Genomic DNA, 144,179 nt, shown 5'->3' with positions numbered 1-144,179 from the left:
TGTTCAATGTTTTGTATCATCGATGTTTGTTGGAAATTTAATTAATTATGAAAAAAATAGAACTACAATATTGTTTAAGTTTGCAGAGGGGCATGTATTTGGGTTCGTACAGTGCCGCATTTGCATACTCATGATTGACTTTTGGAGGGAGGCAGTGTGCGTGGTCTACTCATAAGAAAATCCATCATTTTCTTTTGAAAATAAGAATTGTAGCTGTATTTTTTTTCTTTCCATATAATTAGATTGGAAAACAAAAAGACCAATCATATAATTGTACCCCCAAAAAATAAACTAAAGCTAAAGCTAACTTGTAGGACAGGGTATCTCAAGAGCAACAAAAACTTGAGACGCCACAACCAAATACAAAAACAAAATGCAAATCCACAAATTAACGCTAGACATGAGAAAAAGATTCACATTAAATTTTCCTAATGTTAGTCTCCTTGTGATTATCTGTAAGATTGTTAGAAATATCTTGCCCTCTTCCTTTGAAGAGGGAACCATTCTCATTGCAGAGAGAGATTATATCAGGCCTGCAGCAGAAACCTTATTAGAATATTTTATAGTTTTTGACGTACTAAGTGCCATTATACTTTCAGTTGCTATTAAAAGAAAATACAAAATTTATATTGATCATTAAAAGAAAATACATGATTTTTGGATGTCACACATGAGTCAAGAAATCTTCTTTTGAGGGTTTACAAAAGGGTTTGTTAATCCTGTACAGATAAAAATAATACAACATCATTAGGAGTAAAAATCACCAGAAAATAAAATTTGCAGAGAAAAAAAAAAACAGACGACTAAAGGATTTTCAACCCCACAAATTAGGAAAGATGCTTCGTCAACTTTATCAGGAAAAATGAAATTTAGGCAAGTTTCATTTTTAGAGTAAGATAGAATCCGTTAAGTATAGATTTTTCGACGTCTGGAAGATACTCAAAATTGGTAAAAAATAGTCCAACCAATAGATATAACTATCCAAAAATAACTATCTAGCTTGTGGCTAGGTTACCAACCAAAAACTCTGTATGAATTCCTTCCTTTATTCCAATAAATAATTTTTTAATGGATGAAAAAAAAGTTATGGAAATAAAATATTACATAAATTAGTTAAACACTGATTTTTATAGCCCGAACTTGCCAAATGTAATCCAAGGTACACAATATGGGAAAAAGAACAACTAGCCAAAAATAAAAAAATCTCAAATATATTTAGATATTCTTTTCAAAACAAAATCTTTTTATTTATGGGAAGTGTCTTTATATAAATTATTAGAGCCTAAGCCAAGCAGTATCTTCAAATCCGCTTCTCACTTCCCGTAAATAAAACTAATTTATATAAAGAATCTGGTAATTTGCAGGTATCCTTGAAATCTTGGCGCTGTAAATGTCATTCTAATGGGATTCCTAATATATTTCCGTGCATGGTACTCTTTTTGTTTTGTATCGGTTCTCGCTTTATTTATTTTTTTATATATTTTTTTTAAGGTTTTGTCATCTGATTTTTAGTTTTCAAGCAATTTTTTTTGTCATCTGATGTTGGTTACTATTTTTTTAGCAGGTATCACTAAAAAATGTAATCGATTTCTTCTTCTTTTTTTTCTCTCCAGCTAGTGTTGCTTCTTTTTTGCCCGCTGCTTCTATCGGGTATGTAATCTATTAGAAATATTTTGATTTCTGTTGATTTTTAAGATTTTTGGTTTTTCTCATTCCAATGTAAGTTTATTTTTCTGAAATCTACTGCAAATCAATTCAAGAATTTGGGGTTGTTTTGTAGAATGCAAATAGAAGAAAACTTTGCTTCGCTGGTGGCATGGACAGAAGCGAGCAAGTAGCGTGTAGCTGGTGATAACAGTATGTGAAGGAGAGATGGTGATAAAAATGATATTAGGTGGTAGCAGACCAACATGCTACAAATGATGTAGGATGTCTAACAACTGGTGGTGCGTAAGAACAGGTGATTTTATCAACGATCCGTAAATATTCTGACTTTTTCTGGGCGGTTTATTCGTGAATATTATGCGAGACTTGCATCGGTAAAAAGTGCACTCGACAAGTTGAAAGAGTATTAGTTGTGCGGATGATCCATTGTTATATGTTATTGAGGTATGTAAAACAAAAAGGAAAAAAGTCTTTGTGAATTTTATAATGATCGCTGAATATGAGTTTTGATTAGTTTCTTCACTGGACAAGATTAGAATTATCAATCAACTACTAAACAATAGTCCATAAGAGGCTTTAGGGTAGAGTTGTGTAGCAGAATACAGTGGCTTGCAGTGTGTGTAATTGTATAATCTGAATTTACTTTACTTCAGAAATGTGGCGGTTCTCAAATCAAGCAAGGAAACAAGGTATAAATTGGATCTATTCAGAGAAAATCTGCGAGATATTCAGAGAAAATCTGCGATGAAAATAACTATCCGACATACATTGACTTTTCAAATACATCTATGGAACCATCAACATCAAAAATCACCACCATCAGAAAGAATGATTTACAAGATGGATATACCAAAACTATTGTCCATCAACACATTCGTGAAAATACCGGGTCTATAGACCGTATTATTCTTCAAGCAGTGACCTATAGGAATGAGAATCATGAATAGAAGGTTAAAGTGATTTAGGTACTTAATTAGAGATTTTCTTTTGTTTTTTCTTAGGAATGAGTTTTGCTTTTATTTTTATTTGGAATAGATTTTCTTAAATGGCATTTTTAGAAATCACAAACAATTCCAACTTTGTTATGGTTTCCCTTTTTGTAAATGTTATAGTTCTTATAGTTTTTCTCTTATGCTACCATTTTCAGAACAGAGAATAAATTATTTTACTTGAAACGTTATTGTGAAGTAGTTTTTCGTGTAATAGAAGATATTCTCTGTTATTTATGGACTGAATTGACCCTTAGTTTATTATTTTTTGTCCAAAATATTTACAAAATGATCGTAGGGTAATCAATCTCATCCTTTACATGGTGTGAGATAATTACCATATGAATTTAGATCTTTGCTGCCATAAATTTCAAGTAGTAAATTAATTTCAATAGCTATATTCTAGATTAGGGTAAAATAAACCACGTGTAAAACGAAATCTTTCTTACCCTAATAAACAACGTCTGTTTAGAAACTCTAAATAAACACGAAAGATATCTTTTTCGTGTAACGAAGATATCTTTAGAATTTAACCAAAATTTAGATAAAATATGGAGAGAAAAAAAACATTAAACCCGAATTATCCTCTGTATATAAAACCCAAGTGTAAGCGATCTTTAGCCTCAAAAAGAAAACGATAAAGCTAGAAGAGCTTCGTAATATATATACAAGTACGGGTATCACTACATATACGCGGTAATCAAAGAGAACAACAAAAAATGGCAGAAAACAACAAATTCACAACAAGAAGAACAGAGAAGACTTGCAGAACAATATGAAAAGGCAAAGTAAACTTATCTCTACCTTGAAGAGCTTCACATCGACAAAAAAAGAAGAAGAGACATACAAAGACAACAAAGAAATCATAGGCAAAAGAGGTGTGAATCTTCGATTTGATACGAATGGTATGCTTTTATTCAATTAACCAAAAAAAGTTTAATCCCGACTAAATAGTTTAAATTTACCTTGCTTGCTATTTTCAATCAATTCTTTGTTATTTGCAGAGCTAAAAATAAAATAATTTTTTTTTCACAATCAAGAATTTTGAATTGTACTCTAAAGTTTGTTTTTATTTAACAATAGATTATAATAAAGATAAATATGATCCGAACTTATGTAATTTTGTTTATTTTATTTTCTTACATAATTTGGTTGTGTAATATATTCTCTATATAAAAAGAGCATTAAATATTCCATAAACAATAAACAGTCGCACGGGTGAGAAACTAGTTAGTATAATAATGACAAAGGAAGACGGTTTAGAAATGGCGTGGCCTTTCTCTTTGAACCACTTTAAGTCTTTGCCCAGCGCTTCTGACCGTTCGAGTCCCGTATTCATGAAATCACCATATATAAGGATGACGATGAATTCGCAGTTTTTTTTTGACCAATAATAGTACTCCCTCCGTTCTTTTTTAATAGGCCAGTTTTGATTTTAGCGAAATTTAAGGAAATTAAGAGAACTAATCATTGAAAGTGGTCCTCATGACACTTGTCAATAAAAGAAGTGAGGTGAAATTGTCCCCATGACACTTGTTAGCAAAAGAAGTAAAGTGAAGTGGTCCACATGACACTTGTCATCAAAAGAAGTTAAGAGAAAAGTGGTCCCAAAAAATTAAAATAACATTTGACTTTCCCAATTAGGAAACTGGCCTATTTTTTTGAAACTTTTATTTATAGAAACTGGCCTATTAAAAAAGAACGGAGGGAGTATTCTCGAGCGTGTCGTAAATCATTTTGTTATCCACTAAGAATTGAAGATACCCTTCAATAGAGGGTTCCCATTTCCTCCAAGGCTGTCCTTGTGGTTCTTTCTCCCCTTCTTTTGCTTGATCTTTTGTATGTAATTTCATCGCAACAGCTCTCGTTTCCTCCACAAATTCTTTCTCTTGTATCCGATACATTTTTTTATTTTTCTCATCGTCTGTTTTTGCTGGAATTGCAAATGTAGTTGAAGCCATGTGTTAGAATACGAACATCCAATTCATAACCAATTGGCAATTAGTGGAGAGGCTCTAAGAGATTATAAACCGCAGGATCTTAGATTGCCCAGACAAGTTGGGACTAATAATCTCAACTCGCCCCCTCACGTGTAGCCTCGTTGGGTCTAACACGTGGACAATAAATCGGGTGACGCAGAGTAAAGGCGCGATCAAATGACTCGTCGCAAATAGCCTGCTCTGGTACCATGTTAGAATACGAGAATCCAACTCAAAACCAATTGGAAATAAATGGAGAGGCCTTAAGAAATTATAAACCGCAGGATCTTAAATTGACCGGATAAGGTGGGACTAATAATCTCAACACCATGTTCCCTAGAGAATGTAGTTTAAATTTGTCTGTTGAGCTTGAAACTTTGTGTTTTTGCCTTGCCTTGGTGAAGTAGGCTGTCTTAGACAATTAAGAGCTTGATTTATAACCTATTTATTACAGTACATTTCTTGTGAGTTTGGTTAAGCTTGTTAATAATTGGTATTAATACATCATAACGTAGTTGACTTGGTTTCTAATTTACAAAATGCAGATCATCACAACAGATGGTGTAAGCAGACCATTGGATTGGAGAACTAGAGCATCTCCAATGGAACTGGAAAAACCTTTTAATAATTAGGTCATATAAAATTTATTAAGTTTTTTCAAAATCACTTCTCCAAGGAGTATGGGATAAGATGTAAGATGATTCGGCATTGTACCTATCAACACATCTTATACCTCATTCATCATCTAATTTAAGACTAAAAGGATGTGAACAATCCTAATAGCACTTCATACGATAATGAACAAAAAATTTCTTTTGTTGAGCCACGGTAAATAAGAGTAAAATGAACATATTTAGTTTTCTAGGATCCCACTATCATTATTTTTGAATATAAAATATCTCTTTTAGTATAAAGTTAAAATATAAAATAATATATTTGGTGAGAGAAAATATGATAAAGTGAGATAAAATAAGATAAATGGAGTTTAAAAATAGTAAAATATTTTTTGGGAATCAGGAATTGCAGTGGGCGTTGGAGAAAGAGTCGCGGGCTGGGAAGCACCGACACACGACACGGACACGGACACGGACACGACACGACACGGACACGAGGACCGGCAATTTCTCAAAATAATAGGACACGGACACGTATATATATAAATATTTTCATTAAATTATATATGTTTGTCCCCATTCCTAACATAAAAGATTAAGCATTTACCTGTCTAAATGTTCCAGCCTTCCAGGAGAACATAGATATCCATTATCAACAAAAGGTTATATAGACATTTACTAGTCTATATATACATATCAACAAAAATTAAAGAGATGATAGCCATCAAAATACAAGCAGAAAATTAAAAGATAAATTATAAGTATTATATATAAAGCTCAAATTCAATGAACGACCAAAAATGCCCCCAAAGGCCCCAAAAAAAACCCTAAAACCTACACAGTAGACAATACACATGATCCCCACCACTAAAATCAAAACAAAACCCAAATTCACCAAATACAGCAACAACCCAAATTCACAATAGATTGAAAATAGAACAAAAAATCAATAACTCAACAAAATCATGCAAATCAGAAGGAAGAAGGGAGAGTAAAAGAAAGAGAACATACCTTCAAATTCAATGTAAACAACTACGAGATAAAGCCATAACAACTAGAAAATGATTGTAAAAAACTAAATAAGTTGATTTTCGGATGATCAACTTAGATCTGAGAAGAGAAGAGTAAAGGTGAGGGAGACTGTGGGAAGGAGTATTCTTCTGAGTTCTGAGAGTAGAAGATAGACGAGAGAGAGAGATGAGTTTTGATAAATTTTTTTTTTTTTTTGGAATTTAAGATAGAGGGTAACATATGCGTCCGACGTGCGTCCGAGTGTGTCCGATGTGTGTCCAATGTGCGTCCAACGTGCGTCAAGTGAGGACACGGATTTTGATGCGTCCGACACGCGTCGTGTGGGCGTCGTGGCCGCGTCATGTGTCCATAGTGCGTCCGACACGGACACGGAAACGAATCTGATGTGTCCGTGCTTCACAGGTCGCGGGCGTTTGAGGAAGAGCCGCCAACGTTTTCTCTTCAAACGCGCGTTGCTGCCACGCTCACCCGTCCTTCCCTCAAGCGCGCTGGACTGTCCATCTCGATATTCAAAGTAACAGATTTGTTGATTTGAACATCCATTTTTCATGTTTGTTCATTCCATAGTGGGAGCAAAATGAACAAATTCCAAATTTGTTTATTCCATAGGAACTGCTCTAATCATATTATTAGTCACTCTTATAACTGCATAATAATAACTTACTAACAAAGATTTTACAACTATATGACCAATATAATGAAATAGTTTTAAATAAAGTGGCCAATTTTGAAACTATAATTAAGAAAATGATTTTTTTCTGAATAATTATACTCCCTCCGTCCTAGTTTACTTGCCAAAATAGGATTTTGCGAAAACTTGAAACAAATTCAAATTACTTCGAGATACACCATCAATCTTTCAAATCACTTATATAATATACAAGTTTTTGTATCCTGGTTTTTATTTCTTTCTTGATAATTAGATAATTTTAGTGGGAAATTTATGGAAATTTTTTGGTACATTTTTGTTAAAAAGACATAATTTTGATAATTAAATTAGGACGGAGGGAGTATGAAATAGCTAAAATTGACGCTTTCCGTCTTGTTTTTTCAGAAAATGTGTCAGTTATATTGGCTAGTAAATGACGTTTAAACTCTTCAAATTAACAAACAAGGACCGAGTTATGAAGTACTGGATCAGTTCAGAGTTAACTAAGTGACCCAACACTGCTCAAAAACGCGTCAACAGATTAGATCTGCTACAAATCAAAACCAAAATATTCAAAATCCCCAAATCAATAAAATTCACTAGTTAAATAATTTCTTCAATTCTTGCCCTGCAATTTTTCACCTTCATCAAATTATCTTGTATTCATCTTCGGCCATTGTTATGAAAACTTTAGTGAACACGAATTAAACTCACTGAAGATTCTCTAATAAAAAAAAATCCCCAAATTTCACATATAATAAAACTCCAAAATTTCTCAGGAACCCTAATTATGGTGATCCCTAAAATAACATTGGAACACCGCTGCTACATTGGGGAAGGCCGGCCGAAGAAAAACGAAACACCGTCGATTGCATAATGCTTTATACATCATTATTTTCTTGAATGTTGTTTTTGAGGCATATACGTCGTTTAAGTGGTTGCATGACCAAATTAGTGGACGCATGAACCAAAATACGATTGTATAAACTGTTATGCATCCTTTGTGCTCACTCCATAATTCTTCATGCATCTTTTCTTTGTGGGAATGATATCTTGAGGCATATACTACTCCCGTTTCAGGAAAAGAGTTCCACAATTTCATTTTTCACTAAAAATAGGCAAAATTAAAAAAAGAAGAAGAAGTGAAAGTATCACTTTTTCCGAAACGGGGTGAAACTATCCCTTTTCCTGAAACAGTGATGAAAGTATCACTTTTCCTGAACGGGGGTGAAAGTATCATTTTTCCTGACACGGGGTGAAAGTATCACTTTCCCTGACACGGGTTGAAAGCATCACTTTTCCCGAAACGGGGGTGAAAGCATCACTTTCCCTGACACGGGATGAAAGTGTTAGAGCATTCCTCAGTCAAACTCACAAGTGTTTCTATCTCAAGCTTGTTGTCAAATTTAGTTGTCAAAACTATGTCTTGATTTCTAGTCTGCAATTAGTTAAGTCTCGGACTAGGATAGAAATGTAGTTAAGAAACAAAGGATCACCACAGTCATCATTGCGTTCTACTGTTTGAAAAGATCAACTGAAGCTTTTGGAGAACTTCATCAACAAAAGGTAAGTGAAGAATGAACCACCTATTTCTCAAGTTATATTCACTTCTCTATCATTGAGACGATGTCGCATAACTAATTAGACTATTATGCATAAATAAGAATTTCGAGTCAAGTTTATCTTGATAACTAGTTCTCGAAATAATGACTAAGTGATGAGTGCTAAAAAGTGCATATTTTTATATATTTTTCTTGGCATTTAACTCATCTTTTGTGCATTAATTCTACATTTTATCCCATATTCTGTATTTTCATTGTTTTCAAGAATAAATATTTTTCCTACTTAATCTTGCATTTTTAGGTAATAAATGAATTTCGGATGAGTCGCGGAGCGAAAAGAGCAGAAAAGTAGTGAAAAGCCGGGAAGAATTACACAAGGAAGCCGCAAAGAATGGAGCACACGTCCAAAAAGCTAGGAATGGGCTCAAGAAGGAAGAATTGTTCTTAAAGAAGATATGGGCTTGGCATACCCAAGGCCCAAAACCCTTACCCAAACCCATTTTCTATATCCATAACCGCCTCCATTCTCAGCCGTTAGATGGGACTACATCGAAATCCTACGGTCGCTCCTTCGTAGATCATCAAAATCTGAAGTCTCTGCAAAACACCACAGCGCTTAAATTCCAAGCCTTCAGATTAGATTGTAGTTGAATCCAACGATCGCTTTTATGCCTGTGCATCAAAATTAGATACTCCCGATCTACACTACAGTACCTAACTCCACCAAGTGCCGTCCGTTTCGTTGTATCCCTTCATCCGACGGTCGCTCATCGCTTGCCTCCGAATCGCCGTCAGATCTACCTACCATCTTCTCATCCTACGACGCAGATCGCATAACATCTTCCCTCGCTGGAACCGCTCAACACCATAACATCCGAGCCATATACCCCTATCCAAACGCCCCCTAACCCTAACTCTATCGACTTCTTCTTTCTTCTCCATCTCTTCTTCCTTCCCCCGTCTGCAGAACCCGTACCACCACCTTATCCCTCATCACCACTACCCACTCCACTGCCACCGCCACCAACTCCTCTACCACCACCACACCTCCACCATCATCACCCCTACACTCCTACAGCTATTACCCATCTTTATAGCCCCCTAATTCGTCAATTTCTCCCCTGCCGAAACCCTAGGTGAGTGGTTGACGAATTAGTGAAGCTAGAAAAGCAATTGAAGGCATGGGAATGGAGCTGGTGAACGAGGAGAGGAATGGGTTGAAGAGAGAAGCGTCAAATCGCAGGTTTGGTAAGAAAAATCCCTAACCCTAATTTTTCTGTCCATTTAGGGTTTGTTTGAGAAAACCCTAATTACTGCTAGGGAGAGCATGAGGAAGAACAGTGGCAACATGGGTATGATTAAATTAGTCGAATTAGGTGAGAAACCCTAATTTTGTCACTGTTCAATTTGGGGATTTGGGGGAATTTTTCTGTAAACCCTAATTTGGGTGTCTGGATATAAAAAGGGGACTGTGGTGTGATGTAAAGGCTAATGCCTGGATTAGCCAGTGTGTCACCCAAGAGCACTGGAATAGCCAGTGTCTCAAGGGTTAGTGTTTAATTTGCAACTATCTTTATGTTTATTCCATTACTCTTATTTAGTTTCAATTCAGTTCATGTTTTTGTTTTATGTCTTCTGTGTTTGTTTATGATCAGTTCAATGCTCTGTTTAGTAATTGTTTTGTTTTTGTTGCTGTTATGTGAGCTCACATGTGTATGTGTATAGCTAGGCTGAGATGATGCCTTAAGTCACTGTTAGTGGTGGAATTCTAGGTTATAATTCTTGTAAATTGAGCTGATTGAGTAATGGAGGAATTTAGTGCTCAACTGTGCTTGTGATTGATTGTACTGTCAAAAGACAGTCAATGCTAGGAGTAAACAGTTGAGCAAGCTTCTTCTCCTTCCATTCCATTTTTGTATACCCTGGAACATAGGCAGTCTTGAACCTTCCCCTAGCTCCATTAGGGACAGGGATTTAACATAGAATTACACTATCTGGCTAGGTCACAAGGTGGATTCATAACCTAGTTGTGTTGTTTCTCTGTTTTGTATATGTAGTTTTGCTCCCCTGCCATTGCCCTTGGCTTAGGCCTTGGTTCTTTCTCTTTGTTTCATTGCTGCTCTCTTGCCTTAGGCTAACTGCCTTTGTGCCTCATTGCCACTGATTTTTGCTTCTTTCCCATGATCATTGTTAGTTTGTTTCACTGCCATTGTTAATCTCTTAGTTATTGTTCCCTATTCTTCCCTGTTCCTCATCTCTGTTTGTGTTCTCTTTTATTCTCTTTCTTTTGCTATCTTTTGCTCTTTTAGTTTCTCTGTTTCTCCCCATTAGTCCATTGAAGCTCATTGTGGCCTAAGTGCATTGATCATTAAGAGCCCAGTCCAGTTCACTGTGGACTCATTCAAAAACCAAGCTGATAGCTCTATCAAGCCCAGCTCACAGTTCACTTTCCAAGCTAAGGCCTGTCACTGTCAAGCCCAGATCCTCATACAAGCCAACTGAGCCCAAAGCTCACTTCAACACTGAGCCCAAGTTCAGTTCATTGAAACCAAAGGCTAAAAGCCCAGGTTCATAGCTAAAAATCCTAGCTCCAGCTAAGGCCCAAATCATACCAAAAGCCCAGGTTTAATCCCAAGCTCAGTTCACTACACTGAGCCCAAGCCTAAGTTTAAGGCCAAAGCCTAGTTCACAGTTCATTCCAAAATCATTCAAAGGCCCAAGGCCTAAAGCACTTCATCATTACAACAAACCCATTAAGCCCAATTTACTCAAAGGGTATTCAAAGCCCAACAGTTCCAAAGGGTATTCATAACCCATTGGTACCACAACCCTTTGATACCTAAAGCCCAATAGCCAACTAGAACCCAAAATAGCTAAACATTACAAAACACCCCCAGTCTCTGTGGATCGACCCGTACTTGCACGAGCTACAACTGACGACCGTGCACTTGCGGTTATAATTTGTAGGACCTTTTAGAAGCCTACCAAGTTTTTGGCGCCGCTGCCGGGGATGAGTAGGGGTTTCACACCAACTAGAACCCAAAAACTTGGTAGGCTTCTAAAAGGTCCTACAAATTATAACCGCAAGTGCACGGTCGTCAGTTGTAGCTCGTGCAAGTACGGGTCGATCCACAGAGACTGGGGGTGTTTTGTAGTGTTTAGCTATTTTGGGTTCTAGTTGGCTATTGGGCTTTAGGTATCAAAGGGTTGTGGTACCAATGGGTTATGAATACCCTTTGGAACTGTTGGGCTTTGAATACCCTTTGAGTAAATTGGGCTTAATGGGTTTGTTGTAATGATGAAGTGCTTTAGGCCTTGGGCCTTTGAATGATTTTGGAATGAACTGTGAACTAGGCTTTGGCCTTAAACTTAGGCTTGGGCTCAGTGTAGTGAACTGAGCTTGGGATTAAACCTGGGCTTTTGGTATGATTTGGGCCTTAGCTGGAGCTAGGCTTTTTAGCTATGAACCTGGGCTTTTAGCCTTTGGTTTCAATGAACTGAACTTGGGCTCAGTGTTGAAGTGAGCTTTGGGCTCGGTCGGCTTGTATGAGGATCTGGGCTTGACAGTGACAGGCCTTAGCTTGGAAAGTGAACTGTGAGCTGGGCTTGATAGAGCTATCAGTTTGGTTTTTGAATGAGTCCACAGTGAACTGGACTGAGCTCTTGATGATCAATGCACTTAGGCCACAATGAGCTTCAATGGACTAATGGGGAGCAAAACAGAGAAACTAAAAGAGCAAAAGATAGAAAAAGAAAGAGAATAAAATAGAACACAAACAGAGATGAGGAACATGGAAGAATAGGGAACAATAACTAAGAGATTAACAATGTCAGTGAAACAAACTAACAATGATCATGGGAAAGAAGCAAAAATCAGTGGCAATGAGGCACAAAGGCAGTTAGCCTAAGGCAAGAGAGCAACAATGAAACAAAGAGAAAGAACCAAGGCCTAAGCCAAGGGAAATGGCAGGGGAGCAAAACTACATATACAAAACAGAGAAACAACACAACTAGGTTATGAATCCACCTTGTGACCTAGCCAGATAGTGTAATTCTATGTTAAATCCCTGTCCCTAATGGAGCTAGGGGAAGGTTCAAGCCTGCCTATGTTCCAGGGTATACAAAAATGGAATGGAAGGAGAAGAAGCTTGCTCAACTGTTTACTCCTAGCATTGACTGTCTTTTGACAGCACAATCAATCACAAGCACAGTTGAGCACTAAATTCCTCCATTACTCAATCAGCTCAATTTAAAAGAATTATAACCTAGAATTCCACCACTAACAGTGACTTAAGGCATCATCTCAGCCTAGCTATACACATACACATGTGAGCTCACATAACAGCAACAAAAACAAAACAATTACTAAAAAGAGCATTGAACTGATCATAAACAAACACAGAAGACATAAAACAAAAACATGAACTGAATTGAAACTAAATAAGAGTAATGGAATAAAAATAAAGATAGTTGCAAATTAAACACTAACCCTTGAGACACTGGCTATTCCAGTGCTCTTGGGTGACACACTGGCTAATCCAGGCATTAGCCTTTACATCACACCACAGTCCCCTTTTTATACCCAGACACCCAAATTAGGGTTTACAGAAAAATTCCCCCAAATCCCCAAATTGAACAGTGACAAAATTAGGGTTTCTCACCTAATTCGACTAATTTAATCATACCCATGTTGCTACTGTTCTTCCTCATGCTCTCCCTAGCAGTAATTAGGGTTTTCTCAAACAAACCCTAAATGGACAGAAAAATTAGGGTTAGGGATTTTTCTTACCAAACCTGCGATTTGACGCTTCTCTCTTCAACCCATTCCTCTCCTCGTTCACCAGCTCCATTCCCATGCCTTCAATTTCTTTTCTAGCTTCACTAATTCGTCAACCACTCACCTAGGGTTTCGGCAGGGGAGAAATTGACGAATTAGGGGGCTATAAAGATGGGTAATAGCTGTAGGAAGGTAGGGGTGATGATGTGGAGGTGTGGTGGTGGTAGAGGAGTTGGTGGCGGTGGCAGTGGAGTGGGTAGTGGTGATGAGGGATAAGGTGGTGGTACGGGTTCTGCAGACGGGGGAAGGAAGAAGAGATGGAGAAGAAAGAAGAAGTCGATAGAGTTAGGGTTAGGGGGCGTTTGGCTAGGGGTATATGGCTCGGATGTTATGGTGTTGAGCGGTTCCAGCGAGGGAAGATGTTATGCGATCCGCGTCGTAGGATGAGAAGATGGTAGGTAGATCTGACGGCGATTCGGAGGCAAGCGATGAGCGACCGTCGGATGAAGGGATACAACGAAACGGACGGCACTTGGTGGAGTTAGGTACTGTAGTGTAGATCGGGAGTATCTAATTTTGATGCACAGGCATAGAAGCGATCGTTGGATTCAACTACAATCTAATCTGAAGGCTTGGAATTTAAGCGCTGTGGTGTTTTGCAGAGACTTCAGATTTTGATGCTCTATGAAGGAGCGACCGTAGGATTTCGATGTAGTCCCATCTAACGGCTGAGAATGGAGGCGGTTATGGATATAGAAAATGGGTTTGGGTAAGGGTTTTGGGCCTTGGGTATGCCAAGCCCATATCTTCTCTAAGAACAATTCTTCCTTCTTGAGCCCATTCCTAGCTTTTTGGACGTGTGCTCCATTCTTTGCGGCTTCCTTGCGTAATTCTTCCCGGCTTTTCACTACTTTTCTGCTCTTTTCGCTCCGCGACTCATCCGAACTTCATTTATTACCTAAAAATGCAAGATTAAGTAAGAAAAATATTTATTCTTGAAAACAATGAAAATACAGAATATGGGATAAAATGTAGAATTAATACAAAAAAGATGAGTTAAATGCCAAGAAAAATATATAAAAATATGCACTTTTTAGCACTCATCAAATACCCCCAAACCTGAATTTTACTTGTCCTCAAGTAAAACAAAACTAAGGAAATCCTAACTATACCACTGTCGCTGGTCTCTCGAATGCATTTAGCGTATGCTCTAAGCCTTTTAAACCACTAAGTGTCCCTAGTGGACGAGTGAAGTCTCGTGAAGGTTTGCTTAGAACGTACCTACAAAGTTCTAGGTCAAAATATAAGCTCATATTCCATCAAATGTGACATGTGCAAGTCAGTTTAAGCTCACAGCAAAATGGAGATGTCAATCTAGCTATCAAAGGCACAATCCTAGCACTGATAACAAATAAAGACATGTGATAAGAGTGTAAAGTGTATCTACACATGTGTAAAGAAAGATCGGATGTTATGACTACTAATCACCAAGAGATAGTTTCTCAGGCTAAGAACCATGGTCGAAATCTAGCTAGCTGTCCGGACTTTACGAGAATTGTGAATGAGTTGGAGGTATTTCACAATTACTCGCGTTGTACATCAATGGCATACACCCTCCTTGCTTATTACAATGAAACAACAAAATGACTATTTACATGACTCTTATTTACATTGACTACTCTCTTTTTATTTTTGGAACAAGAGAGGATGGAATTGATAAATACTTGGTTTTTTTTTTTTTTTTTTTTTTAAAAGGAAACACTTTTGAAACAAATACAAAAGGAAACAAAAGATTACATGACACTTTGCAAGAGGTAGCCCTTTTTGATGCACCCAGTTAAATTCGATGGTTGTCTTTCTTAATGTAACCTCCACCTTCTATCCCAACCAACCAAAGAACAAGCTAGTCAAGTTTCGTTCAGTATTCTAAAGTGATTGGCAATCGTGACTTCCTATCAAAAACCTTGAAGATCGAGGCTATACATGTATTGGTAGATCGTGCGCGTGCAAATTTCTTATCACTATGTGAATTGTGCTAGAATCAGGGTGCCTAAATATCTAGACTAAGACTCCTAATAATTACATATTTGCACAAGAGTCAACATTTCAAGGTAAATGAGCTCCATTTTTATGATTTTTCATTTTTTTAATTTTTTTGGAATTTTTTTTTTAAAATTTTTTTCAAAAAAAGGGAGTTCTTGTTTTCAATTATGGCATATTATCAAAGTATCTACTTTTCACCCCCAAACCTAAACTAAACATTGTCCTCAATGTTTCAAAATATGAACAAAATTATAATACAACATATGAAGAGGATCATGTTGAGTAGAGAAAAAGGAAAGAGAATACCCGATTTCGGCGAAAGCAAGATTAGACTCCGTTATTCAAGGAAAAAAAATCCAACATATTTCAGCCGAGATCATATTGGATTAGCAAAATAAATACAAAAGGAACAAAAGGGTTTTAAGAAATTTTATCTACTGGATTATATACAAAAAATTCACCATACACTAACAATCTAAAAAGTTGAGGATCAACCCAAAAGACAAAGTGTAGAGGTTTCAACAGCTTCACACAATAATAATATGATAGGCATGCAAGTGAAGCTGTGAAACAAAATGAGCTACCCCCAAACCTGGATTTTTCAACAGATAAAATTTTGGATACTAAATCTCGCAGTTTTGGGGGTTCATCATGTACAAGGTCTAGCTCAAAGTGAACTGTGCTAGGGACGGGCAAACATGCTATTTCCAACTGTGGTTCCTCAGATGTATTATACTTAGAAGCAAAATAGTCCAAGAGGACTTGGGAAGCACACAGTTCCAAACCTAGGTTAGGCATTATCAGAAAAATTGGTTTTACAATATCGGTACAAACCAAATCTAGATTGGGTGGAGGGCCATCAGATTGTGACTTATGTAGAAGAATAGGCACATCATTATCAATCAAATCAAAATCTCCTAAATCATCTACACATGTCACATCATGCTTACAATCATCAATCACATTAGCAAGATCACAATCAGAGTCATCAACATCATCAACAGATTTATCCTCGTGTATCGGCTCATCAGGGGAAACATCACATGGAATACTAGAAGACATATCATGCATTACGGTCGGGGCAGAGACGCCTAATGTATTTGAACCCAAAGGTTCCATAACATTTTCAGTATAGACATGTTCTTCTAACATAACATCATAGTCATCATCATCATCATGATAGGGATTTTGCAATCTAGGATAATTTTCAATCCTAAGGTCGGAGCTATTACAAGAATAAAACTCTAATTCATGGGGGTGACTCATATCATGTGGTGTTGTTCCTATTTCCCTAACGGATTCCCATTGATGGGTTTTCTCTGCAATCTCGGCTAAAAAATTCCATGCATCATCCACAGATTTATCAATAAACTCACCATTACACATTGAATCAACCATGGTTTGAGATTTAAAGTCTAGTCCCTCATAGAGGATGACGACAAGTCTCCACTTCTCAAATCCATGGTGCGGACATTCACTCAACAATTCATTAAAACGTTCAAAATAGTGAAAAACAGTTTCCTCATCCAACTGGACAAAACAATTGATACTTTGACGAATAGCGATGGTCCTATGATGTGGAAAGAATTTTCTGAAAAATAGATCTGTGAGTTGGTCCCAAGTGTTGATTGATTGTGGTCTCAAACCGTAAAACCATGTTTTGGCCCTTTCCTTTAGAGAAAATGTAAACAAACGCAATTTCAAAGAGTCTTCGGACATATGATCAGGTTGCATAGTCCGACAAATTTGTTCAAACTCTCTTACATGAGTATAGGGGTTCTCAGAATCGAACCCTCGAAATATAGGAAGTATTTGTATCATGCTTGCATTTATTTTAAAAGGGTTATTGGTTTGAGGTAATACAATACATGATAATGGAATTTTTATTGTCGGATACATGTATTCATGGAGAGCACGAGGTTGGCCCATATTGAAAAGACACAAAGCCCACTATTTGGTTTTAATGGGTTTTCAAAATTTTGGTTTTTTATGGGAAAATTTTGGTTTTGATGGGAATGAAAAACATTTGGTTTTTGATGGGAAACATTTGGTTTTTATGGGTTTTGAAAACTTTGGTTTTTATGGGATTAAAAATTTGGTTTTCGAAATTAGGAGCAATTTTTTTTTTTTTTGTGTGTGTTGGGTTTTGAAGCCCAAATTTTAGTTTAAAAGAAACTACAGGCCTAACAAACAACTAAATTACAATCCCAAATAAAGAAAGAAATAAAAATAAAACTAATTATTACAAACCCACAAAAAAAGAAAATAAAAATAAAACTAAAATTATTACAATCCCAAATAAAGAAAGAAATAAAATTAAAATTAAAAAAAATTATTACAAGCCCACAGATTAAAAATGGAAGCTCACAGGTTGGGTTCTCTTAATGGGTTTAGGCTTACCTTTGAAGCACAGCCCAGCTGCTCAGTTTGGTTGCAAAAGCGCAGTTGGGCTTTGGATCATCCTAAGCTTTGGCTTCAACACTCAAGGCCCAGTTGGTCTTGGCTCAACTTGTTAAGCTTGGCAGCAACTTCAGCAGGCCCAGTTGGGCTTGATGGCTCAATTTAGCACCAGGCAGCAGGGGTTGCAGCAGACTTGGCCTGGCACCAGCAGGAGCACCAGCAGGAGCACAAGTTCTAGCAACAATAGTGCAGCACCAGCTCCACAGCAGCAGTTCAGGCTAGCAGCACAGCTCAACAACAGCAACATGCAGTTTGCAGGCTTGTTTATCAGCAACACCACAAGCTCAGGCACCTGGCAGCTCAGATAAGAAGTTCAGATCTCTAAAACAAATGGGTAAAGCAACAACCCAAGCCAGGAATGGACAGGACAATGATGTAGGTGCAGCTACAAACGGAAAACTAACATGTAGTTATAGAAGTTACAGATGAAGATGGAATGCAGGGACAGTGAAAATGAAAATGCAGTGATGCTAGGTTAACAACTACAAAATGGCAGGTAATCTACAGCAAGCTACACAGCTGATTATGAGAAGCAAGCAAAGAATGCAACTGGTATGAGAATGCAGCTGAGAATGCAAGATGAGCTACAGCTGCCTATGCAGTGAACAAACTAAGATGCAGTAAAGAACTACAATTTACAGCTGAAACAAATAGGTACAGGAATGAAGTAAAAATCAGCAAAGTGACAGGAATGATGCTGAACTACAATGGTGCAGAACTACAGGTGGTACTAAGTTACAGCTACAGATGCAATATGCAAGATGAGTACACTAAGATGCTTATCAGAACTACACAGCAGGTATGAGTATGCAAAGAACATCAAGAAAAACTTCAAAAACACGGCAGCCAAGTCCCCGGCAACGGCGCCAAAAACTTGGTGGGCCCAGGAAAGCGTATAAAATTGAAGCGAAATAAAAACGCGGGCCTACAGTAATACCGCAAGTGCACGGTCGTCAGTTGTAGCTCGTGCAAGTACGGGTCGATCCACAGAGACTGGGGGTGTTTGGAGTTTCTAACTATTTTGGGTTTCTAAATTGCTAATGGGCTTTGAGTACCAAAGGGTCTTGAATATCAATGGGCTTTGAATAACTTTGAAGCAGTTTGGGCTTTTGGTCTTTTGAATTGCACTGGGCCTTGGGCTAACAATGACTCTGTTTTGCTCCCCATTAGTCCATTGAAGCTCACTGTGGCCTAAGTGCATTGATCATCAAGAGCTCAGTCCAGTTCACTGTGGACTCATTCAAAAACCAAACTGATAGCTCTATCAAGCCCAGCTCACAGTTCACTTTCCAAGCTAAGGCCTGTCACTGTCAAGCCCAGATCCTCATACAAGCCAACTGAGCCCAAAGCTCACTTCAACACTGAGCCCAAGTTCAGTTCATTGAAACCAAAGGCTAAAGCCTAGTTCATAGCTCAGAAGCCTAGCTAATCTAAAGGCCCAGCCAACTGAGCCCAAGGCTCAGTTCAGTCCAAAAATCAAAGGTCCAGTCCACTGTGGACTTAATCAAAGCCCAGGTGAAAAGCTAAGGCCCAGTTCACATCAAAAGACATTGAGCCCAATTCACAGTCACTGTTAGACCAAGGCCCAGTGCAATTCAAAAGACCAAAAGCCCAAACTGCTTCAAAGTTATTCAAAGCCCATTGATATTAAAGACCCTTTGGTACTCAAAGCCCATTAGCAATTTAGAAACCCAAAATAGTTAGAAACTCCAAACACCCCCAGTCTCTGTGGATCGACCCGTACTTGCACGAGCTACAACTGACGACCGTGCACTTGCGGTATTACTGTAGGCCCGCGTTTTTATTTCGCTTCAATTTTATACGCTTTCCCGGGCCCACCACTAAGCTTGATGAACATTTGTTCACACTTAATGAATTTCGGTTAAGGACAATTTATTATTCGGAATCAAAATCATGATTCAAGTTTTATCGTTCGAAAATATCCTGGAGCAATGATTTGTATCATTGATGTTATCCATGAATGTTTCAAATCGATTCAGAGAGAAATATAAAACTATTATAGATTCTGATACAAGATAGTGGTGTTAGTCTTACAGACTGCGAAAACTGTTATAAGTCTGAACCCGTATTACATGTACTCGTACACGTGGCGGAGTAGTTGTATATCGACTTGCAGATTTGTGATACACATATTCTTATGTATATCATATGAAAAATATGTTCAACTCGTGAACCGAATCGGTATGCATACTCGTATGCAAACGGTTTAGGAACTGTGGTTACAGAACCGGGTTAGTTTACAAACCAATACGCAAACCAAAATAGTTTTGTGTTCATGAACTTGGTTTAAGTATCCAAACCGGTACACAAACCAAAATATTTATGTGGACTCTGGAACCGGTCGTAGTCTTTAGGTTTACAAACCGGTACGCATACCTAAATAGATTTGTTGACTCCGGAACTTCGTTTGGTTAAATGTTTACAAAACGATACACGTACTCTGACTGACATGAGTCACGAACGACTACTTTGTACATTTACTAACCATGTCAATTATCTTTAAGTGCGATTAAATTATTTCTACGAGATAATTAGCATTTGATTAATTCTCTAAAAACACTAGACTTATTTGATCACATGTTTGTGACTCAAGTTTAATGTCTTAAGTGTTCATGAAAATGAGTATTAAGCTTTTAAGTTCAAATCGGCTAGTTTCGGCTAACCACCTTGAACATAGTCTTTGTACACGATTCGGTTACGGTTTCACCTAACCAGATTGTGTATCTTGCTTATGTAAATCAGGTTCAAAGATTAATCTGACGGTGGATTGCTTGGTTCCAAAGCTATCTTAGCTTAAACCTAAAGCAACATATGCTTTGAATGTCTATAAAAGGGAAATTCAAGCAACTGGTATCTTTGGATCCCGACACTACTTTTTGGTGTATCCTAGTTGTATCTAGAGTCGTCCTCTTCCTAACCCTTTTAGGGTTTTGCGACTACAAATACTTCATAGGGATTCGTGAAGCCAGGTCCCGACACTACTTTTTGGTGTATCCTAGTTGTATCTATAGCCATCCTCTTGCTAAACCTTTTATCGTTTAGCGACTACAAAGACTTCATAGGGATTCGTGAAGCCATGTACATCTATCTTTCCTTGATAAGTCGTGTATCCTGGTCTTGATCGATACTTGAGCTTGCTCCATAAATCAAGATAGATATAAATCATTCAAGTTCTATTCGTCTCAAATTTTGTTGATTCCACAAGTTTTATACTTGTGAGGTGAATAATAATCTAGGCTGCACTTCGGGTTGCATAAGTCCGGATTTTGAGGTTAGTTAGACTTTGTCTATTGTTATCGATTTCCATATCACCTTGATCAAAATCTTTTTGATCGTAAAGGGAATTACATAAATAAGATTAATCTGTGGGAGGCAGATTGGTTCAAAGTCTTCAATTGAGTTGAAGCAACTCTTAGTTGGTGTGACGTCATCTAAGGGAATCAATTACTCCGAGTCTTGCCGGGATTCAAGAGGCGTAAGGAGCGCGACTGTACCTTAATCGATGGGATACCTTTTAGGGCTCAACTACATTCCAATCCGACGTTAATTGGTAGTAGGCCAGTATCTGTAGCGGCTTAATACAGTTTGGTATTCAATCTGGACTAAGTCCCGGTTTCTGCATTTGCGGTTTCCTCGTTAACAAAACTTCTAGTGTCTGTGTTATTTCTTTTTCCGCATTATATTGCTTATCTTTATAATTGAAATATCAAATGTTTTGCGTCGATCAATCAAAGTAGTTACATCCAACCTAGTTTGTTGGATACGACTTGATTGATTCTTGGATATTTGTCTTTGGTACCGTCCAAGTAATCTCTTTGTGATTAGGTTCACGGATTTGATTATGTAAACGTTCTAATCGCAAGAGAGGGAGATAGATATAACACTGGATATTATTCCTTGATTGAGTTTAACTCTCGGAGTTGTATTTAGTTTGTCCATACAAATTGTCTAAGAAAAAAATGATGGTGTATTTTAGTACCCCCGCGTTTTCAATTGGTATTAGAGCAGGAAAATACGTTAAAACCTAACAAGTCGATGTTTGAAGCAGGCTGACTATATGGACAAGAGTGAAATCTCAATAAACGTATCACCAGCATGTGATGACAAAAATTACTTATGGTTGAAAATTTCTATGTGTTCCTTTTTACAAGCCCGTGACTTTGAGACATGGAAACTTGTTGTCATTGGATACGATTCCCCAACAATTATTAGAGACGAAAATACGGTTGCAAAGCCATTAGGACAACATACCGGAACTGAGATGAGTGTTGGAAAGCATAATTCTTATGGGCTAAACGCTATTATCCACACTATAAGCCCAGATCTTCAGCACCATGTGACATCGTGCACTAAGTATAAAGATGTTTGGAATATCTTAGAAACTGTATTTGAAGGAGATACCTCAGAAAAAGAAGCTAGGCTTCAAAACCTAAATTCTGACTGGGAAAATCTTTGTATGGATAATGAAGATCCGTTTGATGAATTTAATCAAAAAGTTTCTGGGATTGTTAATGCATGTTTGCGTTATGGAAGACTATTCCTCAAAAGTACATTGTGATGAAAAATTGACGATATTTACCAGCAAGATACGAGTCTAAAAAACATGTCATCATGGAAGGGAATAACCTTGAAACACTTTCAAGGAATACTCTTGTTGGAAAGTTGAAGATTGTTGATCATGAACTGCAATCCAGTATCATTAATCACAAGACAGTTCATAGAACTTCTTAAGATGAGAAATAAGAGGTTCTCTAGAGAAAAACCACCAACGTCAGCTAAGCCACATTATCATATTTCTGTCACAAACAGACACTGTAGTGATATTGACAATGAGGATATGCTACAACGCTTTAAGTGTAAAGGATTTGGTCACTTCTCTAATGAGTGTACAAATCGTAAGAAATACATTGGCAACAAGAGTCCTGCTGCATCACTTGATGAAACATCTGATCATTATGATTCTGAAGAGGATGACGGTTCAAGTGTAGCACTATTGGGAAAAATTCTTATTTTTGATAAATTTAGCAATACTCATATCAATCTTGATAATTTTATTGATTACTCTTTATCAAAATCATTGGAGGATGTAATGGATTATACTAAAAAAATTATGTTAATGTTTCAGGTACCATGTGTCTAGCTGCTAATGCAGTTCCGAAATCAATCTCTAAACTGACATGTCCATATTATTCCAGTGAGGGTCACGTACTCACACAATGTTCCAAGTACAAACATAAACTAAGGTATGTCAACAAACTACAACAGAGGGATAGTCGTTTGGAAAATATGCTTAAACTTGTTCAAGGTTCGGTCTGTAGTTGTGTGCCAATTACAAGATCCCTAAAGAGAATTTTAATTCACCAACATTGCTCATCTCAAATTCCTTTCCAAGAGAGACTTGAAACTCTTTTTCAATTTTCTCAGAGGTCGATCCATAGATGATGTCATCTACATATACTTGAGAAATAACAACATCCTTCCCACTGCATTTGGTAAATAATGTTTTATCAACACCGCCTCTTGAAAAACCTTTCATAAGAAGAGAAGTGGTTAGTTTTTCGAACCAGGCACGAGGTGCTTGTTTTAATCCATACAATGCCTTTTTGAGCCTAAAGACATGATTTGGAAATTCTGAACTTTCAAATCATTTAGGTTTAGACCTCTTTCTTTAAACATCCACTTAAGAATGCGGATTTTACGTCCATTTAATCTTGAGAAAACAAGCATGAGATAATAGCAATCTAATGGACTCAAGGCGTGCTACAGGAGTAAAGGTCTCGTCAAAATCGATACCTTCAATCCGTGAGTATCCCTGAGCGACAAATCTAGCTTTGTTTCTGACAATTGTTCCAAATTCATCTGACTTGTTCTTGAATATTCATTTAGTACCAACAATATTTACATTCGAGGGACAAGGTACGAGTTCCCATACATCTTGTATTTGGAATTGATTTAACTCTTCACGCATTGCATTCACCTAGAAAGGATCGCTAAGAGCTTCATCAATGTTTTTTGGTTCTACTTGCGACAAATAACATCCAAAATTGCAAATATTTTGAAGTTGACCTCTCGTCTGAGCTGTAGAATATTTACCTCCAATAATACTATTAGTATCATGATTCCTTTGAACCCAGAGGTGCCGAGGTAGAGCACATTATTGTTCCACAGGAATACCCTGACTAGGGGTTCTCTCCTCGTCACTAGAAATGTCAGGATCAACTAATGTTGGAACAAATTCTACTGATTCTGAGATTTCTTTGACTTTCTCAATTGTCTCTATGGGAGGAAATTCAACATGAGGGTCATCATGACGGAAATATCTCAGATCGTCAATGATAACATTTGTTGATTCCATCATAACACGGGTTCTGAGATTGTATACCTGAAAACCACGACTGTCAGATGCATAGCCAAGAAAAATACCTTCATCGCTTTTGGAATCAAATTTTCCTTTCTGTTCACGATCTTTTAGAATGTAGCACTTACTTCCAAATGCTCTGAGACAGTGTAAGTTGGGATTCTTAGCGTAACACAACCCATAAGGAGTATTTAGGGTCTTTGACCGTAAATAGACATTGTTGATCAAATAGCATGCTGTAAAAACAGCTTCTCCCAAAACTTTAACGGTGAGTTTTTGTTATGGAGCGTTACCCTTGCCATTTCCTGAATGTTCATATTCTTTCTTTCTGCAACTCCATTGGCTTGTGGAGTAATGAGTGACGAGTATTGTTGAATAATATCCAATTTATCACAAAATTCAAAAACCTTAGTATCCTCGAATTCAGTTCCATGGTCGTTTCTAATTTTCTTTAGCTTGCGACCCTGTTCGCTCTGGATTATATTAACAATAATCTTGAATTCACTAAGGGTTTCATTCTTATGAGCCAAAAATGCCACCCAAGTGAATCTGGTGTAATCATCTACCATAACCAAAGCATACTTCTTCCCAGCAACAATAGGTTATTGAATAGGACCAAAGAGATCCATATCAATTAAATCAAGTGGAGCTTTAGTGAGAATATCTCGAGATGATTTATTTGTAACTTTTATTTGTTTACCCTTCTGACAGGCACCACAAACACCATCAATCTTAGCATTGATTTTGGGAACACCTCTAACAAGTTCTTTGTTAATGCTCTTAGTTATAAGGCGGTAATTGATGTGACCAAAACGCTCATGCCAAAGATGTGTAGGTTCCACCTTAGTCAAATTCCAACAATTATTAAACTGAGTAGATAACAATTATTTTTACCACGAATTCCCTGAAAAATTACTTTTCCAGTCTTGTATACAATGTCACATCCATTCACATTGAAGACAACTTTATGGCGTTTGTCATAAATCTGACTAACAGAAAGAAGATTAGCAGTCATACCTTTAACGTATACGACATCATGGATTTCAAGAACGCCTGGTAGTTTAATCATCTCCTTCTTACTTATGTAGCAACAACTCCCATCTCCGAATGTTACTGGACCTCCTTCAAAATCGCTCGAGTTCACAAACCAAGAAAGATCACCGGTCATATGCCAGATACATCCACTATCAGGAACCATTGAAAGATCACCGGTCACACCAGGTTTCACAAATCCTAAACCTCGCTTATCTCCTGACTTACGACAATCCTTTAGGTAAGAATTAAAGGAGTTTCTCAAATCCATTGAAGTTTCTTTGATAGACTTCAAATGCTTACTTTTTGCAATTTCTGCAACAAGATCAGTATTGATCCAGATTTGTTCATCTAACTTCTTCTGGAGATCAACTACCTCTTCAGATCATTTTCGAAGATCATAGTTTATGATATAAATTATGCAATGAAGACCATCAATTTTCCTTATCAATCGTTGTTTCTCTCGACAAAGATTTTTGATGATTTTTTTTAGATCAAAACACTCAACCACATCGATGGTTTCTAAAACACACTCGAAGATGAGTAGATCTAATCATAGTGAAGCGTCAACAGAGATTTTATTTTCCATACACATTGTATTGCTTCAAACACAGACTTGTGAAGTCTTAGCGTGTTTTCCTGCTCTGATACCAATTGAAAAAGCGGGGGTGTAACAACCACGCCCAATAATTCGTTCGGAAATACGTATGGACTAAACTCCAATATAATTCTGAGAGCACCAACTTAAAAGCGAGCTCAATCAAGAGATATCAAAGAGTTTTATCTCTCTTTCTCAATACAATCTTCAATCGAAAAGATAGGAATCTGTGAGCCTGATTGATATGAGAAATAACTTGGATAGTACCAAAGACCAATGCTCAAGTGTCAATCAAGTTCTATCCAACAAACAAGGTTGGATTTATCAACTGATTGAACAACACACAACCTGTGATATTTCAATTATATAAAAAAATATAGTGCGGAAAAGAAATAACACAGACACCAGAAATTTTGTTAACGAGGAAACTGCAAATGCAGAAAAACCCCGGGACCTAGTCCAGATTTGAACACCACACTGTATTAAGCCGCTACAAACTCTATCCTACTACAAGTTAACTTTGGACTGGAATATAGTTGATCCCTAACCAAGTCTTACACCGATTAAGGTATAGTCGTGTTCCTTACGCCTTTAGAACCACGCCGGATTCTGCGCACTTGATTCCCTTAGATGATCTCACCCACAACTAAGAGTTGCTATGACCCAAAGTCGAAAACTTATAAACAAATATGCCTCCCACAAATATGTCTATTCTTTATTCAGTTTTTGTTCCGTCTTTTGATAAATCAAGGTGAACAAGAACCAATTGATGATCCGGTCTTATACTCCCGAAGAGAAGCCTAGAAATATCAATCACCTCATAATCACCCAACTAATTAACATAATTAGTTATTGCGGGATCACAAGAGTCTGAGACGAATAACTGTTGTGATTACATTTTATATCTTACCTATCGGAGATAAATCTCGAGAAAATCTTATACAAGATAGTACTCAACACGATAGAAAAGTAAGACCATAATACACAACTATATAGAAAATAGTTGGATCTGGCTTTACAAATTCCAATGAAGTCTTCAAGTCGTTAACTTATAATGGTTTTAGGAAAAACCTAGGTTAAAGGAGAATTGACTCTAGTACGCAACTAGGAACACACATAAGTGTAGGGATTAGGTTTTCCCATTTCTAGAGTTCTCCCTTATATAGTATTTCAAATCAGGCTTTACTTTTAGTCAAAGTTAAGATACCTTAGTAACAAAGCATTCATTATTCACCGTTAGATGAAAACCTGATTTAATATTCAAGCTAGTATGTTTAAAAATAAAGCAATCAATCTCCACCGTCAGATGGTCTTATCTTGTTACACACAAATGAAATATACCTTCATTTAGATATGGGTAACCTACCTAAACGTGTATATTTAGTTGGCTCAATAACAGTTAACCGAAGTTAGCCATATGAACACTTTTATCTTAACCACATTCATCTAACACTTCTAAATCAAATATGATGATCAATCAATCATGAAAGATAATCAAATGAATCTAATTGTGTTTCAAATAGAGGTTTTCAATTGTTCACTATATCATAGAAATATATATGAATAAATTGAAACAAAATTGGATTGATTCGTAATCATACAAAGTACTTATACAAGAATCAAATCATGAACATTAAGCCACGATTTGCAAAGATTGCATTCCTTAATTCATAAATGTTTTAATTCATGAGTATTAGAATCATACTTAGACGATTTTAGAACTTAACCACTATGTTCGTAAACCAGGTATGCAAACAACAACTTCGGACCTTGGCTTTATCCATCGGTTCGCAAACCAAGCATGCAAACAACCATTCCGGACCCAACTCAGGTAAAACCATTCGCATACTAGGTACGCAAAAAAAGGTTCCTCACATGTAAAACCGTTCACATACTAGGTACGCAAACAAGGTTACCGGACCTGAATTATAACAATACAGTTCGCATACTATGTATGCGTAACCTGTTGTATCCAGACATGGTTAATTGTTCTAAACTCCCATTTCAATCATTAAAACATCCTTGGAAGACGATAATGGTTGTATCACACATACCATTAGCTTCAAGTAATTTTCAAGTGATCTAATGATCAATATGAAACTTTCCAAGTCGACACCAAACGATTGTCTCACACAAATCATATAAGATGTTTCAAGGAAATTTTCACATGATCATATCTTGACTTAATATTGAGTTTCCAACAAATGTATTGTCTCCAACTAAACTCGTCAAGAATAATGATGAACATAGTTAAAGCTAAAAGCTTCCAATACATATTTCGAGAAATGAATACGCGATATAAACTCATCTCGAAATATCAAATGTGTATAATATAAAAATTTATATAGCTATACGACTTAATCTCATTAGAAGATAGAATAAAATAGACTTCCGAGTGATAGATAAGTTTTAGTCTCCACATACCTTTTGTTGATGAAGTTCCTTCAATCTCTCCTCGGTAGATCTTCGTCTTCAATCGATGAACGTCGTGAAGTCTAAAGCTCAACTGCACATTTTATCCTAACCCGAGACATAGCTATAAGTAGACTAGAATTCAAGTATATAGTTTTGATCAACTAAACTTGAAAAACAAGCTTGAGATAACAACGCTTGCGAGTTCAACCGAGCAGTACTCTAATAATAATGTTAGTGGAAAACTAAATGTTATTGTTATTTCAGTTTTAAATTATTGATTTGATTGACTAACGGTGAAGTTGAACTTTGATAAATATAGTTTGTTAATTCTGTGATCATTCTCGTCCGATATAGGTCACTAAAACTAGTTCAATGATCAACGATTTTATATATGATTTAATGATTCGATATCTGAAGATAGGACTAGTGGTCATCCATTGTTAAAAGACTTCATTATGCGTGTGATCGGTCATTAGCAGAAATCAAGTTGTTTGTGCCGGTATTTTGAAGATTGAACACCAGAGTATTTTCTTTTTGGTATTTTGATTTTTGTAATACTTCTTGAATACTTGATTGACTGGGATTTGACAAGCAGTTTATCTTAATAGAAGTCATGCATAAATTGGCAATATACAAGTGAATTCTATTTTGAGATCTAATCCAATAGCTAGTAAACTAAGATTGATTATTTCGATTGTCTTTATCTTAATTGATTTGCGACCGATGTCAAAGGAGTTTATATTGATTAAACGGAAGAACCATTGTACTCAACATATCCCTAATTTATTTTTTGATGTTGATAGAGAGGTTACTGAAACATGTTAGTCATTTATTGTTTCAGATTACGATACAAAGGAGTTGAGTTGTTGAAGTCTCCACATAAGGTAAAACGACTTGAGATAATGGACTATATCTAGGGATTCACATGCGTAGACCATATTGGTTCTAGGCGCATGGATATTGAAGGAACTGAGTAACTAGGAATACTTTAGTGATAGTTCAATTGCTTAGATCTCGGGTTAAAAAATAACATCGGAAGAGAGAGAGTGTCTGCGACTCGGTGAATCGGCGATCGACTCAGGTCAAAATTTTCTCTTCCTTTTCATTTTCTGTGTGAATCTAATCATAAATTCAGGTGAATTTCTTTAAATTTCAAATGCTTGTTGTTAAAAATATGATAGTAAATGATTGATAGGCTGTTAGAAACACAAATAATCGATCAGAAACATTTTTTCTGAATCGAAAATTTTTAGTTCTGAATTTAGTTTTCATTCTGGGGAAAAAATGAGTAATACCATTGAGGATAACTCTAAATGTTCTATTTCTGATGATGATATTGAGGAGAGTTTGAATGAATGGAAATACAGTTTGATCGGAATATTGGATTTCGTTAAATTGAAAATTTAAACAACGGATTCTTTTTTAAGGAAGTAATGGAAACGAGAGGTTCAATTCAGTTAATACCTTTAGGTAAAGGTTTTTTTGTTATTAAACTTGATAATGAAGAGGATAAACAACATATTTGGAGTGGTGATTGGAAGGTTGCAGCTCAAAGTTTGAAATTAAGAGCCTGGGAACCTAATTTTAAGTCAGAGGAACAAAAATAAACTTTTGCTTTTGTTTGGGTTCAATTTCCAGGTCTCAGTATGGAATACTGGAAAGAAAAGATCATTCCAAACATTGGAAATTCTTTAGGTCGTTAGATTAAAATGGATGAAATAACACCTAAGAGAGAAATATGTTATTATACAAGTGTTCTGGTTGAAATGGATATGTCAAAATTTATTCCTAACAAGATACGGGTTGAATCAAAGTATGGTAGTTTTGAACAAAGAGTACATATTACAAAGGTACCTAAGTTTTGTATACACTGCCAGGTAGTAGGTCACTCTGTAACAGAATGTAGATCAAAAAAAAAGTTACAGATCAGGTAGAGACAGAGCCTGTGGTTAAAACTAAGAAGACCTGTAGGAAGGTGAAGAATAAAAACAAGGTTGGATTTGATATTTGTTTCGGTGAAGAAGAAACAACTTAGAATTCTCAACGTACTCATATACTAGATAATGAAGATGAGATTATTGATGCCATAGTCCCTCCAATTTCACAAGGTGATGGTGGTGAAACTTTAGCTGGTAGTTTTCAAAATGCAAATGAATGAGAGGTTAATTCTGGAAAATTCCAAATTCTCCAGAATATTCCTGAGGAAATTTTAAACTCTCCAAATGCATTTCCAGTTTTATCTGCAACAAAGATTTTGGAAGTGACTTCAAGTGCACCTTCTATCAATGAAGTTATTACAGTGATACCTCCTCTGGGGAAAATAGCTCAAATGTAGAAAATAATCAAGTAAAGCAGAAGGCAAGTACTAATGTGACATCCAGAAAACAAGCTGCAAGTTTAGTATCAACTTTGAGTAAAAATGGGAACCTGAGAAGAGGTAGTTCTTCTCAATCTCAACCTTCTAAATGAGGATCATATTTTGGAATGTCAGTGGCCTGAGAAGAGTAAAGGCCAAAGACAAACTTAAAAGTTTGGTTCATTCTTTTAGTCCTACAATTTTAATTCTTGCAGAGCCAAAAATAAGGTGTTCTTCAGATTTCATCAAAAAATTGAAGTTATCTGGAATGCACTATGAAGTAATACATAATTCTACTGATGAGAATAAAGGTAATATATGGATTCTTTGGAGTGCTTCAATAAAACCTCCAACAATGATTTCATGCACAAGACAAGAAATAACAATTGCAGTTGGTGATACTTTAATAACTGGAGTTCATGCTGCTTCTTTAACTGTAGATAGAAGAGAACCGTTGAATGATATGGAAGAAATAAATTCTTTAAATAAGCCATGGATGGTAATTGGGGACTTTAATATTGTAACTTTCCAGGATGAAAAGGTAGGTGGTCTAAAACCTTTAAGAATCTCAATTTTGGAGTTTAATAATTGTTTAAATAGATGTGGTCTGATTCAATCACCAAAAACTGGATTAGAGTTCTCTTGGTGTAATAACAGAGCTGGAAGAAAAAGAATTGTTTGCAATCTTGACAGGGCTGTATTTAATGACAAGCGGCTGGAATTATATCCAAGTTGGGGTTACAAAGTTGGTGCAAGGGGCATTTATGATCATGGTATTTTGTATGGTGCTAGTGCTGACATTCCAAAGCCACAGAATGTTGCTTTCAGAGCTTTAAAGGTATGGAAAATTCATCCTTCTTTTAAACAAGTAATCATAGATTTTTAGAGTTCAGAAATTTTTGGAAATCCTGGTTTTATATTCATGAGTAAACTAAAAAGACTCAAAAAAGATATTCAAATATGGAACTGGAATTCTTTTGGAGATGTTACAAAAAAACTAAAACAAGCAGAGGGAGATGTTTGAAAGCAACTCTATTATCTGACAGAAATCCTTTGGACTTACAACTTCTCAATAATCTTGTTACATCAAGAGGGAATCAAGAGTTATTATTAGAACAACAAAAAGAAATCATTCAGCAAACAACAAGGTTGAAATGGTTAAAAGAAGGAGTTGCAAATACAAGATTTTTTCATGTTAATCTCAAGATAAGGCAAGCTCAAAATGCAATAGTGGAACTAGAAAAATAGGAAGGTGGTATTACTTCTAGCCAAGAAGAGATAGCTGGCATTTTAGTCAAGCATTTTGAAGATAAATTTACATATCAGGAAGTAACTTTTGCTCCAAACATTTTTAATGATATTCCTATAGTGGTGAATGAAGATGAAAATTCTCTCCTTGAAGCTACTCCAAAAGCAGATGAAATAAGAGAAGCAGTTTTTGAATTAAATCCAGATAGTACTCCTGGTCCAGATGGATTTGCTGGATGGTTCTATAGAGAAGTATGGGAGATAATTGAGAAATATTTTATAAGTGTAATCCAGTTTTGGTGGAGTAGAGGATTCATTCCTAATGGTCTAAATGCAAATTTCTTATTATTCCTCCCAAAAGTTAAAAATGCTAAAAGAGCAAACCAATTTAGGCCAATTGGATTGATGAATTTCAGTTTTAAAGTTATCACAAAAATCATTACAAAAAGGCTAACTGAAATTATCAAGAAAGTGGTATCTCCTCAACAGGGTGCTTTCATCAAGGGGAGAAATATTCAAGAGAAGATTGCATTGGCCTCAGAATTAGTAAACGACGTGGAATATAAGAGAAGAGGTGGTAACATGGGTTTGAAACTAGACATCACTCAAGATTATGATTCTCTGAGTTGGGAATTCTTGTTTCAAATAATAAAAAAGTTTGGTTTCTCAAGAAATGTTACTAACTGGTTACATACTCTTCTAAAATCAGCTAAGATATCTGTTTTATTAAATGGAGGTCCTGTGGGTTATTTCCAAGTTAGTAGAGGGTTGAAACAAGGTGATCCATTGTCTACACTCCTTTTTGTTATAGCTGAAGATCTCTTAAGCAGAAGATTAACAAGAATGGTGCAGGAAAGTCAATTGCAACCAATGATCACAAGAAAGAATGTCCATCCTTCTCATATATTTTTTGCAGATGATATCTTTATATTCTGCAATGCTGATAAGAGAAATGTGAGAAAGCTGCTGAAGGTTTTACATGAATATCAAGCTGCTTCTGGTCAAGTAATTAGCTTAGAAAAAATCAAATGCTTTATTGGTGGTACAAGTGAAGCAAGAAAACTTCAAATTGCAGAAGTTTGTAATATGCCACTCTCAAAGTTCCCTGACAAGTATTTGGGAGTCATGCTAGAACTAGGAAGAATAAAATCCATTCATTTATGGAGTATAGTTGAGATGATGCAAGAAAATTTGGCTGGATGGAAAGGAAGATTACTTTCATTCCAAGAAAGATTGATTTTAGTAAAATTTGTATTATGCAGTCTTCCCATATATATAATGGCAGTGTATAAGTGGCCTAAAACAATTATCAAGGAATGTGAAAGGATCATCAGAAACTTTCTCTGGACTGGTGATCCTTCTACAAGAAGTGATTACATTAAAATGGGATGCAGTTTGTACTCCAATGGATGAAGGTGGACTAGGTCTGAGAAGATTAGAAATACTTAATAAAGCCATCTTAATGATGTTATTTTGGAAAATTCTAAATGGACAAGATGAAATGTCAAGATATTTTCAATCTAAGTATCAAGACAAAAATGGTGATTGGATTCAGTATTATAAAAAATCCTTCGTATGGCCAGGTATGCAATGGGTAGCAAATGATGTTCTCCAGCATTCTAGATGGATTGTGGGGAATGGAGAGAAAATATCAATTTGTAAAGAAAAATGGATAAAAGATAAAACTCTGCTAGAGTTGTTCCCTGAAAATCCTTTTTTGAACCAATTTCCATATATGAAAGTCTCTGACATTTTATTAGAGGGTGAATGGGTAATTCCAACAGAAATGCTGTAGATGTTTGATATAAGTGAACTTCCATTTGCTGATAATCAAGAAGATAGAAGAATTTGGAGCACTACCATAACTGGAGAATTCACAGTAGCTTCTGCAGTGGAGTCTATCAGGAGAAAAAATCCAAACCTTCGGTGGACAAAACAGGTATGAAATCATTTAATCCATCCATCTATCTCTAGTAATGTTTGGAAACTGAAAAGAAATATATGCTCCACTGATGAAAACATGAAAAAGAGAAAATTTAGTCGATGTCCATTCTGTAGAAATTCTGAAGAAAATTTAGAACATATACTGTGGAACTGTAATCACATTGAGATTGTGTGGAAATGGCTAGGTGATATGTTCTGTTTTTAAAATCCAAGATCATCTGAGAAGATCTTAAATTTTGCCAAGCAAAAGCTCCCTGCAGTTAAAGAAATATGGATGACTTCTGCTTTCATTGCATTGAGAGAACTTTGGTTTTTGAGAAATAAATGTGTATATAAAAATGAAAGCTTCAATGGACAAAAACTCAAGACTAGAATTCTTAAGCTTACTACTGAGAGTGAAGTAAGAATGAAATGAAAAATGTGGAATTCAGCATATGACTTGCAGATTCTGAAACATTTTAGCATGATCTGTAAAAGAACTGTTTCAACAAGAATCCAAGAAATCTATTTTCTTCTTCCAGTGTATACTCAGATTTTACTATGCTGTGATGGTGCTTCAAAAAGGAACCTAGGTAATTCGGGGTATGGCTTTATTGGAAGAAACTCAGAAGGTGAATGTATAGTTGCTATGGAAGGAGGACTGGGAGTGGTAACAAATTACTATGCAGAAGTTATGGCCTTACTGTTTCCTGGGGAATATGCTATCAAGAATGGTAAATTGGAGGTCATTTTCAGAATAGATTCACAAGCAATAATTACAGCTTTCACATCAGGGAATATACCATGGTTTGAAATCACAAGATGGAGTAAAATAAAAGAAAAGTTGCAGTTCTTGAGTTTTGTTCACAACTACAGAGAAGTGAATTTCTCTGCAAATTCTATGGCTAAAAAAGGAGCAAATATGGCAAGAGGAGAAACTATTATTTTCACAAGAAGACCACCATTTTTACACAATATGGAAGTTGAAAATCAACCTTACTATAGGTTTTGCTAAATGAGCCTTATGTATACCTCCAACTATGGAGTATTTTTGTTTTAGTTTCTTTATTGTTCTTTCTTTTTGAAATAATTTTGTAATTTTTGTAATCTCTTTTTAAAATTAATAAAATTTATATTGTTGAGCAAAAAAAAACTTGGTCTAAACTATACAAAGTTGCAGTATTCAATTTTTATATCAGTTTAATTCTCATATTATTCAGAACTAGAATACGCCTCGGGATTTTTCTCCTTGCAGCTTTCCTTGTCAAAAAAATCTTGTTTTTCTCGAGATTACTTTACTTCCATATTATATTTTTTTTAGTTAAAGTAAATACATTTGTATATTAATCAAACACTTGGTACGATCCAATAAATTGGTTCAGTCCCGAACTTATGTTATACCAAGTGTACATCTTGTTGAATTAATCTCTTAACACATTTTTTCTATATAAGATTCCAAAATTTTTGTCTATAGTAGGTTGATAGATCGAAACTATTGTGGAACTTGGAGACCCTCGCCATTTCGTTGACCATCGTAGGTTATTATTCACTTTTATAATATCTCTCATATACATTTCTAAGATAACTTTTTCACAAAATCTCTCTGGGATTGTGGATTATTGTTTAATATAGAGAGGTTCTCGGTACACCATTATTTCTTGTAGGTTCACGAGATTAATTAGCATCTATAAATTATCTTTGTGCATGGTTTCCGTACTGTCTAGACCATAGTGCATATTGTGTTGTGTAATTTCAAGGCAATATTTTTGTATGCTTACTTGAATTTCTAGCTAGGAATTTCATCTAAACTGGGGAATTCTTTGCTTGGAGTCCAAGCTACTGGTGTAGCCTTGAAATCTATAAATAGAGAGACTCTTGCAGCTGAATTTCTTAATCCCTGATACTCTAGTGTCCAAGATGCAAATATAGAGTCTTGCAACTTGATTACTTAGTATCATATCCTTTTCATAAAGACTACATTTTAAATAAATTGTGTGCAAATATGTATGTAGACGAAAAAATATAACATCTACCAAACAACTGACAATTGTAACGTCCTAAAGCTCGGTGCTAAGTTAAATATAACAAGTCTTCAGCTCGAATGTGACCTAAAAATAACACTATAACCAAGAACGAGACATGATGACTAATATCATGACACGTTCAACACATTAGTTCTAGAGTATGAAGCAAATACAAGACCAAGAGATGTCAGAAGTCAATATCCGTGATCGAAAACTAATAAAGAGTCTGGGTCGAGAATGTAACTTAGCAACAAAGTATAGTCTAAATGGATCATGACGTTATCTCCACGTGGACATGAATGGTCCCTCATTATACATACACTTAGCATGATTCACTCACCGTAGCATATATAAAACCGAGAGACGAATCTTGTAAACTAAGGTATTGCATTCAGTCTAATTTGATTAATAAGAATTATATATTTTTCTGTTCTCTCTCCTAATTCCTTAGGTACATATTCCTTTATAATTCTTATATCAAAAGATACATATCTTCAAGAAGCAAATCCTATTTTTATATTTCTGTTTCATCATCATCACCACCTAAATTCTGGATAAGCGCTTTTTTACTTCGACTACCTAATGATCTTATGTTGTCTTATTTAGTATAACTTTGAATTTTTTGGTATATCCAAATCCAGGTTTGTAACAAACTTCATAAAAAAATTTATTTCATACACATCAAATCTACTTGTTCATGCTTTCTGGAATTGACGCTTCCATTTCTTACTCTTTTCCATGCGTCCTTAATACGATACTCTAATAATTTATCAATTTCAAGTGGGCGTTTTCTTTTTATGTCGAAACACATATGAAAAACTGGGACTTAATAATCCAAGATATTTCGGTTTTAGCTAGGGAGCCAGTGTAACACATAAATGAAGCAGTACAGAGCATGCTGAATGTCTAGTGCTAAGAGAGGCAGCTGAGTTGGATAAGGCAACTGAACAAAGTTAGGAACGGACTACCAAACAAAGCTCTTCAGTTAGTGGCAACGTTTATCACTTCCATCGGAGTAGATTAAAGTGTTATTGAAAGACATTAAGGGTCCGCTTAGCACACTAATATTAGCAGTGCAGTGTATTGCCTATTACATGTAGTTGTCATGTGGTGCATTAAATCTACGTATAATTTAGAGCAGTGCTATTTCGGGCAGATGCGCGGGACAGCTTAGTAAGCAAACTGCTTCTCAGTCGTTGGATGGATTCACACACTCGTTATATTGATATTAATTTAATTTTCAACCTAAAATACAACGGGTAAACTTGTGTAATTAAAAGTAGGTCCTTTATCTTATTAAATAAAATTAAAACCATCCTCTACAAATACTGATTCTCTTAATAAGCACCATAAAATATTTAATAATAATTATTGAGAATTGCAAACCTTTTTTAAGAGAAAAACTCTACCTTCTTCTTTGATTGAAAACTCACCTTAGTTCTGATATCTTATGTTTATGGATCTGATAAAATGAGTCCTCAACGAAATTTGATAAACGAGTTTGAGCTTAGTTTATTGAATGACTTTGATTTTGGTGAATGGAATGCTCACAGTAATCTAGTAGAATCATGTTCACAGAAAGGTATAGTTCAAAGAAACTCCTTAGTCTTGTGGTTTTATCTGATAATTATGATTTTTTTTTATCAGACTATCAATTGGGTTATTAGAGCAACTGCAATGGTGCTATCAAAACCAAAGATCAAAGATCAAAAAAAAGACCAAAATTTGGGTTTAGTCCGTGTTGTGACGCAACGGTACATGATTAAAATTTCGTCAGGCGGACTTTAAAAGTCCGCCCCATTTTTTTTTTGTAAAATTTCATCAGGCGGACTTTCATTTTTTGTAAATTTCATCAGGCGGACTTTAAAAGTCCGCCCCATTAAAATTTCATCAGGCGGACTTAAAAGTCCGCCCCATTCTTTGTAATTTTTAACAGGCGGACTTTAAAAGTCCGCCTCATTCTTTTTTTTTTATTTAATTAAAATTTCATCGGGCGTAATTTAAATCTCCGCCCGTTAACAAGCGTACTTTAAATTTACGCCCAGCAACAAGCGTACTTTAAATCTACGCCCGACTATATTAGAATTTGGGATTTGGTCGCGACCATATTTGGTCTGGAATTTGATCTTTGGTTGGGATTTGATCTTTACTCCGTCCCACTGTGTTACGATCTCATCCCAAATTTTTGGTTATACTCGCCCACTATGGATGCTCTTAGGGTTTTAATTTTACTATGAAACAAAAAGGGTTATAAACCAGTAATTCTTAATCACAATATTTTTGAAGAACCAACTAATTATTTTTGTAATATATATATATATTAATTAGGGTTTCATTTAAATAGTAATTAATTAGTAATTTACTTAATAAATATATATTTACTAATTTGATTTGTACTTGTTACATTCAGTAATATTTTTTAGTAACTTCATCATCAAATACATATTCTATATTAACTTCATGATCAAATATATATTTTCAAGCGACTAATGAAGTGCCATATGAAGAAGAGGAAGATACTTATGACGAAGACACAAACAACTGCATGGAAAACTGTTAGAGCACTGCTCGGTTGAACTCGCAAGCGTTGATATCTCAAACTTGTTTGTCAAGTTTAGTTGTCAAAACTATAAGTCCTGATTTCTAGTCTACTAATACCTAAGTCTCGGATTAGGATAGAAAGTGTAGTTAAGAATTAGACTTCACAGCGTTCATCGACTGAAGACGAAGAACTACTAAGGGGATCTTGTGGAACTTCATCAACAAAAGGTATGTGGAGACTTGAACTCATCTATCACTCAAAATTCTATCTACTCTATCTCCTATTTGAGACAAAAGTCGTATAGCTATATAGACTTCGATTATACACATTTGACATTTCGAGCTGAGTTTAACTCGCTTACATATTTATCGAAATATGTGTTGGTAAGCTTTCGTTTTAACCAAGTTCATCTTATATTCTTGACGAAAGTAAAAAGATGATCATATGCAAATCGCCTTGTAACATATTACATGATTTGTGTGAGACAGTCATTTTAATATAGACTCGGAATGTTTCGTTTGATCACTTGAAAATTGCTTTGAAGCTAATAGTTTGTGTGAGACATCTATTCCCGTCTTTCGATAATGTTTCAATGATTGAAATTGGAGTTTAGAATGATTAACCATGATTGGATATAAACACAGTATGCGTACTTGCATATGTGTAGTCCAAGACCAACAATCTAGTATGCATACCCGTACGCGTACTGGTTGGTCAGATGAAGTCCGGGAGCTATAATATGCATACCCGTATGCATACTGGAGAAGTCAGTTGAAGTCCGGGAACTTTAATATGCGTACCCGTATGCGCACTATATTCAATTGAGTTCGGATGTGAACGACAGTATGCGTACCCGTTTGCATACTGGCGATCACAGTCCAAGTCCGGCTACTTAGGTATGCGTACCCGTTTGCATACATGAGTAGGTTATGTTCTAAAATCGGTTTGTTCATGAACTAATACATTTATCTATTAAGGAATGCAATCTTATGCAAATCGTGGCTATAATATTCATGAATTGATTCGAGTGAATCAAAATCGATTTTGCTTCAGTTGTGTCTTGTATACTTCAAATCAAAATCGATTTGAGTAATTTGAACTAGTTATGGTTAAGATGAATATAGTTGTGTTTGAGGGTGAAAACGATTTCTGCTGATTTTGGTAATTTCGGGTGTGTGGGTGAGAAACGAGTTTAAACCCTAAACAATGTACTGCAAGGGAGTACTTTAGATTCGAGAGATCAATATGTACAAATCCGGCCTAAACCAAGAAATGGCTGTTCCATACTTGCTTCGGTCACAAAGTGAAGGAGAAGGGTTGGTTTTGTGGAGGGAAGCGAAGAGAGTGTTGAGACCAGAATAGTTGATTCTGGAAGATTAGTTGTTTCACGACTTGTATCAGAAAGTGGGAAGATAACAGATGGAAAGCTAGCAAATATTTTCTGAGTGTTGTATCCTCCTGACCTGAACTTGTTGTTCGGTGGAAATAGGTAAGACCTATTTATACAAGTCGAAGTGAAACGTACTTTGGTATCATAAGAAATTGAAAATGGATGAGTAAATGGGAGGAGGTGGTAACCGGTAACGCCTGGAATTGATGTTCCATAAAAGAAAGAGTTTACCATTACTCCCTGTATTTACTAACCGCCTCATCCTTATGACACTGTCTTATAACGGGCGTAGTGTACGCCGCACGCTGTAAACCGCCAAACCAATACCCAATGAGCATCCTCCAGTTTGTGACATGTGTTGATGTCTCGAGTGTTTTCGTGAAAAACATGTAGCATGTTGTTGTTCGCCAAGTTGAGCTTGGGAGACTTTCCGGCTCGGTGGTGACCTTTGACGGTCGATATTTTGCATCTTGAGAGGAAAGGTAACCATTGATTATTGCAACCCTTCGTTTGGTAGCCAATGGCATGAAAGCATCGTTGGTACGGCTTAAATATGGCCTAGTTTAGGCGCGGCCAAAAGTTAGGGTTTTGGCTTTATTTGGGCGGGACCAAACTAGGGCTTGGCGTCGGGCCAAAGGTTGCCATGTGTTAGCTGGTAACCTCGGACGGCTAAGATCTGCATCTTAGATGGAAAAGTGGCCGTTGATCTTCGCAAGCCTTTGTTTTGTAGCCGCATAGGGAAGGCCGGAATGGTATGGCGCGAAAAGGTGGTTGGCATGCCATTGGCACATGTGGCATGACTGGCATGCCTTGGCGCGGTTTTGGCGTTGGGCCAAAGGTTACCATGCGTTGGTTGGCGACCTTGGACGGCTAAGATTTTCATCTTAGATGGAAGGATGGCCGTTGATCGTTGCCAGCCTTTGTTTTGGTAACCGCATAGGGAAGGCTGGCATGGTATGGCGTGACAAGGTAGCTGGCATGCCATTGGCACATGTGACATGGCCGACATACCTTGGCGCGGTTTGGGCGTGACCAAAACTAGGGTTTTGGGCCAAAGGTTGCCATGCGTTGGTTGGCGACCTTGGACGGCTAAGATTTGCATCTTAGATGGAAGGATGGCCGTTGATCGTCGCAAGCCTTTGTTTTGGTAACCGCATAGGGAAGGCCGGCATGGTATGTCGCGGCAAGGTGCATGCCATTGGCACATGTGGCATGGACGACATGCCTTGCGCGGTTTGGGCGTGACCAAAACTAGGGTTTTGGCGTTGGGCCAAAGGTTACCATGTGTTGGTTGGTGACCTTGGATGGCTGAGATTTGCATCTAAGATGGAAAGGTGGTCGTTGATTGTCGCACGCCTTCGTTTTGGCAGCCGTGAAGGGAAGGCCGGCATGGCATGGCTTAGGCGCGGCAAGGTGGATGGCGCGGCATGCTGTTGACACATGTGGCATGGTCGGCATGCCTTGGCGTGGTTTAGGCGCGACCAAACTAGGGTTTTGGCGTTGGGCCAAAGGTTACCCTGCGTTGGTTGGTGACCTTGGACGGCTGAGATTTGCATCTAAGATGGAAGGGTGGTCATTGATTGTCGCACGCCTTCGTTTTGGAAGACGTGAAGGGAAGGCCGGCATGGCATGTCTTAGGCGCGGCAAGGTGGATGGCGCGGCATGCCATTGGTACATGTGGCATGGTCAGCATGCCTTGGTGTGGTTTAGGCGCGACCAAACTATGGTTTTGGCGTTGGGACAAAGGTTACCATGCCTTGTTTGGCGACCTTGGACGGCTAAGATTTGCATCTAAGATGGAAGGGTGGCCGTTGATTATCGCACGCCTTCGTTTTGGTAGCCGCATAGGGAAGGCCGGCATGGTATGGCGCGACACGGTGGTTGGCATGCAATTGGCACATGTGGCATGGCATGACTTGGCGCGGTTTGGCGTGTCCAAAACTAGGGTTTGGGACAAAGGTTACCATGTGTTGTTTTACGATTTTGACCCTAAGCTAAAAACCACCATCAATAGGTTGATATTAAAGTGTTCATATGGCTAACTTTGGTTAACTATTGTTGAGCCAACAAAGGTGCGCACGTTTAGGCACGATTACTCATATCTAAATGAAGTCACTTTTCATTTGTGTGTAACAAGCTAAGTTCGATCTAACGATTGAAAGATATTAGCTTGAGTCTAATCAAGTTTTCATCTAACGGTGAATATTGAATGATTTGTTACCAAGGTAGCATTGATTGCAAACCCTGATTTGAAGACTATATAAGAGAAAAACTCTAGCAATTGGGAAACCTAATCCCTACATCTCATGTGTGATACTAGTTGCGACTAGAGTCGATTCCCATTTAACCTTAGGTTTTTCCAAAACCATATAGGTTAACGACTTGAAGACTTCATTGGGATTGTGAAGCCAGACCCATTTATTTTCTCTGTAGTTGCGTGTTCTGATCTTGCTGTTTTCTATCGCGATTGAGTACTATCTTCTCTAAGATTTGCTCGAGATTTAATGTCCGATAGGCAAGATAAAAAGTAGTCACAAACATCTCCGTCTCATCGTTTGTGATTCCACAATATCTTGTTTAGGTACCATACGATTAAGATTATTGTGAGGTGATTGATATTTCTAGGTTGTTCTTCGGGAATATAAGTCTGGTATATCAATTGGTTCCTGTTCACCTTGATTTATCAAAAGACGGAACAAAACTCACAGGTATATCTGTGGGAAACATATTTATCTACTCAATAGAATTTTCTGTGTGAGACATATTGGTTTATCAGCTAAGGGAATCAAGTGCGTAGAGTCCTACTGGGATTCAGAGACATAAGGAGCGCAATTGTACCTTGATCAGTGTGAAATTGTTTAGGGCTCAACTACATTCCAGTCCGAAGTTAACTTGGAGTAGGCTAGTGTCTGTAGCGGCTTAATACAGTGTGGTGTTCAAATCTGGACTAGGTCCCGGGTTTTTTTTGCATTTGCGGTTTCCTCGTTAACAAAACTTTTGGTGTCTGTGTTATTTCGTTTCCTCATTATATTTGTTTATATAATTGAAATATCACAGGTTGTGCACAAGTTCAGTCAACTGTGAATTTAAACTTTGGTTGTTGATTAAATTCGTTGACACTTGGATATTGGTTTTTGATACTGTCCAAGTTATTTCTTATATTCAATTAGGCTCGCAAATTCCTATTTGTTTGATTGCAGATTGAATTGACAAATTGAGATATAACTCTTTGATATACTTTTCTTAAGATTGAATCTAACTGTCTAGTTGATTCTCTTGAAAGTATATTGGAGACAGTCCATACAGATTGCTAAGCGAAATATTGGGTGTGGTTGTTAGACCCCCACTTTTTCAAAAACAATGAGAACACTACGTCAGTCGATCAAGAAAAAAAATGATGGGCTTGGTGATGAAGTAGTTCCACCGAAAGAGTTGTCTGAAGAAGAGATTAATAATATTCGCCCATTTATTGGGAAAGGATTTGAATCAAGGATGAAGCCTACGATTTCTATAACCGGTATGCAGGTAATACTGGATTCAATATTCGTCGGCGCACTACTATCAAGTATAGAGTTGAGCCTTTTGAAGTGATACGACGCATGTTTTGTTGCAATCATCAAGGGGTACGAGATCCTAGATCTAAGCCTATTGAAGAAAGAAAAGGAACCAAGCTGATATAAAGGTAAATTGTAATGTCGCTATGGTTATAACGAAGAAAAATAGTAGGTGGGTTGTAACTCAAGTTACGGAAGAACATAGTCATAAGCTTGTGTCTCCAAGTAAAATGAACAATATCCGGTCACTAAGAACCATAAGTAGCAGCCAAAAATAAGTTCTTGTCAACATGCGTTTAACAGGCATCGAAATAAATCAAATGATGAATTACTTGAGTGTTGAATCAGGTGGAGTAGGAACATTAGATTTCTACCAAAGCAAGAAATTATTTAAGTATAAAACGACAGTTGGAGCTAAAACATGGAGATGCTCAAGCTGTACTTGACTACTTTGAACTCTAACAAGCAGAGAATCCATCAATTTTTTATTCAATCCAAGTTAATTCGGAAAGCCAAATGACCAACTTTTTGGGGGATGATGCTAAATCGAGGATGGATTATTACTATTTTGGCGATGTAGTTTGTTTTGATCTTACCTATAGTACAAACAAGAATGACATGCCATTTGTTCCGATTGTGGGAGTTAATTATCATTATCAAACTGTATTGTTTGGTGGCGCTTTGCTTTATTCTGAAAATGAGGAATCATTTGAATGGGTAATGAAAACATGGATGACGGCAATGCATGGCAAAGCACCGAAAGTTATTCTTACAGATCAGGAATCAACTATTGGAGGTGCTATTGCACATGTTCTACCAGGTACGCGTCATAGATATTGCTTATGGCATATATGTAGAAATGCTATGAAAAAATTGTTTAATGTGAACAAAGAATTCATTTCGGAGTTCAACAATTGCTTATATGGATATGAAACGGTTGAACAGTTTGAGCTAGGTTGGGCTACAATGCTTAAAAATCACAATTTAGAAAAAAATAAATGGTTATCAACATTATACAACAAACGTGAACATTGGGCATCAGTCTACACGCGTGATGTATTTTGTGCCGATATGTATACAACATAATGAAGTGAGAGTATTAACTCTTATTTTGATGGATTTTAAAGAAGAGACATGCCTTTGTGTGAATTTATCCCGCAGTATGTAAGAGCAGCAGTTGCAAGAAGAGAGACAGAAAAAAAATATGGATTACAAAACAATACATACAAATAGAGTTTTGAGATTTTGAATGTGTATTGAGGAAGACACAGCTTTGGTTTACACTAAGACAATTTTTACTAAATTCCAGGAACAGTTAACTGAATGTTTTTTTAATTGTCATGAAAGAATGAATAAAAGTGGAACAGTGTCTACTTATCACGTATGTAGAGTTGGATATGCATATAAATATAGGACAGTGATATTTGACTCTTTTAGTAAGAGTGCTCAATGCAGTTGTCTACTGTACGAGTTTGCTGGTTATTTGTGCAGAACATCGGTTTTCGTAGTTGAGAATGTTCAAAATCTTCCAACTCAACATGTTCTAAAACGGTGGACCAGAGATGCTAAATTTGGACCAGTGGTGTTTGACCAAGGTGAAGAAATTGTAGCTGATTGTGAGTATACGGTTACAGTTAGACACAGTAAACTTTGTCAAGATGCCATCAATATTGCAGTTAAAGATTCGACATCAATCTCGGTATATAACGTGGCTATACAAGCATTATTACGTAGAGCTTTAGAAGAAATCGAGGAAGCTATAAAATCCTCTCAAGTAAACCAAGATGGACAACCCGATGTTATACAATATGAGGATATTACAAGACAAGAAGAAATTGTAGAAAGACAACTAAATTCTCGAGGATCACTGAAAGAACCACCAATTGTAAAGCGTAGAGGCAAACTAGGTAGAAGGAAATCATGGGTCCACAAGCTTAATAGGAATCAGAAGAACAAGGAAACAAAGAGCAAAACAGGATCATAAGATTCACCAAGGTACTGTAATAAATTAAGTTATTAGGCTTGGTAAACACTGTGTAAAAACGTTAACTCATATTATACATATGCAGGTTGCCAACATCAACATCACCTGACTTGGAGATTGTGATCTCGCAAGATAAAAAACGGAAGAAAAGGAATAAATCAGTTGCATTAGATAATGCCAACTCTCAAGACAAGCAACAAAAGAAAAGAAAAAGGTGTATGTGCGTAGTTATTCCTCAATTGTTTTTTCTAATCAACCTCTCTCTTTTTAATCTCATACCTGCTAATTGTACATATATATTTCAGCGTCAAACAAGCACAGTTTCACTGAAATAAGCAACCATCAACATGAAACTTTAAGGTATGTGTTTTTTGTCGTCTAATAATGGTCTCGTGCGTTCTCGTTTATACGCTAGGTCACAAAGTCTGCATGGTGATTATGCTAATCTACATTGATACCTATACAGTTCTATAAATAAAAGTGCTGACATGCGATACCAACCAAGTCAAATGAACGAAATTGATCTTACTGGTCATAGTTAGGTAATATTACTTCCATATATTTTGTTTGACAATTGTATATTTACACTACTGCCTACTTTTTTATGGGCTTCAGGATTCAACTATTGGAATGTATTTGAGATTCCTTTGAGAGAGGAGCCTAAAGAATGGTGATGCTAGTATCATAATACGCTTTCATCCAAGCCCATGTTTGTTGCCGAGGACGGAAGGCACATGCTTGTTATTAGTGTTATCAAGAAGAACTAAAGAGAAACTTATGCAGTTGATAGTTTCTTTAGATTTTGTAGTCACGAATTATGCAGTTACATATTTCATGGTTGGTTTCGTAAGACAAGTGTGTCTAAAATCATATTTGGTTTTCAGAACTTAAGAAAAATTTTAAACTGTTTTTTGTTGTGATTCTTTGTTTATGAACATCACTGCAGAACAACTTTACTTCTTAATGCAGTATTTTTAAAGAAGGTTTATGAAGGAGCTTGAGCCTACAGATATTGATGCTCAGTTAAGGGGCCAGTACAGTAATTGGCTTTCTAACTGGCCTGTACAATAGATACAACTCGACTGACAGCCACAATAAACTGATACAGTTGACACCCTATTGGATTGTTTGTTCGCATGGGGCTTGACTATTGAATAGGTTTATCGTAAACCTGTTGCAGACCTGAGCAAATGAAAATAATTGGATTAGAAGCTGGTCCAATCTTATGCCGAACTGAATTGAATTTAAAGACCAAAAATCAAGTCCCTAACCCGAAAATTTTGAAACCTAACGATTTTTATATGCACGTAGAGATTATAAAAAATCGTTAGGGTATATGAGGAGGGAGATGACGACCCAAATTCTGATTTTTCACTTTTTTTGTTTTAGATTAGATTCGTTACCATAATATGGAAACATATGACAATCCTTTGCGAACGATCTTTTTAAAAGGTAAGGACTCTATTTTTCAATAAATAAAAAGAAATGATTTCTCTGTCGAAAAAACTGAAAGGGTCGTCAACTTACTCCAGCAATCTCCTAAAGGGTCGTCAACTCACCCCTTCTTAAAAGTAAACGATTCTAAAAAAAAAAAGTTTGGCTCCACTGTTGGTCTTCGTCCTCTACATGGCTTATAATAACTTGAAAGAACAAGCCAATAAGGAATTACCAGAGTAATGGAAAGGGAGGTCCCATTTAACTAGTTTGAACGAAACCTGTTAGAAAAATATTGAGTTGGCTGTGCATTTGTAGACAAATAACTTTGGAGAATCCGACACGTGCTTTAGATTATGTAGGTTTTGAGTATTGACTACCCAACTTTGGAAGCATTATTGTGTTTTGAGTTGGTATTAGATTAATGAGTCGTCATTTTAACTCAAGGGTCGTTCTCTATCACAGAATAAAATGTTTTTTAATCATTGGGTTCTAAATAGATTTAGTTAACGATTCTAGATGACCTAAAAAATGGAGTCGTCATCTTTTCCAAACTTGATTAGCGATTTTTCACAACTGCAGATTGGAGTCGTCAATGACTTGATTGATGATTTTTCAGAACTGAAAACTGGAGTCGTTTGTTTATGTACGAATGGACTGCCGAGTCATTATGATCGTTAGTTTATTAGCCTCTCGACCTACCGACTCCCACTCTGAGTAGTTCTATGTTAACCATCAATCGACCACTTGGAGCACCATTCAGACAATTTGAAGAGTATAGAAAGTTTACCTGATTTTTTTGAGTTTCGGGTTCTTCATTTTGAGTATTGGTTCCTTCATTTCGAGCAATAGGATCTTCATTTCCACCGTTATTCAAGCTTCCTCTATTAAAGTGTCTTCATCAAACATCCAATCCATATGATTAGTTGAGACAGTCTTATCATCAACACAATCATGTATGTTGTTTGAATCTTCACTTACATCATTTCCTCCACTAGAATCACTCATTTCAAATAACCCTAAATTTTCCGCCAAAACTCACTTTCTTCCTCTCTCCAACACAAAAACACAATTTTTCTTTTATCAAAATTTAGTCCTTAAATCTGATTTTAATCTAACTAAATTAATTACCAATTAATTATCATAACTTTATTACTAATTACCACTAATGATTTGGGGTGGTTTAGCCATTTAAAAAAATTAGGGATAAAGGATAACCCTCAATTACTATTTCATAATCTTTTTTTTGTCCTGTAGATAGGGATCCCCATTTATTTTACAGAGCCCCCAATTCAGGGATGGTTCACAAATGTCCAGAGATTTTGTTTAGCCACAAATGCTAAAAAAAAAAAGGATTCAAATACAAATTGTTTATTAATCAAAAGGACCTATTTTTAATAACGAAAGGTTGCCAACTATATTTAATTGCAAACGAACGGTGTGTGAATCCATCTAACGACTGAGAAGCAGTTTGCTTATTAAGCTGAAATATAAAATGGGTGTAGGACAAAGATGAAATTTCAACTTTAGAATCCAATTATGATTAAATGGATAAAATTGTTGTACAAGTTTGTGGTAGGTGGCTGATCCACCGGTGGACACGTCTCTGTGGGTCCCACAACATCCAGCAAGTAAAAGACACATCCGCTCTTATGTGTCTCATGTACAGTGATAGTTATCACTTAACTATATCTCGATAGTGTATATCCATTTCTCTAGTACAAGTATAAATACCCATTTATGGGTGCTGTATGCGGCGAACTTGGTGATAGAAGAAAAAATGAAAAGGGAACAAACTCCCATATTCTCCTCTCGTATCTCTTTCTTCTTCTTTGGTTTATGTTTGAGCATTAATTGATTAATTAGTTAGCCTATTCTCATACTAAGGTCATTATACCTGAATCACTGGCTAGTAGCTTAATGTTTAGACCAGTGATTTTAAGTAAATAAGTCATGCTAATCACAACACGTTATCAGCACGAATTGCTCGATAACTGCGGTCGATTTCTTTGGCCGTCTGGTGGAGAACGACGATGACAACTGCCGGAGACTATTATTTTTCTTTTCTGGCTCTCTTTTATGTTTCATTTATGATCAATACTGTTTAACTTTGTACCTGTTTAGCTTTGTACAAGTTTGTTGATAGTTTGTTTCTCTTTGTTACGAGCAGGGAACTAATTCCATCCCAAGTTGATAGTTAAATCTAACTTGCAGTTGCTTATCTTTTCAAATATCACAACTAATAGGTTCTGGTAAGTATGGAAAGGCCAGAATGGCAGTTCCCTGAACTTTGATATTTTTCTAATCATTTTTCTTTATTATGGTACTAACGGTTTTAATACCGGTAAAGCGAGAAATTATCGCATCCCTGAAGGATAGCGTACATTTGATTTTCTCAGCTTTGATAATCTCCAGAAATTTTGAAATAGTTCCACCAGAAGATGGAACCTCGTGCAGCATAATATGGATACAAAATATGTGCTCCGCTAGCCTGTTGGTCCCAGGAGTGACCTGTTACAGAAGTGCTAGTCGTTCCTATTTGCGGTCCTTGAAGTGACCAAGTAGGAAACTTTTCCATAAAAGAGTATATCCATTTGTACACTCGTAAATTAATATTTCATTGGCTATGAAGATGACAATTGGAGATATGTTGATATTGTATTAGTGCCATATTTGTTTGGATGTTTATCCTTTGTTTTAAGTTTTGTTTATTTTCTTTGCTTATTTTTGTAAATAATGGATTCCAGAAGCAATCCATGAGATGTTGTCGACTCCAGAAGCAGTCCAACATACATTCTGTGCATTCCTACAATAATCCAAAATTTATGAGTTCCAGCAGTAATCCATAAAATAGACCCCAGAAGTGGTCTATCGAAATAGTTGGATTCCAGGAATCAACCACGAATTTTTGGGTTCCCGAAGTAGCCCATGGTTACGTAATGATTTTGTTAATGACTTATTAATGTATGTCTCTCGTCTATATGTGATGACGGATATGGATTCCTGAAGTAATCTATCCATTTTAAATAGACGATAAAGATATCTGTCTCAGAAACCAAAACAATAAACACGATTTTTCGAACCACTAATAATTTTACAACCTTGAAGAGGTTTGACTTTTGGAAATGTAAACATCATTTCAGGTTCGAATAATATGATAGACGGCTCCGGAAGAGCGGGTATCATTTTGGTGGTACAACAGTCATCTTTATTAACGCCTTATAATATTCCGGATTCCTGAAGAATCTGTTGAGTTTTTGAGAATATTTGGCGTTACCACCTTGAAATGATAAACGAGCATTTTTATGAAGTATTTTGTTACTTCATTTGTTTTTGTGCCAGAAGCACATCGTAAAGAAACATAAGGCTCTCTTTTATGGGGTGTGTCATGGGAGAATTCGAATAGTCGAGTTCCATGTTGTCATTAGCCAGAAGTTTAATGATCCTGAATTATTCATACTCATGCATGATCAGTATGGACACCATAGTTCTACCAAGATGAGTAGACGATTCAAAATGCTCATGGACATCCTTTACAGAACCTGAAGCTTCTATTAGATAAGGATGTAAAATTGTGTTATTGGTCCCTGAGACAATTAGTTGTTAAATTGCATTAACATTAACATTATGATAACCCATTACTGAATCACCAACATTAACTCCTAGAAAGGATTCAAGGTGGAAATTGCAGGACTTATTCACCCTGCAATATGGACAATTATTTCAATACTTTAATGTATTGATAGACACATCTACTAGATGGTCTGTTGTTATATTAACACGTAATGTTAGATTTTGCCGAACTGTTTGTGCAAATCATGTGGTTGCAGAGACTCTCCAATTAAGTATTTATGTTGGTAGTAAATTGATAGGTTCTGATGCTTTGCCTCCCGTTGGTGTTATATCGATCATATAGTTAGCACATGTGCGCACTCGACATGGTCTAGTTGAGTTCTTTAAGCATCTTTAGTTTATTACTCGACCAACTATTTACCATCAATTATATCTTGGAAATAAACCTTACAACTTACGTGTTTGTTCCATAACATCACCTAGCTATATATGTTGGTTTTGATTCATAAGACATTTAAAACCATGTGTTGGTAATGTCTTATTGAAGATGAGGCTGTATTCCCGCCGTTAGGGTGAGGAAGTAAACCGTTATAAGGAACGGCGTGAAATATCTCATCTCTTGTCGAGCCTGCAGCTGTTTTTGGGATACCTATTGTGTAGTTAAAATCCAAAAACTATTATGAGCAGAATTGCCTTTGAAAATCAGGCAATTATGGAACCCGAAGTTTCCAGAAATGAGATAGTAATGTTACCGCCATGATCAGGAAAACTAAAATGCCACCAGAAGTTGGCATGACAACCCGCCAACAGAAGTTTGGCAAGATTAGGGTTGATAAATCATTTAAGGTTCTCCCACTTTAGTCAGGGGGAGAAACGTCACCATAAAAGGATGGTGCAAATTATGATAACCTAAAAGGGTTTTTCCCACCTAAACCAGGGGGAGAAAGACTGCCACCTGAAGATGACACGAATTATGTAGACAAATTTAAGGACTTTTCCCTTGAAGTCATAAAGATGACAGACACCACCTAAAGGTTGTAGTAAGCAATGTCGACAATTCAACAGGTTATATGATTAAGTAATTATCCTGATCAAACAAAGTTTGGCTGCCGCTAGAACTGGCGTGAAACATCTTCTTTGTTTTCTCACACCAAGATATTGGATGTAATTGAGGTGTTGAAGATTACTCATGATTAGAACACATAGCTGCAATAGCTTTTGAAAAATATTTTCTGTCACTTGCTTGAGGATGCAGACACGGGAAGTTGTCTCAACAGGTTAAATCATGCATCTCGCAGTGACGAAGTCGTGTGTTAAAACACGCTTGAGGCCTGCATAACTGCCTCATATATGCCTCTTAAAAGAGAGTCCAATCATTTTTCAATATGTAGTGCTCTTGAAGAGAGACTACAGATAGTGCTCGTGGAGACTATCAGAATATGATCCACATTCTCTAAGCTTATACCTCATTAAAATGAGGATATCATAATGCCCCTGAAGTGGCGCTGGTACCGGTCTATGAAATTTTCATGAATGTGCATGCACTAGAGAATGTGTTAGATTGTATATAATTGTCGATTACTGTTTACAATAATGGTTGTGTACCCCTCTGCAGAGGAACATCGACATTGTGGTTGGTAGGCATATGACATATTACCTCAAACTAAGGTAAAAGATGGAATCTCTCGAAAAAGCGCAAAAGTTCGGATCCGACTCACACCGTAAAATTGTAAGGCCTGAAAATTACAGGTTGGTGTTTGAGATTAAGCGCAAAGAGAATAGTGTTATCGTTTTAAGTGCGATTTAAGGGTTTTTCCTGCTGAACCCCTAGGATTGGTTCTGTAAAACCAAAGGTATTCTCCTAATATTGATGCACTTTAGCGTGGTAGTCTCTGGAAGACTCTAATTGCATCTAGCTATGACTTATGATTGGTGATTGTATTTGAATCCCTGAAGGATTCTAGTTTTAACTCTGGCAGCCTCCTGACCTTGTGAATTATGTCAGACTTGAAATTTTAGTCATAAAGAGGAGAAATTTATGAACAATCCTTTGTGTGAATTTTATGTTCTTTGGTATAGGTTTAATATCCGGATGAATTGATGATATCATCTTCGGCTTCCTGGAAATCCCTTCACAGCGCTAAAATCCACGTTTGAACTACATTTTGAGATCTCACTGAAATTGAAATATTTGCTCGACCTGAAGTTCGAGGACATGCTAGCATAATAAAACTTGTCTACCGGAGTATCTAGTTTTAATACTCATCATGCTTCTAAATTAGCACCGTTAATTTGGATCCCATAGAGTGGAAAGTGATCCATCTGTTATGTTACCTTTTTGAGGATGAAATTGATTCTACGGTATTTATGAGTTTACAAAAGGCCTTTCTTTGTTATGCCTGAAGCGTAAAATTGAATTTTTTGTGCAATGGTGGAGGATTTAAATGCGAGGTGTACATTGCTAGTGGTGCACTCGGCGCAAGACCTGCAGTCATTCCTCCATAAACTACAAATGGTAAAGCAGTTTTCTGAAGGCTATATAATATTTGCACCACCAATTGCTTTAAGAAGTCATGCTTCAGGGGGAGTAAACTCGTAGAATCATAGGCTGAACTTAAACGCGTTGTACTCTTTTTCCTTCACTAAGGTTTTGTCCCAATGGGTTTTCCTTGTGAAGGTTTTAACGAGGCAGCATATGCGTATGCAACACTGTTATTGGGCGACGTCCGTTGTACTCTTTTCCTTTGGTCTGGTTTTGTCCCACCTGGTTTTCCAGACGAGGTTTTTAATGAGGCAACATTTGCATCAACGTCGACATTATTTTGAATTCTAGGCGCTCAGGTTTTGTCCCAAGTGGTTTTCCTGACGCAGGCGTGTAGGTTTTTGTCCCCAGTGGTTTTTCCTGATACAATTCTGACGGAAGTCATGGCGATGACCAATCTCACTCTAAGTTCAGGTTTTTCCCAAAATGGTTTTCCTGACACAGTTTCGGCGCCGGGAGAAAATGTGTGACTACCATCATCACTTTAAATCTACCGATTGTTGTACTCTTTTTCCTTCGACCAGTTTTTGTCCCAGTTCGATTTTTCTGGCAAGGTTTTAACGAGGCAACATCTGCGGGTTTATCATTGTTCTGAGAACTCATGTTTTCATACGTTCAGATTTTGTCCCTCTGGATTTTACTGACGAGGTTTTTAATGAGACAAAACTGAGAATGGTGACCGTCATGTAAAGAGATGGATATCCATAGAATTTTTGGCGGAATCAGTGATCGGATTATCACACTCTACTCTTAAGTCAGGTTTTTACCGCACACAGTTTTTCCTGATAAGTTCTACACAAAGCCAAACAAGCTACATCAACAATACTGTTGTAAGCTCCCAGTGCTCAGGCTTTGTCCTAAATGGTTTTCCTGGCGCAGCTTAGGCAAGAGGAGAAAATTCAAGACGACCATCATCACTCTAAAGTTCCAAAAGATTTTACAGCGAAGCTTCAATGAGCCATCATCTTTGGAATGATGGATCATCCAAGGGAGAGTGTTGTACAAGTTTGTGCTAGGTGGCTGATCCACCGGTGGACACGTCTCTGTGGGTCCCACAACATCCAGCAAGTAAAAGACACATCCGCTCTTATGTGTCTCATGTACAGTGATAGTTATCACTTAACTATATCTCGATAGTGTATATCCATTTCTCTAGTACAAGTATAAATACCCATTTAGGGGTGCTGTATGCGGCGAACTTGGTGATAGAAGAAAAAATGAAAAGGGAACAAACTCCCATATTCTCCTCTCGTATCTCTTTCTTCTTCTTTGGTTTATGTTTGAGCATTAATTGATTAATTAGTTAGCCTATTCTCATACTAAGGTCATTATACCTGAATCACTGGCTAGTAGCTTAATGTTTAGACCAGTGATTTTAAGTAAATAAGTCATGCTAATCACAACAAAAATTTATTATTTTCTAAAAAATATTTAAATTTTATTTTAAGAAACAGAAAACTAATTTTTGGATCCCCTTCTATTTCTTGGCTGACCCTCTTTGTAATGATTATTTTTGAGTAAATAAATAAATATATTTATAAAAAGGAAAAATTATCAAAAGAATTTCTTTTAATAACAATAAAAAATACGAATGAAATTATACCAAAAAAAATAAAAAGCAATAAAATATATTTAATGGCCATTAATGTGGAAACTTAAATGCTTAAACAAATAAAACAAACGATCAACTTTTATTAATTGTATGACTGTAGAGTGCAACAGAGGGCTACGAATCTCAAAAGTTGAGGATTCAACATAGCTTTTTCTTGGTGGTAACTAGAAAGAACAAGAGAACTTTTTCTATGGAAGAGAGATAACGTCGAGAGAGAAAAGTCAAGTGAAAGCCAACTTAAGTCAACTGAATTTCCCCCTGATCCGTTGTTTTCTTCCGCTTTAATTTATTCAATAACTGTTTGTCATCTCTTTATTTCTCTTCTTCTTGTTCGAATTTGTTTTCTGCATATTTAATTGGTGCTTATTTACTATTTTTGTTTGTCCTAACTCAATTATCTGTTTTCAATTCTTTTCTTACGGGTTTTTCTAATTATCCGATTTTCCTATGGCAGATCTATATCTTTAATCTCTGTATGTCCAGTATCAGCGTTGCAGTAATGTCCCATCACATCAATTGGTGTTTATCAAGTTGGCAGCTTCAGAGTTGGCTTATTTACAGTTGGCTACAAGTTATAGCAGTGGTGCATCAGTTTCAAGTTATTCTTACTTATCAACAACTACAATCCTGAACTTATCTTCATCGGGGTTATCATCATAGCTATATGATATTCAAAATGGGTAACTTTTGTATCGATTCTCTTCTCTGTTTTCTAGCCATTTTATTCTATCTTATCTGGTTTATCAACACCTCATACCTTTTCTGTAGAATTTTTTCGACACCTCTTCCTTTCACTATCTATATAAATAGAACTCATCTAGGATCCTTTAATCATACCCTTCTTAATCTTCAATCTTCTTTGATTACTTTCATGGCTAGAAATCATATTAGAAATATTACTTACCAAACGGAAGAAACTTCAATTGATGAAGAACCTATTACTAAAAGGGTTGTTTCTCATTCTACTGATGCTATTTTCACTGGTATTAGAGACTGGAGATTCAGTTTAGCATGCAAACTTTATGCACCGGGTATTATGACATGTCAGGATGCGGAAAGATCGGCTAAATTTATTTGGCCTCACCTTAGAAGAAACAAACAATGGTATGTGCAAGTAAGAACTCTGGATCCTAATAGTTTCTCTATCAAATTTACTTCAGCTGATGATAAGAATGCAATTTTTTTTGGTGGGGCTTGGAACTTTGATGGTTACTTGATTGTTCTAAAAGACTGGAATCTTACTATGGATTTTAATGACTTAGATTTTTCTGTCTCTCCTTTTTGGCTTGAATACAAGTACATGCTTCCTGAATTTACTTATCCATATATTCTTAGACTGTTTGGTGCTATTGTTGGAGAAGTCAGAGTTGTTGAGCCTGATGGTACTAATGAACCTACCTCTTTTAAATATCGTGCTTTAGTGTTAATTGATGTAGCTACCCCTTTAATAACTGGTATTTATGCTGCTAATGCTGCTGGAGTTACAAGATGGGTTGGTTTTTTCTATGAAAAACAACCTTATCGTTTATGTCCTAACTATAAGGTGCCTAATCATGAAGCTAACCCTTGTGATGATATGACAGAAAGAAGAATTGAAATGGAGAAGCTTGTTCGAGGTTTTGGTTTTGCTGAAACCATCTATCCTGCTTACCGAAATCCTCAAGAAGAAGCTCAACTTTTTCTTCAACATGGTTCTCAGAGGAGATCGCGATTAAGACAACCTTTTGAGCAACAAAAGAAGAGACCTTATGATGGTATGAGAATTTATTTTTTCTCCGCTACTGATCATGACATGGATTCATCTTCGAATGCTACTCCAGCGGTTTCTAGACCTCCCTCTAGTTTCAGACCTTCATCTGCTTTAGCAAGTGAAGTTGCAAATACTAGTGGTGTCAAGAAAAGATCTAGAAAGGTCTCTACTCTGGTTATTGTTAATGAACCAACTGTTTCGGGTCATGACTTGCAGAACTCAGGGCAAGATGACTTGGAAAATTCTGATACGGCCTTTTCGCATCATTCAGATCATGCTGTTCAAGATGATAGTGCTTGGGACATTGCTGCTGATCAAGCGTATCTTGCGCAAAATCACACTGATGCTTGGCAACAAGTTATTTCATCTGTCTCTCAAACTTTTTATTTGTTTTACCTTTCTTTATTAACTGCTTTTGTTTTTGGGTTTTGCTTTTTATCCTTGGGCTTTTATCTGCATTCTTGGTTTTCTTTAGACATGAATATTTTTTTCATGGAATTGTCAGGGTATAGGAAATCCCCATACTAGAGATTACCTTAAATTTTGCTTGAATCATTATGACCCCGATGTGTTCTTTTTATCTGAAACTAATGCTCAACCTAGTAATATGAATTTATATCTTACTCACACTAAATATCCCAACTATTGGTTTTATCCGGCTATTGGTCTTTCTGGTGGAATTGCTCTTGCTTGGAAAAATGGAGTAGATTTGGAAATTATGCATACTACTTTGGACACTATTCATGCAATTATTCATACTCATGACAATAATCCTGATTTTCTGATAACCTTTATGTATGGTGCACATCACTCTGTTGAGTTTGATAATAAATGGTAGTATTTGATAAATATGAATCCATATGTTGATCTTCCTTGGGTCCTTATAAGTGATTTAAACTTTACTATGCATGATTCCGAAACTCATAGTAGAAATAATCATTTGCATCATGCTAGTCATGTTAGATCTATAATTCAACAGTTGGGTCTCATTGATTTAGGTTATACTGGTCAAGATACTACTTGGTCCAATCATATAACTGGTGATGATCATGTCTCGGTTCACTTAAATGGAGATTTAGTAAATAATTGTTGGATTAATAATTTCACTAGTTCTCATCTTCAACACCTCATTCCCATTGCATCTGATCATAGTCCCTTTTTACTGCATACATCTCCTAGCTCTAGTAAACACTCCCCGTTCAGGCTTTACAAATGTTGGTTTAGAATACCTTCTTGTACTGAAACTATGAATAATAGTTGGCAATTGGATTTTCTAGGCTTCCCTGCTTATCAATTTTCTAGCAAGCTGAAATTCACAAGAACTCAACTTCAACATTGGAAAAGGTTATCTTTTGGTAGTATTGAAGCTTCAATTCATGGTGTTCAACATCAACTTCAACATTGCTATGGTAATAGCATGCCCTCTTCTCATCTTGATGTGCAGCAGTTAAGTAAATATTTACAGACTTGGCTTACTATTCAAAAGCAATATTATACGCAGCAAGCGGGTGCTAACTTTCTTGAGGCAGATAAAAATACTTCTTATTTTCACTCGATGGCCAATTTTAATAAGAGAAGATCTAATATATATGCTATCCAAGAACCACCGGGTATCTGGTATGAATCAAGAACTGAAATTGAAGAAATTTTTCTTTCTCATTTTCGATCCATTACTGCTACTTCAAAACCGCCTGTGGATTCAGATATTCTCAAATTGTTTCAGCCATGTATTTCAGATACAGAGAACTGCAATCTTATTCAAGTGCCAGATGCTCAGGAAATTAAAGAAGTCGTCTTTCGTATTCGACCTTGGAATTCTCCAGGAAATGATGGCTTTCAGGCTGCATTTTATCAGCAATGCTTGGATACTATTATCTCTGAGGTAATCTCTATGGTTCAACATTTTTTTGAACATAAACACATGCTTAAGGCTATCAATCACACTTATCAAGTTTTAATTCCTAAAATACCTCATCCTCAAAACCCTGCAGACTATAGACCAATTAGTCTTTGCAATATTAGCTACAAAATTATTTCGAAAATTTTGGCTAACCGGTTGAAACCTTTTTTACCTCGAATCATTTCTCCAACTCAGACAACTTTTATTTCAGGCAGGAATATTCATGATAATGTATTAATAGCTCATGAGATTTTACATACCATGAAGACTAAAAAGATTAATCAAGCTCTTATTGGGTTGAAGTTGGATACGTCGAAAGCTTTCGGCAGGGTATAATGGTCTTTTTTACTTTCGATTCTTAGAGAGTTGGGTTTCATGCTGATTGGGTTGCTTTAGTTGAACCGTGTGTTTCTACTGCTAATGTTTCGTTGCTTATAAATGGTATCCCAATTGCTTATTTTGCTTCAACTCGAGGTATTAGACAAGGGGACCCCCTGTCCCCTTACTTATTATTGTTTGTAATGGAAGCATTTTCAAGATTGCTACAACAAAATGTGAATTCAGGTTTTCTCAAAGGCATTAAAATTAATAGACATTGCCCAGAAATAAATCATCTGTTTTTTTGCAGATGATTGTTTATTATTATTTCAGGCTAATAATACACACATGGTTCATTTACAATAGATTCTGCATAAATTTGGTCAAGCTTCAGGTCAAGTCATAAATATGCAGAAATCAACAATCTTCTTCGGCAAACATACTTCTCTGCATAAGAGAAACAACATTGGTGGTATTCTTAACATGAAGCTTATGGGCCTTGGAGAAAAATATTTGGGGATTCCTCTGCTGATGCACAAATCTAGACAAAAAAACTGTAAGGGTATCCTTGATAATATGGGCAGAAGATTACAAGGATGGAGCTGCAAACTTATCAACCAAGCAGGGCGAACTACTCAGGTCAATGTTGTTCTGAGCTCCATGGGTATGTATCAGATGCAAATTTTTCGTCTACCAGACTCAACTATCCATCAGATGGATAAGCTTCAACGTCAATACTGGGGGAATAATTCTAAAAAGCACAGAACTACTCAACTTATTTCTTGGGATACAGTGAGGCTGCCTAAAATACTTGGTTGATTAGGTCTTAAAAATCTGACTAATTATAATTTGGCATTTCTTGCTAAATTAGCTTGGAAGCTTCTACACAATCAAGATGCTATTTGGGCGAAGATTTTTAAAGGTAAATATTTTCCTCACAGTGACCTTCAATTTCATTCTCCACCAGACACAAAAAATACAAGTTGGATTTGGCAAAGTGTGTGTATTGGTCTTCAAATAGTGCTGAAATATGCTAAGTGGCAAGTGGGTAATGGTAACTCAATAAATATTTGGACCTCAAACTGGATTCCTTCTTCATCAACAGCTTTACAAGATTGGGATGAACTGCATTTAAGTGATTATCAACTAGTATCTCAATTGATTGATTCTCATACAGGTGCATGGAAGGATCTCAGTTCTGAGACAACTTTTTAACAATGATCAGGTGAACTCAATTCTTACTATTCCAATTCAGCTGGATCAACCTGACACCCTCATTTGGCCTTTTACTTCTTCTGGTATGTTCACAACCCTTCGACTTATAAAATGCTTTGTGAACAAGATCTCAACAACCATGCTTCTCTTAACCTTTCACCCCAATTTTGGCTTAAGTTTTGGAAGTTGAGAATTCCATATAACATTCAAATTTTTGTATGGAAATGTTTTCATAATACAATTCCTGTAAGAGCTAGGTTGTTTCGACACCAAGATGCTTCTCATCAGAATTGTGTCATGTACAATGCGTCTACCTGTGAAGACTTGAATCATTTACTTCTTCATTACTCCTTTGCTTGAGCTATTTGGAGATACTTTCTTCCCCACTGTTATTCTACAATGATGCAACATTCAACTTTTTTGGAATGGGTTCATTCTTGGCAAGATAACAGCAACAGTATCAACATCTACAACACTCATATCTCTATACATATTGAATGCTGCATTATGCATTTCATGTGGAAACATAGGTGTAGATTTATATTTAGTAATCTTGCACCTAATCCAAACACAGTCATACATCAAGTTAGTCATTACATAACTCAGCATCATTTAGATATTGCCATTGATTATCAGTCTCACTCATTTACTGTCAGATCTAATGTGCACAACATTTGGAGACCTCCTCCTATGAATATGTTAAAGGTTAATATTGATGCCTCTTATAGTCCTCATTCTCTGTTAGCTGGAATTGGAATTATAATTCGAGATTATGCAGGAAGATATGTGGTTGGAAAAGCAACATTAAAAAGAGCTATTAGTGTTCATCAGGAGGAGACTTGGGCTTTGATAGAAGCAATGAAAATGGCTAGCAACTATGGATGGAACAGGGTAATCTTTGAAACTGATAATCTGAATATCAGTTCTTTTCTTCAACAACAGTCTACTTTATCTTCTTGGCAGAGTACTCCTCTTCTTAGGAAGTGTGTGACATTATGTAATATTAACCTTCTTTGGTCGTGTGATTTTGTTTATAGAAAGTGTAATAAGGTAGCTGATGCTTTGGCAAAAGCTACGCGTAAACATAGTTTATGTGGAGAATGGTGGTTTAATCCACCTGACTTGTTAATCCCTCGTATAAATTGTGATGTAACGGATCTTTCTATGTAATATACTACTCCTTTGTTCAAAAAAAAAATTAGCTTTTTGGAGATTCGTACCTCAAAAGGTTAGTATTCCTATTCAGTGTAATCCTTTGGACAGGGCCGGCACTGATGTTGGTGGTGCCCAAAGCAACTTTCAAAAATATTGCCCCATGTACCACTAATTACTAGTGGTTTGACCAAGTCACATACGTTGATTATGATTTATTTTTTTTATTTTTTTTAAGCATGCGTTGACTATGAATGAAAGCATATAAAAGAGAAAAAATAAATAAAAAAAACGTAGGGAAACCCATTAGAGGGGAATTATAGGTGTGTGCTTCTTTTTGGTGATTTTTCTTTTGTGATTTATTAGGCAGATCAGGTTAGTAAAATAAATTGGCAGGCTACTAGCTAGGCTAGTTACAACGTAAGTTAATTATTACGGTAGCTAACACAGTTGTAAACATCAACAGAGATTAATGGTAGCCATAGCCAATAGCATCACAGTCTGCACGGGGCCACGCACTACAGGTTATTCATTTGTCATTTCTCAAACTTTCAGTTTGCTGCCCCTGTAGTTGCTACAAATTACAAAAAGAAATCTAAGTTGAAGAATATTTGACACGGTATTTTCTAAGCTAAACCACACTATATATAGCATTTTTGATGCCCCTCTTCACTTGATGCGAAACTTTGGCTCAAGGCCGGCCCTGCCTTTGGAGGCAGTAAGAGTTATATGCAGTTGCTACTTGCTATGTTGTGTAATAGGAATCGTGTCAAGCATCCAACTTTTTTATGCAGTCTTTGACAACACGGGTGACTGCATTATACCTTCTGATTACCGTTTTCTTTTTTTTTTTTTTGCTGTCAAGCTGTCCTTAAGAGCTTTTTTTTTTTGTTTTTTTTTGGGGTTATTAGGTCCTTTAGAGTGAGTCTCATGGTGGATTCCAAACTAGGAAAAACTATGGAATGTCAAGTCTAATGGCTTCCAAGTTAGGGTCATCCCCACATTTTCGAAGGCACATTCCAAGGTCTCATGGAAGATGCATCTGAATCCCAAAAAACGCATTCCGAATTGCGTTAAACGCTATTTCGAGTCACGCTTAATCTTGTGATTGGTTTTATTTCTAAATTTAATGGCCTCTTTTTGACCATCGATTTTGTGGGCCAAGATTGAGCACTATTTGGAATCGCGTCTAATGTATTCCAAATTGCGATTTGGAACCTATTTTACTGTCCACCATTAAACTTTGACTAAGTTCCTAGCCTATTTTACTGTCCCCCCCTTTTTCTTGCAAAACCTGACCAAGTTCCTAATTCACCCTTGTAAAAAAAAACAGTTTAGTCCACCAAGCTCTATCGATTTAGTCCACCAGGAAGAACAGAGAAGAAAAGATAGGGAAAGATAGCAATCGTCAAGTATTAGGTAAGGATTTTTCTCTTATACTTTTTAGTATCATCCACGAGAGAAATATCTAAACAGTTGAAGTATTATTTTTGGTTCATGTTACTTAATTAGGTTTCAAAAATCTTATGTTTTCTAGGGTCTTTTTTTGTTTGGTTAGATTCTGTCATACTGATTGGAAATTAAAATTATTCTAAGATTTACGTTGTTGTGTGGAATAATGGTGTTGTACCGATATTGAGGGTTGTGTGGAATCTTACACAAGACTTCTTAGTGTATCTAAAGGACATGGTGCAATTTTTTAGGTTTATATTGGTTGTCAATCAATCTTTTAGCCACGCGGAATGTACCGAAGGTAGGACTCAATATCTCCATATGATCATAACTATCGGCAAAGGCCAGAAGACATGAATTATCCCATCCAGTGCTATTTTTCATTATATACTCCATCTTAAAGACAGTTACAAAATTAAGTTTCATGCGGCCGTGTATATAGTTATAGCCTCCTGAGCTTTCCTTGGAGCCTTTCCAAGCTTATTTTGTTTAGCACTTCGCACACTCGTTAACCGTCCATCAATTTGATTCTAGAGGCATTAAACCAAAATTTGATCAATATCTTTTAAATCCAGGAATTAGGTGTTCAAAATTATGAACTGTACAAGTCAGATTGTAATTTTTTATTTTGGTTAATGAAAAGTGAACGATAGGTTTCTGTTATAGTTTAGCATATAAAGTTGTTCTTTTACCAACCTAAGAGTTCCTGCAAATGATTTTTGCAGGAAAAAAGGAAAATAAAAAGGAGTTCCTGCAAATAATTTCTGCCCCCAGCTTGGATACCCTTAAATAGCTCCAGGTATGCGTGTGTGGTGGAGTATACGTGATACATGTCTGCCATTTTCCAAGATCTTTCTCAGTTCACTATTGTCCTTTTCATTATATCACACTTTTTCCTCAAAAAGACTAAAACCTGTACTGATACATAAACTCGTATTGGTGTTTTTGGCTTCAGAATTGAATTAATTAGAGAAAGAGTGCTTGCCACCATGTATTACTCATAGATAGTGCATAGAAATGTCTACATCCATGCACTCTGCAAATGTCCTCAACTCTTCTAACTTCAGTTTTATTTATAACTATGAGTAATAACTCTTAACATGATACTGTTCTCACAACAGAAATTGTGTGTATTCCTTGATCTTTATGGATTTTAAAAGTGTTTAAAGGAAGCGTTAACTGCATATTCCTTGGTCACTTTTTAGCCTATCATATTTTTCTTGTATCACTTTGTAGCACTCACTAATAAGCATCGGGTTTCTTAATCTCGGAATTACGTTAATTGCATATTTAGAGGGCAAATGCAATTCGGTTCCTAATTTTAGTTTCAACTCTATCTAACAACTAGATACTGATATAGGTGCAGCAAAAATTTTTTTTTAGCCCCCACCATTCTGAAATCCTGGCTCCGCCAGTGCTACCATGATCAACTAAGTACTTAGGTTTCAGTTCTTCCACCATAAGACTTGCTCTTAATTCAGTACTGCTAGATCTGCAGGTGTCTTGGCTAAGTTTGCTTGTAAAGTTGTAAACAAGTTTCCATCTTTTATCACCAAGGCTTTGTATGACAACAGCTCTCCGGTAACTGGTGCTTAATCTTTGAATGAAATCTCCGTCCGTTAAAAGATAGATGAAATACACAAGTAACAACAGATCAAAATATGTGCAACAAAGAAGAGAAAAGAAAGGAGAAGCTACAGCAAAATCTAACGGAAGTTCTTGTCAGAAGCAAGAAGCAAAAAAATAGCTCAAAAGTGAAGCTACCTTTGGATTCAGATTGACGAAACGGGTATTCATAATTCTTGCTTTTCAACTCCAACAAGTCGAAAAGCTGCGCAGCTTAAGTTAGACCCTTAAATACACAAGGCCATGTATAAATAGATAATCCAGCAGAGTAAGACTTTCTCATCCAGAAACAAAGACCCTATTTCCAATCAGTACAAAAACAAGTGCACACTTGGCTCTCCATAAGTTCAACAACAGGGACTACCACAAAGAAAGCAAATATGCTTACATAGTTTAAAAGCAGAACATATCTGACTCCTTGGATAATAACCGACTAACCTAGCAAAAATATCTGCATACTTGTTACATTTTCTAATAATAAAACTAAACTTAAAAGACTCGAACTGATGTAACCAAGTGTTGACACTTAACGCGATAGATACAACATTTCTCTTTAGTTCTAGAATTTGTAGCAAAATAGTGCATTACAGACTTGTTAAGTTGTTATCATTCAGAAAGGTGACATGTTTCAGACCTCTTGCTGCTGCCCAGCTGTCTGCTTCTCTGCAAGCTCTGGATTCGGCTTCTTGAGGGGTGCAGCATCTTCCATTTCCTCCAGTGAAGTCTGTGATAGCGTCTGTAGAGGATAATTTTAACACTCCATAAGAATAGGAAGAGAAATTCATATTAAAAGAAGCATCAAACATAATGTCCCCTAAAGGAGGGCAGCGTGAAGTTGGAGTACTACAATTGGGAATAACATTTTGCTTTATTAGATTCTTGACACCTGAAGATCTTGCCCTTGTGACATGGTGGCTGTTCCAATCCCTTTGACAATCTCAACGAGATCAAGCGGGCTAGGTTTTTATCCTCAAATACAATTCTATACAAAGGCAAGAAATTCTTTCGGGCCAACCTTTGTCATTGAGCCAATGAGTACACCAAGCATACAGATTAAGACTACCATATTCAGATAAGAAATAAGGTAGTCATACAATCCAAAAACAGATGAACCATAGATTCAACAGGAAGGAAGTCGGTCATGCATTCCCAGAGGAAAATCTTAATTCTAGGCAGGGTGTTAATATGCAACAAGTAATACCGATCAAGTACTATGATTTCTATCACACATGTAGACAATGGAGCCTATTCTGCCTTCAACAGCAAGGCAGATGGTCATGCATTTCTTGAGGAAGATCCTAATTCTAGGCAGAGTGTTAATATGCCACAAGTAATACCAATCAAGTATTGATTTCTATGACACGTGTATCTGCAGGCAGACTTGACAAATACTCTGCCATTTCTAGTGCCTTTCCACACTATAGTATCCGTTTCAAAGTAATCTGTTCCATTGCCCACAAAAATCATTTCAATAGTTCTCCATTTCTAATAATATTGCCAGAATAATTCGAAACATATCATGCAAAAAGATAATAAAGTACAGAAAGAACAACCAAACTTGCCTTCTTCTTCATATGTAGACCCATCAGTGAGAAATTAAGAAAGATCAGAGTTTTTGGTAATAGTATTTGGTCACCGCCAGGAAGGCTCTGGAAACCATCTAGTCAGTTAGTAATCACGTGTTAACTAAAAGTGGACAACAAATAATAGTAACAATAAGCAAATAGTTGGCATAAAAGATTCCATAGCAGGAGAAGCCCGGTAACCGTTATGAATCTCTTAACTTGAACTGAATAAAAAGTCGGCCATCTTATCATAGTTTTGTTTGAAATCAGGTACGGCATATGCATCCTGCCTCAATCTTGGATGTTCAATTATGCTTAGATAGTTGCGTATGCTGGTGGATGTTTCCTAGTGAAAACAATAACATACACAGTTTAATAAAAGAGAAACAAGCCCACAGAAATATGGATAATCATAATACTGATATTACCTGAATTCCAGAGTAACTCCTGGCAAACCTCCTGAGGGGTTGTGGAGATGCTTCATCAGCAATGAAACTTTCTGATGAATGCTTGACTACCCCTCTGAGTTATGGCGCCGTTACAGACCTTTGTGACCCCTCTGAGCAATGCAAACATCAATCTAGTGGTTCGTCTGTGAAAGAATAATTTCTTATCATTTCAATGTAGACTAGAAAGATTTGATCTCTTAACTTCTCAGAAGAATCAAAACAACAAACAAACCCTCGATACTTTCAAAAAAAAAAAAAAAAACCCTCATAAATTGACTTGATCACTCCTTAGACAAAGATTCACCAAAGTTTGTGTTTCATCGAGAAAAAGAAACAAAACCCTAACAGATAGGTTCATTTATCCCACATTCTATAGATGGGAGAAACTTTAAATACCCTAGATAAAGAATCAAATGTAAAACAACCTAGTTAGAGAAAGAGAGCGAAAGAGATGAGATGAAATGATACCTGGTTGAGCGCGATCAATGATTTTGCTAGTTGTTTGTAGAGCCGGTGGCAGTTGGTGCAAACTTCAATCTTTCTCCAGCCAGCGTCTCTAGGGCTTCTTCACATATACTCCGGTGTGACACTGCATGAGAGACTTGATAGTTCTTGGTTTTAACATTTTTGATTACTACAAGTAAGACTTATTATTACTACGAATTATGGTAAATTTATTTTGACCCATGATAAGATCATGTAGCATGGAAAATTTTATTTTTATATAGTTCTTAATAACTCTAGCATCCAAATAATTATAAATTTGGGTTAACTTGCAATTGATTAAAAAGGTGACTCCTGAAAATAATGCTAGCTAATTTGTTTTATTACGCATAATAATAGTTTTAGAGTCAGTCCTTAAAAGATCGGTAGTCTTTGATACTGATCTGTGTTTGTATCAAACATGATGTTCAATCTTCATCGGATAAGAAATAAATTTAATTATATGTTCGCGGAAATTCTTCCTCGATCGCTGGTATTATCATCTTGTATTCGTCATCCATATGTTATGGTGATTCCACTCTGGTAATATGCCATGTCTTTCCATCGCATGGTTTCGGCGAAGCCTCAAATTCATTCTTTCAGTCTTTTCTTGCGAAGCCTCAAATTCATTCTTTCAGTCTCTTCAGGAATCATCAGTAGTTTCGCGTATAGGTGATACATGAAGCATGGATTTTCCTTCATTTTTCTCCTCAAAAGAACATCAACATTCTGTCATCAAAATTTCGATTCCTCACGATTGTTAGGAATTTTTTGGTCTAACTAACTTTGAAAACCGACTTGTAAGGATAGGATTGCCCGAGGCTTATTAAGCACACAACCTAGGTTACACTAGGCGATGTGGGACTATTTAACAACGATATGTTCTTCAGCCGCCTGGATGAGTTTGGTTATCCATTTGCCATCTTTTGACTTGGACCTTCTCAACGGGTGTCCATGTCTAAATTTAAGAAGGAGAAACATTCGTGTCGTATCATTTTGGTAAACGGATTTCAAGTGTTTGTATGCATTAATGTTCATTGCATAATCTCGGCCGTACTTATTTCTCTTAAAATATATTTTAGCCGTAAATATAGGTGTTGCCGGTGGGTTTTTGTCTAACGCGAATATTGTAAATAAATTATGTTTTACCCATGGTATCAAAAACATTGAGTCACAATATGTTTTCGTTACGCAAAGAATTTTAAGAATGTGTTGAGCCATAATAGGTGTCTATGCATGCCTACTTCTATGTATATATAGTTATATATGTGTTTCACCCAGATAAAATCAGAAAATATATATACAAGTCGTAGTTAGTGTATAACTCAGTATCTACATACGATAAAATTATCATAATAGTGTTGGTGATTGTTATAATACTCCAGATATTCTATAGTTTTTATACAATAAAAACTCTTAGATGGATTACTCACTAGTATAGAGAAATAGAGTCTTCTGTAGTGTTATATTCTACAACTAAATTGTTAAAAATTTCCTCGCATTGATATTCGTCTCGGCTGAGAGATATGGATTTATTGCAGTGTTTGTACAAGCTTACACATGACAAGCTGCACATGAAGATGCTTGTTGAAACATCACAGTTCTGTTCACTAATCCAAGTAATTTTTGTGCTAGATACAAAACTACAAAAATCTGGTGTTGATAGTGGATTTTTTCCAAAGGATAAAATCGAAAAATTTCCTTCACTCAGCTGTAGAAATATCGGGATTTTCTATGTTTTTGACCCGACATCAGGAGTAGGAACTTCGTATATTTTATATTCTGCAAAACAATTGAAATAAAAACCATTGTTACAGGTATCTTCGACTGATCGTGTAACCTCTTGAAAACATGAATATACACACACACATATATATATATGATATTAGAGCCTCGCCGGGCTAAGCTTTCAATATTCTATATATTTTATAATTTATATTGTGCGACTCAGTATCCACTTCTGTATTTATAACTCATTCTTCGAGACATTATAAAACTATTGGTGCTTGTTGCAACATTTCCCAGAGAATTCATAATTATACAGAATATGCATTCAGAATTGAGTAAGGTACTACTTCCATCCTATGCTTCGTTCTCGAATAAATATAATGCTCCAAAATGGATTGTCCACTAGTATATAGCGTCTTATTAATTAATTATAATGCTGCATTCACCAATTGAATTCCTAGAAAATATTTTATTTCATCAGGTTATATTACTACTTTAATTTGTGGACTTTCTCAACAAATTTCTCTAAACTAAAGGTGAATACTCGCCTTTCGGACACATAGACCACCACTTGTCATCCCCGAAAAAATGACATGGGGTACATAAAAATAATCGGCTTCAGAGCATACCTAGGTATGGCCCAAAAAGAAAATAACAATAATAATAATAAAAGAAAATAAATGGGTGGGGCTCACACACTCCATCCATGTCGCCGGTTTTGGTCGGTCCCTATTTCTTCCTTTTATTTTATGATGTATTAAATATTATTTTATGATTTTCTTTATCTAGAACTTCCTCTTTCTATAGAACTTTTTTCTTTCTTTCTTTGTACCATATCTTATCAAATATTGCTTCAAAGGATATATTATACATAGAGCAAACGGTCCCGCTATCTGTTAGAGCACTGCTCGGTCGAACTCGCAAGCTTTGCTATCTTAAGCTTGTTTTTCAATTTTAGTTGATCAAAACAATATACTTGATTTCTAGTCTACTTATAGTTATGTCTCGGATCAGGATAGAAGTGTGTAGTTGAGCTTTAGACTTCACAGCGTTCACCAATTGAAGAAGAGGATCTACTGAAGAGCTTGGAGGAACTTCATTAACAAAGATATGTGGAGACTAAAACTTATCTATCACTCAGAAGTCTATTATATTCTATCTACTAACAAGACTAAGTCGTATAGCTATATAGTATTTTACATAATACACATTTGAAATTTCGAGCCGAATTTATCTCATTCATATATTTCTCGAAATACGTGTTGGAAGCTTCTAGCTTTAGCTTAAGCTTCATCATCTACTTGACGAGTTTAGTTGTAGATAATTTATTTGTTGGAAACTAAATATTAAGTCAAGATGATCATGTGAAAATTACCTTGAACATCTTACATGATTTGTGTGAGACAATCATTTGATGTTAACTTGGGAAGTTTCGTATTGATCGATTAATCACTTGAAAATTACTTGAAGCTAGTGGTATGTGTAAGATTACCATTGTTGTCTTCTAAGAATGTTTCAATGATTAAATGAGAGTTTAGAACGACTACCAATTAATGCCTGGATATAACATAGGTTGTATACTTTGTATGTTAACTTTGTAGTTCTAGTTCAGGTCCGAAACTCTTGTTTGCGAACTATGTTCATGAACAGATTTACCTGCAAAAAGGTCTGGAGTTGTTGTTCGCTTATTCTGTTTGCGAACGGCTAGACAAGGCTAAGTCCGGAACTGTTGTTCTCGTACTCTGTTTGTGAACGGCATGACTAGGCCAAAGTCTGGAACTGTTATTTGCGTACTCTGTTTGCGAACACAGTGGTTAGGTTCTAAAATGGGTAAGTATGAAATTCATACGCATGAACTCAGGTTCGTTTGCGGACTTAGTTTGTGAACTTAAGTCCCTGGAACTTTAATGAAATAAGGTAAGCGAACTTGTTTTGCAAACCGTGGCATTATGTTCATGATTTGTTTCTTGTATAAGTACTTTGTATAATTACAAACTAAACCGAATATGTTTAAAAATGGTTCATATATATTTTTATGAGATAATGAACATTTGAACAACTCCCTTCAAACACATTTAGTTTCAGTTGATTATCTATCATGATTGATTGATCATCATATTTGATCTAGAAGTGTTAGATGAATGTGGCTAAATTATAAGTGTTCATGTGGCTAACTTCGGTTAACTATTATCGAGCCAACAGTTATACATGTTTAGGTACGGTTCATCCATATCTAAATATATGTATATTTCATTTGTGTGTATCAAGCTAATACCATCTAAAGATTGATTTCTTAGTTTCTAAGCAGACTTAGCTTGAATCTTAAATCAGAAGTTCATCTGACAGCGAATATCAATTGCTTTGTTACTAAGCTATCTTAGTTTTGATTGTAAGCAACCCTGATTTCAAAGACTATATAAGGGAGAACTCTAGCATCTGGGAAACCTAATCCCGACACTCCCATGTGTCCTAGTTGCAAACTAGAGTCGATTATCCATTAACTTAGGTTTTCCAAAAACCATGATTAAGCTAACGACTTGAAGACTTTATTTAGGATTCGTGAAGCCTGAGCCAACTATTTTCTCTGTAGTTGCGTATTCTGACCTTACTTTTTCTATCGTGTTGATTTTAATTTTTTCTAATTTTCTCATTATTTATCTCCCATATGTAAGATATAAAAAGTAACCACAACAGTTTTTCATCTCAGACTCTTGTGATTCCGCAATAACTTCTTTTGTTAATCACTTGGGTTATTGTGAGGTGACTAATATTTCTAGGCTGCTCTTCGGGAGCATAAGACCGGATTATCAGTTGAGTTTCCTGTTCACCTTGATTTATCTAAAGACGGAAACAACAACCAGAATATAATTATCTGTGGGGGACAGATTTTTTTATAAGTCTTCGAATTTGGGTCGTAGAAACTGTTAGTTGTGAGTGATATTATCTAAGGGAATCACGTGCGCAAAGTCCTGCTGTGATTCAAGAGGCGTATGGAACACGACTGTACCTTAATCGGTGTGAGAATTGGTTAGGGCTCAACTACATTCCAGTCTGAAGTTAACTTGTAGTAGGCTAGAGTCTGTAGCGGCTTAATACAGTGTGGTGTTCATATATGGACTAAGTCCCGAGGTTTTTCTGCATTTGCGGTTCCTGGTTAACAAAATTTATGGCGTCTGTATTATTTATTTTCCGCATTATATTTGTTTATATAATTGAAATATCACAGATTGTGCGTAGTTCAATCATAGTTTATAAATCCGACCTTGTTTGTTGAATAAAACTTGATTGACTCTCAGACATTGGTCTTTGGTACCATCCGAGTTATTCTCATATCAATCAGTCTCACGATTTCGTGAACTGTACCCAACTGAACTTACGGTTTGCGAACTGGTTCGCCAACCTTCCTGTATTTTTGAAACTCAGATTTCATCCTAGGAAACAATATTTACATTTGTTTAAAGTAACTACATTCATGAACTTGTTTTATGAATAGAAAGGGAAATCGCTACGCTTATTGGTATTGCTATTTATTGCATATCTTTGGATTACCAATATGTGTTAGTTAGTAGAACCGATCATAACTTGTTATGTATCTTGGTATAAATAATCACAGTGTCTGACTTATGATTTGGTATGATTAGTTTTTATTAATTAGTGTAACCGATCCTAAGTAATCACCTGAGATGGTATGATCAATATTTGTAATTGGTGTGACCGATCCTAGTAATTGGTGTGACCGATCACAAAAGAATTGTGTAACCGGTCCTAGTAATTGGTGTAACCGATCCTAGTAATTGGTGTGACCGATCACAAAATAATTGTGTAATCGATCCTTGTAATTGGAGAGTTCTAACTTGAACTTGCGCTTAACGAATTACTTATATTTCATATATTTTGCTTTTGCTTAACAAAATTTTGGTACAATTGATACGTATTCCATTATATGTGTGTGCGTGATTCAATTGTTCCCGGTTAAGAAAAACCGTGTCAATTTATTTGGCTTATTGTTTGGTATATTCTTTATTGTTTGATATCAAGTGTTTTTGTTTAATGAAATTTCGGTGCAATTGCGGTGCTATAATGTCTATGTTTGTTTCAATTGCTTCCGGTTAAGAAAATAATTTTCCAAGTCAATTTATTTTGGTTTGTATGTATTGTTTACGGCTTAACGAAATATAGGATCATTTATTTAGTCCAATTCGATTCCGGATAAGAGAAACTAAGTTAATTCTGATCTTAGTTAGACTTCTCAAATTAAAGGATTCGGTTATTCAAGTCTAATTGATTGCCTTAACAAGAAATACTAGTTAACTAACCTAGTACTTGTCTTGTCTAAATTGAAAGGTCCAAGTTATTGTCTGAATAATTAGAACCTGATGAGAGTTATAAAGTTAATTCTGATCTTTATTTTGGTCTTATCGAAATAAGAGATTGTATGTCTACAATCGGTTGAACAAGGGAACTAAGTTTCTTAGTCAATTTGTTAAACTATTAGGGAAAATTTCTTCGGGGAATTGTTTCCTTGATAACATATTAAAACTTAATTACTTTTAGTTTCGGTTTTGATATTGGTCATCTAAAGTGGTATGTGAAACCTTTGTGCTTAACTCTTATAGGTTGTACAACTCTTTTAGATTTGTAAGATCCTTTCAGTTTGACCTTCATTTTCTCGAACCTTTGTCATAAAAAGGGGGATAAATATATGGAGTAAACAAGCGATTTGTAATCACTAAGGAAAGGACAATTGTGCTTAAACGTTATATCTGACGAAAGAATAAATAATTGACTAAGGGGGAGAAACATATCATATCGCGATGTAGTTATCTTGAATACAAAAGGAGAATAACAAAGATGTTCGGATTGACAATCTACCTATCTTACCTTTAGAGGGAGTATTAGCTTTTTTATTCGAAAATGCGGGGGTATAACAACCACACCCAAAAATTCGTTTGGCAATATGAGAGGACTTACTCCAATATAATTTATAGAGAATCAACTAGACAGTCAGACTCAATCTAGAGAAAAGTATATACAAGAGTTTATATCTCTATCTCTCAATTCAATCTGCAATCAACAAATAGAAATTTGCGAGCCCGATTGAATATAAGAGTAGTAACTTGAACAGTATCAAAGACCAATGTTCAAGGATCAATCAATTTCAATCAAAAACCAAAGGTTGGATTTCCTAATTGATCGATACAACGCACAACCTGTGATATTTAAATTATATAAAAAAATATAATGCGGAAAAGAAATAACACAGAACCAGAATTTTGTTAACGAGGAAAACCGCAAATGCAGAAAAACCCCGGGACCTAGTCCATCTTTGAACACCACACTGTATTAAGCCGCTACAGACACTAGTGTACTACCAATGAGCTTCAGATTGGACTGTAGTTAAACCCTAATCAATCTCACACTGATTCAAGGTACAGTTGCGTTCCTTATGTCTCTGATCCCAGCTGGATACTACCCACTTGATTCCCTTAGATGATCTCACCCACAACCAAGAGTTACTTCGACCCAAAGTTGAAGACTTGATAAACAAATCTATCTCACACAGAAAAGTCTATTCGAATAGATAAAATTGTCTACCACAGAAATACCTATGAGTTTTGTTTCGTCTTTTGATAAATCAAGGTGAATAGGAACCATTGATAAACTGGTCTTATATTCCCGAAGAACAGCCTAGTATTATCAATAACCTCACAATAATTAATCGACTAGAGAAACAAGATATTGTGGAATCACAAACTATGAGAAGAAGGTTTTGTGATTACTTTTCTATCTTGGCTATCGGAGATATAAATCTCACGCCAATCTTACGATTGTACTCAATCACGATAGAAACAACAAGATCAGATCACACAACTACAGAGAAAATAGTTGGGTTTGGCTTCACAATCCCAATGAAGTCTTTAAGTTGTTAACATACAGGGTATCGAGAGAAACCTAAGGTTAAAGGAGAATCGACTCTAGCTTATGCAACTAATAACACACGGAAATGTGGGGATTAGGTTTCCCAGTTGCTAGAGTTCTCCTTTATATAGTTTCAAATCAGGGTTTGCAATCTAAGTTACCTTGGTAACAAAGCATTCAATATTCACCGTTAGATGAAAAACTTGATTCAACCAAGCTAATATCTTTCAACCGTTAGATCGAACTTAGCTTGTTACACACAAATGAAATGTACCCTCATTTAGGTTATGTAACCATACCTAAACGTGTACACCATGTTGGCTCAACAATAGTTAACCGAAGTTAGCCGTATGATCACTCTCATATCAGCCTTATTCATCTTAACCATAACTAGTTCAAATGACTCAAATGAAACTAGTTAAAGAGTTGTTCAATTGTTATATTCTCATAGAATTATACAAGAACACAATTGAAGCAAAATCGGTTTGATTCACTCGAATCAATTCATGAACATTATAGCCACGGTTTGCAAAGATTGCATTCCTTATTATATAAATGTTTGAATTCATGTACACAACTGATTTTAGAACTTTAACCTTCAAGTATGCAAACGGGTACGCATACTTGAAATACCCGGACCAAGATTGGGTTTCGCCAGTACGCAAACGAGTACGCGTACTTCCAATCCCAGCAGAGATATTCAGACATGAAACTTACGCCAGTACGCAAACGGGTGCGCATACTTAGGTTCCCGGATTTCTCAAGCCAACGGGTACGAGTACGGGTACGCATACTATGGTTCCCGGACATGGATTACATATGTGCAAGAGTACACAACATGTCATATCCAATAATGGTCAAGTGTTCTAAATTCATATATCAATAATTGAAACTTTCTTAGAGGATGACAATAGCCTTTTTCACACACTATTAGTATCAAAGCAATTTTCAAGTTATTGAAATAATCATAACGAAACATTCCAAGTCTACACCAAATGATTGCGTCAAGAATATAAAATGAACTTGGTCGAAGCGAAAGCTTGCCAACATATATTCCGAGAAATATGTAAGCGAGTTAAACTCAGCTCGAAATCTCAAATATGTATAATATAAAACTATATCGTAACACGACTTATGTCTCAATATAGGAGATAGAGTAGAAATAGAATTTCCAAGTGATAGATGAGTTTCAGTCTCCACATACCTTTTGTTGATGAAGTTCCACAAGCTCTCTTTAGTAGTTCTTCATCTTCAAATGATGAACACCGTGAAGTCTAAGGCTCAACTACACAATCTATTTCCTAGTCCGAGACATCTATAAGTAGACTAGAAATCAAGACTTATAGTTTTGATCACTAACATTGACAAACATGCTTGAGATAGCAACGCATGCGAGTTCGACCGAGCAGTGCTCTAACAATCTCACCCTTTATCAGTGACAAAATTATCAATACATATGGATTACAAGATAAATAAAACTTTGTAACTTCTCATCCAAATGCTTGATCTCCTTGGGAATCTTCAACACGAATCTAAATCTTCGTACTTCCAAGTACTCCATGATTCTAAACGTGTTCAACTCAGCATCATAGTTGTTGACGATCCGTAGAGATAACAATGAGAAAACAAATGCTCTTAATCATTGTTATACAATGTCATAGTAACATTACACAACATCAAAGTTTAATTGTATCAAAACTTTGACAACAATACTATGGTGATATGTATCACTCTCCCTTAGTCAATACTTCATCTCGACATGAAAACCACTCCCCCTTACATAATGATCTGTAAACCATATTTATTTGTAGTATGAAACTACATATTAATTCTCCCCCTTTTTGTCAATATAAATTGGCAAAGGTACGGAAACTAGTGGGATCCTCATGAAATTTTCATAGAGATACTTCATGACCAAAAAAGAATAACATACCAACTTATTTAGATGCAATCATATAGCCGAAGCTAAATGCATTCATCGAGGAGTTTATAAAGATACAAGATAACTCCTACAATATTCCACAACCGCACTCCCCACAAAAATTTGGCAATTAAGCACAAGTTCAAAAAAAACTATCCCCCATAAAATGTCATTCTCGAAAGAACAACAAGAGCGACCTTACTTTTACGAGAAAAGAAGGATTTCTTTGGACATAATCAAATCACATGAGAACATGAATTTTTATCCAAAATTCACAATTGAATTAGCCACAAAAATGATCAATTGAATTTTCCATGCTCAACATAAGAAAACTTACGGAACAACACAATATATGCACAAAAATGTGGATCATGGAAAGACCAATACTGCAGAATAAACAAAGATTCATTCTATTTTTCATCACTATTTGCACAATGACATATAATATACTTAATCTTTGTAAATAAAAGTTCATCATTTCTTTCATCAAATTAATGACATAAAAGGCTTAACTTTTGTATTCAAAAGTTCATTCTATCTTTTATCAATACTTTCATACCGACATAATAAAGATAACTTTTGAATAAGTATGGGACAGTCAAGGTTCACGAACGTAAAACACCATAAAGATTAATACTGCAAAAGTCATCTTCCAAATAACTTAGAATTTAAATAGATAAATCTAAAAACATTGAAGATGAAAACGTTGGCAATAGCTATGTGTACTCACAATGATGGCTATTCCAAACCCTAGTTATCCTTCTTAAAAAACACAATAATAAAATTATCATAAGAAGTTTCCTAGACAAAAACAAAAACAACTCTAAAAACAAAGAACAAACACAAGCAAAAAATCAGAGTACGGAAGCTTAAGGCGATCCAGGACTTTCAGGCTTGTGACTGACGGTATCAACTGCATATTCGGAGAAGATATCCTCATTGAGAAGATCCTTAACCTGTGACTTCATGATAACAAGGTCAGAGTTAACATTTTTCAACTCAGTTCGCAACATGTTAAGATCCTTTACAGAGTTCTCAAGCTTCAGTTGAGTCTTCCCAAGATCAGTGAGAAAACCATGAACCACTTCAGTAAAGACCATCTCAGCATTTTCTCGATCTTTATGAGAAAACGCATAATAGCATGAGGCACATGATTCGAGTTCGTCAGACTTCACAAGGGTTTTTTTCTTCTTTAAAACAAACTCCAAATAAACAGAATCATCAATTGAATCCGCTGGCAAATCCCAAGAACTTGGAGAAGACCCCATCTTTAAAGAGCAAGTATGCATACTATCATAAAAGGTTTGGTATTTATAAGGTTTCACCAATAAACAAAATTTAGGGTTTCCAAGTTTGGTCCGTGCCATGTAAAGTAGGTACATGCACGTACATAAACTTATCCTCATTGGTTAAATACCAAAAACAAAAAGTTGCAAAAATAAGTTTAGCAAATAATTGCTCGGTGAGTAAATTCACAACAACTCGGCTCTCAGATAAATTAGTTCTCACAAGAGAAAAATTCAGATCATAGAAATTTTTGACACCCCCTTTTTTTTGAGAAATTAACAAAAAAACATAACAAGCAAATACTTATGCAAAAATACTCGTGCAAAAATGTTTGTAAGTGATAAACCGGCGAAGAACGATAAGAAAGTAGCTGGAGAATCAGAAAACACTTTTGCCAAGAAGTGCAACAAGTATACCTGATCATATCTCACTCAACCAGGATTTTTGTGAGTGAGATTTCAACCTTGTGATTAACTAGCACAAGTATGAGCCGTGAGCTCATTAAATGAACGTTGTTTCTGGTTAAACCTCTTTTTCATGATCTTTGGAGGAAAACCGTTATGATGTGAAAAGTTATCAAAACACTTATTATCAACAAAATACGACACATATAAAGGATTCTTACCTGAAGGACTTTGTCTAGAGGGAATTGACAGCCTGTTGATGAGTTCTTTATAACCTTCTATTATCATTTTTATGTTGTCATCCATATTTCCCTTGCTTCCTTCTTCTGGTACCTTTTTCACATCATAAACAACATAATCTCCCTTATTAATTGAAGAATATCCGTGAGTTATTCTTCGAAAAATGGTTTAGCAAGACTGTTTCGCATTTGAACATTTGAGGAACATATTGAACTGACTTTCCTGGTGGGGTATACAGGGTGAGTACTGAAACCAATTGGTTTAGACATACGAATGTCAGTTACACCTTTGAGAATTAAATTTAAGGTGTGTTGAAGACGAATAATAGAATTGTCATTCAACCTAGAATTCCTCTTTTGTTCACCAAGCCCTTTTGAATCACAAAAGAGACACACTTTCTGGTCACCTGAGTGATTAGACAGAACAGTCTTAATACCATCGTTGGCTTCCTTCCATGTGTGGACATTCGTTGATTAGAGGAAGACATAGGTACATCTTTTTCAACAGGAAGGGATTTTCTTTTGAACCAAAATTTTTTCCAGTTAAATCAGAAGCAGTTGGTATAGTTGAACCAATATTTTTAGTCCGAGCAAATATTGCTCATCTGAGCAAATGTTGCTTGTTTGATGAATTATTTGGTAGCGGGACCAAATAAAATATTAATTTAAGATATTGGAAACTTGACTGAGTATAACAATTAAAGTGTTGATTACGGGATCAACATAAAATTATTAGTGTTTGAATCTGGAATTATGAACCTTGGATTCGAAACCCTAATTTTGATCAATTGTTGATCAATTGATGATTTATTGAAAATCAACCTTCGAGTGAATGAGGGACCGGCTGCATGGGATGATAGGCCAATCATGTAGCCCCCAGATGCTCGAGTGGGAAAATACCAAAGTCTCTTGAAGACAAGTATGTGAAAAGATGATTAAATGCCGATTTAATGATTTATTAAAATGGTGCTCGTCTGAGCATTAGGTAATAAAACCTAATTATGAAGAAATGAGGGACCGACCAAAGGGTCATGGAACAGGTCCTAGGACCAACTGACGATCGTTTGATGAAATTCCTAGTTGTTTGGAAGAGTTTAAACCCAATGTGAACAAATTAGGTCAAATGATGAAAATATGTGGGACCGGCCTCTTGCCAGCCAAATGGCTAACCTTGGTCGGTCAAGGTAATATGCTCATGTCATCATAGTGTTCGTGCCTCAGTCCTTAGAATTTTGATATTTTTTGATGCGCGTTTGAGCAACATTTGAGAAAATATGAAGAAATCAGAGTTTTGCTCAAACTGAGGAACTTCATAAGATGAAGGAAATAATAATAATAAAATAAGGAATTACAAGGTGTGGGACCGGTCATGGCTAAGGCATGGCCGGTCGGCTAATGGGCCCTGTCCCATGACACCTTTCCTAATTTTATATTATTTTCATGATGCGAAAGAAATATCATGAAATTAAGGAGTTTGTTGAAACGAAGGAGTTTCCTTAAAACGAAGCAGTTTCCATGAGACGAAGGAAACAATAATAATAATAATAAAATAAGGGGTCGCAAGGTGTGGGACCGTCCATGGATAGGGCATGGTCGGCCGGCTAGTGGTCCGGTCACGTGACACCCTTCCTAATTTTATATTATTTCCTTGGTGTGAAGGAAATATCATGAAACCGAGGAATTTCATAAGACGAAGGAAATAATAATAATAAAATAATAAAGAATTACAAGGTGTGGGACCGACCACAACTAGGGCATTGCCGGCCGGCTAGTAGACCCGTTCCCGTGACACCTTTCCTAATTTTATATTATTTCCTTGATATGAAGGAAATACCATAAAACTGAGGAGTTTCCTTAAAATGAAGGAGTTTGTTCAAACGAAGGAATTTTCATGAGATCAAGGAAAATAATAAAATAAGATAAAATATGGGAAGAGGCGTGGGTCCGGCCACGGCGGCATGTTCGGCCGGCCGATGGGCTTGGTCCCTTAATATTTTATTATTATTATTATTTTCTTTCTTATTTTTCATAAGTTCATCGTTCCTTCGTAATTTTTGAATGCTCGTTCGTGCATTCAGGTGCTCATTAGTGCATTATTGATGAGTACACTTGCACCATTTTTTCGGGGTTATTCGATAGTGGCTCATATGTCCGTACGTTGAATAATTATTACTAACTCATGGAATTCTGCTGGGAAGAGCCATAAATTGAAGTAATGAAATATTATGAAGAACGTAGACTATTTTCTAGAGAATCAGTTAATGAATCTAGTGACTAGAAATAATTAATTAATGGCTCTATACTAACACGTTGTCTGGGAGCATTAATTATTCGAGAATTAAGCGATATGAGCTAGTTGAAGAGTGATATTTATTATGTATAGTCAGGGAAAACATTGTTACATCCTGAAGACGTTATCGCTCTATACTAGCAGGCAGGCTGTCTAGGAGCCGTCCAATCATTAAGATTCTATACAGATGTCTTTTATATAGTCAGGTAAAAAATTGTTACATCCCGAAGACGTTATCGCTCTATACTAGAAGGCAAGCTGTCTAGGAACCGTCCAACCATTAAGATTCTATACAGATGTCTTTTATATGGTCAGAGAAAACATTGTTACATCCTGAAGACGTTATCGCTCTATACTAGAAGGCAAGCTGTCTAGGAGCCGTCCAATCGTTGGATTCTATATAAAAGTAATTACTGAGAGACAATACACTCAATCAGAGGTTTTTAGGGATGTTGTGAGAGGCAATACTCTCGATCAGAGATCCTTGTGGCATGAGTTTTCATGCTTTAATGAGAGACGTAATTCTCAATATTCATCTGACTACTGGATCATGAATATGTAAGGTTACGATTCTAGCCTTTGCCAAAAATCCACCTTCAACAATTTGTAAATTAGAATACAAAAGAAACGACTTTACTATTCCATCGGTAGAACATCTATCCGATTTAAAAACGAATATCGACTTTACTATTCTACCAGCAAGACATCTATCCAATTTAAAATTGAATGTTTAATCGATGGTTATACAATCTAAAAAGGCACGGAATTTTAATCAAACACATTTCAAGTCATAAATCATATGGCATTATGATAGCTTTCTGTACGAAGCTAAATAAATTTCCTTACTTATTGGCCATTGCAACTTGAGAAGTCATTAGCCATCGGTGAGCATATACATCTATATGATCTAAGGTTTTAGATCTGCAATAAGCTAGGAAATTTAATGCTTCTTGTTTCTTTCGTCTGTAATTTGACGAAAGATCACATAACTTATGTATAATGTAGTGACTACTAGCTAGCTAGTGAGATAAGACTTGATGTATTGCCTTCTTAACTTCCATAATTGTTGGCTTCTTTCCAATATAATTCTCTTTCACCTGCAACAAAAATAAAAGCGAGCAACATTTAGGTGCCTTGGAGTTGTACTTTTGGCTCAGAAAAACTAGCCAAACTACAGAAGCTGCAGAGTTGAGTATAAGTAGTAATACCTTAGCTCTCAACTCGGCAACGAAAATGCCGTTGCTCGAAGAGGATTGAACGGCCGTGATTTCTAAGCGAAGATCTCGAAGCGTCTGCATGATCTCTAGGAGTATCCCTTCTTTGTACAAGCACCTCAATTCCAATAATGCATCGGATTCGATGATTGACACCTGAACGATGTTACCAATAACCAGCGGTCCTTCAAGCACCTTAGCTTTTGCACCAGCATTCCCTTCTACAATTCTCAATTTCCTCTTTTCGGATCCGGGGAACCCGATCGGATCATGAACCATTTGATTAGAACCACCACCACTAGTGACATTGAACCCGACCATATTTTTCATTCTTTGATCAATATCCGATTGATTCTTCAATTCTAATTCTTGTATCTTCTTCTTGAGCTGTTTAACATACTCGATGGTATCCCCAAGTATAGAAGCTTTGTCCATTTTCGTGACGAACGGGACTAACGATCGCAAAACGATAAACCGTTCGTTCAATTTTTCGCGCCGTCTTCTCTCAGCGAGTACATGATTTGCACTCAAATCTTCTGCCGAGGCACCTTTCCGTAACTTGTTCTGTCCCTGTTCGCTACCATCTCTTGATCTTGTACAACTCTCATCCCGGCTTTTGTTATGTAAATACGGTACGTGAAACAAGATGTATTTGAGCCGCCATTGTGGTGGCGACGATGTGACGTCCAAAGGTGGTGGTAAATGAAGGAGATGATTATTTTGACTACTCCATTTTGCAAATGCTGATTGCGATGTTGTTGACGATGACGAAGAAGATGATAGTGTGTATCCGATGTAGCCTCCTCCTAGTGCTGCTGTTGGTGTGTAATCTGGCCATTGATTTGGATTTTGTTGAAGAATTGTTGAGACTGTTTGCGAGTAGTGGCTGTCCTCATGAATTAACTCTTCATTCTGAGGGGTGTCTGCATAAAATAAAATACAAGTTTGTTATCAATATTCAATAATAAGTCTTCCACACGCTAAAAAGAAAGTAACCATAGCGACTGACAAAGTTGGTCTGCTAATGGTACAGCCCAAATTATTAGTGGTCAAAATCATAAAAGGACAGGACCATCCCAGCTCTGTCATGGTGTCAACTCCGGTCAGATGAATCAGTAAAGACGTTGGAATAGATATCTATGACTAGGTTTGAACATCCGCCTGATCTCGGATTAGACGTTCGTCACCATCTCTTTTTCTTCGATTTGACTTCTAGAAATAAAAGTTCACTCCCCGTGAAACAAATGGACGGTTGTCAGTTAGAAAAGGACGGTTGTCAGTTAGAAAATTTTGACTTCTACAAGACCGCATATGCATGTCATGCTCAGATCTAACCCTTACTCTGATCTCTACAAAAGGACGGTTGTCAGTTAGAAAATTTTGACTTTCAGTTAGCTGGGCATCATTTAGATCTGATGTAACGGGAGTGTACGAATCTTTCGTATGATGCTGATCAGCTGACACTACCCAAGGGCCTCAAGATTGTCTTTAATGTAGAACTATGTTGTATCGTAACAAAATCCACAGAAAAATAACTAACCTGAATTTGGTATCTGAAGATCGCCGCCACTGATTAACTGATCAGCTGACCATTTACGACCCGACTCAGATCCGTGGGTTATATCAAACATTCTCACTTCCGGGTCTAAATTATTGTTAGAAACATCATCAGGCGAGCCAATCCGAATATCTTCAGACATTTCATGCTGAACTAATTCACTTCTTTCAGCTGTTGTTGTAACTAAACCTTCAATCATCGGGTCACATAAATGGATCGGGTCTTGCATAACTACTGCTGTTGCAGCTGCATCCGCATAACTGTTACGACCCGTTTCAGCTTGTGAATCTGATTCCGACCCATTTTCTTCGTCCTCTTCATCCTCTTCTTCTTCCTCCTCCTCATCGTCAGAATGGGGAATCGGGTGGGCTGCGGAATACATTGCAGAGAGTAACCCTGGTGTAGAATTGAAGTTGAATTGTTCTGAAGAAGTAGATGCCGGGTTTGATGTTGAGTGTTCCGAACGGGCAGGTGTTGGTTGGTGTCTATAATCTGTGAAGAATCCCTTCACATATTGGATCAATCCAAGGTCTTCTTGTACCTATATATTACATGAATGCCGTGTTAGTCCATCATAAACTGAAATTATCAACACATTTAAACTGTAGCAAATACAACATGAAACCCATAATATGTCGGTAATAAAAATTTAGAAAAATTATTGATGATTCTGAAAAGTATTGCAACCAGACAAAATAGTGGATGAACTCACTCGATCTGTTGTGCCGAATTCAATAATGCCGTCGAGGAGGGGAATGCATAATACCGTTTGTATATGAGCACTCTACAGGAGTAATCAATCGTGCCCCATGAAACCAAGATAACTGAAACGTTAGTACATAATTCCGATTGCTTCGACTAACAATTAATTAAGAGAATTAAGATTATATATATATATATACCTTGGCAAGAATTGCTCTGCTGAAAATCTTGCTTTCAGTTTCATTTGCGCCGGTAAGCCAAATATGTTGTTGCCTTGTATATGCTTTTCCTGGTAGCCTGCAAGTAAAATGAGATCCGGCATCAGTTCATCATAAGTGCTAATGCCAGGTATTTACATTAACATGAAATCAGTCGGTAAAAATGAAGCCAGTAATGAATTTCGAATTCAAAGGTAAATAACGTCTTTTTTAATCGGCCAGTAAATAACTGTAGAGATATATTAAATGACTGTAATGTCGGGACTGAAAATTCTCTTGGTTTTCTCGATCACTTGAACATGTGAGTACGGTTAAAGACTAAACAACCACCATATACAACACACTTAATAAATGTTCTACGACAATAATTTAATGTTATTAGAAGAGTACATAGCAATCATTTCTCAGCGCATTAACTACTCATGGAAAGAAACTTGCTCAGTTTCCTTGATTTAGCAAGAGTACGATAGCAGCAATGACTTTACTTAACGCAATTGCGTACTATTGAGGGTTATGTTGTGGCCCGGGAGCCATAAACCAAGGGCAGTAGAGGAACTTGGTGATGATTGATAAACCAAAGTCGTTACACTAATTAATCAAACTATTGATTAGAAAGCAGAAGGCACAAAAAGTGAAGTTTCAATTCAAACAGCGGCGGAGCAAAGATGGTGGCCATGAGTTTCTCCCAATAACCACGGTGGGACGAACTAGGCTGCAAAGAGATTACATTTTAGTTTTGAAGCATTTAGCACCCTAGAGGTCTATGCTAGGGTGCTTTGAATTATAGATGTCAACTAGAAGAATGAACCAAAAATGAACCTTGGATGTGATAGCAGAGAATAAAAGTGATAGGCATTTGCTACCTAACTAAATAAAACACTTGATATGCTCTAAGAAATTTTCTATGTAAAATTTGAAAACAAAAATAAAGTTATGGCACAGGGTAGGCTTTAAATAAACCTAAACAGTTATCCTAAGATACACTCCACTTAGAGCTAGAAACTCCCCTGATAAGGATTTAATGGAGTTATACCCAAATTCAAAAAGAAACACAAATCAGAAGCCTACCATGTAAACTCATCAGTTTGATTTGAAGTGTCAAATATGAACAGACCTTATAGAGTATGTTTAGATACATCTTTATATGATGACAGTATATACCGAAAAAGAAAGAAATTAAAGCAAAAATGAATATTATATGATTTGAATATATCTTTGAATATATATGGATGGATGCACTTTATAGAGAATGTTTAGTTTTCAGTACACACCAAAAACATAAGGATAATCTTACTTACTAGCTAGCAAGCTTTAAGAGAGGAGAAGACTGGTTGGTATGAAGATATGAGAAAATCTTAATTAATTCCTTCATTTCTAAGACACTATGTCCCTACAATATGCATTCTCTCTATTAAACATTTCAAGAAAGTGAGGAGAATCTAAAGGAACAACGGAAACGATTAACAAAGCACTAAAAGATATATAAAGAATGAGGAAACCATGATTAGTAACGACTTATAAAGTAATTAATTATTGATTAAAAAAAAAGAAGAAGAAGAAGATGTTCAACTGTCAGAAGAAGAAGATGTTTGAGAGTGTAAGTACATACCCTACACCAGGTGGAAACGAGAAAGAAACAGACATGAGATAAAACCACTCGGATTCCGTCAAGTCTTCGGGTGATAACGCAGCACAAGGTCGACGAGTGGGTTGATTTGTTTCTTCGGCCGATAACGATTCGTATAGTTCTCTAAGTTGTTGGCTTCTTTGTAGTGATGCTTCTTCTGTACTAACTTCAACTGGTTGAACTGTTTTTCTTGTCTTTATTGCTCCATTGTAGTAACCATCCCCCCATACTAAGATTCTGCTGATAGAAAAATATCATTCATTACTTGTTTGTTGTACTAGATTATCAGTTAGTACTAGCTAGTACCTCAGAGAAGCAGAGAGAACAAAAAAGAAAGAAAAGAAATCAGAAATATCTGTTGAGTAATTCATGGTGAAATGAAGCAGCAGCTACTAACCCTTGTTGAGGACAGACTTGCCAAAAGAGACTGTAAGTCCATTGAACAGCTTGAACAGCTGACTGTAACATTGTCTGTAACCGACTATTTGGTGGTTGATGAGCTACAGCCATGGTTGTTGCTGATGAACAAATGGCCTAACTAGCTTAACTCCACCAACACTAGATCTTCACTCTTCTCTCTTGTTGTTCATACATATTTAATGGTCTCTTATCCGTTTGTCAATCTTTTCTCGTTTGATTCTAAATGTTTATTCTTATATTATGTATAGGTATATATGGTTGAAGAAGAGAAAAGAGATAAATGGTGCCCACAATCTAATGATGAACCCAAGCCAGTACTAGTTGTGCAAAGCCAATTATTTATAGTAGGATCAAAAGATAGCAGCAGTATGCACAAATGGATTCTGTGTGGACAAAATCTGAACAAACCCTTTTCCAAAAAAGAAAAGCAGCAGCTTGATTTCACTTTTAGTTTAATACTGTAAGGAAAAAAAAATTAAAGAAAGAGATAAAGAAGAAGAGTGTTTTGTGGTGAAGAACCTAAAAAAAGTTTACCAAGGGATTTGTATGGTTGAGAGACTTTGAGAGGAGGAGGAGGAGGATTATTAGCTAGTAATATTGCACTACTGCATGGTTGTTATAGGCTTATAGCTAGACTATCTAGTGTAAGCATGCAGTTGGTAAAGACATTAGCAATAAGATTTATAATTACTCCTACTTACTTACTAGTACGAAAGGGAGAGGGAAAGAGACATATATATGAGAGATTATAGATGGGTTAGAGAGAACATATATAGATAGAGAGAATTGTGGGTGCGTTGTTGTGGTTCTTGACTAGTTGTTCCACCAGACAGCCATTTTGGAAATTTTCTTTTTCTCTATCATTCTTGTTGAGTATTGGCTATATATTTCCTCGTGCTTAGCTCTTTGAGAACGATGCCCATCAATGCACGAATTGCGTTTCAAAGAGAAAGAGGATGAGTTTTTTTTTTTTTCCTGTAAATAATAATAATAATTTTTTATTTTGGCACATGAGGTGAAAAATGTAGTATATATAAATGAGATTGAACCTCTGATCTTCTTGTTGAGCATTAACGAAATCTCTGACCAACTAGAGCACTCATAGACTTTTAGTTGTAAGTACGAGGAATAGAGGGTTCAACTCCAACCAGTCATGCGTAGTCTCCAATTAATTGCACAATGAAGTTGCTACGTTGTATTCAAAAGTAGATGCATTGTATTATAGTATAATAATGAACACCAATAAATGTACTGTTAGGTAAGCTACATACAGATACTGGAGTAGAAGACTTCTAGTTTCGTGGAACAGAATTTTAAGGTGAGGTAAGAATTCTTGGTTATCTCCTGTAAGAACACTCACAAGGTAATGTATTAGAGTACATAACAGTATCCTTACAGTCGCAAAATCTTTCGGATTGGCTCCATGCACCTGTTTGGTAGTGTTGCGACTTGCACCAACAAATACTGATGTGACTTGGCTTGACCGTAATATGACTCGACCGTACAGTGTTTCTCCACGCACAGCTAACCAATGGACAACACATTTACCTCTACCATTTAGAAATGGGTCCTCTGTAAAGCTAGTATATTGGGTACACACCCTCCTTTCCTTGACCCTTTGACTGACTTGGTTACCCTGTGTTTGAATGGTGGGTCAAAAATATTAACCTTTTCTTTTCTTTATCCATCCTTTCGTTATCTCCCTTGTCTCTGCTGCATAGAAGAGATTGATAGTTGAAACTCTCTAATGCAAACCAAAAGCCATCTTTTTCAAAAGAAGTCACCTGTCACGTCCTTCTACATTCGCAAAATCGTTAAGAGTTAAATATCTACCAGCACCAACAGAAACGGGAAATTTTTCTATTTTTTTTTCTTCTTCGGGAAGTTCTGGCTTTATAAGCACTTTAAATCCGGATTAACGATAAAAATAAATTTATGCTACACTTTTCATATTTAAATTGTTCAACGGTCACGTTAAGGCCCTCTTCGGTCCGGTCCCCTGGCATTGATAAAAAAAAAGGCTATGTTGTTATACTTTGTCCTTGGCACGTCAAAGGAAAAGAAAGTATAAACACGACGAGTACTTTACAATAGCATTTCAAGTACTCCACATTACCCGAGTCTGAATGCATTCGTTGTTTTGTGTTTGTTCTATTTTTTAACTTTAACTTTCCCCCAATGTTGTTGTATATATACACCACCTTGAAGGGCTTTCTAGCTTGTCCACATTACCTTTGGACAACGGCTTTTATGGTTGTCGTTGATTACACACTTTTGGTCTCGACTCTTTTTAAGAATCTTTGACTTGGATGTGTGATCCACTGTACAATGCAAGTTCCGCACAACACTAATTCCGTCTTAGGCTTTCTACGCTTTAGACAACAGTGTTTAGCATTTAATTTTTTTGCACTTGCTTTCGCTAGCTTTCCTAAGAAAATTCAATCAGGAAGACTGTAACTTAAAGGTTGAACCCTGATATCTACGCCAACTTTAGACAGGCATGAGGCATATGTTTTTCTAACAAGGACCACATCACTGGGCAGGCCTGGAATAATAGAGGCACTGTGTTCAGTCGACAACAATTACTTATCACTGAAACATGACCATTGTGTCACATTAACACCATACCATTGCTGTAACTATTACCTAGTTTCTAAATCAACCTTACCAACCGTTCTTGGGTAAAAAAAAAAAGGATACAGACCCAAATCCATGTCAGATATATCAACTAAACATATCGTTATCTATCGGTATCGCTCCAACCGAAAATAAGGTCCCCAAGGACCCCAAACATAAAATATAAATGACACTTTTCCCTCTTACACAATTGACCCCGCCACATTGAAGTTTGATTGTTTGTTTGCACCCAATAATAACTCAATCTCAAACAAAAAAGACTCTGACAATATAATATTTTAATCAAAGATAACAGGAGAATCCACTATGATTTGGTTTCTGAGGTTGACACTGCCTTTTAAGCTTGATTCAAGCTTAGAGTTGAAGATTGAAGAGACAAAATGAAAGTCCCACATCAAGACTGCAACGCTAATCCAAATTTAACCAATAACTAGAACACAGTATACAGGGAGAGCTGTATTACACATACAAGCCCTGGGGAAATGAGAGACACAAAAACCTGGACCAGATTCCACCCACACATTGCAACGTGCAAATTAGTATGAATAAAACAAACCCAGACATCATGTAGTGACAAAGACATTAGAGCTGGACCGAAGGTCCAAAAGAGAAGCTTTTGATGCTTACAACTTGCAACCATTCAAACTACGTCTGCTTGTATTATTCCCTACTAAGTCAGCATTCAATATGTCTCATCGTCGTAACAGACATTCAAGATTCATTTAATTAGCTCTACCCACCATATAAGAAAGAGTAAAATAATATAGGCAGAAAAATATAAACTCACAGAAGGAGGGCATTTAAATATCAACAAAGAAAATATAATTCAGCTTTCTCAAGTCGTACTATTCAAAGACATCTAAACCTTGGAGGGTTTATAATAGCAGGAGTCACAGGAGTTGGGACATAACTCAAAACAAACAACTGCATAACTTTACACTCCATAGATAAAGATATTTTTTATTGACATTAGGTTCTTTTACCCCGGAGAAGAAAACTAATGTACTGTGGAAAAAAGGGTTCAGATCTGACCTAATATTACTTCTCCACCAGATACCTTGAAGTCAGATGGTACTTCCTCTACGTTCAGAACCTTGACTTTTCCATCTTCGACATATGCTGACCATCTGCAAAACAATGATAACAACCATCCATAAGAGGTGCATTATTTCGTAGAAGTTTAGGTCTTGACTTGGAATAAGGGTGTTAGGTAACAAATTGAATAATTATTCCCAATGATATTTTGGGGAACCAAAAGTACTGCTTCTTTGAAAGTTAGGTTTGTAATTAGTTATGACTTAGCAAAAAAAAAAAGGTTTGTAATTAGTTAGCAAGTTAGACAAGTTAGTTTGGTACATAATTACAATAAAAGCAAAGTACATGTTGAAGACTTGGTGGTGGTTATGAATTATGTTGTTAGGGAGGGGATGGTGGAGAAGAGAGACGATGGACAGGGGCCGTGAGATGATTGTAAGTAGCAACCTCATGGCTGATGGTGATGGTGTGCAATGGAAAGGTGGTGGTGTAGCAGGACCCGCAGTAGAATGGTAGGTCAGGAGGTGTGGTCATGGTGAATAGTGGAGGTGGCCACATGGGTTCGGAGATCTCTATATTTTGCTGAAGATGGCAGTGCCAGTATTAGAGTATTTGAGATAGTTTTAATGGCATGGTTAATATAGTACCACATGGTGGGTATTACTGTGAGTTCGTTGTAGGGTAAGATGGTCATTCTAGGTGGTGAGGTAAGGCAGGTCTGCGTCATGTAGCAAAAGATTACAAGAAATAGAAAGAGACAGAAAACAACAGATGTAGACTAGAAGCATACCTCTGGGAACGATGACCAAGCAAAGCAGCACATAGATCTTTCTCCAAGTTCAAGCTCTTGTGGAAGCTCCCATCCAAGTCGCCATAGAATTCAATCTAAAGCAAAATAAAAAAGTTAAGGATGTTAAATCTGTTGATTTGCGTCTATCAAGAAAATGATAATAATAACAATAAAAAAATAATAATCTGCAAAGTTATCTAAACAAACTATATATGTTACTATGTGCGTGAAGATTTTTAGCAAATGGTTAATACATCAAAACTATCCACAGAACAACTAACAATTAGCATTATTGGTCTTCACGTTACCATCACTAATTCACTGTTGAGCTAGAAATTCAAACAGCAAAGGGGTATGTTTCTTAGTGAGATCTTTCACTTTGTTCCAGTGTAGGGTAATTTTCTTATACTTGAACACTAGTGTAAAGTCCAAGCAAGCATGCTTAAGAATCAAAATTTGCACATATTGGTTATCGTTCATTCTTCCTCGCGCTACTATAATTTTTACTTGTCCTTAACATAGATATAAAGAAACATTGCCAAAGAGGCAATACATATCCACAGAATACTGTACAGCTTTGTTTTAGTGCCATCCACAAGACTTTGTATTTATTAATTACAGTGTACCTAGAGAATGTAACCCCAGAACTATGTCACAACCAGCACTAAATAGTCAAAAGACCACTGACCCTGATACTTGGTGCCATATATGTACAATGGATGAACTAAATGGAATTCAAATAGTATTGATTACAGCCGGGAGCCTGAAGATTGCCTGTCAAAATAGTAGCACACTAACTGATTCTATTATCAAGCTGATCCTGAAAAATGCAGATGGCCAGTCAAGGTAGTAGGGAAGTACATGATAATAGAATCAAATAGGTCTTGAACTTATACAGGAGATTCCAACAAAATTTGCATTGCTGGTCTCTCTAAAATTCTTCATTATTTTTGTACGTGTTCTGTATTAAACCTTTTGTATCAATCACGTCAAGTTTTCAGTTACATAAATCTTTTGGCTTGTCAATTACATTACTCAAGAGAAGTCTCTCTTTGAATAGATCAACATCAATGAAGGGATGGTTTATCTATCACACAAACTAGTTCTTGGTAGTTGATCGTTGGTATGTCTTACTTTATGCCTAGATAAGTCTTGAATTGTCAGACAAAACAAGGAGTGTCTACACATGTCTTGTAATGCGTTGAGTAAGTTAGTTCTGAAAATGTTATACATGGTTGGTTGTAGCCAGTGAGCTTACTATTGAAGAAATCTCTAAATAATCTTAGAGTATATCCAGTTAGTTAAAGACCATCCTCAACATAGGTTTGTGTACCTTCAGTTGTAAACCAAACAAGAAGAGTAACTTGGCAGTTTGAGTTTTAGTAATCACGGTTCACTACCTAATACAATGAAGTGTAGGAGCTCTGAACGAGCAAACACAATGGTCATAAATCTACAAAATGTTAATATTGTTTCCTCAAGCATATTGTCTATGGTATCAGATCTTCAAATTTTCACATATACTGTTTGGCAGGCAAGAAAAGTTCTTCAAGTACTGAACGCATATAGCACTAAGTCACCTATAATTACCATACTGAACTCAACCTGATCCTTAGATTAGAAGGGTTGGACTAAATTGTTCACCAATTGGGCGTTTCCCTAAAAGAGTTTACGTCGTAGTATTTTAGTTAGTGAACGGATAAAATGGCAAGAAAAATGATTGCATTAGATAAAATAAGGACTTACAGCATCTTTGGCACCAAGTTTGTCTGCCCATCCATTCATAACATATGGATCATTGACAGAAACACAAATCACTGAATCAATTCCTTTTGCTTTGAACTTATCAATGTTCTTCTTGTAACTAGGTACATGTTGTGCTGAACAAACACCAGTAAATGCACCCTACAAAAACAAATACAAAGATTTAACAAAACCCCTTTTATAGATCATCAAACAACAGCAATTTCCAATAAAAATTGGGGCAAATAATTGAACTTACAGGAAGCCCAAAAATGACAACTTTCTTGTCCTGCAAAAACAAAAAAAAAATGATACCCGAGTCAAAACCGATTCAGAAGAGAAAAAACGAAAACCCCAAACAGCGATAGAATTTAGAGAGATCAGAAATACAAACCTTGAAGATGTCTTTGATAGGAGTTGTAGAGAACTTAGATGAAACACCTTCATCCCAAGTTCGAGCTTTTTGTAGAGAAACATCAGAGATAGTTGAAACCAGATCAGTTCCTACAGTTACGGATGATGATGCAAATGCCCTTGTACCTAAAACCCTAATTCCATTAACTACCATTGATCTCTTCAACATCGCAGAAGCCATTGCTATAATCTCTTTCTCTAGAGCCGACTCTTTCTTTCTTTTCTCTGTAGTAATGGTTCTCACTTTTCTCTTTTCAATATTTTCAGAGTATTGAGCTACCTACTCCTAAGAGTAGGGTTGGGAACCTTAAAAGATTACACGCGTCTCGACATCCAGAGATCTTTGACCGTTGATTTCGTTAAACAAGGAGTTGTGCTTTCGATTTAACCAACTCCTCCGATTAAATATTGCCACACGGAATGATTTAGCTGCTTATTAAAAACCCTAAATGGTCAACTCCGTACGAATGTCTCTACAGGGCAAGGGTTTTGGCACGCTGGTCTAGGGTATGCGGCGGTCAATAACTGTCTCCGTCACACTTCGGCCGACATCCGGTTATTGGAATAGTGCATCCGACTCATAAAAAGTCAAGTCAATACGGCACTTCTTATGCTTGATCAAACTAGTGCCGTTTTCTGCCAAGTTCCACGTGAAGCGGCGGTCTTGCAATAAATAATGGCGAAGTTGCTTATGGGTGATTAGAACTCCAGCAGATGGGGAAGAGAGTGGAGATGGACTGGATAGAGCATGCCATGTTTTCTTGTTTAAGGATATATCACGGTAAACGTGGACAAGTTGGCAAAACAGGTCGAACAACTTGTAGAGCTTGCAAATCCAGCCCCAGTTGTGAGCACACGAACCACGTGCGTGTCCGAACGCTCACAATCAATCTTTAACATCTAAGGAGATTATGATGATGGTACCCTGGTGTTGATTCATTGGCTCAAAACCTTCGGGTTTATCATGGCCTCCTCCAACCACTCCAGGCGTGGCGTTTGTGCATCGGATATAAGTATTAAGGAAAACAAAACATATAAGCAAACACGTGCGGAGCTAAATGAATGTAAAGTGCCGAAATGTAAATAAGACCAAGGTTTACGTGGTTCAGCACTAAGGCCTACATCCACGGGATTTGTTGTTCTACTATGTTCTTCACGGTTACACGAATAGTTGAATGATTTTTGGGGTTTACATGTTTCTCTCCTCTCAGGTATTAACTTACCTTTGCTATTTCTCTCTCTCTCCTTCCCTTCCTGATGTTTTCGATCCCCCTTCCTCTTGGTGGAGATTGGGTATTTATAAGGTTAGAACGTGGGACCCATCTCTGAAGACCGTTGGAACCTTATCTTCTTGTGTCCTTGCGTCCATCGCGCGGAGGTCTGCGTTTCCCCCTTGATCCCGCAGAGGCATCCTCGCTCGTTCCACAGGTTGGTCGACACGTACACTGCTCGGAGTGTTTAATGTGGGTAGTTGAGGGGTCTGCTCGTGTCAGACAAGTGTCTTCTGCCCCTGTCAGTCCGTGTCAGCTAACTTTCTCTCCACCGTTGATCTTGGCTTCTCTTTTGGGGATGAGATAAAGTAACTCCTTGGGGTTTATTTGGTGTTTTGTGACCCATCATGTTTTGATGTTTTTGGCCTGCATGCTTTCCACGTACCTCTTTATATACACGTGTCTGATAGTGAGATATATGTGTACACACCAGTAAAATAGTCGTTCCTATTCAACCGTGATGGAAGTTTTTTCTTCGACAAGATTGAGCTGGCCGAGCCAAGCATACTGCAGAAATAATATAAGCATATTGCAGGAAATTATATCTAATGTAGATTTTGAATAATTATTGTCCCATAGATTACAGACCAAGCAGTTAAAGAACAGGATGGGTAGCTCAGTATGACGCACTGGAACTAAGAGTGTTGTATCTTCACGTCTTCTTTCCAATTAACACTAGTTGTTTCAGTAATGTACAACATGATCATGAGAAAGGCTGCCGTGCCGTCTTATCTTTATACCTTTGCAGTTAAATAATGCATTCTATTTTATACAGGGTTTTGACACTGCTAACCAGATTTCTCGGAAATTTCAACTTGTTCCTTGAGACTGCCATAAAGGGTTTCGACTAAATTCAGAAGAAACCCATCTGCTCCATGTTTTGCAATCAAAGATATAGACACTGGAAGGTTATCATATTTTCCAAGTGGTAGGCTAACCTGCAATACAGAACTAATTAACTAATGATTCCACCAGAAAATGGTAGCATGGGATATGGCTGACGATGTAAACATGAAGTATGATCATTTTAATGCTGATGATGCGAGGCGAGGCAAATTACCTGGCAAAACCCAGACACTCCAGCGACAGACAGCAAGCTAAAAGCTCTAACCCGAAATGTTTCCAGTGTACCCCCTTCAGTTAGTAGTTTTGGTGGAGGTCCAGGAACAGTGGGGATCATTAGGACCCCAAAATCCTAAAGAAGAAAGTTAGGAGAGGCATTAAGAAGACTGGAAAAAAATATGATACTAGGAATCTAAGAGACGATCCATATCCCACGGTTTATTTGTGCGTGATTCGTGCAAAACAGTTGTATCCAAAGATTAAGAACAAAATGGGTGATTCTAGCAAAGACAATTAATGGCTTCGAATTTGAGGAGTGCGATGGAATGAACCCCATGACAACAAAAGTATGAGGTGAGCGGGGCTTGAGTTTAACGGGTTACCTCAGTATGAGGTGGGGTCTTTGAGTTTAACGGGTTACCTCAAGAAGTGCAGTAAGAGCTCCATGAATTTCAGATTTCACCAAGTGACAGAGTTCAATGTTTTCATCTGTCGACCGTATGGCCTCCCAAACACGTTCTGATATTCCGGGACCTAAGTGAGGTTTGACAGTGGTGACCCAGTCTTAGTGGTTATTTTTGAACTCAAACCTATGGTTCAAAATTAAAAACTTAAAGGGAATCAATATTAAGGATATACGCAATTATATTTGTGCGCCAAACATATGTCCCTACCTCTGAAGAGACCTCATGGCAGCTGAAAGTGCTATCAAAGATGGTATATATCCTTGGTGTTTGTTACTTTTATCCATAAATTGTTCCAAACTTGGAACTCTCTCTTCAACATATTCACCTAGATTTTTATGCTGCAAAACATGGGCTGCCAGGTAGAAGTTACAAAATGACATTATTAGGAACTTCATCAAATATAAGCAAGATGTGATAACTCCTAGTGGAAAGCCGTAGTATATATAAAACGAATGACTTACACCCAAATAACTTCTTAACGGATCCAATTACGGTTTCAGTAAGTCGATTACTTGGGATATTCAGAAGCTGAAAACAGTCATCAGGAATAACAAAATGACTAGGTCGAACAGGTGCAACATCAGGTAACTGCAGTAGTACCCGTCCCACACGGTTTAATATTTTAGGATCCCTAGCAAACCATCCTGAAAAAGAAAATTCACCAGGTAAACTATAAAGGTAATGTTTAAAGAGTTCGATGACCAATTTTGATTACTTACCAACGGTATCAAAGCTTTGTGCCATTGGAATAACACCAACTTTGGAAACAACTCCATGTGAAGGTCGAAACCCCAAAATTCCGCAGTATGATGCAGGTACTCTTACACTACCTCCTGTATCAGTACCTAATTCAAGAAATATATAAGAAAAAGGTCTTCACATTTTGCGGTGCAACAGATTAAAAAATTAAAATTGGAGTGGTTAACAACAGAAAGCCACAGGTAAAGATCACCCATTCATTTCTCATTACATATAACTTGAACGGAATAGTTGAAACCAATCAAAGACACCAAGAATTTAAAACTACATTCGGCTGCACTTAAACAACTGAATTAAACATCTACTCTAGGCAATGTGGGACATTACACAATGTCATACTGTATTACCATGTAGAAAATGTATATAATGTTCTTTACATTGATAAGAATAGGTTACCTAATGAAAAATCCACTAGCTCAGCAGCAACAGCCACAGCAGAACCACTGGAAGATCCTCCAGGTACCCGATCTCGAGCACATGGGTTATTGGGTGTTCCATAATGTACGTTTTCTCCATTTATACTGCAAAAGTTGATAAAATTTGTTGAAAAGAAAGACACTCAAAGTAATTGTATTATTGAAGTTACTAAATCTCCTTGAGTAAGTGATAAACATCTGTATAAACTGCATCTAATAGTTTACAATCTACCCAAAAGACTTATAAGGTTTCACAGGTGTAGCCAAGAAGCTATACTGCATGGCCGGAGGATTACACCTAGCACAGCCATATATGACCCCAGGTGATCAGACCATCTTCTGGGGCCTAATCCTAGTTCATAAGTAAATTCCCCATACTTATCCTGAATTTCATGAATTAAATTATCACGATTCCTCAATCCATAGACATAATATCAAACAAGTTGAGTTCATATTTGGACCTGTAAGCCATCTCATCCATGACAGTTGTACCAACACATGTAGCACCACCTGACAAGAGACTCAAAACCGCCGGAGCTGTTGATGTTGCAACTGAATGAGTTCTTATCCAGTCCGGATTACCAACCCAGTAACATATCCTTCCACATCAAATCTATGTTAAACAAAAAAAAAGAATTTCAGAAAAAAATGAAATAAAACCCCTGACGGTTTGGTCCTGAGCCCATATAGTTATTTATAGTAGGGTCCAATCGGATTTTTCTTTTATCTGGAGGTCCAAAATTAATTGAAAACATTGAAATGACCATAATACCCTCTACTATCAAACGAGTGCGTGTCTACACCCTTATTATATTGGGTACATATCCGCTGCACTGCTTACAAATTTGAGTACACATAGCTTATATACTTATAAATTCGAGTACATATCTTCTGCACTGTTAACTATCAAAATCAACGGCAAGAAGCTTCACTCTCTTAACTGGTTTTTCGTCCAAGTTTTACAAACCCAATCTTTGAATATTCGACCAATGTTTCCATGTTTATCTCAAGTTCTAAATCAAGCTTTTGCGTTTGCCAGACAGCCCTTGTGCACAGCCTCGAGCCAAGACTAGCAGCTACACAATACTTGGGCAGAACTGTTGCCCTCTTCACTGATTACTCGCCTCAAACTCTTGTCGAAAGTCTGGTCGAACCCTTGTGCACAGCCTCGAGCCAAGACTAGCAGCTACACAATACTTGGGCAGAACTGTTGCCCTCTTCACTGATTACTCGCCTCAAACTCTTGTCGAAAGTCTGGTCGAACCCTTGTACAACCAATGTAACCATGGCTGATAACTGCAAAAGACTTACTTGGATCTGTGAATACTGGTTGCAAAATCCCTTGTCTGCATTTTTAACATCTCCTACATCTGACATACTAAGCTGGTCGCAGCTAATCTTGAAACTGTGAAGAAATGCTCTTTCCGGCCTTTCTACAAACAACCTGTGTGCAGTTTGCTTATATACAGTTCTGAGCTTGATGTTGAATCCTAAGCTCTTTCAATCTCCTTCCCTGCGACAATAATTAAATTACACAAGCATCCACATTTCTAATTCATTCAAAACTCAGAAACATTCATCATCACTTATCATCATAACGGCAGCAACTTGTCTTCTTTTCACTGCCTTCTCTTGGCAGCAAAACGACTTCAAAATCAAACCAAACTCTCCAAAATTGAATACCCAATCTTTATTTCCTTCTCAGCTTCGAGATCCCAGTCCTGATCTCCCTTGATCTTCACTCCAATCAATGACAGACAACAACTATTTCCCAACTGGTTTCTCGGTATTAATCTCTCACTCTGTCGTGTTGTTCTGAGCTTCTGGATCACGCCTTTCCTCCTCAAACACGACCACAAGAACCGTGACTAGCTGCTGGTCGACTTTTTTGGACAACGGTGAACTCTTGGCAGCATCTCTTCGTATTTTGGTTGTAGACTGAGATGAAATGAGCGGAACTGGTCGAGTGTATTAGGACCTAGCTTTGTTGTTGCTGCGTATAATACTGGCCCTTATCACAGCAGGTGGCTACCCCGATTAATAAGTGTGACTGCCTTGGCTTCAAATCCATTAGCACCTAGCGTAGCCAAAATGATGAATTATGCCTCTTCTCCTCTTCTTTCATGTAACATGACTCCAAAATGCCTGCAAAATAAAACAAACGTATTATACAAAAATAAAAGAGAAATAACTAAGAAAATCATAAAAAATTGACATTCAAAAGATGTATTTAAGGCACTTATCACCCATTACCAATGAAAACTCTTAAAACGTGTAGGCGTTTAGCAAACCATACCAACTAACGAAGAGTAATAGTCCTGCAAAATGTTTTCCAGTCTATAAATGATGTACTCAATTTCTTGACAGTACATCTGCACTCAATTTATTCGGTCCTTTCTTTTTTGAAGGCAACAAATAACTATTTCTTGACAGTACTTATACACCCAATTTATTGACAGTACATCTGCACTCAATTTATCCGGTCCTTTCTTTTTCGAAGGCAACAAATAACTATTTCTTGACAGTACTTATACACCCAATTTATTGACAGTATACCTACACTCAGTTCATGTTTTACATCTACAAAAATCATTCTTGAATAAACTCAATTCATACTGTATAATCCAAAAAAAATCGTTCTCGAACCGACACATAAACTGCTTAATAAGACAATTCCATCAGCAACCCAAAAAGATCATATAACCAATGGATAATGCTAAGAAACAAAATTCTTACTTTCACACCATGACAGTGATTGCGTTACAAAACACAACTAATTCTATCTAAACCTACGTGTAATGCTAAGAAAGGCAAGTCTTCGTTTCACAACTATCAGTACATATTGGATGCACCCATATTTTCAGTGGATTTTAAACATAATAACACGGATTTAATGTTAAGAAAAATATGTACAGGATCCTATCAACGTCCCCATAATGAACAATACTTCACTTAGTCCAACTTGGGTAATTATAGAGTGAATATACTTAAAAATTGAAACTAAAATCGTTATGGGTTGTCCAGCGGATATACGACGGTGCTGGTATACTAAGAGAAAAAGGTATAGCAAGGAGATAAACTGTTTATTAGTTGTTCTTTTTTGGTATTCTTCTATGCGAAAAAAGAAACTTAAGAAAGAGTCTTACGTAGTTGTGTTGATAAGGTGTACCAATCTCTGCTTGTAAGAATGACTTTATGCAACCATATCAACTAGCACGTCTTGTTGAGCCCCCTGCTAAGTGACCAACTGAGATGATCAAAAAATGTATAAAAACTCCAAGCGGATTACTTGGTTATGCTTAGTGCAGAATAATAGTTATGGAGCAAAAAACCAGCAGCTACTGTAATGTTCTATGAAGTGTAAACTGTGATTTTTACAGAGTGCAACATTTATACACTGATTTCTCGTCAGTGTAGCGTATATAAACTGAATTTTCAGCAGTACAGCATATACGCACTGCCAAATTATACCAAATGAAGCTGCAAAAACCTTCTACAATACTTATTTGGGAATAATACAATACATTCATTATGGACTCCATCAAACTCACTAAAAATGCATGAGAATGCAATACATGCATTACACACTCTCATCAAAACATACTAAAAATGTATGAGAATGCAGTACATACATTATGCACACCCATTAAAACACACTTCATACTTAACAAGATTACATAAACAAGAATATCGAAACACTTACATGTTTGCATTATATCGTCCCAAGAACTTCACCGGAGTTTGATCCTTCAGAGAAAGGACGCAACCATCAGGAAATTCAGGAAATCCCATTATACGCCACGGCCACCACGATCCATTCCGACGCCTAACCCGAACTAAACTACCAACAGACAATCGTTCTTCTTCGACCTATATCCACTAGACGGATTCAAAAACTAAAAATCAACTGCATATCAAAACAAGTAATGAATATAACAAAAGCAAAACAATTCTTTTTCAGTACGCCATATATGCACTGCTGGATTCTTTTGCAGCACTACATATATAGCATATTGATATAAACAGTACATCATATATGCACTGCTGGATCACACCCAAAATCAACTGAAAATAGAATCAACTATAAAAGAATAATCAGAATAAAAAACTTAAGAGCTACCTACCTGAATCATGTTAGTCTCTAGATCCGAATAAGAACAGAGCATGAATCCAACGACAAAGGCCTGCACCAAATTAAAAGAAAGACATATACCAATGCTGATTCATTAGATTATCAAACTGATACTTATTTTTTTTTACACAAAGCACACACATATACACAAAATTTAGATGTTACACATTTTATAGACATACAACGACCGTATTATATTCAGTACATCACATATGTACTCCTGATTGTGAAATTAAAACAACAAGAAAAAGTATGATTTTAACCGGGAAAAATATAATCTACCAAAAACGGAAAATTATCTCAAATTGACAATCCACCCAATCAAAATAATATCAATTACAAAAACATATTCATAAACGAGAAAAATTCAAAACAAAGAGATGGATTTTACACATCTTAAACATATACACCAATTATAATACCATCAGTACGACATATATGTACTACCGGATCCTGCAACCACGGATCTACAATCAAACATCAACAACTCAGATCTATATAACCAATCTTTAACTAAAATCACCGAGAAAGGAAATGAGATTACAGATCTAAAAACTAATTGTGAATCGAGTTAGGAATTCAAAGTGAATTTAGTGCTATTAGGGTTTTTGAAACCATAGATTTTTCTGTAAATTCTTATCCACACTGATAAATCAAGGATTACGACCGAATTAAACAATCAAAATAGATGAAACTTATCTTGTTTGTTGGATTTTATTGATGATTCATTCAATAAAACTCGTCGGTGATGCTTTCAAATGAAGTTTCTTCGATCTTCAACGCAGAGCTGGAGTCGTGGAAAGAGAAAATGAAAATAAAAATGAAAATCTCTGTGACTGATTTAGTCTTATCGTTATTATGTATGAAAGGTAATCCAAACATTTATCGAATATATTTTCCTAGTTTCGCACGTGTACAGGACCAAGTGATAAAAAATTGGGTCCATTTTTCTTCTTTCTTTTAATTATGGACCTCTGGTTATTGGGCTTTAGTGGATGGACCTGCCACTAACTAAGAACATTATAATAGGATCTATAGGTAATTCCTACTTATAACAATTGTATGAAATTCTGAATAAAAAGTGTCAATTGAAATGTACATTTCTTTGACAGTGAAAGTTAAACCATTTAGAGGAAGGGTCTGAGGAGATGGATTCGGTGAAGGACGTATCAAGAATTTCTGCGTGAAAGCACCAAATTCTACTAAGGTTTTATCCATTTCTACTTCTACTTCCGAGTTTCGTATCAGTGGGAATAAATAAGAGAGAAACTGTGCTGGATGGAGACTAGAGAGTGTGTAGATAAGTGAGGTGAATGATGACTAGACTTCGACCCACACCGATTTAACCGAGTACGACTTCCCGATTTAAGGGTAAAATGGTAACATGGAGCTGCTGTATACGCCCCCTTCTCCTATAGGCCCTATGCACACCGGACCGATCATTTACCTGGTAGAAAATGGTTTTTTTTCTCTGATTCTGAATAATCTTCTCATGTTTTAGGTTCAGGGTTCAGAGAGAGTAACCATGTGGAGAAGAAATTCCCTATCATCAAAACTTCTCTACCTATCAAACCGTAATCAGAATCATAATTTTCAATACCCAGATTCTCTTCTTCGTTCTGCAGTGATTTTCAATGGTTATGAAGTTCGAGCAGGAGTCTCACAGACTCAACTTCACTCATCCAGTGGGGAATTCCCAGTCTATTCTCTAAATTCATTGAAATCAGGGCTCGAGAAATCTGATGCAAATAGAGCTTTAAGGCTTTTATCTTCGTCATCAGCAGCAACAGCAGCAGATGTTGTTGGACCTTCTTTAGCTGCTACAACTACTGCTACTGCAACCTTGATAAAAGCTGGAGATGTTGCTGAGGTGGTTAGACATTATGGGCGTTGCTATTGGGAATTATCTAAAGCTCGGCTCAGGTTGGGTTTAGAAAAAATGTTGGATTTTTTAAATGAATTTAGGGTTTCATTTTAAGATTCCAGATTAGGTTGTTTGTTTGATTGATACTGGTTAATCTGTATAGATTTTCATTTGAATTTTAAACTTGATTCTTGCTTTAGCGTAGTAAATTGATCAAACTCATAGAATTAGTGGAGAACTACATTCCCCCATTTCCATACTGTTGGTAAGAAAGAAGAAGTCAAATTTGGTTTTAATTCAATGGCCTGGATACATGTTGATAGCTTATACTCCCTGCCTATCTTTTAGAGACGGAGGTAGTATTACAGTGACTAAGGTAAATATAGAAACTAGGTTGGTGATAAACAAGTGCAACCCAATCAGCGAACAAATGAAATTTCACGGCGGTTTCCCTTATTATTCCTTTCGGGCTAAAGTATGGCCCGTGAAAACATTTATCATCAAATGAGAAGAAATGAGTCTCAAATTTTATTATATGTATTGGAAATGAGAAACAAAAGTTTTACACCGTTCTAGTTACTTGAAGATTAGAAGTAAAAGTTATAGCTTGGAAAACAACTGAGAAAGAAGTATGAGGCAAGAGGCATAATCAATCAGCCTTAAGATGTAAGCTCGATGAAAACTTAATTTGAAGTACGAATTGGGACAGCATATTTTTTGGTGCATTTTGAGTCTATGATTGTAGAATTTTGGTTCATTTTTTAGTCTATAATTGGAGAGTTTTCTGAAGGTTGGTGAAGTTCATGTCATTTACTGGCTTACAGAATTATTACGTGTTTTTAACTTTTGTTTGTAATGATATATTTGCACAAATGCATTGATGAAAGTTATCCTTTTGTTATATTTGAGGAACTGAATACGGTTTTCTTTTTTGCATTTTCATTGTAGCATGCTGGTTGTGGCAACTTCTGGGGCGGGGTTTGTTCTTGGAAGTGGTGGTGCAATTGATATAGCTGGACTTTGCTTGACCTGTACTGGTACCATGATGGTTGCAGCATCTGCAAACTCCTTGAATCAGGTTAGCATTTGAACTATGTGACGTATATCATATCTCCACTCCTCAATTGAGTAGCTAGTTCTCACATTATTGCCACTGAGGCAATCTTCTCTTACAGTTATCAGTTTGCACTTTTTGCACTTTGCTCTGAAGTTTATGGGTTTATCCTCAAGGAATATCTTGCTAAGTTTATCATTATAAAAAATAGGTATTTGAAATAAAAAACGATGCCAAAATGAAGAGAACGGCAAGAAGGCCGCTACCTTCTGGGCGAATTAGCCTCCCTCATGCCGCCATTTGGGCAACTACTGTCGGAGTAACAGGCACAGCTTTATTGGCATGCAAGGTACACTAATTTTGTTGTTTACAAATATGCTTTTGATTTACCTCTTTGTTAATTTCCCCTTACCCGAAGGTAAAATATGTTATGAAATCTTCCATGGCAAGGTTGTTGCAGGCAAATATGCTGACAGCAGGGCTCGCAGCCTCGACTCTTGGTCTTTATGCGTTTGTATATACTCCCTTAAAGCAAATACACCCAGTGAATACATGGGTTGGAGCTGTTGTTGGTGCTATTCCTCCACTCCTTGGGTAAGTACTTTTCTGGGTCCAAGCAAGCCTTCATGAACACAATCCTGCTCTAAGTTGAAATGTATTTCTCTTTTTAAATATTTGTCCTTAGGTTAAGAATACCTTCTCTTACATTGTAAAACTTGAATTTCATATTTTATTTTGTATGAGTTGTCCTCTGTCGGTAGACCTGGTAGATGATGCAAATTCCTTCTTTTATATACTTGATCATGCTTACAAGTAAATTACTTTATCTGATTTGTTCACATTCTTACCTGGGTTCTTAATCACTTTAACAAAAGTTGCATGATGTAGGGACATCCATATCTGGGATCATAGTAGGCTATAAATTGAAATTACTTTGTTACTAATCTTAATGAGATTTTGCTAATAGTGGTCTGAAATTTTCATCTTCTGGCTTCTTGAATCTTGCTTGCTCAAACCATTTTTGTTTGTTTTTTCAGGTGGACAGCAGCTGCAGGTCACGTCTCACTTGACGCGATGATTCTTCCAGCTGCCTTATACTTTTGGCAGTTGCCCCATTTTATGGCTCTCGCATACTTGTGCCGCAATGATTATGCCGCTGGGGGGTATTCATTCTTATTTTCCTGAAAACTTCAATATAATAGTAATATACTGTAGTGTGTTGATTAGTAGTAATGACATGATTCGGTTTGAATGTTTTCACATTTGATCCTTAGATATAGCTGACCTGTACATGTGCGTATTCCAAATGGTTGAGTTCCTGAATATAGTTTGCAGGGGTGCTCCTATAATAGTGGGTGCAATGTTGCTACTCGTGCATGTTGCATCACATGTTGGTTGAAAGATCAAATGTGTGAAACTTGAGTCTTATGTTGTAAACAGTTCAGGAATTTTACCTTCTCATGTCCTGGTATTTGTTCTTGTATTCAGGTTTAAGATGATATCTCTTGCTGATCCTTCTGGATGGAAAACATCTTGGGTATCTTTAAGGAATTGCCTGTATCTTCTTCCATTGGGGTACTTAGCCTATGATTGTGAGTTCTAATTCCCACTGCATAACACATCTAAATTCACCAGTTAATCATGTTAAGTTGCGAAGTATTTTTTTGCTGTTGTAGTCTTTTTAAGTTTTTATCCATTTTCCTTGCAAAGGACACGTAAGTAGACTTGTTTTTGTTCTAATCTATATGCACTGCCAAGGTAGGACGAGTCTTTTGTCGGTTGATTCTTAATGCACTCAGCTCAACACCTTATTTCTACTGCCAAATAAATCACCATACTGCCATTGCACATAACCATGTTCACAATCACCATCCTTACAATTGTTTCGGAACCTGAACTAATGCCGCATGTCAACCTGATTACTGCTTCCGCCGTTGACCTCCACAATCACATCAACAAACCATCTCTACACCATTGCCCCATGACCATGTCACCGCTGTACGATGTCGGTACTACTGATCTTGCTTCTGTGTAGTCTATCACGAAGTTATTCTTTCGGAGGTTGTATGATTTCCAATTTTGGGTTGTTAAGTGCGGCTTATTTTTGATATTTTGGTACATGTGACCCACAATTTGAGGACATTTGTTCTTGAGAATTCTTTAATCAATCTTATCCTTTAGTACTTATTTCTCAACTATTTCTGAGTGCATGATAATGATTATAATCAAGTTATGTAGATGATTGTTTCCGACTAAGCTTTGTGATGGACATAAACTTGTGCAGCGGGAGTTACTAGTGGGTGGTTTTGTCTTGAATCAACTCTGCTTACTCTATTTATGACTGCTGGTGCTGTTATGTTTGTTCGAGACCGCACTGCAAAGAATGCAAGGAGGATGTTTCACGGGAGCCTTTTGTATCTTCCCATATTTATGTCTGGAATGCTGTTCCACCGCGTCACTGAAAATCAGCAAACGCTTACGGCGACCACACCGGGTTTATTTACCACTGAAACCCAAGTGCAAAATAGTGAAGATGATCGGCACATTGTAATGCGACGGAACCAATCACGTGCACCGGTCGCATATGCTTCTATTGCTCCATTCCCTTTCTTGCCTGTTCCGATTTATGCTGATTCCGAGTTATGAGTCAATTTTTAAAGCATATTCTGCTCGATGCAGGAAAAAACAACCAATTTTTTTTCTCTGTTGTCAGAGCCCAATATAGAAGTTTTCGGTAATTTGTACACAGATTAGAGTCCTTTCTTACTAAGAAAAGGGTACCTGTAAAATAAATTCAAAATTTTTGTTTTCTTTTTTGATCATTTGGTTGTAATATCTAATAAGCACAAATCAGAATTCTCAAGTTTCAACTCATATTTTGAGTTGATTAAAGCATAAAAACTAAAGAATTTTCATGATTTGTGTTGTAAATTCTACATTTGGCTACTGCACACGACCTAGTTGCTGCATGATGTTTTGGAGTCGTAGCCAGTTGCTGCACGACCTTGCAAAATGGCTGTGCTACCTGCAAGTGTATATGGCCCGTATAGCATACCAGCCTTGAATAAATGGCATGTAAAGAGAACTTTCCCAAGTGCAGATTATGCTTACGTATGCACACCATTGACCATTGGTGCCTAGTGGACTCCGATGAAGCATTTGAGCAAGTTGTTAATTTCAGAGTTAAGTTTTGATCCGAATTTCAGAGTTAAGTTGGTTGGCTAAGTTTACCACGTATCTTAACTGACACGTATGAGTTAAGCAGTCCGTGATCCATGAATCCTAGCCAAATTCAAAGCTGCTAAGCCGTTACCGAAAAAAGATGGTGAAAATTAAAATACATCACCTTGCCAGCATGCAGTTTACCAAATACCAAAGAAAAACGAAACTAGAAAACAAAAAACACACTCATCAGCAGTAATTATCCAAATTCGAACCAGCAAGTTACTGACTTTGTTTTGATTATTAAACTCATTTTTAGACGACTCACTGTTGATGTGGTTTGGCCATATAATGCTGATCTTTATCCCCTAGTTTCACAGCATTCTTTTGCATCTTTGCACAAAAAAATAGTATCAATGGCAGATGAAGCAACAGAAGCTTGTGTCAAATGTGTCTACGGACTCATCACCTCGACGATACTTGCTTTCTTTTTCCTATGCATTGGTCCATCCAACCCCAAATTTTCTATCGAGAGATTATACGTTCCTTCGCTGGACGTACACTCGCACAATATCCAAGCCATCAACGCCAACACTATATCGTTCCGTATGGCATTTTGGAACACTATGTCGCTTAAGGAGACTTACTGTGATGATGTCAACGTGACGGTTTATTACGGCAAGAACTTAAGTTTACCGATTGCTACTACTACTATACCCGAATTTACGATCGATAGGAAAGGGATTTTCTATGATGGTGAGACAATTGAAACTGTTGATGTGCCTTGGGAGGATGCTAGATCGGTTGTCTCAAATGGAAGTACAGTCATGTTTCGAGTGAACTTGGTTACGAATATCAGGTATACCACTACTTTTGCAGCGTGTTTTATTACAGAGTATCTGTCGGGGTTATTTCCGTACACAAGAAGATACGGGATGAGGGTGGGAGCTTATATCGACGTCAATGACCATGGAAAGTCTACTGAGAAAATTAATTGGCTATCCTCTAAGGCTGCTCCAGTGCATGTTACCAACTGCGTTAGCGTTATTATTGTTGCATTATTAGTTCTACTGTTTACTACTATTTCTCTTTAATAACGTTGGAATAGTGCTGCTGCATTTATTGTGTGTTATTTTATCAACTGCATGTATTTGTGTTTCTTATTTTACTTTTTTTATTTACTAAGAATTGTAATTTTGTTTCTCTGTTAGTGTATTTCCAAAAATCATGGTAGAAAGTAGAGTGTTGGTAATGTGCGATGCGTCTGCATAAGTGAAAAATTAGGGAATAAATATATTGCAAATTAAGTTATTTTCACATCCCTACTGTAGTTATTTTGAAGAGATAGATAAAAAGTATCGTTACTAAGAAAATTGCTCTGTAAAAAGTAAAAAGATATTATATCTGGAAATCATAAATTAAGTTTGCCACCATGGCGCAACACGGTTATTTGCGCGTTGTGTCTTTGTACCGTGCTTTGTTTTTGACAAGAAAAGCAAAATATGACACAATACGGCTTATTTCTTGGCGCAACACAGCACGACATATATTATAGTATTTATGAATAAACGAAGAGAAGAATTTAATGCTTTTGAATTTTATGATTTATGTTAAAGTAACTTAGGCTGTTTTGTTGCAATAATGGGGCTTCAGTATTCTTACTTGCGGATTTAACGCTCAGCAAACAGGGAAACGTGGAGAGATGGCAGCTAAACTTAGGTTGTTTTGTTGTTCATTATCGTGTGCACTCAAGCTTCTCCCAGTAAAAAGGTCAACCGAATAAAGAACTGTCTTACTTATCTCGGCAGGACATGAAGTGGTGAAACATAGAATTTTTTGTTCCTTGTTAAATAACGTTTGCCAAGCTGGTGAAGTCCACTAGTAGCTAAAGGACGTGTCTCTACTTACTCCACTCATTTTTTGCATGAGTTATAAAGACGTCGCATCTTATTTCCTATAGAGGTCGAAAGAAAGCAAATGGTTTTAAGCACCATTCTTACATTGCTCATGAAGGCAGCATCTCTTCGAAATTGTGATTGTGGCGAATTGAGAAGGCCGTCAAGATTCTATGTTTCCGGCCTTTTTTTTTTTTTTGCATAACTTGTTATGCAGTTCAGAAACGGTTGCATAACACGTTATGCAGCTAGTTTTTTCTTAGTATTGAAACCAACAAACAATAAGGTTGCATAACTTGTCACGCACCTACAATAATATCTACATAACATGTTATGCAGTCGTGAAAATGGATGCATAACCTGTTATGCATCCGAAAATATGAATGCATCCGAAAATATGACTGCATAATGCATTATGCATCGAGAAAATTGTTGCACAATCTTTTACGCATCGAGAAAATAGATGCATAACTTGATATGCATCCGTAAATATAGATGCATACTGCATTATGCATCAATTGTTTTATGTACGCACTAAAATCAACCAAAACAATGGTTACATAACTTGTTATAGATGCATAACTTTGTTATGCAGATGTATAATTTGTTATGCAGTCGAGAAAATGGTTACATAATTCGTTATGTGTCTGCAGAATGTGTTATGCATCTTTTTTGGTGGCTGCATAGTGGTTATGTAGTCAGTTTTCGAAATTTTGCCTAGAATGATGATCACCTCCGATTTTTTCGTGAAAAACAAAAATTTGATATTGTTATTTGTACTCGTCGCGTATCTCTCTTAAAAAGATTTCCAACGATATAAAATTTGTAAATTCCCAGGCGCCGATTTTTAGATATGTTATATCCAAGTTGCGTTGCAAATTATACTCCTGATGCATAACCCGTCATGCGGATCTACAATCCGTCATGCAGACATTTTTAATAATTTTATATAATTATGGGTGTCACGGAAATAATTATGGGTGTCACGATACCTAAAATTAATTGTGGCCTGACAATGAAAATATTATTTTTTTCGGCCTGCGCGTATTTCTTTTCTTTTTCGGCATGCGCGTAAGTTTTCCTTTTCACTATCTGTAAATAGTCTTATTATTGTTGAGCTTGTTGATGCACTGGCCCTATGCGAACCCACACACTGAAGTCCCGAGTCCCTTTTCTTTTTCCCGCTTTGGGAAAATTTCCTACAGCATCACCAATACTCTCCCAGAAATCGAGTATAATAATTAAGGAATTAGGAAAAAAATTAGAGCGGGAAACAAAAGAAAATAAGTCCAAAAAACTGATTATCCATAAGTAGAAACTTGGTAGCTAGGGGTTAATTTGAAACAACTAGGCTCATGATGAACCCCAGAAGAAGCATTTATTATGAGAACCTGCAGGAAGGAAAATGCTAATAATGTGTTATTGATAGGCCATCAAAGTTTTCTCATACCATTATACTTCTCCTTTGCAACTATTTGAAAACTTCGATCTTTGGTTCTTCATCTTCCTCTCCTTCTTCGTTTGGGATTTTCACTTGTCTCAACTTTGGTATGTATGTTCTTCTTACTATCCTTTTTGGTGTGGTTAAAATCAATGTTCTTGACTGAATATACAGATTTTCCTGTTTAATTTTTTTCCCTTTTGACATTTCATTAATCTACAATGATATTGGGATAATTTGTACTACTAATTTTCATGAATACTACTAAATTGAGACATGACTCTTCAATCACGTTCACACTTCCCTGGAAACAGTTCTCATCACTTCAGTTATAGCATCAATTTCATCTTTCTTCTCAAACTACTCATACAAATTGTACTTCCGTATCTACTTCCTCTCTTCTCAGTTGGCGTCGAGAACACCAACTAGCCACTGCTAAATATCCCCATTACACAGCCATCAAACCATTGCTAGCAGCTGCAAACAACTTAAGCATAAGTGGTTCAGGCATTTACTCGAAAAGGTTGTATGCTATATTCCTCTTACTGTAGCTTCAACCTTCTATAGCTTCCAAACTCACCCAGATTCATTCTCTTGAATTAGAATTTTACAGTTCAATTTTGTTATATTTTTGAAATGTGTCCTAACCCCTTTGGAAGACGAACACCACAACTATTAATTCAACAACACAAAACCCATTCAATGCGTCTATATAATCAGTCACAGTAACGACTTGTTTCCAGCTGAACTTCAGCTGAAGAACAAGCTAAATCTCCTCCAAATCGTATCAACAAAACCCACTAAAATCACTGCAACATATCCCCTTTCTAAACACCTTCTAAAATCACTGTTAGGTTGGCGACAAATTGGTCCCAGCAAGAAGAAGTGTCAACACCAGAACCTCAGTTTAACCCCACTAAAGCTTTTGTATCTGTAACTCTTCCATTCGTTACTCAACTAACAACTACTACCAACCGATTTCAATGGAATTTCAGCCACCAGCCATTCACTCTGTTCTTCCTTCTTCTTCTTCTCGGCTTCAAGGAGAGGTCTGGATCCATGGTGAATACCTATCGAATCGGGGAGAGGTTTTGTAATGAAAATCAAAACGAAGGAAATACAGATAAGAGAAGACTGTTAAAAAACGAAAAACAAAATCCTAAAAATTCCGGGTCTGTGAAAAATTTTGACCTAAGAAATGGGTGCGCGCCTATACTTTTTTGTCCGTGGGTTTCAAGGTATCCAAAATCTAAAAAATGGGTGTGGTAGTAGTTTTCACTTGAAAACTACAGGGAGACCCATTCTACATATTTTCTACACCGTAAAACCCACGGCGGAAAAGTTCACGCGCGCATCCAATTTTCGTGAGAAAATTTCTCCCAAACCCAGAATTTATAAAATTTGATTTCTTCGTATCTTTTCTTCTTCTTCTTCTTCACGGGAATTTCTTCTTCAATTATTTTCTTTTCTTCCTCCAAACTGTGACTTCCGATCAATAATATTGATAGGCAGTTGTTGATGGTAGTTTTTAGCTTAGGATTAGAATCGTAAAACCCTAGTCAGACAGCGACGTCACAAAACTTGATTAATATTGTCTCCACTAAGCGCATTTATTGAAGCCTTTAATATGTCTGCGAGAAAATTACCAGGGTACCTTTTTTAATGCTAATTAGGGTTTCGATAGGCCAAAACCTAATTTCCACACTACATGTGCCAATGACATGTCGTGCCAGCCACATCTCCGTGCCAAGGCATGCCAACCATGCCAGCCGAACCAATGTTCCAATGGCATGCCATGCCAGCCACATCTCTGCGCCAAGGCATGCCAACTATGACAGCCGCACCACATGTGCCAATGGCATGCCATGCCAGCCACATCTCTCCGCCAAGGCATGCCAACCATGCCAGCCGCACCACATGTGTCAATGGCATGCCGTGCCAGCCACATCTCCGCGCCAAGGCATGCCAACCATGCCAGCCGCACCGCATGTGCCAATCGCATGCCGTGCTAGCCACATCCCCGCGCCAAGGAATGCCAACCAGGCCAGCCACACCGCATGTGCCAATCACATGTCGTGCCAGCCACATCTCCGCACCAAGGCATGCCGACCATGCCAGCCGCACCACATGTGCCAATGGCATGCCGTTCCAGCCACATCTCTGCGCCAAGGCATGTCGACCATGCCAGCCGCACCACATGTGCCAATGGCATGTCGTGCCAGCCACATCTCCACGCCAAGGCATGCCGACCATGCCTGACGCACCACATGTGCCAATGACATGACGTACCAGCCACATCTCCGCGCCAAGGCATGCCGACCATGCCAGCCGCACCACATGTGCCAATGGCATGCCGTGCCAGCCACATCTCCGCGCCAAGGCATGCCAACCATGCCAGCTGCACCACATGTGCCAATGGCATGCCGTGCCAGCCACATCTCCACGACAAGGAATGCCAACCATGCCAGCCACACCACATGTGCTAATGGCATGCCGTTCCATCCACATCTCCTCGCCAAGGCATGCCAACCATGCCATCCGCACCACATGTGCCAATGGCATGCCGTGCCAGCCACATCTCCGCGCCAAGGCATGCCAACCATGCCATCCACACCACATGTGCCAATGGCATGCCGTGCCGGCCAAATCTCCGCGCCAAGGCATGCCAACCATGCCAGCCGCACCACATGTGCCAATGGCATGCCGTGCCAGCCACATCTCCGCGCCAAGGCATGCCAACCATGCCGGGCGCACCGCATGTGCCAATGGCATGCCGTGCAAGCCACATCTCCGTGCCAAGGGATTCCAACCATGCAAGCCGCACCCCATGTGCCAATGGCATTGCGTGCCAGCCACATCCCCGCGCCAAGGCATGCCAACCATGCCATCCGCACCACATGTGCAAATGGCATGCCGTTCCAGCCACATCTCCGCGCCAAGGCATGCCAACCATGCCAGCCACACCACATGTGCCAATGCCATGCCGTGCCGGCCAAATCTCCGCGCCAAGGCATGCCAACCATGCCAGCCGCACCACATGTGCCAATGGCATACCGTGCCGGCCACATCTCCGCGCCAAGGCATGCCAACTATGCCAGGCGCACCGCATGTGCCAATGGCATGCCGTGCCAGCCACATCTCCGCGCCAAGGGATTCCAACCATGCCAGCCGCACCCCATGTGCCAATGGCATTGCGTGCCAGCCACATCCCCGCGCCAAGGCATGCCAACCATGCCATCCGCACCACATGTGCCAATGGCATGCCGTGCCAGCCACATCTCCGCGTCAAGGCATGCCAACCATGCCAGCCACACCACATGTGCCAATGGCATGCCGTGCCGGCCAAATCTCCGCGCCAAGGGATGCCAACCATGCCAGCCTCACCACATGTGCCAATGGCATGCCGTGCCAGCCAGATCTCCGCGCCAAGGAATGCCAACATGCCAGCCACACCACATGTGCAAATGGCATGCCGTGCCGACCACATCTCCGCGCCAAGGCATGCCAACCATGCCAGCCACACCACATGTGCCAATGGCATGCCGTGCCGGCCACATCTCCGCGCCAAGGCATGCCAACCATGCCAGCCGCACCACATGTGCCAATGGAATGCCGTGCCAGCCACATCTCCGCGCCAATGGCATGCCGTACCAGCCACATCTCTGCGCCAAGGCATGCCGACCATGCCAGCCGCACCACATGTGCCAATGGCATGCCGTGCCAGCCACATCTCGCGCCAAGGCATGCCGACCATGCCAGCCGCACCACATGTGCCAATGGCATGCCGTGCCAGCCACATCTCCGCGCCAAGGCATGCCGACCATGCCAGCCGCACCACATGTGCCAATGGCATGCCGTGCCAGCCACATCTCCACGACAAGGCATGCCAACCATGCCAGCCACACCACATGTGCCAATGGCTTGCCGTGCCTTCCACATCTCCGCGCCAAGGCATTCCAACCATACCAGTCGCACCACATGTACCAACGGCATGCCGTACCAGCCACATTTCCGCGCCAAGGCATGACAACCATGCCAGCGGCACCACACGTGCCAATAGCATGCCATGCCAGCCACATCTCCTCGCAAAGGCATGCCAACCATGCCAGCCGCATCGCATGTGCCAGCCGCACCACATGTCCCAACGGCATGCCGTGCCAGCCACATCTCCGCGCCACGGCATGACAACCATGCCAGCGGCACCACACGTGCCAATAGCATCCCGTTCCAGCCACATCTCCGCGCCAAGGCATGCCAACCATGCCAGTCGCACCACATGTGCCAATGGCATGCCGTGCCAGCCACATCTCCGCGCCAAGGCATGCCAACCATGCCAGGCGCACCGCATGTTCCAATGGCATGCCGTGCCAGCCACATCTCCGCGTCAAGAGATTCCAACCATGCCAGCCGCACCCCATGTGCCAATGGCATTGCGTGTCAGCCACATCCCCGCGCCAAGGCATGCCAACCATGCCAGCCGCACCACATGTGCCAATGACATGCCGTGCCAGCCACATCTCTGCGCCAAGGCATGCCAACCATGCCAGCCGCACCACATATGCCAATGGCATGCCGTGCCAGCCACATCTCCTCGCCAAGGCATGCCAACCATGCCATCCGCACCACATGTGCCAATAGAATGCCGTGCCAGCCAAATATCCGCGCCAAGGCAATTCAACCATGCCAGCCACACCACATGTGCCAATGTCATGCAGTGCCATCCACATCTCCGCGCCAAGGCATGCCAACCATGCCAGCCGCACCACATGTGCCAATGGCATGCCGTGCCAGCCACATATCTGCGCCAAGGCATGCCATCCATGACAGCGCACCACATGTGCCAATGGAAGGCTGTGCAAGCCACATCTCCGCGTCAAGGTGTTGTGGATTCTAAGATGCACACAATATGCTTGCAAGTATACAAGGTCAAGATTTATAATATAGTGATGAGTAGGGGTTTGTCCACAGGGAGAGGAGCATATGAGAAGTTTTCCTAGACTAATAAGAGTGGCAATGCACTATGGCAGTGAGCTAAACATGTAACTGATATGAACCAAGGCTTGGAAAGTAAAGCAGCAAAGAAACAGCTAAAAGAAGCAGCAAATAACCAAGGCTTGGAAGCCAAGGGCAGGTGAGTTCAGTGCACTGACTTCAGTGCACAATAGCTACAAATGCAAGAAAACGAAAGGCAAGAAAAGTAACTGAAATACAAGCATACAGGACTGAAAAAAAGGACTGAAATTAAGATTGACTGAAAGAGAAGTGGTGGTAAGCCAAGGCTTATGATCCACCTTGTGTCCTAATCAAGTGACATGTTTCTAGGTTATGTTCATTCCTAAGCATACAACTAGAAATGAAGAACACCAACTTGCTCACTAGTCTACCCCTAGCATTGGCTGTCTTTTGACAGTACAGCCAATCACAGGCTCTATGAGCATTGGCATCTCTCATTTGCACAATCAAAACAGCAACAGGAAGAACTATCCTAGCTCATTCACACTTGACAGTGCACAAGGCTTCACTGAGCCTTGGCCTGAAGCTGATTAGCTCATGCTAACCATGTTTAAAACATCACATTCAACATATGAAAATTCAACACAATTAACATCATCAGATAACAAACACATAAGCAATTCAACTGTAACTGATAAGCACTGAAATTTGAAGTTCATAAAATTTGTAGCAATTCTCTACTGGCTAGTCCAGAGAGGTAATAGTGTCCTTCACACACTTCCCACAACACCATTTATACCCAATTACCATTTGGTTTTCCCCCAATTTTCCCCAAATCAGTAGAACTAGGGTTTGGTGAAATTGATTTACCTACTGTTGATGAGATATTCGCTCCATCTCGTCGACCCAATCTTCTCCTGCTCTTCTCGTTCCTCCGAGCTCCAATTGATGCTTAATCATCATATATATCCCCAATTTCTCACCTAGGGTTTCAGGCAGAGAGATGAGAAATTGAGGTTGTATGATGATTAAAGAGATGGTACGTGATGGGTAGGTAGTAGAGAATGAGTTGGGGAGAAATAGTGGAGTGATTTGGGGTGAGGTGGTGGTGATGGAGACGGACATGGTGGTGGTGGGCATGGCGGTTCTGCAGAGGGGGTGATGGAGGAGATGGTTCGATGGAGAAAGGGAAGGGTGCGTTTGTTTGAGGTGTAGGTGCTCGGTCGCTAGGGTGTGAGGCGAGTGTATCGAGTGATGATCTGCGACGCTGAGCCGTGGGATAGGGAGATGAAAGATCAATCGGACGTGATGAGATGAAGTGAAGCTTGTAGCGACCGCTGGATTATATTACAAAAAATCAACGACGCCAGATGGAGTTAGGTGTTGTAGTGTAAGGCGGAGATATCAAACGTTGATGAACAGCAAGGGAGCGACCGTTGGATTCAACTACCATCTAATCTGAAGGCTTGGAATTTCAGCGCTGTGGTGCTTGGCAGAGACTTCAGATTTTGATGCTCTATGAAGGAGCGACCATCGGATGCTTCTGGAACTGATCTGATGGCTGAGAACGGAGGCGCTTTTGTGTGTAGAAAATGAGGTTGTGCGCACCATTCTTCGCGGCTTCCTTGCGTAATTTCTCCCGGCTTTTCACTACTTTTCTGCTCTTTTCGCTCCGCGACTCATCCGAACTTTATTTATTACCTAAAAATGCAAAATTAATTAATAAAAATATTTATTCTTGAAAACAATGAAAATACAGAATATGGGATAAAATGTAGAATTAATGCACAAAAGATGAGTTAAATGCCAACAAAAAGGGATAAATATATACTATTTGGCACTCATCAAATACCCCCAAACCTGAATTTTACTTGTCCTCAAGTAAAACAAAACTAAGGAAATCCTAACTATACCACTGTCGCTGGTCTCTCGAATGCATTTAGCGTATGCACTAAGCCTTTTAAACCACTAAGTGTCCCTAGTGGACGAGTTGAAGTCTCGTGAAGGTTTGCTTAGAACGTACCTACAAAGTTCTAGGTCAAAATATAAGCTCAGATTCCATCAAATGTGACATGTGCAAAACAGTTAAGCTCACAGCAAAATGGAGATGTCAATCTAGCTATCGAAGGCACAATCCTAGCACTGATAACAAAAAAAGACATGTGATAAGAGTGTAAAGTGTATCTACACATGTGTAAAGAAAGATCTGAAGTCATGACTACTAATCACCAAGAGATAGTTTCTCAGGCTAAGAACTGAGGTCGAAATCTAGCTAGCTGTCCGGACTTTACGAGAATTGTGAATGAGTTGGAGGTATTTCACAATTACTCGCGTTGTACATCAATGGCATACACCCTCCTTGCTTACAACAAAAACACAAAAGATGACTATTACATGACTCTTATTTACATTGACTATTCTCTTTTTATTTTTGGAACAAGAGATGATGGAATTGATAAATACTTGATTTTTTTTTGTATTTTTCTGATTTTTTTTTTTTTTTTTTTTTTTTTTTTTTTTTTTTTTTTTTTTTTTTTTGAACAAGAAACACTTTTGATACATATACAAAAGGAAAAAAAAATTACATGACACTTTGCAAGAGGTAGCCCTTTTTGATGCACCCAGTTAAATTCGATGGTTGTCTTTCTTAATGTAACCTCCACCTTCTATCCCAACCAACCAAAGAACAAGCTAGTCAGTTTCGTTCAGTATTCTAAAGTGATTGGCAATCGTAACTTCCTATCAAACACCTTGAAGATCGAGGCCATACATGTATTGGTAGATCGTGCGCGTGCAAATTTCTTATCACTATGTGAATTGTGCTAGAATCAGGGTGCCTAAATATCTAGACTAAGACTCCTAATAAAAATACATATTTGCACAAGAGTCAACATTTCAAGGTAAATGAGCTCCATTTTTATGATTTTTTTTTTTTTAATTTTTTTTTGAATTTTGATTTTTCAATTTTTTTCAAAAGAAGAAGGAGTTCGTTTTCAATTATAGCAATTATCATGGTATCTACTCTATACCCCCAAACCTAAACTAAACATTGTCCTCAATGTTTCAAAATATGGAAAGAATTATAAAACAATATATGAAGAGGAACATGCTGAGTAGAGTAAAAGGAGAGAGAATACCCGATTGTACGGCGACAGCTCGATTAAAACTCCGTTATTCAAGGCAAAAATCCATCATATTAGCAGTCACAATGGATGAGCACAAAATATACACAAAAGGAAATTTAACTAACACATTATCTACAAGAAAATTTTGGTTTTTAATGGGATTGGACTTTTTGGAAAAAATTTGGTTTTGTTGGGATACATTTGGTTTTGATGGGAAAACGAAAATTTTGGTTTTTAGGGAAACATTTGGAAAACTGTTTGGTTATTTAGGGAAAGAGTGGACCAGTTTAGTCCACATAGACTGGGTCCTCCAGGTCGGTTGTTTCAATGTCGGGTGGAAATGGCTCAAGGAATGGCTTTAATCTCTGCCCGTTGACTTTGAAAACGTTCTTGTTGGAGACATCCTAGCTCTACAGCTCCATGAGGAAAAACTGTGCGTACTAGGTACGGACCCTTCCATCTGGAACGCAGTTTTCCTGGAAAAAGATGTAATCGGGAGTCATACAGCAAGACTTTCTGACCAGGAGTGAAGGATTTGCGCAGAATACGCTGTCATGAAATATCTTCATCTTCTGCTTGTACAGCTTGGCACTGTCATAAGCCTCATTTCTCAATTCTTCCAACTCGTTGAGTTGAAGTTTCCTTTGAATTCCAGCTTCGTCCAGAGAAAAGTTCAGCTCTTTGATTGCCCAGTAGGCACGATGTTCTAATTCCACAGGTAGATGGCACGGCTTTCCATACACTAGACGATAGGGGGACATGCCAATTGGTGTCTTATAAGCTGTTCTATAGGCCCACAAAGCATCATTCAATCTCAATGACCAATCTTTCCTGGACGGGTTGACCGTCTTCTCCAGAATGTGCTTAATTTCCCTATTAGACACTTCCACTTGTCCACTAGTCTGAGGGTGGTACGGAGTAGCAACCTTGTGAGTTATGCCATACTTGCGTACTAAAGACTCAAAGTACTTGTTACGAAAATGTGAACCGCCGTCACTGATGATAGCTCTAGGGGTACCAAAACGTGAAAATATGTTCTCCTTTAGAAATGAAAGTACCACCTTGTGGTCATTTGTTCTGGTTGCTATGGCTTCTACCCACTTAGAAACGTAATCAACTGCGACTAGGATGTACAACTTGCTGTCAGACATGGGAAATGGACCCATGAAGTCTATCCCCCAAACATCAAAAATCTCCACAATCAAAATGGGGTTATAACCGGAAAAGCCATCTAGAAAACAGTAGTGACTGTGTCCAGACACACGTTCTAGCATTTGGTCAATGAAAGGGAGCGGGAAGTGATCCTTCCTTGTTACTGTGTTCAACTTCCTGTAGTCGATGCATACTCGCCATCCTGTGATTGTACGAGTAGGGACTAATTCATTCTTGTCGTTCTGAACAACAGTAATGCCTGACTTCTTAGGCACAACTTGAATGGGACTAACCCATTTGCTATCGGGAATTGGGTATATGATACCCGCATCAAGTAGTTTCAGGATCTCTCCTTTGACTACATCTCTCATGTTAGGATTAAGTCTCCTTTGCATTTCCCTCGATGGTTTGGCATTCTCTTCAAGGTTAATGTGGTGCATGCAAATGGTGGGACTAATTCCTTTGAGATCTGAGATGGTCCATCCTAAGGCCTCTTTGTGTTCCTTAAGTACTTCTAAAAGCTTACTTTCCTGTTCCGTGTCTAAACATGATGAAATAATGACAGGTAAAGTATCAGAAGAACCTAGGAATGCGTACTTCAACGTACTAGGCAATGGTTTCAATTCAAGCTTGGGTGGCTCAACAATGGATGGAATAAGCTTGGAATCAGAGAATAGGGGTTGTTCCACTTCATATTTCCTTTCAGTGACGTCCATTTGAGGTACAGATTCGAGCAGAGATAGGACGTCACTACAGTATGCATCATCATAGAAATCAGGGTTAAAGTTCTCCATACATGCTTGAAAGGGGTCGACGGATAGAATGTTAGTCAACGAATCTTGCATTAATCCTTCAATCATATTAACTTCATGCACATCATCATCATCAAGATTCACAGGTTGTTGACTAATATCGAACACATTCAATTCTACCGTCATGTTACCAAAAGACAGTTTTAACACTCCATTCCGACAGTTGATGATCGCGTTGGACGTAGCCAAGAAAGGACGTCCTAAGATGACAGGAATGTGACAGTCTGGGTTTTGTACAGGTTGAGTGTCTAAGACAATGAAGTCTACGGGAAAATAGAATTTGTCAACCTTGATCAAAACATCTTCACCACTCCACGAGGAATCTTGACAGATCGGTCTGCCAGTTGTAGAGTGATAGATGTTGGTTTCAACTCCCCAAGACCTAACTGCTCATAAACAGAATATGGCAGTAGGTTAACACTTGCACCTAGGTCTAATAACGCTTTATTGACCGTGTGTTCTCCTATAGTGCAAGAAATTGTTGGACATCCTGGATCCCTAAACTTGGGTGGAGTTTGTTCAGAATGATGGAACTCACCTGCTCAGCTAAGAAAGCACGTTTTTGCACATTGAGCTTGCGCTTTTGAGTACACAAGTCTTTGAGGAATTTGGCATAAGCAGGGATTTGCTTGATTGCTTCAAGAAAAGGAATGTTGATGTTGACTCTCTTGAACAGATCTAACATCTCATTGTAATGGGTACTTTTCTGTTGATAGATCAATCTTTGAGGAAATGGAGCAACAGGAAGATGAGTTGGCAAAGGGACATTCACAGCAGTAGAATTGTCAGATTTTCCAACTTGCTCAGATTCTTTGGTTTTCTGGGGTTGTGGAGACAACGTGGAATTTGTATCAGACTCATTAGGTTCGCCTACGTTGTTCTCGATGACTTTACCACTTCGGAGGGTGGTAATGGCATGGATTTGATCAGGTGAGGTTTCAGTGCAGGATGTTGTGCCTGTTTGAAATATCCTCTTTGGATTTTGTTGGGGTTGGCTCGGAAGTTTACCCTTTTCTCTCTCACATATTTGATCCATCTTTTGATCTAGATTTTTCTGACTTTGCATCAAACTCTGGAACATTTCCTCTAAGGTGGACAATCTCTTGTCGGTATTGTGTTGAGGATATGATTGTTGTTGAGAGTTTGATTGTTGTTGAGGGTTTCTCGGGTGTTGATAACCTTGATTGTTCTGATATCCCTGATTGTTTTGATAGTTTGATAGCTGATTGGGTTGAGATGGTCCTCCTTGAGTGGGTCCTTTTGACCATGAAAAGTTAGGGTGGTTTCTCTCCATCCTGGATTGTAGGTCTGTGAATAAGGGTTATGCTCTGGTTTTGAAACATGGCATGTGCCTGTTCAAGCCTAGACTCCTGGACTGCAAGCAAATCTGGACAATTTTGGAATTGATGGTTGGGGTCGTTACAAGCAGCACAAACAGATGAAGCGACATGTTCTCGGAGAGTAGTGGTGGAAGGTTTTGAATTTTTATGTAGTTCTAACTCTTCTAATCTCCTAACTATTGATGCCATGTTTGCTCTACCCTCAAAATCCGCTTCAATCCTAAAAGCCTTTGCTTCGGATGTAGTCTTTCTGGTTTCACGGATGGATTCCCACTGTTGCGTCTTTTCAGCTACTTCAATCAAGAAGTCCCAAGACGCGTCAGCAGTTTTGTCTACGAATAGACCATTACACATCGACTCAACCGTTGTTCGGGTGGACACATCTAGACCTTCATACAAAATTTGCACAAGTCTCCATTTTTCAAAACCATGATGGGGACATTGGAGCAATAATTCATTGAATCTCTCCAGGTATCTAGCTAAGGTCTCACCCTCTAATTGCACAAAGCTATTCAGACTTTGACGAATTGTCGCAGTCTTGTGGTTCGGGAAAAACTTTTTGAAAAACTCCTTTGTGAGGTCATCCCATGTTATGATGGATTGAGGCTGTAAAGCATAGAGCCAGGCCTTTGCCTTATCTTTCAGGGAAAAAGGAAAAAGCCTTAACTTCAGGGTTTCGTCGGTCATTTGAGTGAAACGCAGAGTTCCACAAATTTCCTCGAATTCTCTCACGTGGTGGTAAGGGTTTTCATTCTCAACACCTCTAAAAATAGGAAGCATCTGTATTGTGCTAGATTTCAGCTCATAATGGCCATTAGCCTCGGGCAGCAAAATACAAGAAGGTTGACTGGCTCTAGTTGGGTACATATAATCCTTGAGAGTACGGGGTTCTCCCATTGTTTCTGGTTGATCTGGACTGTCTCCCTCAGAACTTAGAATTTCGATAGGTTCGTCTGGGTTAATTCTAACAAGTCTGTTTGTCTGGTCTCTGTAGGTCACAATCATGTCCTAGTAGGTACCTTAACTAACATGTTGGTCAGACAGAGCAATCGGAAACAATTTGGCCCACAAGGGTTATGAAGATTTTGTTTTGAATGGGTTTTGGTTTAAGGAAGGGGTTTTGTTTTTGGTTTAAAAATTTTGGGTTTTTGAAAATTTTTTGAACTAAACCTAGCATAAATTATCACAACTCATAAAAGAAAATAAAAACAATAATAATAATTAAAACAAACCCATAAAAGAAAAAAGAAAAATAAAATAAAAATAAAGAAAAACAAAAAAGAAAATAAAAAATTATTACAATCCCAAATAAAAAAAAGAAAAAGAAAATAAAAATTATTACAATCCCAAAATAAATAATTAAATAAATTATTACAAGCCCAAATTTGAATTTAAATGAGGCCCAAGTGGGTTAACTCATGGGTTAGGCTTACTTGTTTTTGGAGGGAAGCCCAAAAATATAGGCTTTTAGTCCCCTTTTAGTTGCAAGGCCCAGTTGGGCTTTAGGATCGTCCTAGCAGCTCACGTCCAAGCCCAGCAGCAGGAAGTGTAGCAGAGCCCAGCAGCAGCAGCAACGGAGCCCAGCAACAAAAGGATGCAGAGCCCAGCAGCACTTGGTGAAGCCCAAGAGCAGAAGTTACTAAGCCCAGCTCAGTTGGTTCAAGCCCAGCAGCAAAGGTTGGATCAGAGCCCAGCAGCAGAGGTTGCACAAGCCCAGTTGACAGCTTCAGTTGGCAGCCCAGTTGGCTTGGCAGCAGGCTTGGCAGCAACAGCAGCAGCAGCAGCTTGGCAGCACCAACAGCAGCAGCAACAGAGAAAGCAGGCTTTGGCTTTGGCTTGGCAGCAGCACCAGCAGCAGCAACAGCAACAGCTCAGCAGAGAAGGCAACAGCAGCAGCAGGCTTTGCAGCAGGCTTTGCAGCAGACTTGGTAGCAACAACAAATAATGCACAGCTCCAGCAGCAGTTAGCAAGTGAACAAGATAGCAATGAACACACACAACTAGGCAAGCACAACAAGGCCACAACAGCTATGAAAACTTCAAAAATATGGCAGCCAGCTCCCCGGCAGCGGCGCCAAAAACTTGTTGTGGATTCTAAGATGCACACAATATGCTTGCAAGTATACAAGGTCAAGATTTATAATATAGTGATGAGTAGGGGTTTGTCCACAGGGAGAGGAGCATATGAGAAGTTTTCCTAGACTAATAAGAGTGGCAATGCACTATGGCAGTGAGCTAAACATGTAACTGATATGAACCAAGGCTTGGAAAGTAAAGCAGCAAAGAAACAGCTAAAAGAAGCAGCAAATAACCAAGGCTTGGAAGCCAAGGGCAGGTTGAGTTCAGTGCACTGACTTCAGTGCACAATAGCTACAAAATGCAAGAAAACGAAAGGCAAGAAAAGTAACTGAAATACAAGCATACAGGACTGAAATTAAAAGTGACTGAAATTAAGATTGACTGAAAGAGAAGTGGTGGTAAGCCAAGGCTTATGATCCACCTTGTGTCCTAATCAAGTGACATGTTTCTAGGTTATGTTCATTCCTAAGCATACAACTAGAAATGGAAGAACACCAACTTGCTCACTAGTCTACCCCTAGCATTGGCTGTCTTTTGACAGTACAGCCAATCACAGGCTCTATGAGCATTGGCATCTCTCATTTACACAATCAAAACATAGCAACAGGAAGTAACTATCCTATCTCATTCACACTTGACAGTGCACAAGGCTTCACTGAGCCTTGGCCTGAGGCTGATTAGCTCATGCTAACCATGTTTAAAACAATCACATTCAACATATGTAAAAATTCAAGCACAATTAACATCATTTGAGATAACAAAACACATAAGCAATATTCTACTGTTCACTGATAAGTATTGAAATTTGAAGTTCAATAAAATTTTGTTGCAATTTCTCTACTGGCTAGTCCAGAGAGGTATACAGTGTCCTTCACACACTCCCCACAACACCAATTTATACCCAATTACCCATTTAGGGTTTTCCCCCAATTTTCCCCCAAAATCAGTAGAACTAGGGTTTGGTGAAATTGATTTACCTACTGTTGATGAGATATTCGCTCCATCTCGTCGACCCAATCTTCTCCTGCTTCTTCTCGTTCCTCTCGAGCTCCAATTGATGCTTTAATCATCATATATATCCCCAATTTCTCACCTAGGGTTTCAGGCAGAGAGATGAGAAATTGAGGTTGTAAATGATGATTAAAGAGATGGTACGTGATGGGCTTAGGTAGAATAGAGTTGGGGAGAAATTAGTGGAGTGATTTGGGGTGAGGTGGTGGTGATGGAGACGGACATGGTGGTGGTACGGGGCATGGCGGTTCTGCAGAGGGGGTGATGGAGGAGGTGGTTCGATGGAGAAAGGGAAGGGTGCGTTTGTTTGAGGTGTAGGTGCTCGGTTGCTAGGGTGTGAGGCGAGTGTATCGAATGTGATGATCTGCGACGCTGCGCCGTGGGATAGGGAGATGAAAGATCAATCGGACGGTGAGATGAAGTGAAGCTTGTAGCGACCGCTGGATTATATCATACAACAAAATCAACGACGCCAGATGGAGTTAGGTGTTGTAGTGTAAGGCGGAGATATCAAACGTTGATGAACAGCAAGGGAACGACCGTTGGATTCAACTACCATCTAATCTGAAGGCTTGGAATTTCAGCGCTGTGGTGCTTGGCAGAGACTTCAGATTTTGATGCTCTATGAAGGAGCGACCATCGGATGCTTCTGGGAACTGATCTGATGGCTGAGAACGGAGGCGCTTTTGTGTGTAGAAAATGAGGTTGTGCGCACCATTCTTCGCGGCTTCCTTGCGTAATTTCTCCCGGCTTTTCACTACTTTTCTGCTCTTTTCGCTCCGCGACTCATCCGAACTTTATTTATTACCTAAAAATGCAAAATTAATTAATAAAAATATTTATTCTTGAAAACAATGAAAATACAGAATATGGGATAAAATGTAGAATTAACGCACAAAAGATGAGTTAAATTGCCAACAAAAAGGGATAAATATATGCAATATTTGGCACTCATCACAAGGCATGCCAACCATGCCACATGTGCCAATAACTTTCCGTGCCACATCTCCGCACCAAGGCATGTCAACCATGCCACATGTGCCAATGGCATGTCGTGCCAACCACATCTCCACGCCAAGGCATGCCAACCATGCCGCATGTGCCAATGGCATGCCGTGCCAGCCACATCTCCGCGTCAAGGCATGCCAACCATGCCACATGTGTCTATAATATGTCGTGCCACATCTCTGCGCCAAGACATGCCAACTATGCCACATGTGCCAATGGTATGTCGTGCTAGCCACATCTCCGCGCCAAGGCATGCCAACCATGCCAGTCGCACCGCTGTGCCAAAACCATGCCAGCCTTTCCTTCATTCCGCTGGCTGCCAAAACGAAGGGTTGCAACAATCAATGGTCATCCTTCCATCTAAGATGCGGAGCTTAGCCGTCCAAGGTTACCAGCTAACGAGTGGCAACCTTTGGCCCGACGCAAAGCCCTAGTTTTGGCCGCGCCTAAACTATGCCAAAATCCTAGCTTGGCCACGCCTAAACTATGTCAAAGCCATGCCGACCATGCTTTCATGCCGCTGGCTGCCAAACGAAGGGTTGCAATAATCAACGGCTACCCTTCCTCTCAAGATGCAATATCTCGACCGTCGAGGGTCACCACCGAGCCGGCAAGTCTCCCAAGCTCAACTTGCCGAACAACAACAACATGCTACATGTTTTCCACGAAAACACTCGAGACATCAACACATGTCACAAAACTAGGGATGCCCATTAGGGTATTGGTTTGGCGGTTTACAGCGTGCGGCGTACACTACGCCTGTTATAAGAAAGTGTCATAAGAATGAGGCGGTTAGTAAATACAAGGAGTAATGGTGAAACGTTTCTTTTATTACGGAAACATCAATTCCAGGCGTTACCCGTTACCGTTTCCTTCCATTTACTCAAACTGTTTACAATTCTCACGAGACCATGGTACGTTTTGTTGCGACTTGTATAAATAGGTCTTACCTATTTCCACCATAAGACAAGTTTTGGTCAGGAACATAAAACACTCAGAAATCATCTGTTAGCTTTCACTTTCTGATACAAGTCGTCGAACAACTACTCTTCCAGAATCAAATATTCTGGTCTCAACACTGTCTTCACTTCCCTCCCCAAAACCAACCCTTCTCCTTCACTTTGTGACCGAAGTAAGTCTGGAACGGCCATTTCTTGGTTTAGGTCGTATTTGTATAGATTCATCTCTCGAATCTAAAATACTCCAGTGCAGTACATTGTTTAAGGTTTAGACTCGTTTCTCACCCACCCACACGAATTACCGAAATCAGTAGATACCGTTTTCACCTTCAAATAATTGGCGACCATAATGGGAGATTAATCTCTCGGTTACAATATCAACTTTCAATCCTGATTTCATCTTTCAAACGCTGATCTCAAGATGGTAGAAGAAAAAACATCGGCTCGGGAATCAATGGCTCAATTATCAGCTATCACACGACAAGGAGTGACTGGGGACTTCTCGCGATCACGGCGGCGCTTCCCACAAAACGTGGACTTGCACCCGGGAGATCCAGTTCCGTTAGGAGATACAAAAAACCGAGTAAGCCTTGTTAGGCAAAATACATGGTCTACTACTTCAAATCTTCACAGAGATAATAAAAACAGATAGCCATATTGTTCCCATATTTCATTTCATGCTTTCTACTGTCGTACAACATTCACAATTACATAGCTTTCCCGGGGTACTTATGCTACTTACAGTCATAACCAAAACAACATTAATCTAAAACAATTCGTTCCAAAAGAATAATCCAAAACCCTCGTAGATAACAGTTATCTATCAATTCAAATAAAACCATAAACCAGGCGCTTTGTTTTCCTTTTTAAAAAAAAAAGAAGAGCCAACCCCTTTTATAGGCATAACACTTTTGGAATTTGAATAAGGAAAGGATTTCCTATTTGAGCTACATATGGAAAGAGACAACTGGGCCCGCAAGAACAAGCCTCACGATGCCTAACAGTCCGCGCCACGCCAAGCCAGCGCCGTGCCAAGCCAACAATCCGCGCCACGCCAAGCCAGCGCCGTGCCAATCCAACAGTCCGCACCATGCCCAGCCAACAGTCCACGCCATACCAAATCCAAGCTAGCGCCCATTCCAAGCCGATCCAGCGCTAACAGATTGCATCCTTCCAGCGCCAGCAGCTTGCATCCTTCCACCGCTAACAACTTGCATCCTTCTAGCACTAACAGCTTGCATCCTTCTAGCACTAACAACTTGCATCTTTCCAGTGCCAGCAGCTTGCATCCTTCCAGCGCCCACAACTTGCATCTTTCCAGCGCCAGCATCTTGCATCCTTCCACCGCTAACAGCTTGCATCTTTCCAGCGCCAGCAACTTGCATCCTTTCTAGCGCTAACAGCTTGCACCCTTCCAGTGTCATCTTCTCCGCTCCACAACCAGCCAAAGCAACGCCATCCTCACCCTTCGAAACAACGTCATGGCTCCAACACTCCGTTATCAAAACCGCGCCATCTCTGCACGATACACCTACGATCACCAGAACCAGAGCCTCTTCCTCCACCCCAACGTTTCTTCAAGTATGACAGCTCCAACCGTCACCAGAGACACTGCTACTCCACCATCATGGCAAGATACTGGAAGAGACAGAAGAAGCCGACCTCCTTTTACCACTGTTGATTTGATGGAAAGACAAAAGGCACTTCAGAAGGAGGTGCGTTTACAGATGAAGGGGCTCGCGTTGCTCTTGAACGCCCAGTAGAAGGGAATCAGCAATCCAATTTCATCACACATAAAGATCAAGAATGACTTCTCCAAAATCGAGGCAAAGGAAATCAGCAACCCTCCTGAATTCACGGAGACCCTCTTCCCGTCAAGAGATGCACGATTTTTGGGAACTTCGCCCACAAAATGGTGCAGTCTATGATGAAACAGTTAGTCAGTTTCTATATTTCTCCAAGGCATAGCGTCAAGACATATTTTCATCCCTCAACTGCACTGCATCAGGAAAACAGTTGTTTCTAGCCAGGGAAACCGTTCCCAAACCCCAACCTTTCCTGGAAAGCACGATCGATAGATGGAATTGGGGACTCCTAACCGCTGTTCACTTGAGGGATGTCGAGTTTGAAAGAACGCTGAATGACGCAGTCTCCGGATTCAACATTGTAACTGTCAAGGCTCTGAGAGTTTCAAGGTGCCGTTTCGACGTTCTTTCCAGAAGTGGCTCCGCTTCAACGTTCTCTCCAGCAGCCGCTCCGCTTCAGCGTTATCTCCATAAGCTGCTCCAGGATTCGAAACAACATTTGTCTCCTTAAGTTTCAACATCCTATTTTTAAGAGCCGAAGCCGCTTCAACACCACTATTTCCTGCAAAGGGTCGTGCCACCACACTCCCCATGTCAAGGATCATGATCACAGCCAGCCGATCTTCGTAGTCATGGCCACCTTTTGATCCATCCCGCCAAAACTCGTGACCATGGAAAGTTTGCTCGCTTACGCATCCATCTAATCCTTTTACTTCCATGGATTCCAATACAATTCTAGCCAACCTACTTTGTTCCCACGACAATGTAGTCTCTTCTGATTACATCTTCTACCAAGAACCGTTGCCGCTCATTTTTTGATACCAGCCAGAGCTTCACCGCAGCAGCAACCACTATAAAGGTAACCCGTACTCCTCCATAGTTTAGTTTCACGTGAAAGAAGTAACAAAATCACCAGTACGAACGCACGATGGTGATGTATTTATCATGGTCAACCCACTGACCATACAAGATGGAAACATGTAAACCATACTTGGGGACTGAGGATCTACACGGAATTCTTTCACTATCAAAGCTCAGAAGACACAGTCAACCAAAAGGCCATAACCACAACAAGGTCATCTACTCTTCAAGGGTGTAGCGCAAGAATATCATCAACTCTCTGTCTAGAAGACGCTTTCAACACTTTACGAGGCCGCGGAGGATACCAAGCCTGCTCAGAGGAAAACAACTTCAGAAACTAAAGAAAAATGCGACTGGGGCATCGCAGTCCATCCCGACGACCATCAAAGACTCATGAGATAACTCCAGAGACGCGGCTGAAACATTTTCTTGAAGAAACAGAGGGAGCCATGATAAACAACATAACTCTCTCATTACTGCCTATTCACTATCCAGAATATTTCGTCCATGTGCATCCCAGCGTCACATCCAGAAGAGTACAATAAGCTTGTATCAAATCCCGTGGACATGAATTAAAGACGATGCGATGAGAGTAGGATACACATGGGGACTAACAGCATGAGATGATTTCACTCCCCTCAACCTGGTTATTTCTTATTTCAACATCATCACTGCCGAAGTTTTACGAGCCGCGGGAATTTCTCAACATGAAGCCGTACATGTGCATCAAAAACTCCAAAAGCATGCCAGAAAGATACATTCACATATCTGGCCATGCCATCGGATTTAACAGAAATATAACTGGGGACTGCTCACCGCATCCCATTCCATATGATAGTCCAAGATTCAGAAGCTGGTTCGAGGGATGTCTCTTGGAACAAAGTCCTTGAAGACTTGATAGTAGCACATCGGCAACAAAATGTCTCCGAACTCATCTATTTCATCCTGTGTATTCGGAATATTTCTACCATACAATCATCTATAACATATCAATCATCACGATCAGAAGGTCCGGACATTGAACAACCTAAAGTCAAGGATGGACCGACAACGCAACAACAATCTCCAAGATTAGCCCTGACATGATCGTTACCGAGCATATATTTCATCCATCCATCCCAAGAATGCAGTGGAGTTTTGGTAAATTTTGGAATCCACTGGAGAGACACTACAGACGAAAGCACAGATCCAGATGAGCAACAAAAGAGGGTCGATACCTCTTTTCATGCAGACGGAGTTTCTAGAGTTTGAACAGAATGCAGATTCCTTCTTTCTTCATGAACATGAATAGGTGACTGAGCGCGACTATGCCACCTCGGGCCCGCAACATTCCTCCTGAATTTTACTGTCGAGCTTTTTTTACCTCCCGAACGAGCTCAAAACCTAAATATTCCCGCGTGGGGAGATAGGAAATTATTTTCCGTTCAGAATGGAGGGTCAGACCGTTTAAATCCGAGTCCGTACGAGAATTCTACAGTGATTCTAGTAAAGGGCACTAATTAGGGTTTCGACATGCCAAACCCTAATTTAGACAAAGTTGCGATCATTCCACGGAACTGAAGCCGGTCGCCATCCTTCCATGGAACTGAAGCCAGTCGTCATCCTTCCGAGGAACTCAATATGGCTCCACTCCAAGCCGCGCAACGCAAGCGGCTCCAAGCCAAGCTGACCAATGTTGACGGCTCCATTCTAAGCCGACCAATGCTGACGGCTCCATTCCAAGCCGACCAATGCTGACGGCTCCATTCCAAGATGACCAATGCTCACGGATCCCTTCTAAACCGATGCCAATAGTCTGCATCCTGGCTAACAATCGTCTCTACCACTCCACGGCCTAACCTGCAGTGCCACGAGCAGAATTTAGGCAAAGACGCTAAATGCAAGGATCACGGATTCTCTTTATTTCTCGAAAAAGGTTAGACGAATCTTCCTGACCATCTTTCATGACTTGCGTTTCGTTTCTGTCCTCGTTTGTCATCATCTCATGCTTACCTCGCAACAATGCCTCTGTTCCGAGCTAAGCAGAGGACTTAATGTTAATGGTAGTTTTTAGCTTAGGGTGAAAATCGGAAAACCCTAGTCAGACAGTGACGTCACAGAACTTGAGTAATAATGTCTCCACCAAGCGCATTTATTGAACCCATTAATATGTCTGCGAGAAAATTACCAGGGTACCTTTTTTAAATGCTAATTAGGGTTTTGATAGGCCAAACCCTAATTTCCACACTACATGTGCCAATGGCATGCCGTGCCAGCCACATCTCCGCGCCAAGGCATGCCAACCAACAGCCGCACCACATGTGCCAATGGCATGCCGTTCCAGCCACATCTCTGCGCCAAGGCATGCCAACCATGCTAGCCGCACCGCATGTGCCAATGACATGCCGTTCCAGCCACATCTCCGCGCCAAGGCATGCCAACCATGCCAGCCGCACCTCATGTGCCAATGGCATGTCGTGCCAGCCACATCTCCGCGCCGAGGCATGCCAACCATGCCAGCCGCACCACATGTGCCAATGGCATGCCGTGCCAGCCACATCTCCTCGCTAAGGCATGCCAACCACGCCAGCCGCACCACATGTGCCAATGACATGGCGTGCCAGCCACATCTCCGTGCCAAGGCATGCCAACCATGCCAGCCGCACCACATGTGCCAATGGCATCTCGTGCCAGCCACATTTTCGCGCCAAAGCATGCCGACCATGCCTGTCGTACCACATGTGCCAATGGCATGCCGTGCCAGCCACATCTTTGTGCCAATGCATGCCAACCATGCCAGCATCACTGCATGTGCCAATGGCATGCCGTGCCAGCCAAGGCATGCCAACCATGCTAGCCGCACCACATGTGCCAATGGAATACCGTGCCAGCCACATCTCCGCGCCAAGGCATGCCGTGCCAGCCACATCTCCGCGCCAAGGCATGCCAACCATGCCAGCCGCACCGCATGTGCCAATGGCATGTCGTGCCAGCCACATCTCCGCGCCAAGGCATACCAACCATGCCATCCGCACCGCATGTGCCAATGACATGTCGTGCCAACAACATCTCTGTGCCAAGGCATGCCAACCATGCCAGCCGCACCGCATGTGCCAAAGGCATGCCAACCATGCCAGACTCACTGCATGTGCCAATGGCATGCCTTTCCAGCTACATCTCCGCGCCAAGGCATGCCAACCATGCCATCCACACCACATGTGCCAATGGCATACCGTGCCAGCCACATCTCTGCGCCAAGTCATGCCAACCATGCTAGACGCACCACATGAGCCAATGGCATGTCGTGCCAGCCACATCTCCGCGCCAAGGCATGCCAACCATGCCAGCCACACAGCATATGCCAATGGCATGCCGTGCTAGCCACATCTCCGCGACAAGGCCTGCCAACCATACCAGTCGCACCGCATGTGCCAATGGCATGCCGTGCCAGCAACATCTCCGCGCCAAGGAATGCCAACCATGCCAGCTGCACCGCATGTGCCAATGGCATGCCGTGCCAGCCACATCTCTGTGCCAAGGCATGCAATCCATGCCAGCCGCACCACATGTTCCTATGGCATGCCATGCCAGCCATATCTCCGTGCCAAGGAATCCCAACCATGCCGCCAGCCGCATCACATGTGCCAATGGCATGCCGTGCCAGCCACATCTCCGCGCCAAGGCATGCCAACCATGCCAGCCGCACCATATGTGCCTATGGCATGTCGTGCCAGTCATATCTCCGTGCCAAGGAGTCCCAACCATGCCATACACATCACATTTGCCAATGGCATGCCGTGCCAGCCACATCTCCGTGCCAAGGCATGCCAACCATGCCATCCGCACCATATGTGCCATTGGCATTCCGTGCCAGCCACATCTCCGCGCCAAGGCATGCCAACCATGCCAGCCGCACCACATGTGCCAATGGCATGCCGTGCCGGCCACATCTCCGGGCCAAGGCATGCCAACCATGCCAGCCGCACCGCATGTCCCAATGGCATGTCGTCCCAGCCACATCTCCGCGCTAAGGCATGTGAACCATGCCAGCCACACCACATGTGCCAAAGGCATGCCGTGCCGGCCACATCTCCGTGCCAAGGCATGCCACCCATGCCAGACTCACTGCATGTGCCAATGGCATGCCGTGCCAGCTACATCTCCGCGCCAAGGCATGCCAACCATGCCAGCCGCACCACATGTGCCAATGGCATACCGTGCCAGCCACATCTCTGCGCCAAGGCATGCCAACCATGCCAGACGCACCAAATGTGCCAATGACATGTCGTGCCAGCCACATCTCCGCGCCATGGCATGCCAACCATGCCAGCCACACAGCATATGCCAATGGCATGCCGTGCCAGCCACATCTCCGCGCCCAGGCATGCCAACCATACCAGCCGCACCGCATGTGCCAATGGCATGCCGTGCCAGCAACATCTCCGCGCCAAGGAATGCCAACCATGCCAGCTGCACCGCATGTGCCAATGGCATGCCGTGCCATCCAGATCTCTGTGCCAAGGCATGCAATCCATGCCAGCCGCACCACATGTGCCTATGGCATCCCATGCCAGCCATATCTCCGTGCCAAGGCATCCCAACCATGCCAGCCGCATCACATTTTCCAATGACATGCGTGCCAGCCACATCTCCGCGCCAAGGCATGCCAACCCTGCCAGCCGCACCATATGTGCCTATGGCATGTCGTGCCAGCCATATCTTCGTGCCAAGGCGTCCCAACCATGCCAGCCACATCACATTTTCCAATGGCATGTCGTGCCAGCCACATCTCCATGCCAAGGCATGCCAACCATGCCAGCCGCACCACATGTGCCAACGGCATGCCGTGCCGGCCACATCTCCGCGCCAAGGAATGCCAACCATGCCAGCCGCACCACATGTGCCAATGGCATGCCGTGCCTGCCACATCTCCGCGCCAAGGCATGCCAACCATGCCATCCGCACCACATGTGCCAATGGCATGCCGTGCCAGCCACATCTCCGTGCCAAGGCATGCCAACCATGCCTGACGTACGACATGTGCCAATGGCATGTTGTGCCAACCACATCTCCGTGCCAAGGCATGCCAACCATGCCAGCCGCACCACATGTGCCAATGGCATGCCGTGCCAGCCACATCTCCGGGCCAAGGCATGCCAACCATGCCAGCCGCACCGCATGTGCCAATGGCATGTCGTGCCAGCCACATCTCCGCGCAAAGGCATGTGAACCATGCCAGCCGCACCACATGTGCCAAAGGCATGCCGTGCCGGCCACATCTCCGTGCCAAGGCATGCCACCCATGCCAGACTCACTGCATGTGCAAATGGCATGCCGTGCCAGCTACATCTCCGCGCCAAGGCATGCCAACCATGCCAGCCGCACCACATGTGCCAATGGCATACCGTGCCAGCCACATCTCTGCGCCAAGGCATGCCAACCATGCTACACGCACCACATGTGCCAATGGCATGTCGTGCCAGCCACATCTCCGCGCCAAGGCATGCAGACCATGCCAGCCACACAGCATATGCCAATGGCATGCCGTGCCAGCCACATCTCCGCGCCCAGGCATGCCAACCATACCAGCCGCACCGCATGTGCCAATGGCATGCCGTGCCAGCAACATCTCCGCGCCAAGGAATGCCAACCATGCCAGCTGCACCGCATGTGCCAATGGCATGCCGTGCCAGCCACATCTCTGTGCAATGGCATGCAATCCATGCCAGCCGCATCACATGTGCCTATGGCATGCCATGCCAGCCATATCTCCGTGCCAAGGCATCCCAACCATGACAGCCGCATCACATGTGCCAATGGCATGCGTGCCAGCCACATCTCCGCGCCAAGGCATGCCAACCATGCCAGCCGCACTATATGTGCCTATGGCATGTCGTGCCAGCCATATCTCCGTGCCAAGGCGTCCCAACCATGCCATCGACATCACATTTTCCAATGGCATGCCGTGCCAGCCACATCTCCGTGCCAAGGCATGCCAACCATGCCAGCCACACCACATGTGCCAATGCCATGCCGTGCTGGCCACATCTCCGCGCCAAGGCATGCCAACCATGCTAGCCGCACCACATGTGCCAATGGAATGCCGTGCCAGCCACATCTCCGCGCCAAGGCATGCCGTGCCAGCCACATCTCCGCGGCAAGGCATGCCAACCATGCCAGCCGCACCGCATGTGCCAATGACATGCCGTGCCAGCTACATCTCCGCGCCAAGGCATGCCAACCATGCCAGCCGCCCCATATGTGCCTATGGCATGTCGTGCCAGCCATATATTCGTGCCAAGGCATCCCAACCATGCCAGCTGCATCACATTTTCCAATGGCATGCCGTGCCAGCCACTTCTTCGCGCCAAGGCATGCCAACCATGCCAGCCGCACCACATGTGCCAATGGCATGCCGTGCCGGCCACATCTCCGCGCCAAGGCATGCCAACCATGCCAGCCGCACCACATGTGCCAATGACATGCCGTGCCTGCCACATCTCCGCGCCAAGGCATGCCAACCATGCCAGCCGCACCACATGGGCCAATGGCATGCCATGCCAGCCACATCTCCGTGCCAAGGCATGCCAACCATGCCAGACGTACCACATGTGCCAATGGCATGCTGTTCCAACCACATCTCCGTGCCAAGGCATGCCAACCATGCCAGCCGCACCACATGTGCCAATGGCATGCCGTACCAGCCACATCTCCGCGCCAAGGCATGCCGTGCCAGCCACATATCTGCGCCAAGGCATTCCAACCATGCCAGCCACATCGCATGTGCCAATGGCATGCCGTGCCAGCTACATCTCCAAGCCAAGGCATGCCAGCCGCACCACAGGTGCCAATGGCATACCGTGACAGCCAGATCTCCGCGCCAAGGCATGCCAACCATGCTAGCCGCACCACATGTGCCAATGGAATGCCGTGCCAGCCACATCTCCGCGCCAAGGCATGCCGTGCCAGCCACATCTCCGGGCCAAGGCATGCCAACCATGCTAGACGCACCAAATGTGCCAATGGCATGTCGTGCCAGCAACATCTCCGCGCCAAGGCATGCCAACCATGCCATCCACACAGCATATGCCAATGGCATGCCGTGCCAGCCACATCTCCGCGCCCAGGCATGCCAACCATACCAGCCGCACCGCATGTGCCAATGGCATGCCGTGCCAGCAACATCTCCGCGCCAAGGAATGCCAACCATGCCAGCTGCACCGCATGTGCCAATGGCATGCCGTGCCAGCCACATCTCTGTGCCAAGTCATGCAATCCATGCCAGCCGCATAACATGTGCCTATGGCATGCCATGCCAGCCATATCTCCGTGCCAAGGCATCCCAACCATGCCAGCCGCATCACATGTGCCAATGGCATGCGTGCCAGCCACATCTCCGCGCCAAGGCATGCCAACCATGCCAGCCGCACCATATGTGCCATGGCATGTCGTGCCAGCCATATCTCCGTGCCAAGGCGTCCCAACCATGCCAGCCACATCAAATTTTCCAATGGCATGCCGTGCCAGCCACATCTCCGTGCCAAGGCATGCCAACCATGCCAGCCGCACCACATGTGCCAATGGCATGCCGTGCTGGCCACATCTCCGCGCCAAGGCATTCCAACCATGCTAGCCGCACCACATGTGCCAATGGAATGCCGTGCCAGCCACATCTCCGCGCCAAGGCATGCCAACCATGCCAGCCGCACCACATGTGCCAATGGCATGCCGTGCCAGCTACATCTCCGCGCCAAGGCATGCCAACCATGCCATCCGCCCCATATGTGCCTATGGCATGTCGTGCCAGCCATATCTCCGTGCCAAGGCATCCAAACCATGCCAGCCGCATCACATTTTCCAATGGCATGCCGTGCCAGCCACTTCTTCGCGCCAAGGCATGCTAACCATGCCAGCCGCACCACATGTGCCAAGGCATGCCGTGCCGGCCACATCTCCGCGCCAAGGCATGCCAACCATGCCAGCCGCACCACATGTGCCAATGGCATGCCGTGCCTGCCACATCTCCGCGCAAAGGCATGCCAACCATGCCAGCCGCACTACATGTGCCAATGGCATGCCGTGCCAGCCACATCTCCGTGCCAAGGCATGCCAACCATGCCAGACGTACCACATGTGCCCATGGCATGCTGTGCCAACCACATCTCCGTGCCAAGGCATGCCAACCATGCCAGCCGCACCACATGTGCCAATGGCATGCCGTACCAGCCACATCTCCGCGCCAAGGCATGCCGTGCCAGCCACATATCTGCGCCAAGGCATGCCAACCATGCCAGCCACACCGCATGTGCCAATGGCATGCAGTGCCAGCTACATCTCCAAGCCAAGGCATGCCAACCATGCCAGCCGCACCACATGTGCCAATGGCATACCGTGCCAGCCAAATCTCCGTTCCAAGGCATGCCAACCATGCTAGCCGCACCACATGTGCCAATGGAATGCCGTGCCAGCCACATATCCGCGCCAAGGCATGCCGTGCCAGCCACATCTCCGGGCCAAGGCATTCCAACCATGCTAGCCGCACCGCATGTGCCAATGGCATGTCGTGCCAGCCACATCTCCGCGCCAAGGCATGCCAACCATGCCAGCTGCACTGCATGTGCCAATGACATGTCGTGCCAGCAACATCTCTGTGCCAAGGCATGCCAACCATGCCAGCCGCACCGCATGTGCCAATGGCATGTCGTGCCAGCCACATCTCTGCGCTAAGGCATGTGAACCATGCCAGCCGCACCACATGTCTCAAAGGCATGCCAACCATGCCAGACTCACTGCATGTGCCAATAGCATGCCGTGCCAGCTACATCTCCGCGCCAAGGTATGCCAACCATGCCATCCACACCACATGTGCCAATGGCATACCGTGCCAGCCACATCTCTGCGCCAAGTCATGCCAACCATGATAGACGCACCACATGTGCCAATGGCATGCCAACCATGCCAGCCACACAGCATATGCCAATGGCATGCCGTGCCAGCCACATCTCCGCGACAAGGCATGCCAACCATACCAGTCGCATCGCATGTGCAAATGGCATGCCGTGCCAGCAACATCTCCGCGCCAAGGAATGCCAACCATGCCAGCTGCACCGCATGTGCCAATGGCATGCCGTGCCAGCCACATCTCTGTGCCAAGGCATGCAATCCATGCCAGCCGCACCACATGTTCCAATGGTATGCCGTGCCAGCCACATCTCCGTGCCAAGGCATGCCAACCATGCCAGACGTACCACATGTGCCAATGGCATGCTGTGCCAACCACATCTCCGTGCCAAGGCATGCCAACCATGCCAGCCGCACCTCATGTGCCAATGGCATGCCGTACCAGCCACATCTCCGCGCCAAGGCATGCCGTGCCAGCCACATATCTGCGCCAAGGCATGCCAACCATGCCAGCCACACCGCATGTGCCAATGGCATGCCGTGCCAGCTACATCTCCAAGCCAAGGCATGCCAGCCGCACCACAGGTGCCAATGGCATACCGTGACAGCCAGATCTCCGCGCCAAGGCATGCCAACCATGCTAGCCGCACCACATGTGCCAATGGAATGCCGTGCCAGCCACATCTCCGCGCCAAGGCATGCCGTGCCAGCCACATCTCCGGGCCAAGGCATGCCAACCATGCTAGACGCACCAAATGTGCCAATGGCATGTCGTGCCAGCAACATCTCCGCGCCAAGGCATGCCAACCATGCCATCCACACAGCATATGCCAATGGCATGCCCTGCCAGCCACATCTCCGCGCCCAGGCATGCCAACCATACCAGCCGCACCGCATGTGCCAATGGCATGCCGTGCCAGCAACATCTCCGCGCCAAGGAATGCCAACCATGCCAGCTGCACCGCATGTGCCAATGGCATGCCGTGCCAGCCACATCTCTGTGCCAAGTCATGCAATCCATGCCAGCCGCATAACATGTGCCTATGGCATGCCATGCCAGCCATATCTCCGTGCCAAGGCATCCCAACCATGCCAGCCGCATCACATGTGCCAATGGCATGCGTGCCAGCCACATCTCCGCGCCAAGGCATGCCAACCATGCCAGCCGCACCATATGTGCCATGGCATGTGTGCCAGCCATATCTCCGTGCCAAGGCGTCCCAACCATGCCAGCCACATCAAATTTTCCAATGGCATGCCGTGCCAGCCACATCTCCGTGCCAAGGCATGCCAACCATGCCAGCCGCACCACATGTGCCAATGGCATGCCGTGCTGGCCACATCTCCGCGCCAAGGCATTCCAACCATGCTAGCCGCACCACATGTGCCAATGGAATGCCGTGCCAGCCACATCTCCGCGCCAAGGCATGCCGTGCCAGCCACATCTCCGCGCCAAGGCATGCCAACCATGCCAGCCGCACCACATGTGCCAATGGCATGCCGTGCCAGCTACATCTCCGCGCCAAGGCATGCCAACCATGCCATCCGCCCCATATGTGCCTATGGCATGTCGTGCCAGCCATATCTCCGTGCCAAGGCATCCAAACCATGCCAGCCGCATCACATTTTCCAATGGCATGCCGTGCCAGCCACTTCTTCGCGCCAAGGCATGCTAACCATGCCAGCCGCACCACATGTGCCAAGGCATGCCGTGCCGGCCACATCTCCGCGCCAAGGCATGCCAACCATGCCAGCCGCACCACATGTGCCAATGGCATGCCGTGCCTGCCACATCTCCGCGCAAAGGCATGCCAACCATGCCAGCCGCACTACATGTGCCAATGGCATGCCGTGCCAGCCACATCTCCGTGCCAAGGCATGCCAACCATGCCAGACGTACCACATGTGCCCATGGCATGCTGTGCCAACCACATCTCCGTGCCAAGGCATGCCAACCATGCCAGCCGCACCACATGTGCCAATGGCATGCCGTACCAGCCACATCTCCGCGCCAAGGCATGCCGTGCCAGCCACATATCTGCGCCAAGGCATGCCAACCATGCCAGCCACACCGCATGTGCCAATGGCATGCAGTGCCAGCTACATCTCCAAGCCAAGGCATGCCAACCATGCCAGCCGCACCACATGTGCCAATGGCATACCGTGCCAGCCAAATCTCCGTTCCAAGGCATGCCAACCATGCTAGCCGCACCACATGTGCCAATGGAATGCCGTGCCAGCCACATATCCGCGCCAAGGCATGCCGTGCCAGCCACATCTCCGGGCCAAGGCATTCCAACCATGCTAGCCGCACCGCATGTGCCAATGGCATGTCGTGCCAGCCACATCTCCGCGCCAAGGCATGCCAACCATGCCAGCTGCACTGCATGTGCCAATGACATGTCGTGCCAGCAACATCTCTGTGCCAAGGCATGCCAACCATGCCAGCCGCACCGCATGTGCCAATGGCATGTCGTGCCAGCCACATCTCTGCGCTAAGGCATGTGAACCATGCCAGCCGCACCACATGTCTCAAAGGCATGCCAACCATGCCAGACTCACTGCATGTGCCAATAGCATGCCGTGCCAGCTACATCTCCGCGCCAAGGTATGCCAACCATGCCATCCACACCACATGTGCCAATGGCATACCGTGCCAGCCACATCTCTGCGCCAAGTCATACCAACCATGCTAGACGCACCACATGTGCCAATGGCATGCCAACCATGCCAGCCACACAGCATATGCCAATGGCATGCCGTGCCAGCCACATCTCCGCGACAAGGCATGCCAACCATACCAGTCGCATCGCATGTGCAAATGGCATGCCGTGCCAGCAACATTTCCGCGCCAAGGAATGCCAACCATGCCAGCTGCACCGCATGTGCCAATGGCATGCCGTGCCAGCCACATCTCTGTGCCAAGGCATGCAATCCATGCCAGCCGCACCACATGTTCCAATGGCATGCCGTGCCAGCCACATCTCCGTGCCAAGGCATGCCAACCATGCCAGACGTACCACATGTGCCAATGGCATGCTGTGCCAACCACATCTCCGTGCCAAGGCATGCCAACCATGCCAGCCGCACCTCATGTGCCAATGGCATGCCGTACCAGCCACATCTCCGCGCCAAGGCATGCCGTGCCAGCCACATATCTGCGCCAAGGCATGCCAACCATGCCAGCCACACCGCATGTGCCAATGGCATACAGTGCCAGCTACATCTCCAAGCCAAGGCATGCCAACCATGCCAGCCGCACCACATGTGCCAATGGCATACCGTGCCAGCCAAATCTCCGTTCCAAGGCATGCCAACCATGCTAGCCGCACCACATGTGCAAATGGAATGCCGTGCCAGCCACATATCCGCGCCAAGCCATGCCATGCCAGCCACATCTCCGGGCCAAGGCATGCCAACCATGCCAGCCGCACCGCATGTGCCAATGGCATGTCGTGCCAGCCACATCTCCGCGCCAAGGCATGCCAACCATGCCAGCCGCACCGCATGTGCCAATGACATGTCGTGCCAGCAACATCTCTGTGCCAAGGCATGCCAACCATGCCAGCCGCACCGCATGTGCCAATGGCATGTCGTGCCAGCCACATCTCTGCGCTAAGGCATGTGAACCATGCCAGCCGCACCACATGTGCCAAAGGCATGCCAACCATGCCAGACTCACTGCATGTGCCAATAGCATGCCGTGCCAGCTACATCTCCGCGCCAAGGTATGCCAACCATGCCATCCACACCACATGTGCCAATGGCATACCGTGCCAGCCACATCTCTGCGCCAAGTCATGCCAACCATGCTAGACGCACCACATGTGCCAATGGCATGCCAACCATGCCAGCCACACAGCATATGCCAATGGCATGCCGTGCCAGCCACATCTCCGCGACAAGGCATGCCAACCATACCAGTCGCATCGCATGTGCCATTGGCATTCCGTGCCAGCCACATCTCCGCGCCAAGGCATGCCAACCATGCCAGCCGCACCACATGTGCCAATGGCATGCCCTGCCGGCCACATCTCCGGGCCAAGGCATGCCAACCATGCCAGCCGCATCACATGTGCCAATGGCATGCCGTGCCAGCCATCTCCGCGCCAAGGCATGCCAACCATGCCAGCCGCACCATATTTGCCTATGGCATGTCGTGCCAGCCATATCTCCGTGCCAAGGCGTCCCAACCATGCCAGACACATCAAATTTGCCAATGGCATGCCGTGCCAGCCACATCTCCGTGCCAAGGCATGCCAACCATGCCATCCACACCACATGTGCCATTGGCATTCCGTGCCAGCCACATCTCCGCGCCAAGGCATGCCAACCATGCCAGCCGCACCACATGTGCCAATGGCATGCCCTGCCAGCCATATCTCCGTGCCAAGGCATCCCAACCATGCCAGCCGCATCACATGTGCCAATGGTATGCGTGCCAGCCACATCTCCGCGCCAAGGCATGCCAACCATGCCAGCCGCACCATATGTGCCATGGCATGTCGTGCCAGCCATATCTCCGTGCCAAGGCGTCCCAACCATGCCAGCCACATCAAATTTTCCAATGGCATGCCGTGCCAGCCACATCTCCGTGCCAAGGCATGCCAACCATGCCAGCCGCACCACATGTGCCAATGGCATGCCGTGCTGGCCACATCTCCGCGCCAAGGCATTCCAACCATGCTAGCCGCACCACATGTGCCAATGGAATGCCGTGCCAGCCACATCTCCGCGCCAAGGCATGCCGTGCCAGCCACATCTCCGCGCCAAGGCATGCCAACCATGCCAGCCGCACCACATGTGCCAATGGCATGCCGTGCCAGCTACATCTCCGCGCCAAGGCATGCCAACCATGCCATCCGCCCCATATGTGCCTATGGCATGTCGTGCCAGCCATATCTCCGTGCCAAGGCATCCAAACCATGCCAGCCGCATCACATTTTCCAATGGCATGCCGTGCCAGCCACTTCTTCGCGCCAAGGCATGCTAACCATGCCAGCCGCACCACATGTGCCAAGGCATGCCGTGCCGGCCACATCTCCGCGCCAAGGCATGCCAACCATGCCAGCCGCACCACATGTGCCAATGGCATGCCGTGCCTGCCACATCTCCGCGCAAAGGCATGCCAACCATGCCAGCCGCACTACATGTGCCAATGGCATGCCGTGCCAGCCACATCTCCGTGCCAAGGCATGCCAACCATGCCAGACGTACCACATGTGCCCATGGCATGCTGTGCCAACCACATCTCCGTGCCAAGGCATGCCAACCATGCCAGCCGCACCACATGTGCCAATGGCATGCCGTACCAGCCACATCTCCGCGCCAAGGCATGCCGTGCCAGCCACATATCTGCGCCAAGGCATGCCAACCATGCCAGCCACACCGCATGTGCCAATGGCATGCAGTGCCAGCTACATCTCCAAGCCAAGGCATGCCAACCATGCCAGCCGCACCACATGTGCCAATGGCATACCGTGCCAGCCAAATCTCCGTTCCAAGGCATGCCAACCATGCTAGCCGCACCACATGTGCCAATGGAATGCCGTGCCAGCCACATATCCGCGCCAAGGCATGCCGTGCCAGCCACATCTCCGGGCCAAGGCATTCCAACCATGCTAGCCGCACCGCATGTGCCAATGGCATGTCGTGCCAGCCACATCTCCGCGCCAAGGCATGCCAACCATGCCAGCTGCACTGCATGTGCCAATGACATGTCGTGCCAGCAACATCTCTGTGCCAAGGCATGCCAACCATGCCAGCCGCACCGCATGTGCCAATGGCATGTCGTGCCAGCCACATCTCTGCGCTAAGGCATGTGAACCATGCCAGCCGCACCACATGTCTCAAAGGCATGCCAACCATGCCAGACTCACTCATGTGCCAATAGCATGCCGTGCCAGCTACATCTCCGCGCCAAGGTATGCCAACCATGCCATCCACACCACATGTGCCAATGGCATACCGTGCCAGCCACATCTCTGCGCCAAGTCATGCCAACCATGCTAGACGCACCACATGTGCCAATGGCATGCCAACCATGCCAGCCACACAGCATATGCCAATGGCATGCCGTGCCAGCCACATCTCCGCGACAAGGCATGCCAACCATACCAGTCGCATCGCATGTGCAAATGGCATGCCGTGCCAGCAACATCTCCGCGCCAAGGAATGCCAACCATGCCAGCTGCACCGCATGTGCCAATGGCATGCCGTGCCAGCCACATCTCTGTGCC

General features: G+C 39.9%; 4 protein-coding genes, 2 long non-coding RNA genes and 1 pseudogene across 6 annotated transcripts; 2 read left to right on the top strand and 5 right to left on the bottom strand.

Moving 5' to 3' along the window:
- Positions 1 to 65,357: 65,357 nt before the first annotated feature.
- On the bottom strand, positions 65,358 to 66,408 carry LOC113336759. The gene is made up of 3 exons (XR_003354008.1): positions 66,272 to 66,408; positions 65,783 to 65,946; positions 65,358 to 65,700 (listed from the first exon to the last, which is right to left on the bottom strand). It is a non-coding gene; the product is annotated as an uncharacterized LOC113336759 (long non-coding RNA).
- A 14,379-nt stretch (positions 66,409 to 80,787) lies between these two features.
- On the bottom strand, positions 80,788 to 86,529 carry LOC113336870 (basic helix-loop-helix protein A-like). Its single transcript, XM_026582563.1, has 7 exons — positions 85,791 to 86,529; positions 85,376 to 85,630; positions 83,749 to 83,845; positions 83,559 to 83,630; positions 82,829 to 83,387; positions 81,283 to 82,211; positions 80,788 to 81,171 (listed from the first exon to the last, which is right to left on the bottom strand). The coding sequence occupies exons 1-7, from the start codon at positions 85,901 to 85,903 to the stop codon at positions 81,094 to 81,096; spliced, it is 2,103 nt and encodes a 700-aa protein (XP_026438348.1). The 5' UTR covers positions 85,904 to 86,529; the 3' UTR covers positions 80,788 to 81,093.
- A 2,685-nt stretch (positions 86,530 to 89,214) lies between these two features.
- LOC113336677 (peroxiredoxin-2F, mitochondrial-like) lies at positions 89,215 to 92,716 on the bottom strand. The gene is made up of 5 exons (XM_026582320.1): positions 92,413 to 92,716; positions 92,278 to 92,307; positions 92,022 to 92,180; positions 90,276 to 90,370; positions 89,215 to 89,577 (listed from the first exon to the last, which is right to left on the bottom strand). The coding sequence occupies exons 1-5, from the start codon at positions 92,611 to 92,613 to the stop codon at positions 89,472 to 89,474; spliced, it is 591 nt and encodes a 196-aa protein (XP_026438105.1). The 5' UTR covers positions 92,614 to 92,716; the 3' UTR covers positions 89,215 to 89,471.
- A 1,747-nt stretch (positions 92,717 to 94,463) lies between these two features.
- On the bottom strand, positions 94,464 to 101,757 carry LOC113336939 (annotated as a pseudogene).
- On the bottom strand, positions 98,418 to 100,200 carry LOC113336940. Its single transcript, XR_003354060.1, has 3 exons — positions 100,111 to 100,200; positions 99,554 to 99,654; positions 98,418 to 98,552 (listed from the first exon to the last, which is right to left on the bottom strand). It is a non-coding gene; the product is annotated as an uncharacterized LOC113336940 (long non-coding RNA).
- Positions 101,758 to 101,961: 204 nt separating the features above from the next.
- LOC113336923 (protoheme IX farnesyltransferase, mitochondrial-like) lies at positions 101,962 to 106,375 on the top strand. Its single transcript, XM_026582634.1, has 7 exons — positions 101,962 to 102,462; positions 103,352 to 103,481; positions 103,669 to 103,806; positions 103,918 to 104,051; positions 104,495 to 104,620; positions 104,946 to 105,049; positions 105,742 to 106,375. Exons 1-7 carry the CDS (start codon positions 102,065 to 102,067, stop codon positions 106,101 to 106,103), a joined length of 1,392 nt encoding a protein of 463 aa, XP_026438419.1. The 5' UTR covers positions 101,962 to 102,064; the 3' UTR covers positions 106,104 to 106,375.
- A 660-nt stretch (positions 106,376 to 107,035) lies between these two features.
- LOC113336806 lies at positions 107,036 to 107,713 on the top strand. Its single transcript, XM_026582481.1, has one exon. It carries the CDS (start codon positions 107,036 to 107,038, stop codon positions 107,711 to 107,713), a length of 678 nt encoding a protein of 225 aa, XP_026438266.1.
- The last annotated feature ends 36,466 nt before the right edge of the window (positions 107,714 to 144,179 follow it).

This window comes from Papaver somniferum, unplaced genomic scaffold (assembly GCF_003573695.1).
Source record: "Papaver somniferum cultivar HN1 unplaced genomic scaffold, ASM357369v1 unplaced-scaffold_154, whole genome shotgun sequence".
Taxonomy (NCBI): domain Eukaryota; kingdom Viridiplantae; phylum Streptophyta; class Magnoliopsida; order Ranunculales; family Papaveraceae; genus Papaver; species Papaver somniferum.
Note: the sequence above shows the minus strand (reverse complement) of the source record. Positions and strands in the feature narration are given on the sequence as shown.

Coding starts and splice junctions, on each gene's coding strand:
- LOC113336870 (XM_026582563.1), bottom strand. CDS start 85,903: ATGGCTGTAGCTCATCAACCACCAAATAGTCGGTTACAGACAATGTTA. Junction 83,631..83,748: donor GCAGAGCAATTCTTGCCAAG/GTATATATATAT, acceptor TTACTCCTGTAG/AGTGCTCATATACAAACGGT. Junction 83,388..83,558: donor AATTCGGCACAACAGATCGA/GTGAGTTCATCC, acceptor TGTAATATATAG/GTACAAGAAGACCTTGGATT.
- LOC113336677 (XM_026582320.1), bottom strand. CDS start 92,613: ATGGCTTCTGCGATGTTGAAGAGATCAATGGTAGTTAATGGAATTAGG. Junction 92,308..92,412: donor CTATCAAAGACATCTTCAAG/GTTTGTATTTCT, acceptor TTGTTTTTGCAG/GACAAGAAAGTTGTCATTTT. Junction 90,371..92,021: donor AACTTGGTGCCAAAGATGCT/GTAAGTCCTTAT, acceptor ATTTTGCTTTAG/ATTGAATTCTATGGCGACTT.
- LOC113336923 (XM_026582634.1), top strand. CDS start 102,065: ATGTGGAGAAGAAATTCCCTATCATCAAAACTTCTCTACCTATCAAAC. Junction 103,807..103,917: donor CAGCTTTATTGGCATGCAAG/GTACACTAATTT, acceptor AGGTTGTTGCAG/GCAAATATGCTGACAGCAGG. Junction 104,621..104,945: donor AATGATTATGCCGCTGGGGG/GTATTCATTCTT, acceptor TCTTGTATTCAG/GTTTAAGATGATATCTCTTG.
- LOC113336806 (XM_026582481.1), top strand. CDS start 107,036: ATGGCAGATGAAGCAACAGAAGCTTGTGTCAAATGTGTCTACGGACTC.